The sequence below is a fragment of the Trachemys scripta genome, chromosome 3 (genome assembly GCF_013100865.1).
Source record: "Trachemys scripta elegans isolate TJP31775 chromosome 3, CAS_Tse_1.0, whole genome shotgun sequence".
Taxonomy (NCBI): Eukaryota; Metazoa; Chordata; order Testudines; family Emydidae; genus Trachemys; species Trachemys scripta.
In genome coordinates this window covers 127,077,658-127,221,836 of record NC_048300.1, presented here as the reverse complement: position 1 = coordinate 127,221,836, position 144,179 = coordinate 127,077,658, and positions in this window count along the sequence as shown.

The following is a 144,179-nucleotide window of genomic DNA, read 5'->3' as shown; positions in this document are numbered from 1 at the left end:
GATTCACAAGCAGGTTGGAGAAAAGAGCAAACCTGAAACATTAACTATTAATGATCATACTCTACTTGCTTTTCTTACACAAGTAATACCTTAGGAATCAATGGATCTATTCACTTAAATAATACCACATTCTCCTTACCTAAATGATTCCGGGGGCATGTTATGCCCCCAATCAAAAGGAAATCCTATTTCCTCTAGGCATAAAAAATGTTATAGCTTTGCATTAGTATCCTACTGCATTAATAAACGGATCAGAATTTGATTACTTATGTTTTACATGCACGGTATCTGATTAGCAGTGTTATTGATACTACAGCTGAAATCACTTTACAGAACAAACAAAAGACGGAGCCGTGGGTGGGAGGGGGGAGAGCAAAAAAAGGCTTAGAATCTAATTTTAGACATAATGAATACGCATACGAGCAAACAGAAAGGATGGTGGGGAGGCACCAAAAGGGAAGGCAAGATGTGATGGGTGGCAGAGAACATTCATGACCATCACAGGAAGCCTTGTAGTTGTGGTTCCCCCACATTTCAGCTTCCTAAATGAAGGGAGGCAACATTAGTTCAAATGGTGGGAAACTCAGATGCAGAGGAGTTCCAAGGAGCGCTCAAGAGCAGAAGGCAGGACAGCTGCGCCCAATTTTCAAAAGTACCAATCAGGAGGGCAGTCTCCCAAGTAGGTGGCAGCTGCTTTGTGGAGAAAAGCACTCTCCACTCCCGGAAGGATTACTCCAAATATATTTGTCCTCATTTTGCATTATGACTTTAATTTTGAATAAGCAGCCTGAGGAACTGAGACCCTTTGAAGAAATATCACTTTGGGCTGGCTTCCATCTCAAGAGTTTTTCTTTTATACCAGAAAACTGTCTCCTCCTGTTCACGGCAAGAACTGTGGGATGGGCTGTCATACAGGAAAGTTAAAACAATAAGATTACTCTATTATTTAGGTTAACAATGGTATTACTCTTTTGTATTAATTTTTAAATGCCTCACTTATTACTTCCCTCCTTGCTGGGGTGGAGAAGGCATTTGACTGATGAAAGTTATTGTTTGTAGGCATTGGAGAAAAAGTGAATCCTTCTTTAGTAGGGATTTGAATTAGATGACAGAGGAGGCCAAGTAAATGAGACTGGGAGGCTCTTCTAGTTCTGGGGGCAACATGGAAGAAAGGTCAGATTTAGAGAAGAATATAAAGGAGACATACAGGGTGCAGTGGTGGAGGGGACAGTAAAAAAGTACTGGACCCAGAATGTACACTGGAGTGGAGTTGGGCAGAACCTTAAATGAAGAGACGATAAGTATGGACTTTACTGTATTTTAAGGCCAGAAGAAATCATTATGATAATCTAGTCTGATCTCCTGTATAACACAGGCCAGACACACTAAGGTAGAAGGTCCCAGTGGAGGGATTTGAAGAAAGGAGTTACATGGTATGACATTCTAGAGTGTAATCAGAGTGTAATCGAGACCAGTGAGGGCCTTATCATCCCTGCCCCACAATCTAGGGTGCCTCACAATGCTTTGCTGCTGTAGCTACCAACCTGGGATCCTAACCAACAGACAGACCGTATGCATCGCCACAGTCCTGGTCTAGCAACTCTAACCCCAGCAGCCTGGCTAGCAAACACCAGCCAAACTCGGGCTTCCAGCAGCCTTGGCTACTACTTCTAGGGTGAACCCAACACGCTCCACGTTCTGGATTTCCACCCAAAAATATGCGTTCTACACTGCCCAACTTTCTTCTGGACAGTCCAGATATATTAGATCCATTGTCCCTCTATGGGGATCAATATAAAACAGTCTGCTACCTTAAATGGAGTTACCTAAACAATTCAATTAAAAGAGAATACTGGATTAGTATTAATAAAAGAATAAAACAAGTTTATTTAACTACAAAGAGACATATATAAAGGTTTAGAGTCAGAAATGGTTACAAGAGAAATAAAGATAAAACACTTTCTAAACTTAAACTAGTCTTGATTCAAGGTGAAATTCTTACCACAGGTTCCCAGTAACATTACTGACACAAATTCCTTTGTTTAAGATAGGCCTGCTTGATTAGTTCGGCCTAATCAGAACTACATGGGTTTGAATATGTGCCATTAACACCATTCAGGGGGAATTCATAACTTTACATATAATATTGTTATACACATTTTACCATGATATTATTAACCAGCAAGTTATTAGTGTTTCAAATGACACCTCACAAGGCATATTTTGTACAAAGATTGTTACAATGGTAAGTAGAGTGTGAATATAGAGGTGCATTCCATCACACATAGTCAAAATGATGAGATATTATTTGCAGCAGTATTTTGGCCTGACCTGGTATCCCAGAAGGTGAGCTGCCTGCCCGGCACCTATATCTGAGATGCTATGGCAGGATTGCTGATGATCATCTGGCCCTCTGACTCCAGCTCCACACTGCTTGTCCATGTGGGCACTAATGACACTGTAAGGCATGACCATAAGCAGATCAAACATGACTACAGCACTCTGGAAGTGAGTGTGAGGGCTTTGGGGCACATTGATCCTTCCAGACAAGGGTAGGGGCCCAGGCAGAGACAGACACATCCTGCAGGTGAATGTCTGGCTGTACGAATGGTGTCACCAGAGGGCTTCAGCTTCCTCAACTCTGGAATGCTGTTCAGAAAAAGGACTGCTAACCAGAGATAGGGTCCCCCTATCAAGGAAGGGGAAGAGTATCTTCAGGTACAAACTGGCTAACCTAGTGAGGCAGACTGTAATCTAGTTTTGATGGGGTCAGGAGACAAAAGCTCACAGGTAAGTCCAAAACATGGAGACCTGGTTGAAGGGTTGGAATCTGGGGGGCGAGGGGAACATAGCAATCACAGCAGAGTCCAGAGGGCATACAGAGGGGAAATCAAATTAACAACTTAGATGTCTCAGTACTAATGCAAGAAGTGTGGGGAATAAACAGGAAGAATTCAAAATACAAATGTCATTGTCATTATTCACAGTTGGCATCACAGACTTGGTGGGATAATTCACATGTCTGGAATACTGGCACAGAAGAGTACAGTTTGTTCAGGAAGGACTGGCAGGGGAAAAAAGGGAGGAGGTGTGGCCTTGTGTCAAAGATGTATAAACTTGCACTGAGGTTGAGATAGAAGTGGGAGGCAGACCTGCTGAAAGTTTCTGGATAAGGATGAAAGGAGTAAAAAACAAGGGTGACGTCATGGTAGGGGTCTACAATAGACTACCTAACCAGAAAGAAGAGGTGAATGAAGCTTTTTTTTAAAAACAACAAAATCATCCAAAATAATAGACTTGGGGTATGTCTACACTACGGGATTAATCCGAATTTACAGAATTTGAATTTTGGAAACAGATTGTATAAAGTCGAATGTATGCGGCCACAGTAAACACATTAATTCGGCGGTGTGCATCCATGTACTGGGGCTAGCAATGATTTCCAGAGCATTGCACTGTGGGTAGCTATCCCATAGCTATCCCATAGTTCCCGCAGTCTCCTCCACCCATTGGAATTCTGGGTTGAGATCCCAATGCCTGATGGGGCCAAAAACATTGTCACGGGTGGTTCTGGGTACATCCTCCCCCTCCTCCAGGGAAGCAACGGCAGACATCCGTTTCGCGCCTTTTTCCTGGATGAACAGTGCAGACGCCATACTACGGCAAGCATGGAGCCCGCTCAGCTCAAGACAGCAGTCATGAACATTGTAAACACCTTGCGCGTTATCGTGCAGTTTATGCTGAACCAGAACCTGCAAAACCAGGAGGCGAGGATTAGGCTACGGCAGCGCGGCGGTGAGAGTGATGAGGACATGGGCATGGAATTCTATCAAACCGCGGGCCCTGGCGCTTTGGAGATCATGCTGTTAATGGGGCAGGTTCTATCCATAGAACGCCAATTCTGGGCTCAGGAAACAAGCAAAGACTGGTGGGATCGCATAGTGTTGCAGGTGTGGGACGATTCCCAGTGGCTGCGAAACTTTCGCATGTGTAAGGGCACTTTCATGGAACTTTGTGACTTGCTTTCCCCTGCCCTGAAGCGCCAGAATACCAAGATGAGAGCAGCCCTCACAGTTGAGAAGCGAGTGGCGATAGCCCTGTGGAAGCTTGCAACGCCAGACAGCTACTGATCAGTCGGGAATCAATTTGGAGTGGGCAAATCTACTGTGGGGGCTGCTGTGATGCAAGTAGCCAAAGCATTCACTGAGCTGCTGCTATGAAAGATAGTGACTCTGGGAAATGTGCAGGTCATAGTGGATGGCTTTGCTGCAATGGGATTCCCTAACTGTGGTGGGGCGATAGATGGAACCCATATCCCTATCTTGGCACCGGAGCACCACGGTACCCAGTACATAAACCACAAGGGGTACTTTTCAATGGTGCTGCAAGCACTTGTGGGTCCCAAGGGACGTTTCACCAACATCAACATGGGCTGGCCGGGAAGGGTTCATGATGCTCACGTCTTCAGGAACACTGCTCTGTTTAAACGGCTGCAGCAAGGGACTTACTTCCCCGACCAGAAAATAACCATTGGGGATGTTGAAATGCCTATAGTTATCCTTGGGGACCCAGCCTAACCCTTAATGTCATGGCTCATGAAGCCATACACAGGCAGCCTGGACAGTAGTCAGGAGCTGTTCAGCTAGAGGCTGAGCAAGTGCAGAATGGTAGTAGAATGTGCATTTGGACTTTTAAAAGATCGCTGGCGCTCGTTACTGACTCAGTCAGACCTCAGTCAAACCAATATCCCCATTGTTATTGCTGGTTGCTGTGTGCTTCACAATCTCTGTAAGAGTAAGGGGGAGACCTTTATGGCGGGGTGGGAGGCTGAGGCAAATCGCCTGGCTGCTGATTATGTGAAGCCAGACACCAGGGTGATTAGAAGATCACACCAGGAAGTGCTGCGCATCAGAGAAGCTTTGAAAACCAGTTTCATGACTGGCCAGGGTATGGTGTGAAAATTCTGTTTGTTGAAAACCCGCCCCCTTGATTGACTCATTCCCTGTAAGCAAACCACCATCCCCCCTTAAATCACAGCTTGCCTTTAAAGGAAATAAAGTCACTATCGTTTAAAAATCATGTATTCTTTATTAATTGATTATAAACATAGGGAGAGAACCAACATGGTAGCCTGGGTGGGGTTTGGGAGGAGGATAGGAGGGAAGTAAAAGGCCACTGAAAAAATTCAATATTATGACAGCCTTTTGGTTGGGCTGTCCACGTCTGGGTGAGGAGGCTATGGAACATGGTGAGGGGGGGAGGGAGGTTATACAGCGGCTGCAGCGGCACTCTGTTATCCTGCTGCCATTCCTGAAGCTCCACCAGACACTGGAGCATGTCCGTTTGATCACGCAGCAGCCCCAGTGTTTCAGCCTGCCACCTCTCATCTCGAGCGTCCCTCATGACCTCACGTTCACTGGCATTTTTCCTGTACTTAGATACCGTGTCCTTCCACTCATTCAAAAGAGCTCTTTCATTGTGAATGCATTCCATTATTTCCGAGAACATCTCATCTCGTGTCCTCTTTCTCCGCCGCCTTATCTGAGATAGCCTTCGGAACGGAGGAGGGAGGCTTGAAAAATTTGCAGCTGCTGGAGGGATGGAAAAAAGGAGAGAAGTTTTTAAAAAGATAAATTTTTCTGAACAATGCTTATGCTCTTACACGGTGAACAACACTATTCAAATTACATAGCACATGTGATTTCAGTACAAGGTCACATTTTGCATCTTAATATTGAGTGCCTGTGGCTTTGGTGTTAGAGATCACAGACTCGGGTCCGGGCCACAGAATTCGGCTTGCATGCGGCCATGATAAGCCATTGTCTTTCGGCTTCTGCGCCCTCCTTTACCACATACCAAGCAAAGCCCATTGAGTGCTGTGATTTTCCTGTTAACCTTCAGCAGGAGAAAACAAACTAACCCCCCCCCATCCAATTCTCTGGGATGATCACTGTACTCCTCCCCCCACTACGTGGCTGGTATCAGGGAAGATCCCTGCTAGCCAAATGCGAAAAGCTCAGCGCCAATTCCCCCCCACCCTGCGCTTGGCTAACTGCAGAGAAGGATTTCTTTTCAGCCACAGGCAAACACCCAGTAGGAACAGCCACCTCTGTCCCCTTAATTAAATTCCCGTATTTCAACCAGGTTACCATGAGCAATATCACTCTCCTGAGGATTACACAGTGAGATAAAGAATGGATGTTGCTTGAATGCCAGCAAACACTGGGACCATACGCTGCCAGGCTTTGTCATGCAATGATACCAGATTACTTGCTACTAGCATGGCGTGGTCAAGTGTCCTACCATGGAGGACAGAATAAGGCTGCACTGCCAAGAAACATTCCGCAAAGGCTTTCGGAGTACCTCCAGGAGAGCTTCATGGAGATGTCCCTGGAGGATTTCCGCTCCATCCCCAGACACATTAACAGACTTTTCCAGTAGCTGTACTGGCTGCGGATGCATCCCAAGTCCTCAGGGCAAATTAATCATTAAAAAATGCTTGCTTTTAAACCATGTTTTATATTTTAAAAGGTAAACTCACCTGAGGTCCCTTCCATGGGGTCATGGTCTTGCGTACTGGTTTGGGAGGCTTGGGAGGGTACTTCAGTCAGGCTGAGAAAAAGATCCTGGCTGTTGGGGAGAACGGAGTGCTGTGTGCTCTCCACAAGCTCCTCCTCCTCCTCCTCCTCTTCCCCGTCCGCAGAATCCTCAGGTGTGGCTGATGAGATTATCCCCGCCTCGGAATCCACGGTCAGAGGTGGGGTAGTGGTGGTGGCTCCTCCTAGAATTGCATGCAGCTCAGCGTAGAAGCAGCATGTCTGCGGCTCTGACCCCGAGTGACTGTTTGCCTCCTTTGTTTTCTGATAGGCTTGTCTGAGCTCCTTGACTTACATGCAGCACTGCTCTGAGTCCCTATTGTGGCCTCTCTCCATCATGCCCTTGGAGATTTTTTCAAAAGTTTTGGCATTTCATCTTTTTGAACGAAGTTCTGCTAGCACTGAATCCTCTCCCCATGTAGCGATCAGATCCAGTACCTCCCGTATGGTCCATGCTGGTGCTCTTTTTCGATTATCGGCCTGCATGGTTACCTGTGCTGATGAGCTCTTTGTGGTCACCTGTGCTCTCCTGTGCTGGGCAAACAGGAAATAAAATTCAAATATTCGCGGGGCTTTTCCTGTTTGTTTACCTGGCCAGTGCATCCAAGTTCAGATTTCTGTCCAGAGCGGTCACAATGGTGCACTGTGGGATAGCTCCCGGAGGTCAATACCATCGCATTGCGGCCACACTAACCCTAATTCGAAATGACAATATCGATTTCGGTGCTACTCCACTCGTCGGGGAGGAGTACAGAAATCGATTTTAAGAGCCCTTTATTTCGAAATAAATGGCTTTGTTGTGTGACCGGGTGCAGGGTTAATTCGATTTAACGCTGATAAATTCGAATTAAACTCATAGTCTAGACCAGGCCTTGGTGATGGGGGGCTTCAAATATCCACACATCTACCTGTGAAATACAGCAGGGGCAGTGGTTCTCAACCTATTTACCATTGTGGATTGCATGTGCAGCATTCTATGTTATGTGGGCCACATCCACACAATATGTATACTACCTGTATGGCCCTGAGGATGTCACATGGCCTGCAGCTGTGTGTTGATCAGGCCATAAGGGCCCTCGGGCTGCTGGTTGAGAACCATTGGCACATATTAAGTCCTTACTTTAAAACATGCTCAGAAAAAGTTCTTATCTCAAGACTTAGAAGCCAAGCATTTTAAGTGTATCATTTGACTATAAAATAAATCATCCCCACTAATATTTCCTGTTATTCCTTCATTTATTTTAATGTTATATATTTGTTTCCTCTTGGAGCATTGTTTGTATTTGTAATCCTTTTTTTGAATGAGTTTCAAAAGAGCTGACATTTTTACATCCTACCAAATTGTGTTTTTGGAAAAAGAGAAAAAGCTGCGGGGGAAATTGTTTTCAGTGAACACAGTATTGAATCAACCAAGACAGGTCAGAAAGACATCATTTCAGCCTGGTCCCACTCTGCTTGGAATGTAGATAAAGCAAAGATCTATGTGTTAGGTAATTAATTCAATATAGATAACTTTTGGGTGCCCTAAAACAAAGCTGTCAACTGATAAATTTTAAAACACAGTTTGACAGGCTTATTTCTGCTGTGGGCAAGGGTAATTTAAGTCACAGCAAAGATAACAGAGGAAAAAGCCTCTTAAATTGTCCTAAGTGATAGGTACACACTGGATACACCTTCTTTTTGACACCATTCTCACTAGGAAAAGCTTGCAAACACTTGTACACTATATTTGTTGTAATTATAGGTACTAACATAATGAATAATTTTAATATAGCATAATTTAATTGTTCATGCCTGGTCTATACTAGGAAATTAGGACAGTATAACTATGTTGCTCAGGATGTGAAAAATTCACATCTCTGGATGAGGCAGTTAAACCGACCTAACCCCAGGGATATACAGCACTAGGTTAACTGGAAAATTCTCCTGGCGACCTAGCAGCTGCCTCTAGAGGAGGTGGATTACCTATTCTGACAGTAGAACCCCTCCAGTTGGCATAGATAGCATCTTCACTGAAGTGCTGCAGTGGTGCAGGTGCAGCTGCAGCATTTTAAGTGTAGCTAAGCCCTATGCGTTGTCATACAGTGAGAAAGTGCTACAATATATAACAGAGAGACCGTCCTTAACACTAATGTTTAGATCAGGCGTCTCAAACTCAATTTACCTTAGGGCCAGTGCTAGTCCTCAAATCCTCCCAGTGGGCCAATAATGTCACTAATGATGCCCAGAACCTGTCCCCCCCCAAACTTCGCCCCCACCTGCCTAAGGATCTGGGAGGGACTTTGAATAGGGGAGGAGGTCTGGGGTAGGGGATTGGGGTGCAGGCTCTGGGAGGGAGTTTGGGTGGGGTTGGGGGAGGGGGTCTCGGGTGCAGGCTCTGGGATGGAGTTTGGGTGCTGGGTGCAGGTTCTGGGCTGGGGCAGGGGATGGGGGTGCAGAAGGAGAGGGATGGGTGAAGCTCTGGGAGGGGGTGTGTGGGAGGGAGTGGGTGCAGGCTCTGGGAGGGAGTTTGGGGGCTGGGGTGTGTGTGGGAAGGGGGAGGGAGTGCAGGCTCTGGGAGGTTTGTTTACCTGCCACGTCCACAAGTTCAGCCGATCGCGGCTCCCACTGGCCGCAGTTCACCGCTTCAGGCCAATGGGGGCTGTGGGAAGCAGCGGCCAGCACATCCCTCAGCCCGCGGCCGGTGGGAGCTGCATCGGCCGAACCTGCGGACACGGCAGGTAAACAAACCAGCCCGGCCCGCCAAGGTGCTTACCCTGGTGAGCCACGTGCCAAAGGTTGCAGATCCCTGTCCTAGTGGCTGCTATAAACCTTTGACTGTGGTGCAATGTGGTGGAAAACTTGAGTGTCCCCCCTACATGATACAGGAAGTTTGAACAGCCTGCCAGTACAGACTACCAAGGAGTCATTTTGGTCAGTGTGCTCCCAGCTACTGCAGTCAGCAACACCAAGGAGGAAGATTTTGGGGAACTTCTCTTGCTTGCACTTTCACTCCTGTGTCAGGAAATGGGCAGCGCTTCCATGAGGCACTGGCAGATATTTCAACAGCATTTTCTGACCCACCAGGCACCTGACACAGCTTATGATAGAGCAGCAGGAGGAGGAGGAGTGCCTAGCTGTGGCAGATGAACTGGCTGATGCTTGAGTACATTTGGTACTGCTTCTGATGCCCCCTGTGGACTTTTAGTAACATGCAGTGTACTTATGAAAGACATGGACACTTATGAAATGTAGGGAGGAAGGTGACTCACAGTATGGAATGATATAAGAAAGTGATTGAAATATGAATGGCTACAGATAACTAAACTGAATGATGGTCTTTGCCAACTAATTCCTAATGGTCCCTGATCATGTCTTTACTTTAATTTTGAATACACATCAAATGATGTGAAGAAGTAATAGATATACACTTTCTTGATTAAATAAACTTCTATTAGAAAAGTTCACTCATTCTCAGGCAGGCCAGCTGCCATTACCACTCAAAGGATATGTCTACACTGCAATTAAATACCCAGGGCTGGTCCATGCCAGCTGACTCTGGCTTGTGGTTCTCAATGTGACATCTGGGACCTTCCCACCTCGCAGGGTACTAGACCACAAACCCAAACATCCGCACGGCAATTATACAGCCCCTTAACCCAATCCCCACAAGCCCAAGTCAGTTGGTACAGATAATCTAACTGCAGTGTAGGCATATCCCACAACACCAGTAACAGCAGAACCTTACAGAACAAAAAAATAAATAAAAATAAAGTGCACGAACAAGTGCAAACAGTAAAATCACATACAAGATAGAAGCTTCTCTACCATGGATGTCCACTAGCTACCTGTTCTACTTTTCCTTCTTTCCATATTCGTCATGCATGTGGCGCTGCACGAGGTAGATGGAGGCATCCTCAGGGGAGGAGATCAATATGGAGGGCTGCATGGCCAAGCTTGCCCTGCCCAGCTGCTCATGAGGCTTGATTGCATGGGCCATCCAGCCATGGAGTCTTCCAAGCTGCTTCTGGGCTATATCACAGGGTTGTGCACAGGGGACTCAGTCTGCTGTGTGGATGATGCAGGAGCAGGAGCCACTGTTCTCACAGTCACTAGTGATATCAGCAACTCAAACAGTTCTCTCTCATGAATTCTGCCCTCCCTTATCCTCCATTCCTGTTCCAGGAACCGCAAAGCAAGTGCCTGTTCCTCTGCTGAAACGCTGTCCTCAAGTTGTGCAGCCAGCCTTTGCCTTTCCGCTCCCCATAAGTCCCTGTTTTTGGCACTGGACCTGCTGGTTGGCCCTGTCCAGAACTTCAACCATGAGTTCATCACAAAAGCACTTATTTTTGGAACAGTCCATAAAGGAACATTGGCCCAGGCTTCTGCTGCACTATGGGCGAGCTGTGGAGGTACTAGGGTCAGTAAAGGTCGAGGGGCCTTGAACTGGACAAGACACAGAGGGTTATTGTCTCAAAGAGCTCAGTGCAGAAGCACAAAAAATATCCTTGTGGAATTCCAAGGACATAAATTGATACTTTCACAACCTGAACAGAGTTTGAGCCCAGGCTTACATTGTAGTGTAGACATACCCATAGAGTCTACCCAGACTAGCCTCATGCATCTGTGAGGAGGGTGGGTGAGACAGAGAAAACTGAGGTGCAATTGTGCTGCTCTGTTTTGTTTCTGGTTCCTCCTGCATTCAATCTTGTATACTCCTTGTAAATAAACATGATTGCATCAAAGAAAATACCAGGCTTCAGCATGAGTTTCTACTCACAACTTGATCATCCCCAGAGCCCTGAACTTTGACTACCTGCTTAGGTCAAAAAGGAGCAAGAATATTTATAAAACATAATACACATTCCCTCTCTTTAATATAGTGTGTGTGTTGGAGTGTAGATGATTTTGTGCTAAAGTTTTTGCAGAAGGATTAAAGAAACAGGTGCCTGGTGTCCTTTAGTAAGAACATTTGGTGAGGTACTTCCTGGTCTGCTTACATTACAGAGGTAGTATTAAAAAATGCTACATGTGTATCTAAAGTAGTAGGGAAAAGGTTTTTTTTGAGAAATAGAATTATCATCCAGTTAGTTTGTTACCCAGGGTTCTTTCAACCCAAAGCTCTTGGTAACTTTTACTCTATACAAGGTGGTGTCAGGAAATAAATCAGGGGAGACACGGCCGTCCAACCGATAGATGGCTGGCACAAATAGGACAACATGAGAGTGCTTTCACTTAAAGCTAAACTTTACTTAGTCTCAAGCACTTACACATGTCCGCAACAAGTTAGTAAAACACCCCAACCCTTGATAATTACCAAAGCTGAGCGTGGCTCTCGAGTGACACAGCGGCAGCCCATTTGCTGGTGGGGAACACAAGATGCATCCAGAGGGAGAGTCCAGTCCTGAAGAGTCCCCCTACCTCAAACTTTCCCCCCTTATTTATACATTAGTAATAGAATGCCATGTCCCTTAAAGAAAACTTGTTAAGCAAGTAGTTTCAATGGTCAAGCAAGAGGCTTCCTTCTGATTATTGATTAACCAGGTGTGGGGTTTTCCCAGAGTTTTCAGCCTAGAGATCCCAATAGACATTCCTGCTCTTCTAAAATGCATGTATCAGCAACTTCAACACGATTCTTATCAGTAAGGACGCGGGGTCAAGCTGCCCTTTCTGTGGCACCCAAAAATACCCTCCCCTCCTGCCTTGGTCAAGCTGAGACTGCTGAATAGGCTGCTTTTAACAATAAGCCATAGTGGTTTCAGGCACTTTACTGGTTTGCCAAAATCTCCCCCTACAAGTTACTATCATATAATACACATGCGCAAAGGGAGCCATATTTAAGCTTGTGCATGTAACCTTACATTTGGTATTTCCTGAGTGTTGCATTCTTATAAGAACTTCCTTAACATTCTCTTAATGTAGGGTTTTTTGTAGGAATCACATAGGGGTTTTTTTTGTACTGAACTTTTGGTTAGACACCTATCTATCCTGGACTTAGATTCAGAATCCCAGTGGTCTTTGACTGAGGCCTTCTGCCTACTGGGGAAAATATTCCCCTGAATCTTATTTGGCAACTTGTATATTTAAAGTAAAGTTTGAAATTTAATATGTATTTAGCATCTGGTTACTCACCTTTAAACTATTTTGCACTAGCTAAATGTTTGATAGTGAATAGTACTATCGTAAGTCTAAACTTGTTCGAGAGCTGTCCCCCTAAAATGGCTATCCTGACACTCTGTGTGTGTGTGTCCCAATTAACTAAAATATTTTGAACATATCTTTCCAAAGCACTTCATATAGAGCACCATGGAACTGGTCCTTGAGATGGAAAGGCTCAGTCAAGCATGTTGCACAGGAAAGGAGAAGGTGAGATCTGGTATGTTACCAGGATAAACTACTGCTTTTGTAGAATTCAACAGGAGCTCTTTCCAGACATGCCAAAGGCTTCAGACCAACATTTTCTAACTTTGTGTGTCAGATGGAGGTGAAAGCTATACACTAGTACAGTGGGAACTTTCTCCCTTTAAGACTAACGTCTTTCTCTACAGAACAAGTGTGTGTCCAATGTTTCAGTCCAAAAATCCTTTTTTTGACTTTCCTAATATACCTAAGCTCATCTTATTTGCATACCCATAAACTCTATAGACTGCAGTAGAATTAGGGTAAAGGCAGAGGATGCTTTTGTCTCCCCTGCACTTTCTGCTTCCCCAAACTGCAGATAAAAGAAAATGAAGATACTATTAAATGTATAGCGCTTTCCTTTCGAAGATCTGTACAATCACTCTTAGTGTTCATGGTCCTCCTATGATATGGCTACAGTAAAGTACAGGTAAGTGAGTTGTGTAAGGACACAGAAAATAAGTATCAGACTCTGAGTCAAACTGAAGTCACCTGGCTTATGTACGGAGGCTTAACACATCACAGACAAGTCACCCATCCTTTCTATATGTGTTTTCCCATCTGTGAAATGGGCCTAATACTTTGCACTTACATAGTGTGTGGGTTTTTTTTTCAGCACTGGATTTCAGCCTGAGTAGCCCTATTTGTAGAACTAAATATATAGATTTAAAGTAATTTTTCTGAATCTCTGTGGTCTAGTGGATTAAACAGAGCTGTGTTGCAGCAGGAATGGATACTGTTCCTAGTTCTGCCACTAACTTTCTGAGTGGTCTTCTGTGACTTGCCTAACATCCCTATGTTTTAGTCACTTCAGCTGTAAAGTGGGGTGATGATATTTACCTATGCATTTGGTGGTGATGTGAGTTTGGCTACTCAAGGGTTGAGAAATATACAGAATTAAAGCCAGTTAGCAGAAGAGGTGGGAAGGGGAACTCTGGATCTCAACATATTCTGTTCGGCTTAGGGGATATCTGAGCCTAAACAACCCGTTTACCAGGTTTGGTATTCCTTGACACTCTTGGACATGGGTGCTGGCTGGTTCAGATTAATTTAGAAGACTAAGGAATCGAGTGGGGTACTAACATAACCATTCATGGCCATTGCCTCTTAATTTGCTCCAAACATAGCTTTAAAATATATAAACTGCAAAAATTAAGGGGTATGACATGCCCAATTGAAACCTGGTTTCAAAATCAGTGAATTGTTTGCAGTCAGGCTTTTAAACTATTCAAACCAGATCAGTGAGTAAAGATTGCAGAGTAAGATTAGTGTATCCTAGATGATAGCTTGTCACAAGACAGATATGATCAATTTTGCTCTATTTTACCTGACTCCTTTATTCTCCTCCTCAATTCAATGGATGGAGTTTAATAATTCACCAGTGTGTGCCTTCACAGTTAATTTGTTTTTAGGGGAGCTGGTTGTGTTTTGTGGCTGGGTTATAGTGTATAAAATACTTCATTCCACGTATTATAGAAACATGTCAGTAAAGAAGCAAACATTACTATCGCATATGAAAGCAACATGTGAGCACTGGGAGAGAACAAAATGCTCTAATGTTTAATGAACTGACCTTATTATTGAACAAACTTTTTACCTAGGCCTCTGGGCACAATCTGATATAACTTATTATAAAACAAATCCAGATTGCTTTAGTTTTCTGCCTCAGTAAGTAATTCATTACTGTGACTAACAAAGGCAGGGAGCTCAAAATAAAAACTATATACTAATAGGTTTTCACACAAATTAAAACACATCACATTTCTCAGAGGTAGCATAAGAATGCAACAATAAAGCTGTAACTCCCCAAAGTGACTGAAATAAATAACACATAAATGATGCATAAATAGATAAGAAGCAGGTGGATTACATCTATGAATGCACTGAAGTGCAATGTCAGGACTGACTATGACTTATTCATGTTATAGGCTCTTCTCTGGGAAATTGATCCAATAATTATATAGAGTAATATTCTCTTACAACATCTGTGATTGCCTGAAAATCAGTGTTTAAGGGTAAGCAGTAGGATGTTTTCCAGTAGAAGCCCATAGAAGTAATTTCTCCAGACTGTCAGGATGAAATTCACCCCTCTGCACAGCTTCAGCATAGTCCTTTACACCACAAGTTCCAATTTATGTCCTTAAAGTGAATCCCCTGAATAGAAATTTGAATCTTCTAATCTTTTAAGACTTCACTGCATATATTTTGAAAAACTTGGGGGAGGGACAAAATTAAGAATAGGTGAGTGGTTGATGTGAGTCATACAAGGTGGTGGCGATGATGGCTTATATAGTCCTGAGGGACTGTCTAGAAATGAACAGACTCAAACATTTTAAAAATATACATGTTTTGTAATGACTATAATTTTTAAGCTGGGGCGAGGTGGCAGGATATTACTGGGAATCCATGAAGCACATTTTCAAAGTCTTTTTTAAAGCATGTCTACCTGGGCTAGGTTCTGTGCACAGACAGACACAATGCACCCAAACATGAATATTTTTTTAAAGTAAGCCAGGGTCTGAATGAGCTCTCCCCTGCCACCTATTGATGAACTGGTGGGGGTGGGGGGTGAAGACCTCAGAAGCAGACGGTATTTGTGTAGAAACACATCCTTTCCTCGGTGATCAGTTTTGGTTGTCATGGGCTAAAATTCACATTAGTTTTTAACATCAGGGTAAAGAAATGTTGTAAACCTTATTGTATGACTAAGGAGTAGCAAACCTGTACTTAGCATGACCTAATTGAGAAGGGTCACCCTAACTTTAACCCCTCTAACTAAGCAGCGGGTAGTGATGCCAATCCAGATGTAAGTCACAAGAAATGGGGACAGATGTTCCTGCCTCTGAGGTGAATTCTGTTTAAAGACTAGAGTCTGACACTCCTTCTCTAATGGTTGAAGATAGAGCTGATCAGACTCAAATTAGAGTTCTTTAATATACCCCTGAATTCTGGGACTTCGCTGACTTTGGATAACCAACTGTGAGTGGGATCCAGCAGAGAGAAAGTGGGGGAGGCTTGTTAAAGGGACATATATCCACTGGGCTTTCACACTACAAGGTGATAAACTGTAACAAAGGACTACAAAACCCAAGATACTGTGGGGCTGGTGTTTGTTTATCGTTTTGATCCTTTTGTTATGAGGTTTTCTCAAATTAATAAATTTCCTATCCCTCATTTTTTTGGTTGGTTTGTGTGATACACAGACTCAGCGCTTGTGAGTGGGGAAGTATTGCCTCTTCAAGGTGCCTGGGGTGGTGTTTCGTTTTCCCAGATTTCTGAGTGGGTGTTCGAGCCGTTTCTATTTTGTGATGCTAAGAGGAAGTCCAAGATATTGAACCCAACTCTTGATACTGCCAACACCACCTTGGTCTCTGTTTTGACCAGAAATTCCAATCTGGACCCAAGAAACCTTTCCTGGTCAAAGTTCTGTCAAACCTAGTATGTTCCCACAAATAGTTTTGATGAATTGCAATTCTGAAACAGAAAATTCTCAACCAGCTCTAGGCATAATAGATGGGTCACTGGCTAGGAAATCAGGAGACTTGGATTCTATTTACAACTCTGCTTGTGTAACCTAAGGCAAATCTCTATTTCCCCTCCAAAAATTTGTCTTGACTATTTGGAATGTAAGCTCTTCAATGCAGGGTCTGTCTCTTACCCTGTGCATGGACAGCAACTCAACGGATGCCATCTTGGCTGAGGATATTAAGTGTCACTGTAAAAAATGCAAATAACTTTTGAGGGTGTGTTTGTGTGTGTGTGTGTGTGTGTGTGTGTGTGTGTGTGTATAAAACCTAAAATACAGATTCTTCAACTTTAATATTTATTGTATTGATACTATTAAATGCATAGCAGTTGTTTCCCTTATTTGCATTTATACACTGCCTACTCCACCACTAATCCTCACACTAACTGTTAATATATTTTCTTTCATAAGATCTATGTATTAGAAATTTAAAAAAAATCCCTGTCCTAGAAATATACTAGTAAGTAGTAAGATGTTTTTGTTATTCACTATAAAGAAAGGTTTCTTTGAGTGAGGGTTTTTTTTTTTAAATGGAGGGGATAAACAGCAAAAGAGAAAAGGAAAAAAGATGGGGAGTAGAGATTAGCACGCTCACAATTCTGAGCTATTTTTCAGCTTAGCCATCTTGTTGACCTAAATGGTAAGCTTTTTTTTTCTCTAAGCTAAACAAAGTGAAGTACATTTTGAAATGAAGATGCTGCAGTGTTTTTCTTTAAATTCTTGTAAGTACAAATTGCATTTATATTTAGTTAGATATTTAAGTTAGATATTAGTAGGTTATGCTTCCCTTTTAGATATGAAAAAAAATCAACTGTGACAATTCATCAGTCTTTACCTATAGAAACTAAAAACATTTCCAGATAGCAGAGTTGAGCTCTGGTAAACAACCAGATTTTGAATATATGTCTCTGAACTAAATCGTTAGTTTTTTCATGAACATATTCCTCATTTCTGTTCAATATTGACTGCATTGTCGGTGCTTACCAAAGGATAAATAATAACTCATTCAATCAGCAGCTCTTGATGGGCAATCATATAGTCTGACAGCATCAAGGGTGGAAAGGATAAAATAGAAATCACTGTCTTCAGTTACTGACTTATTAATTTAAAGCATAAATTGTAAACAGTGATTGAATTAGTCAGAAAATATTTTTTCCCCACAGAAAAAATCAGTGCAAACAAAAATTGTCACAATAATTAATGGAAAATGAGATTTGATGAAAAATCAAAACCCAAAATACTTTGGTTTTGGAAAACTGTTACAATGCCTCATTAGAGATGAAGTTTGGGTGCCTCATGCTGCCATTCTCTGCTGTAGAATGGGCTTACTCATTGGACTACATCTCCCATGATGCACCACCAACTCCATTCTTGGTGAGGAGAGGCCAGGCATCATGACAGCCACATGATGTAGCTTGGCTGCAGACCCCACCCCATAGAGTATGAAGTACACAAACAACTCCCATCAGGTACTATGATAGCAATCTAGATGTTTATATTTTTTTTTACTTGATAAATACTTTTTTTCCTTTTGCAAAGCAGGCATTTCTCATGAAAAGCTTTGTTTATCGTCATTTAGTTGAAAACTCAATTTTTTGTTGAAATCAGTAGTGATGGAAAATTTTCTACCAACCCTAACAGTGATATATCCTAGTATATATCTTGGGTGAGATTCCTCCTGCACTGTTGCTTCCTCTATATGTAATGTATATGGACCAAACCACCCTCAACCTGCTCCTGTCCATTTGCGGTTCTGAAGTAGTGTACACGGGCCTTGAAAGCCCCTTAATCAGCCTAGGGAAAATTCACCCATTATAGGTATTGTGCAAAACAGCCACAGGGTGCTTTATGTGCTCCCCCTCACAAACGTTGGTCCAAGAGTGAGAAGGGTTATGCTGGGGACATGTTTGGCATAACACTATGGGGATTCCGGGCAGACCAACTGGCTGTCTGTTCATGCCAGGATATATTTGGCCAATGAAGCAGAAAAAGACTTGGAGGCCTCCTAGAGACATAATGCACAAACCCACCACAATTAGTTTCTGAACGTTATGGGTAAAATTCAAGCAATTTGATAGGAGTTGGGTCTTTTCCCCCGCCCCCCTCACACTTCTCTACAGCTTTCTTTCTCCTTCTCTTATATAAGAAAAGATTTTCAGCTGTCGCTGCAGTAGCTGAAGGACACCAGACTCCATTAGTGTGTTACCTAATTCTCCTGGGGTACCTCTTGTGATTATTTGTAGAGATTTATTTTAATTGATTTATATAGGATACTTGGCCATAACAGTTGGTGATTATTTACAAAGTTTTATTGCATTAATTACATGAAATTACATGATAGGAAACAAAATAGTGATGTTCAAATAGAATAAATACATTTTGCATCATGCCTAGAGCCTGGCTAGACTTTTTCTCTGAACCGTGAAAAACAAATTCCAAAGGTAGGGGTACTCAACTGAGGAAACTCTACAATTGCCCCAACAAGATTTACACTCAGTGGTGATAAGAGACTTCTAGATGATCTTCACTGCCATGATAGGGTGATTGGAGCCTCAGATAATTGGGTCCCAAAGAGTCTGTGGCTGCAATACAGAACACCCTATGCCTTCATACTTTTGCTCTAAAATAAAGAATTTTGTTAAAGATCTGCGGAGAAGCCTACACATTATAATGATTAAAAAAATCACCAGTGAGAACCTGAGAAGTTTAAAATTAGAATATAAGACATCCTAATTCAAAAAAATATATTTAAACAGGCTCAATCAATCTTCTGGGTTTCTATGAGTCAGGCAAAATAGAAAAACAAAAAAAAAACAAAACAAAAAAAAAAAACAAAGGGTTCACTCTTCCAGGGATATGACAACTAAGGGTATTTGTGTTGAACTGTTAATTAATACAAGTTTCACAACAAGCTTCAAGGTCTTCTGTTGCTTATTTAATTTAATTTTAGACAAATTTATATATAACAACTCTAGGAGAAGATGCTCCCATTCCCTTCCATACCTTCATTTTATACAAAGATTGCCCATTCTTTGCCAAAGAGAAAGGCCCTGGCCTTGCTCAATTGTGTGGCTAGTGTTAGATTTTAAAAATTTCTTAGGGCAGATAGAGATGCCTGCTTCTTTATTGCCCACCAGGAAATGCACACACACAATATATAAGAAGCAAAAAATGTTGCTGCCTAACTTACATATTCTTTCTTGTGAAGACAAGCATTTAAATATTGCAAAGCCCTCAAAATGGTGACATTGATGACTTGTAATAACTGAACTGGTCAGTTCAGTTGTGCTCCTGGATTCTTCACTGACATGAAGGCCCAGATTTTTAAAGATATTTAAACATTGCTCTGCTCAGTGGTGCAAGTACTGAGTGATTTAGGTGACCAAATCCCATTCTCATAAGTGCTTAAGTAACTTTTGACCTTAAAGCCCATTGAAAGTCAAACTTTAGGAAATTTCAACTAATTTAGAACATGATAGGTACGATGGTGACAAGGGCAGTACAAATTGTAGAACTGAATTGCAATATAAAGAAAGAACATTATAAGCAATGTTAGTTATAGGTTGGTTAGTTGCTAACCCTTTGCCGGTTGTACCAACCCCTGGACACATTCCTGATCCTTTCCAGTACCCTTGGAAGATGCAAACCATCCTGAAGTGTCTAGGAATAAAATAGCCATGGGCACTCACTCCAAATCAGCCAATAATAAGATAAGGAACAATATCTATGGGAGTTTTTTGCATAATCCCCATGCGGGGTGTGTGGGGGGTGGATAGAGTTTTAAAGGACAGACTGTTCATGGCAAACAAGATCCAGCTGCAATAGGGAAAATTACATTTCAAATACTCCGTTTTTATCTCACTTTAATTTAGGTAAATTAGAGGGTGTGCATTGGATTTTAAAACCAGCCTCTTCAACATTACTAAAAAATATGGGTAAAACCAGTCAGATAAAGGGCTAAAATCAGATGTAAGTACAAACCGGTGAAACTTACACTCTCCTCCATGCTGTCCAGGGTTTAAAGTAAGAATGGGGGAGGGTGGAAGAGGGCTCGCTTCCCCTTTCTCTGCTAAAACCAGAGGGTGAGTGCTTTTTCCTCTTCCTGGGCTTGGTTGAGCAGCACTCTCCCTCTTTGGATGGAGCCAGAAAAGTTCCCCCACTGTTTCATTCTATTTTAGCCACTGGTGCTGCACACAATCCATGTACTCTACACCTACTTCTGACTGACTAAGCCCAGATTTTCACAAGCCCGATAGTTTCATAAGAGGAGTGCATGGTCCCCCACCCTCCTGGGTGAACTGCCTGGGTTATGAAGCTGGGCAGGCAAGAAAAGTACTCCCCCCTCCCAGGATCACTGCTATGCCCTCCTTTCCTGATTCCCCATAAGCAACTGGAGGGTAAAAGGGTAGGCAGAGTCTAGACACCCCCTTAACAGTCTAGCCAGCAATGGAGATGTGGGGCTAAATCATAACACAGCTTGCCTGGAGGTAAAGCTACCTCTTTACTCTCCTGCTCTGGCTACCTGTACCATAGTTAGGACTCAGAGTGCAGGGAGGAGAGCAGATTTATCAGAGTTTCTGTTCTTCCCCTCATCCCCTCCACCCCAAACATACAAGTTGTGTAGGGGTGAGTGTGTTTGGGGCAGAGAGAGAGAGAGCAAATAATGGAGAGACCCAAAGGAAGGCTGAGCAACTGGGTCACAATCTGCTTCTCTGTCTGCTCCAGGACCAGTCAAGAGACACGATGCTTCTTGTTCAGGGATTGTGGCAAAGACACAATTTGAGTTTGGTGTGAAGGAGAGAATAAGCAAGTGATGCTCTAAAAGCAACTTGGCTTGGCACAGCTAATCATCTTTTACTCAGAGCTTTGACCAAAGGCTCAATCTAGCCCTCGGGCTGTCACAGTCCCATATTCACGTGTAATGTGTATTCACGCAATCTTATATAAGAAATGTTCACAGATGAAGGCCAGATGCATCCATTATGATGATCTGGTCCGACCTTCTGAATAAACACAGGCTATAGAATATCAACATGCTTGGTATGGTCACTAATCGCTAAGGAAAAGCTATGGAATGTATCATGCAGTGGCTGGGGAGAAGTGGAAAATGTAATCCCTTGGACCAAAATCTGTTAGAGAAAGGGGATATGAAGCAATGCAATATGAACCACCATTGCTACTTTCCCATGTTAGGGATATTCCTTTGCACAGTCTTCTCATTGTACGACTTTCATTGGCATTTGAGGATTTCTTCATATGCACTAGACTCTCCCCATAAGCCACTTAACATATATACACGTATGCATAAATTGGTAACTTTTTGTTTCTTTTATTTCGAGTATATTTTAACAGATGTATAGAATTCTACAGCCAGGGATGGACACTGGAATTTCAATTTAGATATGTTACTAGGCAAATATCAGAGGGGATGATATGCTTCTCTGTGAAGTCTCAATTCCGCCCCCCCACCCCCCACAAAAAGAACAGGAGTACTTGTGGCACCTTAGAGACTAATTTATTTGAGCATAAGCTTATGTGGGCTACAGCCCACTTCATCAGATGCATGTAGTGGAAAATACAGGATCCTACTGTATTTTCCACAACATGCATCCGATGAAGTGGGCTGTAGCCCACGAAAGCTTATGTTCTAATAAATTTGTTAGTCTCTAAGGTACCACAAGTACTCCTGTTCTTTTTGCGGATACAGACTAACATGGCTGCTACTCTGAAACCAATTTTTTTTTCAGTTTGACTCAACTCTACCATATCATGTTAGGAAAGTCTTTCCTGAAGCATAGCTTGCAGACCAGTTGAAGTTTTGGAAGTATCAAATGATCAACATGCCTTGCAATAAGTGAATTGGTGAGTTCAGCTGTCCTCCTGGATTCTTCACTGACATGGTAAATGATCAGCAAATCATTGTAAAAGGCAACCACAGAGTAAATGATTATGTACAAATATTTGGCAAGCCGTCTTAGCTGGGGTAGCTGATATTAAAAAAAAATTGAGCACTAATTGATTATCTGGGCAAAATCATGATCCAAACTTAGGGCTGGTCTACACAGTGCAGTAGTGCACACTAGAGGGGTGTGAATTCTAAAGCACACCAACATGTTGCACACTAATTGGCCAATTTAGACCCTTCTGGGATGCATTAACAGGTCCCAAATGCTCATTAAAACATGTAGACAAGCTCTTAGTCTTGGTAATCAGAGTTTCAATTCCAGCTTCAAAGTTACCATCATCAGGATCAATGGAGGAATCTAATCTTGTAATGTTTAGTCCGGTTCTCCTTTTCACACTGTGTAACTCAGAAGTAATTCAACTGAAGTCATTTGGTGCATCATTTTCCATGGGTCAAGGAGGGGCAGTTGCCCACCTAGACCTTAGTTTGCCCCCTCTGATTTCTCATAGGTCTATACACTCATTATGTCTTCAACTTTTTGAACTGTCCCCTTCCCCTGACTTTGCAGGATATAATATAATCACATATAATATCCTTACGCTGACAACTTTGCCACCCCCCTCACCACCACATCCTCTTTTTTCTGAAATGATGCTCCTGAAGTCAATGGAGTTACATGACAATAAAACAAGTGAGAGAGATTGGAATCAGGCTTGTTTTGGTCTCTTGCTTCATCTCTGAGGGGTAAGAACCAAATTCTGTCATGGAAAGTTGCAAATGAGTGAGGGTATTTGGTCAAACATGGTCATCGAATCATAGAAGATTAAGGTTAGAAGAGACCTCAGCAGGTCATCTAGTCCAACCCCCTGCTCAAAACAGGACCAACACCAACTCAATCATCCCAGCCAGGGCTTTGTCAAGCTGGACGTAAAAGCCTCTAAGGATGGAGATTCCATCCTTACTTTACTGAAACATAGCTTTATTGTGTAATGTAGGAAAGATCATAACTGGTCTATAAAGGTTTAGGACGACTGAAAGATCAAAAAGTCTCAAAAATGGTGTTTTGGTTAAGGCCCTTCTCAAAATCAGACCAATAGACAACTATAGAAACTAGCCTGGATTTTGTGAAGTGCTTTGAAATCCTTTTATGAAAGGTGCTATGTAATTGCAATTAATTATTACTTATACTGTTTTCTAAAAGTTCTTCACTAACAAATTTAGGGAAAGCAATGTTTTCCCATAATAGGAGAGAGCATAAAGAGAAAAACCAATTTGCTTACAAAAAAAAAAAGTTGGTTTCAGCAACTCTGAAATCCTATTTAATGTAGGATTTTTTTTATTATATTACCCATTCTAAATGCCTGAGAGAAGCTGTGTATTGAATTTTGCATTGAAAATATGAGACCTTATTGCTTGTGTTTTGTCTTACTATCTAAACGTAATAAAAGACCAAATATGTGAAGGATAAATTTAAAAGGATATATAGATCTATAAAGCAAGCACACATGTGGAGTTTCTTGGAGCAAGGAACAATAATCAGTCCACTTCCTGGAAATGGATGACCTCCTGCCAAGGAAAAGCACTGTCTTCATTGCAAATTATGCCCAAGATGGTCAATAGAGATCAAAGCTCAGACTCTGACCTTCAGTGACCGTGACAATAGACACTGTAGACTATAGTAAAGGGTAAATTTTCTGTTGCAGGTGTTCAGCACATACCTTAGAACTTGGTGCAATATTTTTTAATCAACCCTATTACTAATAATGGATTTTAAAGAAAATTTTTAGAAATATAATTTTCTTCTATTAATGGTCTTTTTCTGTCTGGACAGTTTGAAACTAGACTGCGAGTTTCACTAGCTTTTTTCTTTCCTGAGAAACAGTAATATTATATTTGGATTTCAGCACCACAGGGAAAGGTTTATTCCATGTTTGTTTACAATTCCACAAAAAAACATTTCTATTAGTGTTTTTTTTTTTTAGTTCCTTCCTCCAAATTTTTTAAACAAAGCTATTTTTAGTAGAGTCCTTTTAAGAAAATTGATATGTACTGATTGAATTGAGAACATAATTTTAGGAAAATGGCCATAGTTCTAAATTGTCTGTTTCTGAATTGTTTAAGTTTTGAATGACAATATTTTTTTAAGTAGATCAATGTCTACACTACAAAAATTAAGTTGATGTATGTTAGGTCAACTTACAACCATTACTGTGGTTTTTCATGTCCATGCTATCCTCCTTTTGTCAGTGCCGTACATCCTCACCTTGTCTCCGCCCAGGCTCCCTGCTGGACATTTAGTAAGTTATACATGCATTAACTGGCTCTGTTAGCTTACATCTGATTTTCCACTTGTTTCATATGCTTGAAAAATGTATAGTCACATTTCATTAAATTCATTTGTGAAAATAAAAGTACAAAATCCAACTCAGCTTCAGGATTCTACCAAATCTTTGGGATTTGTGGGAGCCTATCACAGAATGGTTTGTCTTAATAATTCAAAAAAAAAAAAAAAAAAAAAGTGGGTAACTACAAGGAATGGACAGTTGAACTCAGAATCTAGCTAAGTACTTAAATGTCTCCCAATCAATATAGTATATGAATACCTCACATTTTCAACTAAAAATAAACAAAATAATATCCTTCCCCTTTTCCCATCCTGTAGGAAAAAAAAAAAAAAAAGCCTATCTTGAGTAAGCTAGAGGGAGTGTGAATAACTTGTTGAGGGAAAGCTAAATAACTAGGGTCACTCCAATGAAGAGGTTGGAATATCAAAACAGAGACCATGAACAGGACTCTATTCAATTGCAAGTATGCAGGGAAAAGACTACAGAAGTGGTATACTCACAGTAATCTGCCAGCAGAAGGGCTGCTTAATTTTGTACCAGCTGGAATATGTCAGGTGCATGGCTCAATGTTTGAGTGGAAATAATCAAGCCTTGATTGCTCCAGCCAACTCTTCAATGGTGAAGATGGGATTTTCAAAAATGCCTGAGTGCCTAACTCCCACTAAACTCCCAGTAGGCACCTTTCTGCATCTTTGGAACACAAATACCTTTGAAAATGAGGCCCCGAATGTCTCAGATCCCTTTGAAGTTATATGAATGGAGGGTGTTCTAAACCTTGCAGTACTGAACACTATTTAAGATTGCTTTCTATCTATTTCTATTCTGCCGGGAATTTTGATATTTTGACTTCTGTTTTTCTCGCAAATCAAAACAAAAACAGTTAAATTAGTGACAACTTTCACAGAATGAAAAACTATGGAAAAAACCTGAGCTTGGTGTTTCAAGTTGGAAAATTCCAACTTTTTCCCCGCCTCAAAACTAAAATTTATATTAGAATAATCATTTTGTTTTGAATTGACACTTCAACTTAAAAGGTCATTAAAACATGTTGGGTTATATTTACATTTCAAAATAAAACATTTGGCTTCAAAATGTTGTTCGGCTGTTTAGTTTACAATTCATCTTGCATCTGAAGAAGTGAGGTTCTTACCCACGAAAGCTTATGCTCCCAATACTTCTGTTAGTCTTAAATGTGCCACAGGACCCTCTGTTAATAATGTACATGTGACTAATTAATTCAATATTCTTCTTATTTTAAGGATGTGTAAAAAGGAAAATTAGTAAGGAGTCTGAGTTTACTTCTGATCTTAGGGTACATCCACATTGCATTTAGACACCCGAAGCTAGCCAATGCCAACTGATTTGGGTTCATGGGACTGGGGCTAAGAGGCTGTTTAATTGTAGTGTAGATGTTTGGGCTTGGGCTGGAACCTGAGAGGTGGGCGGGTCCCAGAGCTCAGGCTCTAGCCCAACCCCAAAAATCTACACTACAATTAAAAAGCCCCTTAGCCCCAGCCTTGTGAACCAGAGTCAGCTGGCATGGGTCAACTGTGGGTTTTTAACTGCAGTGTGGGCATACTTTTTAAATATCAATGCTTGATTTACATCAGTAGAAGATAGAAATAATTGCTTGTGTCTTCTGCTTGTATGCAATCAATAAGAGTAAAAGTATAATTTTATTGCATCAGAGAAAAACTTTTGATTTAATTTTTATCATGAATATATGTGTAGCAGGCAGCATAGAAGCAAGCACAAAGTTGGTTGTGTGAAAAGCAAAGAAGAGAAAATGTCTAGGGTGACATTCCTGGAGTAGCACAGGCAGGGGACATCATGATAATCAACAAGCGGCATCAGATACTGGTCATTGTCAGTATGATACTTCCTTTGTTCTTTTATAGAGGTCCATCATAGCTGTAATTAGGAATAAACTTCTAAAATCACTCTGGAACACACTGAATAGAATTGGTTTCACTGGCACTTGGTCAAAAAAAGACCCCAAAAACACATTCTATTTTTTCAGGCCTAATATGTGTTCTGGGAGGAGAAAATTACTTTTGCTAAATGAAAATTGAGGAAACAAGATAATCTACAGATGCTAAGTGTATATACCATGACACAAGGAAGGAGGGGATTGGATCTTTTATATTAGAAATGAATGGATAAAAAGTTGTAGGCTGAATATCAGAGGAAAATTCCTAACTGAGACTATGGAATAAGCTCCTATGGGAAATACCATGTCTATCATTTAAGCCCCTTATAAATAAGACAGTACAAAGCACTGCTCATTGCCAGGGGATAGACTACTGACAGGTGACCAAATAGGTCTTTTCCTACTGTTAATTTCAGTTGTTCTATAAGCTCTGCCATGTTTGCTCACAATCCAACATTTTTTTTCCCCCAAACATACTACCATATATTAGCCCACCCAATATCTTTATGTAAATACAATTTCTCAGATGTGTACTGTACAAATATAATTACACAATGTCTAATCAAATGCTTTACCTGCCATGCTGTGGGGATGGCAAATAGTAAAGGTAATTTCAGAAGTATTTTTAAAGTTTGGCACACATTATGCCACATCACATCATGTCAAAGGTCACCATTTTTTAAACAGATATGAATAGGAAATAGTTGATCCACAATAAGACGACTGAGTGCAAATCTATATCAAGCAGGTAGCTTGCATTAGTCATTCATTAAACGCTTAGTTTATTTATTCATTCATCTTGAGTCTTTAAACCAGTTTCTGAAACTCCAGCTGATCTTACATTTTACACATTTGCAAATGTGCTTAACTTTCTTAGTATCATGTAATCTTCAAATAGCTGCTTGTGACCTTGAAACTGGGTCATGAAGGAAAATGCTATAAAGGAGAGGGCAAGTTCTGCTCTGAGCTACATGTGGGTATTAGCCTCAAAAAGGTAGTTTGGGTCTATCTGAAACGATTTGTGAATTTGACATGAACTCCTGAAATAGTTTTAATCACTTTTTTGTAGGGGTGTGGTGACTTAATTGCCATTCACAAAATGAGGAAGGAGAGATTGAATCTATTTCCCCATGTTAAGTATCCTCACACCTCTTGTCAACTGTTTGCTATGGCCCATCTTGATTATCACTATAAAAGTTTTTTAATCCTGCTGATTATAGCTCATCTTAATTAATTAGCCTCTTTCACGTTCTGTTTGTATATATATCTCCTTACTATATGTTCCATTCTATGCATCTGAAGAAGTGGGCTGTAGCCTACGAAAGCTTATGCTCAAATAAATGTGTTCGTCTCTAAGGTGCCACAAGTAATCCTGTTCTTTTGGGGAAACAGACTAAGACAGCTGCTGCTCTGAAATCTGTCACAGTTGTTAGGGCATCCATCAGGAACATGGGAGACCTGAGTTCAATTTAATCCTTTGCCTGATGTCAAGAAGGAATGTGAAGTTGGGTCCCCTACTTTGCAGGAGTAATTATTTGTCATTCTAAATGTCTCTGAATTGCTATTGTGAATGACATTGAATAGTCATTGGACCAGGGAAAGCGTGAGTGATTTGTATAGCCTACTGGTTAGAGCAGGCACCTAGGATCTGGGAGACCATGTTCAAGTCCCTATTTCAATGACTTTTTATACAAGATAAACAACTTACACAATGGACACACACCAGAACATGCTACTGGCTAGGGTGCAGCCAAGTCCAAATCCTTTTTGCAGATCAGGCAGAGGGAGAAATTGAACACAGATCTCCTGGGTGAGAGCTCTAACAACTGAGCTAATAGTTATAAGGGGACCTCCCATTTGTGAGTCTAGCTCTTTTAAAATATCACAATGGTGAAATTTTTCACTATTATCAAATTTGGTTCAACCCAAATAGAATTTTTCCATTTTTTTGGAACTGCAGCGAACCAAAAAAAGGCAATTATTTGCCAAGCTCAGCATTTGTGTAATGCCAGTGAAACCAATGGAATGGCATAGGGCCGGTTGAATTTGGCAGCAATTGTATTTCCGAAGTTACTTGAGTTATTCATTTGAACACACAGATATAATGAACAGCCATGCAGTTTGGATTTCTGATAACATTATGGCATTTTCTCTGTTCTCTTGTGGCTTTATAGTTCAATCTGTGAGGAGAAAGGTCACAAACAGATGTCAACATAGGAATGTGTAGGCTCACACCAAAGCTTGGCCCCTTTTTCAACCAGTATTTTTTTGGCACCTGTCTTTCTCAAAGGTATTTACAACCGTTATTTATAGTTGCTATCCATTCAGGTCTGTCCTTGGTGTGTCTTTGAAATTATCCATATTTATGCTGCATGAGTTGAGGTTCTGCTTAAGGGTGTCTGTGAAGCATTTATGTTGATTGCCCTTCTTGTACTTAAGTTTCAGCTCACCGTAGAGGACTTTGCTGGGGAGTGTATCTATTTAAGAGGAGTTGTGACAGTCATTGCCTCATTGCTGGTTGTTTTTGCTCTTTCAAAAATGTTATTGTTTAATGCTTTGTCTTGCCAGCAGATGAACAGGAAACAGCAAAGACAGTGCATGTGAAACTTTTCAAGTTTCTTGATGTCTGTGGTAAAATGTCCATGTGTCACACCCATATAAAAAGGGATGCTATTCCTACTGCATTGATTTGTTTATCAGTGTTGACGACAGTTGGATGGCATGCTGGCTGTGTATCCCATGGTGATATATTCTGAAGGCTTGTCTTGTCTTTCATATTCTATTTGATATTTCTTGATCTAGGGAACCATCACAGGAGATGATGCTTCTAATGTACGTAAAGTGATTGATAGTCTTTAATTTTGTACCATCACTGGTACTCACTTTTGGCTCACTGGCTGATGGGACTGGTTGAAGAGGATTTTACTTTTCATCCAGGCTAATGGTGAGTTCAAACTGTTTCGTTGCCTCTGAAAATCTGTTCACTAAAACTGTTCATTACAAGGGCTACACATACAAGTGTCTCAAGAACTTCTGGTTTTGCAGTAAGCCTTTAGAGTTTTTGATCAATTGTGTATCTTATTTAGATGCCCTTTTGAAGGTTGTAATTTGTGTAATCCACAGTATTGATTTTTTTTAGATCAATGAAGGCAACATACAGTTCCATAATTTGTTCAATGCATTTCCCTGAATCATAATAACCATGTCTGTGGTGCTCCTGCCTGATCTAAATCCATATTAGATCTCTGAAGTTTTTACATAACAACCGTACTGGGTTAGACTAGTGGTTCGTCTAGCCCAGTATCCCATCTGCCAACAGTGGCCAGTGCAATATGTTTCAGAGGGAATGAACAGAACAGGACAATTTCAAATGATCCATCCCCTATCATTCCATCCCAGCTCCTGGCAGTTGGCAGTTTAGGGACACCCAGAGCATGAGGTTGCATCTCTGACTATCTTGACTAATAGCCATTGATGGACCTATCCTCCATGAACTTATCTAATTCTTTTCCAAACCCAATTATACTTTTGGATTTCACAATATCCTCTGGCAATGAGATCCACAGGTTGACTGTGCATTTTGTGTGAATAAGTACTTCCTTATGTTTTTGGTTTTTAAACCTGCTGTTATTAATTTCATTGGATAATGCCTAGTTCTTGTTATGTGAAGGGGTAAATAACACTTTATCCATACCATTCATGATTTTATAGACCTTTATCATATTCTCCTCTCAACTGGGTTGTCTCTTTCCTAAAATGAAAATCCCAGTCGCCTTAATAACTCCTCATAGGGTAGCTATTGCATATCCCTAATCATGTTACTTGCTCTTCTGTGCACCTTTTCCAATTCTAATATCTTTTCGGTGATGAGAAGACCAGAACCGCATGCAGTATTCTAAGTGTGGGAGTGACAGGATCCCCTGGGTGCAGCCTGGGACTGTGTGACCGCTGTGCCCTCTTTACTCACTATCAGAGGTGCTGGAACAATTTTTATAGTGGGGGAGCTGAGAGCTATTGAAGCAATCTGTAAACCCTGTATATAATGGAAACCACTTCAAGCCAGGGGTGCAGCAGCACCCCTAGTTCCAGTACGTATGCTCACTACTCTGGGTTGTCTCTCACAATGCCTTAATGGAGGCAAGCAGCAAACCCCTCCATGTGCTGTTACAACTCAGTACAACAACATGTGGAGCCACACACCCAATTAGATTGCATGAATGCCCCAAGAGCCACTCATGAATCACACAGAGAAAAGCACCAGCCAAGTCCCCACCCCCACCCCCCAACTCCCAGCCTTGTACCTTAGGAATATACCATCTTTCACTACTGAAGACCCTACCCTGAGCTATGCAAGTTTATTAATTGGTTCACCACTTCATCAATGGAAAGTGGACATACACCAGCCTTTGTGACCTGAGCAGATTTACCAAGTACTTTAGGCAAACTTGTTGATAAAGATAAACAGTAAAACAAGTTTATGGATTACAAAAGATAGATTTTAAATGATAAGTCAGAGTGGTTACCAAAAGAAAAGAAAATTTAAGCATGCAGTCTAAACTCTCACTCTATATAGACTGGGCAACATCCAGATTAAGCAATTTCCCTCATCCCACTGGAAACTGCAGGTTGGTCACAGTCTTTCATACATAGGCTTGCATCTTAGCCTTGGGACCAGCCTCTTCAGCTCCAGCGTTCTTGTTGCCTTCAGCGTAGGTGGGGGAGAAGAGAAAGGATGAAGCACAGGGTCACTGTGTTCTGGTTTATACCCTTAGTCCATGTGCTTGGAAAGCACAAGTCCAGGCATGTCTGGTGGGCATTGCTGAGTCACAGTGAACAAGCAGCCCCCAAGTCACAGTGATCAAAGAGTTTCCATTGTGTGCTTGCCTAGTTGAGTCATACATTGGATTAATGGGCGCTCAATACCCACTTGGGCAGGAATCCTTTGTATGTCACTAGCAAATTTACAGCATATTTCAGCAAGAACCATACAGGGGTGTAGAGTGTCACAGTGGGTGTACCATGGATTTATATAATAGCATTATAATATTTTCAGTTTGATTATTTCTTTTCTAATGATTCTTAACATTTCTTTTTGGTCACACATTGAACAGATGTTTTCAGGAAACTATCCACGATGACTCCAATATCTTTTTTGGATGGCAACTGCTAGTTTAGACCCATCATATATGTATAGTTGGGATTATGTTTTCCAATGTGCATTACTTTGTATTTATCACACTGAATTCCATCTGCTATTTTGTGTCCAATCACCCAATTTTGTGAAATCCCTTTGTAGCTCTTCACAATCAGTTTTAGACTTAACCATCTTGAATAATTTTGTAGCGCCTGCAAATGTTGCCACCTCCTTTACCCCTTTTCAAGATCATTTATGAGTATATTGAATAGTACACGTCCCAATACAGATCCTTGGGACCGCACTATTTACATCTCTCCCCTGTGAAAGCTGACAATTTATTCCTAACCTTTGTTTCCTATCTTTGAACCAATCACTGATCCACGAGAGGACTTCCCCTCTTATCCCATGACTGTGTACTTTGCTTAAGAACCTTTGAGGAAGCTTGTCAAAAGCTTTCTGAAAGTCCAAGTACACTATATTAACTTTATCATCCTTCTCCACATGCTTGTTGACTCTCTGAAAGAATTCTAGTAGATGTTCTGATGCTGTTTGGACACAATGAGCAAATTGCCAATTGAGCAAAAATGATTTAGGATTTTACTATCTAACACGGTGGTTTTCAACTTTTTTTCTGGCAATCCAGTTGAAAAACACTGCTAATGCCTGTGACCCAACAGAGCTGGGGATGAGGGGTTTGGAGTGTGGGAGGGGCTCAGGACTGGGGTGAGGGCTGCGGGGTAGGGCCAGGAATAAGTGGTTCAGGGTATGGGAGGGGGCTCTGGGCTGGGGTGACAGGTTGGGGTACAGGAGGGGGTCAGGGCTCTGGGCTGGAGTTGAGGGGTTTGGGGTGCAGGAAGTGGTTCCAGGTTGGGGGGGGGGGCTCAGGGCTGGGGCAGGCGATTGGGACACAGGGTTGGGACATGGGCTTGTCTCAGGCGGCTCCCAGTCAGCAGCACAGTGGGGGTGCTAAGGCAGGCTTCCTGTCTGTCCTGGCACTGCAGACCACACTGCACCCTGGAAGCAGCCAGCAGCAGATCCAGCTCCTACGTGGAGGTGTGCAAGTGGCTCCACACGGCTCTTGCCTGCAGGCACCGACCCCCCAACCCCCATTGGCTGGTTCCTGGCCAATGGGAGTGTGGAGCTGGTGCTCGGGGCAGGGGTAGCGTCTGGTTCCCTGTGGACCCCCCTGCCTAGAAGCTGGACCTGCTGCTGATTGCTTTCAGGGCACAGTGTGGTGTCAGAACAGGTAGGAACTAGCCTGCCTTAGACAGGCAGCACTGCCAACAGGACTTTTAACAGCCCGGTCAATGGTATGGCCCAGAGCTGCTGTGACCCAGTGCCTGCCATTCTGTGACCCAGTACTGGGTCGCGACCCACAGTTTGAAGACAACTGATCTAACACACATCAGGGAGGTATCCTGGTAGTCTTCACAGTCAGATTTGTTGCTTTTATTTCTGTATAGTGTAACTGTGATTGCACTTTTGAAAGTCAGATACATGATTTCATCTATGAAATCAAGTAAATAACCATGCAAAGACAGTATGCCAGCTGAAATCTTTAAACTAACAGGCCCCCAAAACATAACTATTTATATGAAAGTAAGGACATCATCAAACGCCATACAGCCGCTTCTATGTACCTAACAAACACCCAGCAGAATGACTGTAGGGCCATTATCAAAGGAGCTCACATTTGGTTTAAGAGATGTAGGATTATATTATTTTCCACATATTGATTTTAGCATTTTTAATTTAAAAAAGGTTGCATACAAAGGGATTTACCTCTGTTAGATGTATATATATTGAAATTCTTCTGTATTATTGCAATCAGAATTAGACCTAAAGACTATTCTGTACTGGATTTCAGTTTATTTGCATTGCCTAGTTATTAAAGTACATAGAGCTAAATGCCTGTCACTGGGATTTTCATTAAAGCTAGTTCATTACTGACAAGCTACAACTAAAAACAATGGAATGTTAAATGATTTTCAATAAAGTACCACATAAGACAGGTAGGCTAATGCTGCAAAATACTTTGTAAAAGTTTAATTGAACTTGGCTTCAATTAAATTTTTAGTTTGCTTTCAACAAATATTCTGGCAGGCTAGATTAAGTACACTGAGTGCAAATGTAAGGAGATGGACTCACCCCTGCGGTGCCTCTTGCTGGTCATCTCTGGGAATTAGCTCATTTTCCAGCCAGGAGTGCCCTCTGCAGGCCGGTGATCCACCTTACCACACACTGGCCCCATGTCCCTCCCAGGACCCCAGTGCCCCTTCACTGGGTTTCTGCACCCCTTGCAGAATCCCTCAGTCTCAGTGTCTCCTGCCCCCCCCCCCCCACAAGGGGAACCCCCACCCACTAACCCCACCTCACCTCTGTGTATGGCTACTGCCAGTGACCATCTAGCCCTACTCCCTGGGACAGACTGCAGTATATGCCACTCATCACAGGCAAGGTTGGGCTGGACCTGCTGCCTCTCTCTATAGCTGGGCTGCCCCTCTGCAGGCCTGGTACTGGTCTTAGGTGTTAGTGAAAGTTAAGAGAACTCTAGGTAATGGCAGGCACAATACAGATAGGTTCCTGACTCTACCTTCTCCATACAAAACCATCTTGACCTATAATCTCTAGCCTCTTCTGAACCTAGACAGATTATAACAACAATTTTTGTATTGGAGAAAACTACCAAACTCTTTCCTTTGGTGATTTTCAAAATATATCTCAAGCTAGGTCCCCAAAGGTGAAAGTTTGTCGCTTCACCACAACATTGTAAGAGTCAAAATTTGTGCTTTGAGGCACTTGTAGTTTCTGCTGGTTCCACTGGGAGATGCATTTTAAGGCATAATTTAACCCTGGGAGGTGTATTTTATTTTTTTAGGGCTGTCAAGCGATTTAAAAAAAATAACCGTGATTAATCGCACAATTAAAAAACTTAATCATGGTTATTCATATGTTTAATCATGCTCTTAAACAATAATAGACTACCATTTATTTAAATATTTTGGATGTTTTCTACATTTTCAAATATGTTGACTTCAATTACAACACAGACTGAAAAGTGTACAGTACTTTTTATATTTTTGATTACAAATATTTGCAGCTTAAAAAAATAAAAGAAATAGTATTTTTCAATTCCCCTATTACAAGGACTGTAGTGCAATCTCTTTATCATGAAAGTTGAACTTACAAATGTAGAATTATGTACAAAAAAAACCTGCATTTGAAAATAAAACAATGTAAAACTTTAGAGCCTACATGTCCACTCAGTCCTACTTCTTTTTCAGCCAATCGCTCAGACAAACAAGTTTGTTTACATTTGCAGGAGATGATGCTGCCTGCTTCTTGTTTACAATGTCACCTGAAAGTGAGAACAGGCATTTGTCTGGCATTATTGTGGCCGGGGTTGCAAGATATTTATGTCACAGACATACATTTTGGATACACATAAAAAACTTCTATATTTTTATCTTAAGCAATCCTCTGAATATTTTAAGGTTTGCCTCAACTATTTTTAAACTGAGTGGGACGGTATGACAGGAACCAACTTAAGGACACTGGGATAAACTTAGCAAAATAAAGCCAGAACAATTTTTTTGACTTTAGAGATGGGCATCACTAAAATACAATTTGAATTGACTATATTTTCATATGATTTCTGAGAAATGAGTATTGCCAGGGATTAAGTATGTTGCCACTGAAACAAGAATTTTGCAAGAGGGAGAAATATAAAATACTTAAGGAAGAGCAGAACTATAAAGCATGACAGTTCCATTCAAATGTGTGAGGTACAGCAGAACCCCATTTAATACAGAACAGAATGAACAATAGCTGTAAGGTTTAGTACAATTGAAGCAATAGTTTTGCCCGTCTTTTAGCAAAGAAAAATAGGGAAACCTTAGGAGCAAAGTAATAAAGAAGAAAACTAGAGAAAGCAATGTTCATACAAGGTTTTTGATAGTAAATTATCAATTAGTTCTTTGTGGATCTGTAACCTGAAATAGTAAAAATACCTATTGATGAAGAGCAGATAATACTTGGAAAACATGAAAGTACAAAGTAGCAGCAATGGATGACTCACCTTAGGATGTTAATGGAATGAGGCAACAAATGAATAAATTGACTGGTAATTATTTTAAAAAATCATGGAGCAATGAATAAAGCAAATAGAATGTGAATACTGAGACAGATAGGTGATCATAACAATTATCCTGCAAGTCTAGAATGTTTTTTCTTAAGAAAACACAACAAGCATTCTGAGGAAAATATCTGAGGACAACAATAAATACTATGGACAATAAACTGTATAAGAAAGTGGGAGAGGTAATATCTTTTATTGGACCAACTTCTGTTGGTGGAAGAGACAAGCTTAAGAGCTCATAAACTCAGAAGTTTGTCTCTTCCACCAATAGAAGTTGATGCAATAAAAGATCTTACCTTACCTCACCTTGTCTCTTTAATATCCTGAGGTCAACAGGGTGACAATATTTCAAACAATAAATAGTATCGATATACAAATGATTTTGCATGACATTTAATAAACTTCCAATATTAAGTGAATAAAAATGTAATATTTGGATATTTATAAAGCATTTAATAAAATCTCATGCAACACTATGCTCACAATTAATTAAAATGGGTTTGGCTTTGCATTCTGTGATTATTCTCTCACCATAATCCAGAAAATGAATAAACATTTTTAAAGGGGCAGTTAGGAGAACAGGATTGGGAAACCAAATTGCTTTCAAAGCAGAAGTCCAATCTCTGCCAGAGATGAGAGAATAAAATTGTCTAGATCAAAGACAGCAAGAACGTGAGACAAGTTTTAAATCATATTTGGACTGTCCTGACTATGAGTGATATATGACTACACTCTTAATCAGTATCATCTTATTTGTAAGAGACACAAATTCCTCTCTCAAATCTGGCTTTATTTAGATAGGATTGCACTTGTGAAATTAAGATAGAATTTGGTGCATAAAGCTTACCTAATCAAGTCAAGAACATTGAAGCAAAGGTTCATATTTAAATATTCAACATGATAGTACTGCCCAATAGCAATTCCTCTGATATTGGCACCTTTGAAGAGCTTTTGCATCCTGTAATGTTAATTCTGCAAGTTCAAAGAAACCAATTGTGGCTGTGCATGGCATAATCAAAGAAGCATTTTTATTTGAAATTGAGGAGTGTAGCTGCTAAGAATCAAAACTCAGCAAAAACAACTTTTAGTGACACAAAAATATAGAATACTTTGTTTTCTTAACAACAGAGTAGATAACTCTAAAGATAAACCCCAAAACGAATAAGGACAAGGAGACAGAGCTTGATTGACTGCAGGGTCAGTGCAGGGTGAGTGGTGGAAAATCTACCAGGAAAAAGGTTTCTGTAGTGTGAAGTTGCACTGAGGGAGCCGTGGGTATTAGCAGAGTCCCACAATGTGAGTGGTACTGGACAGAGAGCCTATGCCTACTGCCCTTGTGCTGATACACTGTATCTCAGCAGTAACCTTTGCTACCGAGACTTCTTAGCTGTAAACTAAAGGTCTCCCCTCCTTTTTGCCTCTTAGCAGGATCCCAAATTACCGCTATAATGACCCTAGGTTTTCTATGTCCTAGGCTTGGGTAACTGCTGCCTCTACCAAGCTTCATACTTGGAAATTTATATTGTCACCCCTCATTCTTCTTCCTTATTCCAAGGACCCTTCCCCAGGATCCAGGGTGCTCACTGAGTATGGTTGGTCCCTTCAAAGGCCACTGCAGGAAAACCCAGTCACCACAGCTCCACTCCACATTTGGTTAATGAATTCCTACTTTATTAATTACAATGAATGAACTCCAGTTACTGATCAGCTAGAGATACACTCTCAAGAATGGGACAGACTTCCTTCTCAGAAGCTGCTGTGCCCTATGTCTTCCAAGCTTGGTTTCAATGCCACCTTCCCAGTACCCTGGACACCTACACTCCCTGATGGACTAGTCTCTGGTGTCTTGAGTCCAGTCCTGGCATCTTCATTGAGACACCTTAACAACCCATTTCTCACTAGGAAGTCTGACCTCTCCCTTCCAGTGGTCCTTGCCCAGCTGCTCACATTTGAGCAACATTCCATGGTTGCTCTTAGAAACCAAATGGGCCTTTACTGAGTCCTCAGACATTAAATCACCATCTCCTGTCCGATCACATGTTGTTCACCCTACAGCCCCATAAATAAAACATTGATTTAACATGTAAACTTTGTGAGGGCTAGAGTTTACTTCACCACCCCTCTACTAGTGCTTAAATGCAACTCCTATAGAAAATGGAAATCCAGAATTCAGTGATTGAGGATTTTTAGCAAGGATTGCACAGGGTCAGCCTCCCTACTATCAGGTTCAAAAAGAACAAAGGGAATTAACTTAATTTTTGAATACCAACTTTATAAAATCTTATGCTACTTCAGAATCCACATATCTTATCTACACAGTCAGACAAAAATATAAACAAATAAACCACATTAAATTTAAACAGGTCAGTCCCCACAGAAATACTGTGAGAAGTAACTCAGAGCTCCAAAAACTGATGTTGTGTTCACTTGTTCATCTGCCCTTTGCAGTTCACTGAGTCAAAAGCACTGCAATAATATCTTCCCTCCTCTTGCTTGCCTGTTAAAGGTATACTATACTTATTCTGTGTGTTTGCCCCATACACACAAAGCAAAACACATATTTCAATCTAGGTTACTTTCATTTCAGATTAAGAAAACCAAGAAACAAATAAGTTGCTGTTCTCACAGACTCACTTTGTAATATTGCTTCACAGCTCCCCTGCAACAGTCAGGGAGACTCACTTAAAAGGTACAGGAAAAGCATACCTTTTAGTTAAATATGTACAGTAAGAGTAACTCTAAACCTGGAATATCTCTGAAACCAAAATGCACTTTGTGTGTCCACTGTACAAACACAGAAGTGCTGTTTAACTCATTTATTTTTGATAAATTGTGGTGCAGTGGCAGCTCCACCACAGCTAAGATTACACTACCGAATTCAGATAAACAGGAATTTTAAATCTTTAATTTTTTCTTTTGTAAAAATTTCATTGAAATGAAAAAAAAAACAGGACATGGAATGTAAACTTTGAGCAGTACTTGCATTTGTCACAGTGGTGTGATGAAAAAGTGGATTTATACAGAGACAATAATGAGTTCCAGGGCTGCCCGGGGTGGGGGTCAAGGGGCAAGTGGGGCAATTTGCCCCAGGCCCCGCAGGGGCCCCCACGAGAATATAGTATTCTATAGTATTGCAACTTTTTTTTATGGAAGGGGCCCCAAAAATTGCTTTGCCCCAGGCCCCCTGAATCCTCTGGGTGGCCCTGAAGAGTTCCAGAAATCTAACCAATCAGATGGTGTAGCCAGTTTACTTTTGTCCAACTGCCTGAAGACCTGCTCTGTTGCAGGCTGGGCTTCCAAACTGGCTCTGTTACAGACCCTGATTCCAGACAAGGAGTTATTTACAGGTTACTGTAAATGGAGTTGGGAAATATGAACCCAAACCAGACCATGTCTCTCATTTTCCCAACATCTCTTCTTTATGGCCCAAGATCCCAGTGGCTACAAATGGAGGTAGACAACCACAAAGCCCCACAGGAGCTGGCTAGGATGTGTTCCCACTTACCTGAGTGCACTGGGAGATGGGTAGGAGGCAACCTGATTCCAGCTGAGTTGGCCAGATTCCAATATTGGCTCCAGTCTATTTCCACCTTGGGCTGGCCTAATCGTTGCATCCTCTGCGACCTTGGCAAGAGATCATTCAACTATAGGGTCTGAGCTGCTAGACCTTTCCTTCCTTATGGTAAAGGAACAAAAATGGTTGGATTTTTTGATCACTGTATCTTTGATACTCATTTCTCTCTAGAAGACTTATGATTTCCGGCTCCCACAACCACCCAGTCAAGTTCTTCTGATTTGGGCAGAATCTGAGTTGTGCTTCAGCCAAGATTATATGCAATAGTCCTGAATAGCTTGAAATATTATTTCATTACTGGTAAGTCCAGGATACCTCTCCATTCTGGTCCCTAAGACTTCAAACACTTAGATTCACTTTCAAAGCAGACTCCCATTTATGTCAATGTCAAAGCTACAATCCTTTGTAACTCTCAAAACATCACAAAGTTAAGAAAAAAGTGAATGAAACCTAAAGTTGAAAAGAATAGTGTGATTTGAAAATATACCCCCAAGATTCTAAAGCATTAGGGAGCTAAAATGGAGTTGTATCTTGTGACTTGTTAGTAATAAGAGATTAAAATATTCTGGGATATTATGTAATTTGTCTGTAACTGAATATGCTAGTACTATTTGTACTACTAGTGCTAGTTTATATAAATACACACAATTATTGTTATTCATAAACTTAGAGGCACTTCAATAGCTGCTGAGTGCTTTATACATAATACAGCCTTGCTTTGGCTTGCTATATTTTGAACATCACTTTAGGATTCCCCCAGTGACATAGCCAGCATGGGAGAACATGAAAAATCTCTGCTTTGTACAAGGTATTTAGTGAAGTGCACATGCTCTCTGCAGCTAAAGATGGAAAGTTAACATGGAAAATAAAGCTGTAGGTAGGACTTGGATTCTACAAGCACATGACATAAAGGAAGACGTTCATCCAGTAATGATAAAAAGTTAGGCAGCGAAATTTTAAAATAGTTCATCTGCAAGGTTTTGAAAAAAACTATAGGTGAAATGAACGTGTTTGGAGTAGGTTAAAGTACTATATTACCGTATTAATACAAAACATAACATTACTTATAATGCTAATATATTTAGACAGAGTAAAGGCTTTTCTTGGTTTTTTTTTTTTGCAAAATATCAAAGTTTTAGAGAATTGTCTAAGTTAGATCATTAATTGTCCTGGTATAAATATGACAATTTCGATGCCTTTCCTCTCCCAGCTCATTGTCCAAACCCTCAAGATTTTTTTTTTTTAATCATCTTCTCCCCACCCATAAGAACGGTCATACTGGGTCAGACCAAAGGTCCACCTAGCCCAGTATTCAGAACAGGTAATAATCAAGTGATCTGTCGCCCATTCCCACCCCCTTCTCAATAGTGCACCACTATCAGAAGTCTAAGCAGAGAGGGTTACATTTTAAAATCAGTGGATGTGGGTGAGGTCACAGATATATATGCACCACTTCAAAAATGTACGCTTGTATGTTTAGGTTTTCCAGGAGAAATGTTTTGATCTAACTGCCTGTGTGTAAACAAGACCAGAAGCATGCTGGCTTGTCCTAGTTAGTGAAGAAAGCTGACTTTCTCCATATTCTTCTCTTGAAGATCATCTTGGTTCAAAGGTCTCCCATACTGTGTTTTTCTTTTCAGAGACTCAAAAGAAAAGAAGTCAGAAAAAAGTCTATCTCATTATAAGCTACATTAACTTGTCGTAAATGCTGCCTTTTTAGAATACTTTTTTCCCCTCAGAAACCTAATGCATTTCATTTAGTATGTCTTTATCTTTGAGACTGAAATGCACTGAATCACAAATAACCGGCATGAGACATAAGACAGGGGAATGATCACAATTTGTGTTTCTGCTGCTATAAAATAATGCTAGACTGTCCTGTAGAAAATGAGATGCTTCTGATACAGTATTAAGATTTTGGTTCTTAAAATATCATTGTGTGTGTGTGTTTGTGAGAGAGAAAATAAATTTGCTTACAAAATATGTTACTTTGCGTGAGACTAATAGCAGGAAGCAAAATCAGAGATATTGCATTCCAGGTTACATTGACTTCTTAGTATCTTTGATACTGTTATTTAGAGAGAGAATCCGTTAGCAACAAGGGAAGTCATTGTTTTACCTTGTTGCTTCAACCTTTATTTAGGCAAATTAGTACTTACATTTAAAACAAGGGACAAAATATATTCAATCACAGCGTTCCTGTCAAGATTTTTTCCAGGGAAATACTGCAAAATTAATCCATACATAATATAATTTTCAGTGAAAGGAAATATAGGATATTACTTTCACAAAATATCAATAGCTATAATGACATCTGCTGCCTCCAAGAACTCATTTCTTAAGGGCATTTACTGATTTAATTTTATAGTCCTATTACTGTAAATATTGCAAGTGAATTGCTGTGATAAAAATGGGCCGTATTGGCTATAAATTAAATGTAAAGAGTCCCAACTTCAGTTTGGATAAATTCTGCCTTATTAATCATTTTTACCTCTTATTAAATTACCATAGCAACCCTACTAGATATTCTGCCTCATTGCCTGAGATTTTTTTTCCTGAAGGACACAAAGAGTGGCAGATAGCAGATATTGCAAGACAGTAACAAGAAATGCTAGATTATCAGAATATGTTGAGATAGGTCAAATGAATCATGGAGAAGGGTTATTACTGATATTTCTGTGGTGTTCTGTCACCTAATGTAATCATCAAGATCTAGTCCATCAATGACTGCAGGAAGCCTATAAGTCTGCTAATAAAGAACAGTTGTGCAAAAGGATTATATAAATCTCATTCCTAATATGCCCTGATAGAAATTTATAACACAGCCACAAGTTGAACTGACACATTGCAGGTCTCATGTAGTAATTAATTTAATGATGAAAATAATTGTGTATCTATTTCTCTTTATTAAAGACCACAGGCGATTAATCACACTGAAGACTTTTCTATCTGGGAAAAGTAAAAGTGATAATTGAGAAATACAGGATCTGGACATCATGCTATGTGTGAGGGCTGATTTTTTTTCAGGCACATAATGTATGGTACAATATATTTATTTTTACTTTTTTTTTAAAAAAGGCACCTCTCTGCCAACTTGAGAAACTTTTGAGAGTCTTTTAGATTAATCCTTTGTCAAAAATAGCAAGTGTTATTCCCTCTCTCCTTAAATATGTTGACATGTGGAAAACATGCATTTAGATGTTAGGATATATTCATAATGTTCCCATTCACTGCTTTGGACAATAAGAAATAGGGAATAAGTGCCAGGACACTGTGTTAGAAAAAAACCTTTCTTCTACATTATAACCTTCAAGAAAACTCATCAAAACCCCTTCTTAAATGCACAATAAATGAGTAGCGGCATTGTTGTAAAATATAAAGAGCCTTATTAACAGGTATTGTGGGGTTCCATGTTTCTATCTCAGTTACTTCCATATCCGATTTGCATGGAAGTTCTTCTACAACACTTTAGTATATGGGCTGTGCAGGGGGATTTCCAAAGCTGCATTAAGGCAGATACACTGCAAGCTTTTAGGCTACACTTGGACTTAGGAGTGTGATTCGCAGCTTAGGTACCGATATTTGCAATATCTCTCATGAAGCTAGCACACTAAAAATAGTAGTGTAGCTGCTGTAGCCCAGGCAAGCAGCAGCATGACCTAGCCCCCTCCCCAGGTACAAACATGCCTGGACCCTGAGCATGTACACAAGGTGGCTAGCTTGTGCCACTGCTTGCCACTGACCATGCTACAACAGCTACATTCTATTTTAGAGTCACAGGTGGAAATCAGAATCTGAGATTTTGTTAAAAGAATATAAGTTTCTCACTCTCATGGCTGTGTAAGTCAAGAACTGAATGTGATGCAGCTACGTCTCCCTGAGTGTGCTCATAGTTGGAAAGCTTAGCTATAAGAGATGTAAGCTGGTTCATTCATATTAACTCTAAAACCTGTTGCTTAGGGGGCTCTCACGAAGGCCACCTCAGTACAAGACTCGTGGAGGGCCTATCCTATCAAACCTCTGTGGTGGTTTGACAGGGCCTTTCTCTGTTGTGGGGGGGCCGAACGCTCCCTTCACTGTGAAAAACACCAGCTTATCTGAGGACAGGGAGCAGGAAGGCCCAGCTATTCCAAAGAGACTGAAATAGTGACCATTCCTCCAGCAGATAGCTTCAGTGTGGGTGGTCTCATATCCTACCACCACAAGTAGGGCCAGGACACTATATGTATGGGGGCAAAGTCACAACCTTGGGATGACTTGGGGACTGCGTATGGTGTAAATATGGAGGTGTACATGTGTACCTCATATTAGTTGTGCAAAGGGTGCCATAACCAAATGTGGACTGGGATGTGAGGCCCAAAGTTGCCAACTTGCAACCACAAATCTCTTGGTATTTTTCTTAAAGCCCCAATTCCTGGAACCATGCAGTCCTATGAAAATCTCAGCTTTTTGTTAAGTTTGGTTCTACTTTAGACCTTATGGTTACAGAGAAAATATTGAAAGCCTAAATGCTAAAGGCTCAAAAATTAGAAGAAACATCAAAAGAACCCATAACTAATTCTTAATGTCTTATTTTATTAAGCTAATCTCATGATTGTTTAATTATTTTTAAATGTGGGGTGGGCAAAATGGAAGGTCCTAGTTGAAACAGGAAGTTGATAGGTCAGGAGAGAGGACCACAATTTTGTGTGCACGAAGATCCTTTACCTGAGCAATGGTACAGAGGCATGACAGTTGCTATTCCAGGACTGTAGGCTTGCACCCTGGCCTTGGGTTTGAATTTGGAAGGGATTTCATCCTTCTTCCCTAAATTCAACTTTGGATTCAAAAGTCAATTGTGTTCTTTCAACTTTGGCATTGTCTCCATTAACCTCAAGCAAAATGAAATGCACTATAGATGCAAAAGAGGCAGACAATTTTTGGACAAAGAGAGAAGAAAGTTCTACTTATAGAAGTTTCCCAAAAATTGTGTTGATAAGCAAATCAGAACAGAATCTAAGTTCACTCTTCCATAGCTATGTTGTCAAGTATCAGAGGGGTAGCCGTGTTAGTCTGAATCTGTAAAAAGCAACAGAGGGTCCTGTGGCACCTTTAAGACTAACAGAAGTATTGGGAGCATAAGCTTTCGTCGGTAAGAACCTCACTTCTTGCATCTGAAGAAGTGAGGTTCTTACCCACGAAAGCTTATGCTCCCAATACTTCTGTTAGTCTTAAAGGTGCCACAGGACCCTCCATAGCTATGTTGTCTCTGTTAGCAATGGTAAAAGGAGTAATAAGTAGTAAAACCTTATTGTCACTAAATTTAACAAATATGACTTTGGAAATGCATAGGGGCCAGATATATGAAATGTGAAAACACACTTTTTACATAGTTGCTTTTCTTCATACCTAGAGACACACCATTCTTCAATAGAGTGGGGCATGAACTGCAGTCTATATTTGTCTTTGCAGCACCTAGTACAATGGGATCCCTAGATTCTACTGTAAGAAAAATAATGACAATACACAACCTCAAGAGGTGGCAGATTCAACGGAGTGAAATGAAGCTAAATATGAGTCAACAGTGTCATGCTGTTGCAAAAAAAGCAAACGTGATTCTGGGATACATTAACATGTGTGTTGTGACCAAGACACAAGAAGTCATTCTTCCGCTCTACTCTGCACTGGTTAGGTCTCAGCTGAAGTATTGTGTCCAGTTCTGGGCACCGCATTTCAAGAAAGATGTGGAGAAATTGGAGAGGGTCCAGAGAAGAGCAACAAGAATGATTAAAGGTCTAGAGAACATGACCTATGAAGGAAGGCTGAAAGAATTGGGTTTGTTTAGTTTGGAAAAGAGAAGACTGAGAGGGGACATGATAGCACAGGTATCTAAAAGGGTGTCATAAGGAGGAGGGAGAAAACTTGTTCATCTTAGCCTCTAAGGATAGAACAAGAAGCAATGGGTTTAAACTGCAGCAAGGGAGGTTTAGGTTGGACATTAGGAAAAAGTTCCTAACTGTCAGAGTGGTTAAACATTGGAATAAATTGCCTAGGGAGGTTGTGGAATCTCCATCTCTGGAGATATTTAAGAGTATGTTAGATAAATGTCTATCAGGGATGGTCTAGATAGTATTTGGCCCTGCCATGATGGCAGAGGACTGGACTCGATGACCTCTCGAGGTCCCTTCCAGTCCTAGAGTCTATGAATCTATGAATATTTTTATCATAACCTTATTAGAAACTTCTGACACTCCTTCTTCCCCTTTCAGCACAGTGTAATCAGTGTGTCTTTATTGTGGAGTTTGTTTTTCAAAATTCGCAACCTGTTCCTTTAAATGTACTGTTGCTGAGCAATGTCCTCTTGTATTTTAGGTACCTATATTATATTTGGAGGTAAGTGCAGATCCAACTTATTAGTGGTATTTGTAGAGATTACCATCCAGAGCTCAGATTTTAATATCTGTTGCAAATGCAAAGGAGTCTCAGTCCCAAATTTCTGGAATAATTTACCTGAGCATTTAAAACAATATGTTTTTGGTAAATGTCCAGTATTGAAAGAGAAAGCAGCTAGCTCCCTGAACAGCAGCACCGCAATTGTGGAACACGTCTCTATGCTTAATTATTAATAAAGATCTACAGTACGGTGTCTGTTATTCCTTTTGAACTGATATGTTCATACTGACGCCACTGGATATAATAACTCCACCTAATTCCAGGAATATGCTTACAGTCATTTCCCATATGCATGAGGATTTCAGCAGTGCAAACTAACCACAAATCAGTGTATAAACAATAACTTTATTCCTGCAGCAAATATAAAAAATAGTCGTACACTGGGAATGGTACCAAGAAAAAGTCATCCGCCAGTAAAAATCCATTTGTTTTGCATAATTATTCCAATTTCAGAAAGGGAAAGGAAGAATATAAAATACTTTTTGTCCATAAACATAATCACTGCATTTTCAGGGAAAGGAGAAAGACAGCATCCTGTACTGGGTAAGATTCCATCTAAAAAATACAATAAGTTCTCTAGGAGTACAGAGATATTTTGCATGAAACAGATGGATTGTATCAAAGAGATTCAAGCAGAATTCATTTGTTTAAAAGTGTTGCTAGCTTAGTCCCATCTAGTTATTTCTGTGTAAGCTAAGTCATTATCATTGGTGGTGGTATGCATGTCAAATGCAATTTTATTTGGAAAAGAGCAACATCACAATAACAAGAAGCACATCACTCTGCTTTCCAAGCAGCCTCCAGTCTCCAGCTGTTATACTAATTCAAAATTAATGCAATATTAGGACAAGATTAGTTTAGAATTACTCCTGGGCTAACTAAAATAGAAGAACTTCATTACAAGCAATGAACAGATTCATTCTGGAAAACCTAGTAGGATTGCTATGTTCTAAAAACTAAACTGTTTTTGGCATGTCTTCATCAAGGAAAGATCACAGTTCCTTTACACATCTGTATTAGATGCTTCTTTCACAGTGAATGACATGCAAATGAAGGTTCTCTGTGTGATTAGAAACAAATCCTTAATGTTGTTTCATTCACAACTCTCAGAATGTAATTATGGAACCACAAATAAGTATAAAACCTTAAACATAGACTATGTTTTGCCAAGTGAGGCTTATTATATTTGAGCTATGCTTCAAGTTGCCATAACCTAAATCCTTATTCGTAGGATGTAGGAAGAACCCCCAGTATTAACGCAAACTAATCCTCTTGAAGGCATTAGAGACTGTTTGATTAACAAGTTTAATAATAAATATCACGATATATTGCCATACAAACTGCCCACAGGCCTGTTATCTGTCAAAAATCCACTATCTTTAAAACTGAAATATTAGCCTTTACATTATTTATGTGGTTTATAAAGGAATTTCTCATTGAATTGCAGCTTGCATTGTTATTCAGTTACCCCTGGAATGTAAAATACATTATTAACTACTTGTTTTAATTTCTTCTTTTTTAGTAGCCTCCCAACATTTATATATGGGTGAAAGCAGAGGAGGAACCTCCAAGAAATGTAAGAGTTACCTTTTACTACTTCTGTTATTTTGGTTATTAAAATGGCAAACAGCTCTAGGCTAAATACTAGCCACATTCAAGCCAAGGGCAAAATTCAGATTGACTTCGCTGGGTCCAAGACTTCATCCAAGTGTCAGATTTCTTCTACAAAAGCAAAGTACACATTGACAACAATGGGAATTTTAATTGAATAATGAAGTCAAGTTTAGATAGACATATATCAAAAGCCATTCACTGAGATGAAGTTTAAATTTTATTATGTACAGACTTCTTTAGAATATCACGGTGTATAGGGATGCAATTTTGTTAAGGAATATTAGAACCAATGAATTTTCTTTAGGTGATTCTCATATAGCTGAAGCACCACTGATCATTTGCATCCTGCAATTGTAACTGAAAAAAAAAATCCAGTTTCAACTTGCATCTTTGTTTAAAAAAAAAGAAAAGCTGAAAAGCAAGCCTAAAGAAGCTTTATAACACATCTGCCTAAATTTAAATAAAACTATATTTAATAGCTGAAACACAAGTAAACACACAAATGTAGAGGGATGTCACTTTAAAGAGCTCTATGTGAGAAACTGTCCTAGAAACTATTCATACAAACAGTATCAATACCTAGCAATGGGAATTGTACAATCATGTAGCTAATTTAGATTTACTGCTTTTAACTTGACAGAGTGGGTCACAAATTGTATAGTATGTCCACCTGTGTTCATGCTCGCAATTCAAAAGGTAAGTGTAGCAAAGTTTTGAAATACTTAATTCATTGCATCATTTATGTATCAGAAATGTAAACGTCTTATTATAAATCATGTAGGGAGAACATGGAGTGAAGGGCACTTCATATTTTTCTGTGTGATGAAGATAAGTGCATAAGCCATAATGATAGAGATAAGCTTCTTTGATTTCTGGAGGGCTTTCTATTCAGTGCAAAAAAGGCACTGCAAAACTTTGATGGGAATCAGTTTGCTGGAAGATAAAATATAATTACTAAATAAAAAGAAAGGAAGACTGAAAATAATTGCCAGGCTGATGCAATTTATAACTCATTCGTTTTTTAAAAAGTATAAAGACCATGTCTGAAGGCCCATTTTAATAGGATGAGCAGTTCTGTTCTCCACAAGTAGTTCCATTCATTTCAGCAATTTCATATTTGCATTCTATTTCAGGAATTTCATAATACAGGAAACAAAAATCAGAATTGTTTTGTAAAACCTCTGTAATTACAATGTAACTACATTGTAGTTAACGTATCTCTATTAACTGTATTGAAAAGTTCATTTTGGGGCTGAGACCAAATGAAATATATGGGAGAAAGTTATGATCTACTGAGAAATTGGATTGTTATGAAAATAGGAGTTAATAGGAAAGAGGTGCTATGTTTTGCCCTACTTCAGTCCTCTTGTGTATAGGCATTGAGATACATCTTTAATTACATAGTTTCATAAAACTTTTTTACATAGAATTATAGCTCATTTAATGTTTGATCCTACACCCACTGAAGTCACCAAACTATTATTAACCATACTGATGCAGCATACAGTTTGCATGGTGTTCTTTTATTGAGGCACCAGTTTAATATTTATCATCATTGTCCAATGTGTGATCTCATAACTAATACACTGCACACTCTGCCAACCCCATCCCTGCACTAAGTGACACTGGATTTCTAACGTCTAATATTTCATTAGTTAAGAATGAACCTACCTTCCTTGAATAAACCCAGTTTTGGCACACATTTCTCCCCTAGTTTCACCAAAATCAAACCTGTTGACTCAAAAACTCATACAACAAATGTTAGTCCACAGTAGAATTTTACTGAGTGCTGGAAAGTTGGGGCAAAACCAGAGAAGGCATGTAGAACTGCGGAGTCTAAAAATTTGGGCTTAATTGATATTTTTTGAACACAGTTCCCTTACCATTTTGGGATTTGAGAAATGTAGCTCCCAGGATCCCAGAGGCAGAATCTGGGAATTAAGCTGGACAAGCAGTTTTGTGCTTCAGACCCTGCCCTGCAGTGGGGCTGGGATAGTGAAGAAGAGTAACTAGGCTAGAGGCCAAACTGACATGTCAGGGCATCTATTTCATGACTCAACAGCCTATCTGTGACTGACACTGCTCAGACATACACATTGAATGTGGAGAGACACAATGTTTGGGGAACAGAGTTGGTGTCTGGTTGTTGGCTTTAGTACTAGAAGGAGATGCAGCTCTTCAGTTGCTCACTGCACCATGAGAGAGAAAAAAAATGTTTTTGTCTCTTGGCCAGAGAGGCTCAGCCAAGCAGGAGCACCCACCTCTGTCATGTTGAGGAGAGATCCCCAGACTCTATATGCAGAGGAAGAGAGATCATGCATTTCTGACTGAGTTAGTAGGGGTTCTAGGGATATGTCTGCACCGGGGGAAAAATGCCCCACAGTGGCAAGACTTACAGCCTGGGTCTAGAGACTTGGGCTCACCCTATGGCACTAAAAAATAGCCCTGTAGATGTTCCTGATTGGGCCTTGAGCTCTGAAACCTGAGGAGGGGGATGGGTTTCAGAGCCCAATCAGGAATGTCTACATAATATTTTTAGTTCCACAGTGCAAACCTCATGAACCCGAATATATAGACCCACCCTCTCAGACTTGCTCCCATGTTTGTTTGTTTGTTTGTTGCAGCGTAGACATACCTATGAGATGAGAATGGTAATTTTTTGAAATAGGAGTCAGCTGATAGGAAAATGTAAAATGAGTTCTTAACCTCAGTATTGACAGTGGACAACAGGAACATATTCAGGGTTAAAAAAAAACATTTCACTAGGGAGAAAAAAAATATATTGGGGGGGAGGGGGATAAGGCTCACACCTGGATGATGATATCAATCTCAGAAGACTGCCAAACCTCCAAGACCAAATAGAGCCTAACCTATTATCCTGAGTGAGCAGCTAAAAGGATTGTTCAGCTGTTACCAGAATGTTCAAAATCTTCTTGGAAAAATGACAGACAGGAGAAAGTTAAATGTTACAACTACATATGGAAAGTGATCTAGAGCAGCTTTAGGAAAATAGTCCCAGAAGCTCAATAAACTTCCTTCGGTATACTAACTCTAATCCGGCGCAGACTGGGACAGTAAGCTTTGACTTTAATTAAGGGTAGTTAGCATTGATTTTTAGTAAAGGAAATCATGCCTTATAAATCCTGGCATTTGTTGGGTTTTTATTTTTCTGAGTGTCAAAAGGAATTGATGAGGGAAAGGTATAGACATTTGTTAGCATGTCTGGACTTCAGGAAAGATTTTGTTATAATACAAAACATACCACCAGCAAATTAAGACAATGTGTACATTATAAGGAGTGAAATATATTGTGATTGAGAGAGAACTTCAACTAATCTGAATTCCAGTGATGGAGAGTAACTGTAAATGGCTCATTCTGAGAATTTAGGTGTTGACTAATAGAGTGTGCCAGTGATATGCCTTCAGTCAGGGTCAGTTCTGTTCACTTTGGCCCCAATGCAGCAGAGCACTTAAGCATGTGGAAAGGAAATTACAAGGATATTAAACTTGTTGGTGCCATATTTAATATTAATTTTAATAATTTGTACTTATATTATAGCCTTGTACCTTGAAATATAAGGTACATATAAGGCTACTGTGTTTTACTATACATAACCAATGTACATTTCATTAGAACAATTACACATTTGATAAAAGTTCCTTTCCATTAACAATCTTTATCACCGTAATACTTATTTGTCATTTTTTACTGTTTATTTTAAATATGATAGTCAAGGTTTCTAATGAGATTCGCTGATGGTTTGGTTGTTTTTTTGTTTTGTTTTGTTTTTTGCCAGTAATAGACTTCAGTGTTTTTTTTTCCAGTTGCATTGTATTTAGAGGTGGCCAACCTCCTACTGTCCACATCTGCTTTCAATTCACAAGCAGTTGGTGGAAGTCATGCATCACTAGTGGTTCATTTGTGTTGCTTGCTATGTTGTCTCATCTGGGAGGCCATTATATGAAGTAATAGAAGCAGAAAATAGTTACACCCCCCACTTTAAATTTTCAGCAGGGATCCTGTTTTTCGTCACTCCAGCAAATTGCACCATTAAATTGCATATGTTGGCCTGATGGGCACCCATAATCAGATGAAGAAAGAAAAGTGCCAATAAACGTCATGGTCTGACAAACTTGTTCAAATCACCAGTGAAGCAAACTCACAGAGAGAGAGGGTACCATAGTTAACATTTTCATTTCTTTCTGTAAGTTGATCCATTTTAATAATTAGGAAGTCTCCAATACAAAAAATCCAGTATACTGCAGAAAACACGAGAGCTAAATTATTGAGCTGTGCTTATTTACACTAGCTCTGTGTGGCCCAATTCCTCTTTTTTTCATAAACCCCAAAGAAATGTTCGAAAGTAATGTCTTGCTGCTGGCCATAGGTGAACCAAAGAGGTTTGCATAGATGTGGGTCTTACTTTCGATTGTCAGACATTCATGAATTTTGTAGATTTTGCTAATGCAAAAACAACTTTCAAGTAGCCTGAGTACCTTCCCTGGCTTTCTCAAAGCAGAAACTCTTTGTTCTAACTTTGGATTGTGCTGCTGGGGACAACATCACAACCCAGCTTTTTGTATGCAGTGTAGTTGTAGCCATGTCAATTCCAGGATGTTAGAGAGAAAAGGTGGGTGAGGTAATCTCTTTTATTGGATCAACATCTGTGGCTCAAAAGCTTGTCTCTCTCATGAACAGAAGCTGGTCCAATAAAAGAGATTACCTCAACCAACTCAGCTTTTTATAATACACACTGGTATTCTGCTCCTCAGACCTGCCCCATCTCCACAGATAATAGAAAAGATTTGATTTGTAGTAACATATCCATGACTTGTTGAGACAAACGTTAAAGGGGAAATTGACTGTGTTCCTGAGGGCCCATGCAAAACATGAGTAGCACACTTCACAACAGCATAGCCCTCCCCCGTCCTCTCCCATGTTGTTGCTCTACCACCTGCTGTGTGGACAAGAAGCAGTATTGTAGAGATCTTGCCTCACTCTTGCATGCTTCAGATGAGTTCTCTGCACCAGTCTACATTGATTGGCATTGGAGATTCATCAGGGGCATGCCTGTAAGGGTATTTACACACATTCTAACATCCAGCACAAGTAGCAGCAGAGGGTCTGCAGATGCTACTCTAGCCCATTGGCTTGAGCAGGATGGGAGGAAAGGTAAAAGGGAGACACTGTACTGTAGTGGAAACTCCATGCCCTGGAGACTGGTTAGGGTTGGTGGATTTCATCTGTTCTAAGCACTTCTCTTGCATAAAGCCCAATTAGTTGGGCTTTATATGTGTGAAATAAATTTCACTCTAAGAGTAAAAACATCCTGAAAGTGGATATCAAGACTGTTTACAGATCTTGGGAGCATATGAATTAAAGTACCTTCCTAGTAGGTAAAGATGAGTGCTGTAGGAAACTGTGGGAGAGAATCATAGAATCATAGAATATCAGAGTTGGAAGGGACCTCAAGAGGTCATCTAGTCCAACCCCCTGCTCAAAGCAGAGAGGTTTTCATGGTCAATGATCCAAAGCCATAAACTATGTCTGTACTGCACAGTACTTGCATCTGGCTCTGGTCACCTGGGTAAACCTAGCTTATGGAACAAAAAGCAAAATTAATTAGGGAAAAAATCAGTGAGAAGGTTTAAATGGCTTCATCCATTTTTTAAAGGAACAAATTGTAAGATTTCTAGCATGTTAAAATACAGTTCACAAGAAATCAACATACACTTAATTTCTCTGACCAACAGCTCTAATGCATTTTCTTTTTATGGGTCTCCAGGATAGGTACTATAATAGAATAAAGGGCCCCCCTCATATTATATAACTATAGTGTGTTTTCATTTATTCTAGCAAGGTAAAGAAAATATTGGAGACAACTGAATATATTCTGTCTTCTAAATGGCTCAGCTAAATTAGCTTGACTTTTAACTAACAAGTGGAGTAGAAAATGTATATGTTACCATGTAGACAGGTGTGGCAATTTGATTAGGAAGCCAAGTCTATATGGGCAACCTAGGTTTCATCAAAAAGCATTCCAGCTGGTTTTGAACCACACTGCCATACTAGTATCTTTACCAGCTTTGAGTTTCACCAAATCTTTCATACTATTTAAATTCCTAATGATTTTTTTCAAAGATAGAAGCTTGAAAATATAATGTATTCAATAGAGATGAACACATTTGAACTTTCTATCCTGGGGGGAAATTCCAATACTTCAACACTTGTTTTCATCATGAAAAGGGACAAACTGAAATTTTAATGGAACAGAAATTCTGAGTTTAGATTCAGAAATGTCAAGATGTTGTGGGATTGTTCCACTTTGTAGAAATAAATAAATATTCATAACCTGCATGAAATCCACTTTTATACACATATTACTAGAAACTTTCCTGAGGAAGGACTAGATTTTGGCATTCAGCCACAGTCTTGAATAGGAGGCACCACCTCTCTCTGAGTTGTCTGCCATCCCGGCTGATCATTCTTACCCCTTATTGGCTGGATGCACTTGCCTTATAGGTCTCTAGAAAGGGGGCAATTATCCTTTCTGGGGTGATAGCTGCAGGAATAGTAGCTTAAAAGGAGTTTGCTGTTGAGGGAGAAAAGGGGATTGATAGGGAAAGTTCCATTCTGTTTTTTAAGAAGCCAGTTCATCTTTTGGTCCTTGTATATAATTCCCATCAATTTTAATGGCTTGTCATACAGGGGAGCATGAGACCCTTGCAATGTTAACTAAAATGGAATTCAGGTCCATCACCTAAGTAATGTCTGTTTGGTACCTGCTGTGACCCATGTTTGGAGGTGAGGAGGGCTACCATTCTAACCAGACTAGTCCTGAGGATCAATTTAGAGCAGCATCAGGGCTTCTCTAAATTGTGTGAGCAGTGTTGTTCCTCAAGGGGCTATTCTGGTAGCCAGTGCTCACTGGAGCAGAACAGTACTTTAGCCCTGCCTCCTCTTCCTTAGCCAGTCCCCCATATCAATGTTGTCTAGAGCAGGTGGAGGAGAGCAGACAATGAGGGCTGTATGCCACCCAGAGATTCCTGTATGTTAGGAGGACTCCTGTGTGTTAGGAGAACAGTTAAGATAGTGCTGCGGCTATAAGGTGTGAAGAATCCTTTACAGGAGCCAGGATGTGGCACACAGTTTTTAACATAAAACTCATAAAGATCAATCTTGGGTTTAAAGATTGTTCTAAATATAGCTATATTCACCGAGCATTAAATAGGTAAATTACAAAATTAAACTGTATGTGAGCCGTTAAATTAATTAGATTGTGAAATTCAATTGTTTTACAACATATCATTTAGTTTGGATGTTTTCATTAAATCTATGCACATTTTTAATAAACTTTCATGGTAATACTCTGAAGGATCCACAGTACATATTTACAATGAATGATGAATTATGCACTGTCAAATCATACAGACTGGGTTTGAGAGACTTTCTACCTTTCTCTTTCATATTATAAGACAAATGTATTCCTAATATAAATAAAAGTATGCTATGAAAATGAAATTTAGTGAACTTAATGGAGTTTAACTATTCTAGCCATTTAGTATATATTACAAACAAGAGACATGCAACTTTACAAATTTAAAAAAGGTTTCTCAAATAACCTGCAAACTGTGTTGTAGTTTTTTTTTTCCAGAGTACATTTTATGAGGTCATTTACAGACATAATCATGACCAAATATGACTTCTTTTATAGCCAAGGCAAATGAAGCATGTCTTCAATTAGAAACTTCTGAAAATACTGTGGTAGCCTACTGAGAATAGAATTGCTTTTCTTCACGGCTTCACACACACCCCTCTTTAGAAGCCCATGGTTGCATATAAGTGCTGCAAGTGCAATATCCTTCTCTTGAAGCATTTTAGCTCACTATATATATTGTGTATTTCAAATGTGTAGTTTGGGGTTTCTCAAAATTACTTATTTGTTCTGTTCAGGCTATCTGTCCACCATACAATGTGGATGTAAAATATGTATGTGTATGGGTTTGTGTAAATGCTATATGCATGTGTAATACTTCTAATACACATCCACATACAAAGAGGGTTAAAGAGTTTACTTCCTAATTTGTTTGAGCATTGCCCTCTGAAACAAGGACAATATATCACATATGGTTTAATCTTCCTTCAACCTAATTCAGTCCTGTTTGTGCCATTATACAAATTGTATCAATTTATAGATAGTAATAACATGCATTTGTTTCAAAACCAGAAAAAATGATTGCAATTGGAAATCTTATCACTTCAAGATATCACTTTTGATACTAGTTAAGTATTTTCCTACGATTGACTTATCCAATTAGAGTAATTAAAACACAGAATTTTCAGTTTTCTTTTAGGAAGAAAAATTATAGCAGAGCACCAGAAGAAAGCAGATAATAGCATAGGATTGTTGAAGGTATGACCTTCATACAAAACAATGATTAGGAATTATATTGCTATGCACATTCCAATGTTCAAAACTGAATCAGGCAGTTGTGGTCCTAGCCATCCTGCCTTTTCTTCATATGATGAGTGGCAAGTTGGTGAGATACTCTGATGCTATGCTGACAGACGTGGTAAAAAAGCTAGGACTGGTGATTCTGAAGAGTTTCATACTGACATGACAGCATCAAAGTTCTGTGAACCCAAATGGTGCTGTGCTGTTAAAACTATGATGTTAGCGTCATGCAATGTGGTGCACTGAAGAGCTCATACTTGGGTATGGATTGTTGTCAGTCATATTCTAGAGCCTGACTGAAAGGGTCATTTGCATAAAAAGAGGGAAGTTCTCTCCTACACCATGTGTGGGTTACCAGAGTTGAATTATGATGTGGTGATTGTCTAAATGTATCACAATGCCAAGCATTTGGAGGATGGAGACCTACAAACAAGACTGGTTTGGCCCATCTCTCTCTTTTTTTCTTTTTTTTCTTCTTTTTTTTAACAATTTGCCAAACCCACTAAAACACCTTTGGCACCTAAATTTGAAAATTTTGGCCTAGTTCTATCAAGTCAAGTACTTAAACAACTGGCTTGATTTTCAGAGGCAATGAATACCCAGAGTTCAGATTGTTACCAGTCCACAATTTGGTCTTTTTCAAGTGACCCAAAATTTGCATAAAACTGAGAAGCACTCAGCAGTTTTCTCAAGTTATAATCTTGAAACCATTATGCTGGTGTGATATTCCAAACAGGCAGTGTGAGGAAAAGAGACTAGAAAACAATGGTGTGAGAGGAGGCTGAAAGAAGATAAAGCCCACAATGAAAATACTGCTGAAAGAGTTCAGTAGATATTGTTAATAAAACCTAAAATGCTTAACATTCAAAATCCCGAAAGACTGGTAGCACAGATGTTGGAAATAAATCAAAAAATACTGGATTGTTCTAGCTAGGAAATCTGTACAAAATTAATATGATGTATTTTTGTGTACAAAATGTGCAATCACGTGGATAATACAAAGCATTAAATAGAACACAGAATGCAGTATTAATTATCCATTAACAGTGAGTAACATCAAACCAATGACTAAGATAATAAATTATTATAATGAAAATATTCTGCACTCTGTGTTAAGATATATGAATCTGAGTGGAAAGGAAGCAATATATTTATCTAAATAAACAATGTAAATCTTTGCACATCTCTGTTCTCCAGAACAAGTCTGTGTTAACCATACATTTGATATGTCAGGCAAAACAAACTCTTAACTTGATAATTGTACTAGGGACATTGGCACATATACCATTTTAAAGTAATACCTTAAGTTATCACCATTGGCAACAAGCAACAAGACATTTAACCAGTCCTCTGGGTAGACTGTTGTTGTTTTTATATAAAAGAATTAGCTCCCCATTTTTTAGTATCTAAATTACTACATTTCATGGGTGCTCAGCACTTTCTGAAAATCAGTCCCAGGAAAATCAGTTTGGGCACTGGAAAATGGAGGCACTTCTTGCAAAATCTTCCTATTTTCCTGTTGACTAAGAAGCTGCATAACATAGATGCTACGCAATATAAGGGAAACCTAATTAAAATCGGGGGGTAGTCCTCCTGGTCATAATTCTTCTAATGTCCATCTAAAGTAAGTAAGGAGTAGACTACTTACAAGTAAATGTTTCAGGGTCAAGCCAATGGTGTCTCTTTCCCAATAAGCCCCATGGCCCCGGCTTTCCAACAAATGCCTGTGAGTATCTAAAAGTGAAAGAGGAAATTGGGTGCATCAGAACAGCTCTTTTAAGAGCTTCCCTCATCAAGATTTATTATTGAAATGTACTAGGGAGACAGAAAGAGGATTGTGTGCTTGAAACAACAGTAAATCACCCATTCTAAGTGCATTTCTGTCTGGGGATTTATTTTGTTTTATTAAAATTGAGATCAGTCAAAGAGACAGGAGTATGAACGTTTGATTTTTTTTTTAAATCAGGAAAAAGGGACAATAACTCAGGATTCAAACATACTAGGAATAAAAATACTTTCTACGAGAAAATCTCTTGAAGCTCAAGGATTAACCACTAGCTGATGGATTTTCATAGATTCATAGATTCTAGGACTGGAAGGGACCTCGAGAGGTCATCGAGTCCAGTCCCCTGCCCGCATGGCAGGACCAAATACCGTCTAGACCATCCCTGATAGACATTTATCTAACCTACTCTTAAATATCTCCAGAGATGGAGATTCCACAACCTCCCTAGGCAATTTATTCCAGTGTTTAACCACCCTGACAGTTAGGAACTTTTTCCTAATGTCCAACCTAGACCTCCCTTGCTGCAGTTTAAACCCATTGCTTCTGGTTCTATCCTTAGAGGCTAAGGTGAACAAGTTTTCTCCCTCCTTCTTATGACACCCTTTTAAATACCTGAAAACTGCTATCATGTCCCCTCTCAGTCTTCTCTTTTCCAAACTAAACAAACCCAATTCTTTCAGCCTTCCTTCATACGTCATGTTCTCAAGACCTTTAATCATTCTTGTTGCTCTTCTCTGGACTCTTTCCAATTTCTCCACATCTTTTTTAAAATGCGGTGCCCAGAACTGGACACAATACTCCAGTTGAGGCCTAACCAGAGCAGAGTAGAGCGGAAGAATGACTTCTCGTGTCTTGCTCACAACACACCTGTTAATACATCCCAGAATCATGTTTGCTTTTTTTTGCAACAGCATCACACTGTTGACTCATATTTAGCTTGTGGTCCACTATAACCCCTAGATCCCTTTCTGCCGTACTCCTTCCTAGACAGTCTCTTCCCATTCTGTATGTGTGAAACTGATTTTTCCTTCCTAAGTGGAGCACTTTGCATTTGTCTTTGTTAAACTTCATCCTATTTACCTCAGCCCATTTACCTCCTCTATTAGCTCTGTCCTGGGAAGATCACCGACCAGAAGAATGTTGTGTAGAATCTTTCTAGTACACGGTTTCTCAAACAGGGGTCACCGCTTGTGTAGGGAAAGCCCCTGGCAGGCCGGGCCGGTTCGTTTACCTGCTGTGTCCGCAGGTCCGGTCGATCGTGGCTCCGGGCCAATGGGGGCTGCTGGAAGCAGTGGACAGTACATCCCTCGGCCCGTGCTGCTTCCAGCAACTCCCATTGGCCCAGAGCAGCGATCCACGGCCTCAGGGAGCTGCGATTGGCCGGACCTGTGGACGGGGAAGGTAAACGAACTGGCCCGGCCCCCCAGGGGCTTTCCCTAAACAAGCAGAAATCCCTGTTTGAGAAACCCTGTTCTAGTACATTCAAAAAGCTGTCACTCCATCAAATAGGACACTAAGGAATAGAATGGCCATAAAGATTTTAACTCAGCTTCGCATTATTGTTTCACCAATCCGTATGTCTCTCTATTCCTGAAACTGAACTCTAAGAATAATAAAAAATCTATTTTCATTCTTGCCCATTGAAAAACATGTAGGGTTGCTTTGCAAAAATCTGCTTTTTTCTGAAAAACTTTGCAACTTTTGCACTGCTCTAGGAGATCTAAGAAGCATAAAATACTTTATGGTGTGTATGCTGATGGAGTGATTAAAAAACAGTCATAATGGAGAATACTTTGACTTTCTGGAAATTGTTGTATGGTTTACAACATCTTTGTTTTATTTTAGTACCATAGTTTAGGACTAAGAATAAGCCTCAGATAAATTCCTATAACTCGTGCCATATAGTAAATACAATATGATTTTTTTCAAAGCTTTTAATTTACTATTTTATTTGTTCTATTTGTTCTTTTAGTTATAGAGAAATCAAACTGGGAACATAGCCAATTTGCTGTTAAAGGAGTCTAAGAAACCATTTTGATTACCTCTTATATAGTGTTTCAGTGTGGACATGAGCATGATGACCTTTGGGGGGGTTTCATGATATTCTCTGCATAGAAGAACATAGTAAAGCTGTGGAATAACCTTTTTAAAGAGAAAATATTTGCATACTATATATTTCTTGACAGGTCTGCAATAAAACAACATATATCAAAATTAGTGAGTTCACATAATAGATCTGAAATGTTTCTTACTGAATCTAGGAAGTGCTTCAAAGTGTATTTGGGTTTTTTAAGGCCACACTTTTAGGTAATATTAGAGTCCTGTTTCACTGATAATAGGATTACTTTTGGGAGCAGTTTAATATTCTTTTATTTGTAGTTTAAGAGTTTTGAGATTCTTTACCTAAGACGGTTTAGATTTGAGCTCTTCATCATGTCTGTTTAAAAAGTATTGTCATGGTGCTAGGGCTGCTTTTCCCTGTGTCCCCTTTCTGGTCTCTGAGTGTACCTCCCTCCATCTGGTATAGGTTTTTTAACAAAAAACTAAGGTTGCAGCTGTATAGATTTTTATTCAGAGTGTGTTCCATGGTGTGTCAGCATTCACAGAATGTGCAACCACTGACATAGATTCCCTGAGTTTCATAGTAAATTGGAGATACCTTCCTTGGTCTTTTGTGGTATTGATGTTAATGTGCAGGCAACTTTTTTTTTTTGTACAATATAACTTCCTTAATGAAAGTCTTATTTTGCAGCATACAAGCACATGGTCTATGCCACAATCTGCACTAGGAAATCTACAGATATGAAGAACATCCTATAGATGTTTCTTGTGAAGAAAAAGACTTCAGAGGTGGAAAGTGTTGGAACAGATGTACTAATGATGTTAGCAAAGCCATGAGTGGTAGATATTCTTGATGATATGTTACATTGTGATGTTACAAGAAGCCATTTGACCATGGATGATAATGAATTTTTGACTACAAAACCTACCAGGTGTTTGTGAAGGTCTTGTTTGCTTTTTTGATGCTAGAAGAAGGTGCATCTTGCATAGAAATCCTGTGTCAACTAGTCTGGTTCCAGAGAGAGAGTCTATGTTGATGTTATGCTATTCCAGATTTGTCAATGATGGCAGTCTTTCTAGGGTCATTGATCTCCTCTAGATCATTTGACATACCAATATACATTATTCTCACATTCCAAAAAGCAATTTTGAAGACAGTGATCATCATAATCAAATACTAAACTGCTCAAGATAGTTAAGACCAAAGCAGATTGTGAAGAACTTCAAAAAGATCTCACAAAACTAAGTGATTGGGCAACAAAATGGCAAATGAAATTTAATGTGGATAAATGTAACGTAATGCACATTGGAAAAAATAACCCCAACTATACATACAATATGATGGGGGATAATTTAGCTACAACAAATCAGTAAAAAGATCTTGGAGTCATCGTGGATAGTTCTCTGAAGATGTCCACACAGTGTGCAGAGGCGGTCAAAAAAGCAAACAGGATGTTAGGAATCATTAAAAAGGGGATAGAAAATAAGACGGAGAATATATTATTGCCCTTATATAAATCGATGGTATGCCCACATCTTGAATACTGTGTACAGATGTGGTCGCCTCATCTCAAAAAAGATATACTGCCACTAGAAAAGGTTCAGAGAAGGGCAACTGAAATGATTAGGGGTTTGGAGAGGGTTCCATATGAGGAGAGATTAAAGAGGCTAGGACTTTTCAGCTTGGAAAAGAGGAGACTAAGGGGGGGGGGTATGATAGAGGTATATAAAATTATGAGTGATGTGAAGAAAGTAGATAAGGAAAAGTTATTTACTTATTCCCATAATACAAGAAATAGGGGTCAACAAAATAAATTAATAGGCAGCAGGTTTAAAACAAATAAAAGGAAGTTCTTCTTCACACAGTGCACAGTCAACTTGTGGAACTCCTTAGCTGAGGAGGTTGTGAAGGCTAGGACTATAACAGGGTTTAAAAGAGAACTGGATAAATTCATGGAGGTTAAGTCCATTAATGCCTATTAGCCATGGTGGATAAGGAATGGTGCCCCTAGACTCTGTTTGTTTGTCAGAGGGTAGAGATGGATGGCAAGAGAGAGATCACTTGATCATACCTGTTAGGTTCACTCCCTCTGGGGCACCTGGCATTGGCCACTGTGGGTAGACAGGATACTGGGCTAGATGGACATTTGGTCTGACCCAGTATGGCTGTTCTTATGTTTTAAATATTTGGTGCATATGCCTTGGCAGGAAAATAAGAAGGCAGAGGCTTGTCTTATGACCAAAGTCTCCCCTTTGACAATACTGACCAGGCCCCAAGGCTTGGAAGACCAAGATATTTGGAAGCCAGCACAGCTCCAGGAGTTGCCAGAAGGCAGAACTGAATTGCTGTGCCAGCCACTTGTAGCTTTCTCCAGAGTGGATTTAGTGCAGAGTTTTTTGCCTAGTCTTTGCAAGGCCGTAGCTAAAATGAAAGTACTCCTTTGTGGATGTTGTTTTTTTATTCCCATGGATATCTGGCATACCCCATACCACCATCACTCAGTGGTGGGATTCCTGGTTTAGTTGCCAAGCACCCGACCCATGGCAGGCTGTACTGCACTATGTGGTACCAGTAACAGACCACACATGTCTGACCTGAACACACTCAGAATAAAAATCTATATAGCTGCAACCATAGCTTTTGGTAAAAACACTGTACAAGGTAAAGACTGGTTTGCAGCATACTCTGAAAAAATATGTCCAGTTAGTGAAGCAAAAACCTGGAATATCTCCACTACAATGTCAACCCTTCCCCTGAGACCTGTACTAACTCAAAGTGGCCAAGAGTGCATTGCAACAAATAGCAAGGCATTGTTCTCAATTATATTGGCTTGATCTGTGCAAGGAGATACAAATGGTTTGAGACTGGTGACCTCAGAGGTGTGTATGATGGAATCAAGAAAGCAATAGGTCTTGAAGATAAGAAAATTGCCCCATTCAAATCTCTGTGGATGCATCATCATTGTCAGAAATAAACAGTTGCTGTGCTGGGTGGAATAATATTGCAGACGATTTGTGTGAAACTACTGTTTCTGAAGCAACCCTAGATGTGAACCCCAGGCTCCAGACTATAGAAGAGCTCAATATACAATGAGCTTGAAAAGGCAATCACTTTCCAAGCATTAGGAAAGACTGCCGCAAGAAATGGAATTCTAGCTGAAGTACTGAAACAAGGCGGGCAGGCTGTGCTTAAACATCTGCACAATGTCTTGTTTGGCTACTGGAGCAAGGAGGGGTAACACAAGACATGAAGGATGCCAGCATCATAATGCTGTATAAAGACAATGGAGATCAGAGTGATTGGAACAACTACAGAGGAATTTCTCTCTTTAGTGTTGCTGGTAAGGCATTCACAAGAGTCATTCTTAAAAGACTGCAAGTTCTTGCTGAATGGGTATATCCAGAGAACAGTGGGACTTCTGTGCTAGCAGATGTACTATCAACATGATTTCCATACTAAGGCAGCTGCAAGAAAATTGTCAAAAAGAAGGAAAAACTCTCTATATGACCTTCACAGATCTTACAAAGCCTTTTAACCTGATCACAAGAAAGGGCCTTTTTCAATTATATGAGAGGTTTGCTTGCCACACAATCCTCTTCAGTGTGATTTGATTCTTCCAGGATGGCATGAAGGCTAACATCCAGCATGATGGTCATCAATCTGACAGCTTTGAAATCCACAGTGGTGTCAAGCAGGGATGTGTTTTGGCACCTTCACTCTGGTGTATTCCTTCTCTGTGTTGCTTCATCATGTTTTCTGATCTAGCACTGAGCGTGTACATTTCAATTCAAAGTCAGATGGAAAACTCTTCAACGTTAAGTGACTAAGAGCAAAAAGCAAAGTTAAACACCTGCTAATCACCAAATATAAGTTATGATGTAGTGCTTGTCACGTGTAGTGACAATAGCTTGCAATAGCTTTGTTCTAGCTCATGATGAATTTGGACTAGCCATCCAAATTCATCATGAAGAAGATGATTATGGCACAAGCTGTCTTTGGCTGCACCAAGGTTTCAAAAGTTAATGTGAGGTTAGAGGTTGTGCACAAGTTCTGCTCTCTTGGATCAGCTATATCAAATAACTTATCTCTAAATGACAAACTTAATTCACTAATTGGAAAGACCACATTCACCCAACTGACCAAGCATGTGTATCAGGAAACTAATACTGAACTCCAGAATACTGGTCTACCGGACATGCATTTTGAGCATGCTGCTGCATTGTGATGAGAACTGGACCACCTACAGCAGGCATGAGAAACAGCTAAATACCTCCCATACCTGTTGTCTTTGCTGTATTCTAAATATCAATTGAGAAAACAAAGTTCCAGACACAAAAATACTTGAGAAAGCAAAATTGCCAAGTCTAATCACCACTGTCAAACACAGACATCTCCATTAGCTTGATCATCAGCATCAGATGGACAATAGATGCATTCTAAAGTATCTCCTGTATGGAAAACTTGTGGACACTCCAAAACCACTGGGTGGACCTATGCCGAGGTCCAAGGGCATTTGCAAGAGGAACTTGAAAACGTCCAACATCTACACTGCAAATTGGAAAGGTGCAGTTAGTAACAGCCGCACTGCTGTGCCAAGGAGTCAGAGGCTGAAGAGAGATGGTTGAAAGAGAAGAATGTGAAGCGAGCAAAGAGGAAACTGTAACAGGCTTCAACTGCTAGTAGTGCACTGGATTTATCCTCTGGCCCTACATCTTATTCTTGCACTATTTATGGCAAGGACTGTCACTCAAGAACTTTTAGCTACTTGTGATGCTGCATCACAACACACAGTACCTGAACTGCTTTGATGCTTACGCCATCCTTTTTCTAGCCTAACAGTTGTCAATCCAATCAAAATAATTTTGAAGTTACATTAACTTAAAATAGCTTAGGTTTGATTTCCTCATTATCATTTCTGTTTAAAAGTATTGTCATGTTTAGGGGCTGCTTGTCCTTGTGCCCCTTTCTGGTCTCTCTGAGTGTACATACTCAGGTCTTAGCCCTTGTACCCTTACCCCAAAGTATTTAGGCATGTGTGTACCATTGAATTCTCATGCTTTAGGTTAATTATGTACTAAAGTGTTTTGCTGGTTCAGGGTCTTTGGATCTGTACAATATCATTAACATCAATGTGTTTTGGATCAAGACTTTAAGGGTGAAGAATCTCCTTGTTGCCTTTGTCCTCAAAAACAGAAAACATTTCAGGGTATTGTTTAAAAGCCAGTCAATCTCTTTCTATTGCTTTTATTTGATTTTTTGTTTTTATAAAGCATTTTTGATTTGATGTTGAGAGAGGATTCTGGAACATGGAGGATTATTGATAGACATCAGCCTTAGACTTTCAAAAGCAGCAGGGAGCTGATGTAACTCTTGGGAAAACTGGGAATTGGAAGCATATAGGTTGTGCTACCTAGGTAGCTGCTTGTATCTGAGCACCCTGAGATCTTGATTTCTTGTAATTCCAATAGAATTAAAACCCAATTCTGTCTTAAATCTCAGTCTGGAGACAGTCTAGACCAGGGTTTCTCAAACAGGGGTCGCCGCTTGTTTAGGGAAAGCCCCTGGCAAGCTGGGCCGGTTCGTTTACCTGCCCCGTCCGCAGGTCTGGCCGATCGTGGCGCCCAGTGGCCGCGGATCGCTGCTCCGGGCCAATGGGAGCTGCTGGAAGTGGTGCGGGCCGAGGGACGTACTGGCCACCGCTTTCAGCAGCCCCCATTGTCCCTGAGCAGCGAACCATGGCCACTGGGAGCCGCGATCAGCTGGAGTTGCAGACGGGGCATGTAAACGAACCGGCCCAACCCCCCAGGGGCTTTCCCTACACAAGCGGTGACCCCTGTTTGAGAAACCCTGTTCTAGAGGAAGGACAGTCATTCTGAACTGTAGAGTTTATCACATCACACAAGCACTGGTGTAGCTCATTGCATAAGAATTGAAAATATCTTAACCGAGAACTCTAATTGCAAACTGTTAATTTAAAACAGCTGAAAATAGGCATGAGGCTCAAGTTTAACATTCTGACATGAACACTTATCTTTGAGTCTCACCCATAGCCTGGCTGCAATGGTACTCTACAACCCCTTCCTTGGCGGCCTTACTATATTCTGGACTGGTGCAGATTAAGGGAATAATGCTCCCTCTACTGTCATCTACCATACTAGAAGTATTATATTTGGGCCCAAAATAATAATTGATTTGAATAAAAAAATTAAATAATTTCAAACAGAATAACCTTTTATGGCTTACTTATTTCAACAATACTTGATAGCCATAGCTAGGTATTTTAACGTCAGATATTTGAGTATGAAAATGAATATTCCTTCTAAGGCCCTAATATAGTGACAATGGCATGTTAAATTGTAGGGATATTCTTTTTTTAAAATAAGTTTCCCATTGATATTTTAATGTCCCTTTTGGAACCAGTATACTATCAGTTCTAGGGTATAAGGAAATTCCATACAGAGCAGATCAAATTTAAGTTTTGCAAAAATTTACCTGGTATGTTTTGGCTTTGGAAAATGCAAAGCAGAAGTAGCTTCATTTAATAGCTAGCTGAAATTTCTCATTCCAAACTTCTTTTTTGATAAGAACTAGTTGTGTAGAAAAGAGACGATATAATGAAAACCTTTTGTCGTTTAAACTTTCCAGTTTTTCCATCGATATTTTCCTTTTCTCCCCCTTTCCCTTTCAAAACGAAACAACAACAAAAGAGTTCTGAACACATTAGGATAAATGGGCTTTTTTGTAGGGGGGAACAACAGAGAGGTGGTGTGCTTTTAATTGTTTTCTTTATCACTTCTTTTTTTCTGTTGCCATTCTAACTTTTGAAAGATTGAGGAAATTTTGAGAAGTTAGAATGGCAACAGAAATACTAAGAAAAATTAAGAAACAAATGGGGAGGGAAGGAATCCTGAACACAGTTCTTTTGGTGTCAAAGAAAGATTGCAGATAACTTTAAAAATATCAAGAAGCAAATGTAGGTGGTAAGTGTTCCATTTTGCAAAGAAAATGTGGTCCAAATTTCAAAACCCTTTGCAAAACTCTTTATTCTATTTATGTAATATTTATTTTTAATCTTTTTTTCTCAACTTCTTTGTAAGTTCCAGGCAGAGGGGGATAGGGGAAGCAAATCTTTCTGTTTGGGCCCACCTCTGTTTGAAACAAATTATAGGCAAAACAAGGTAATTTTTAACTTTGCAAAAATTATTTTGTCTCAGTTTTGCTTGCATATCCCAAGGCAAGTGATTTGGATGTACATCCTGTGGTTCCCCCAGCCCCCTCTGAATCCTCAGACTTCCTAGGGAAGGGGCTAGAATAAACAGTTACAGTTGTCTAGTTTTGGTTCCATAGGCACTGTACTCTGTGTGAGATGCAGCTATTTTGGACCTAATACTATTTCACTATGCTGTTCTATCGATACTGACCTTTTTTTACTGTAGATGCAAATATACTGGAAAATATTTGTTGCTCTATAGGCTTATAGTTATCCTTTGGATTAAAGGTGCAAGAGACTAGAATTATGTGGTGGTATTAATTTTTCTTATCTACTCTAAAATTAAAATTCAGTTCAGTTTATACTGTTTTGAGAATAGAAAAGTGGGCAACTTACATGTTTGAAGTTAATTGTAATAAAGTTTAAAAAAAACTTTAAAAAATAAAGCTTATCATACAAAGCAAATGGCAAGGTTTCTAAATTATGCTATCAAGGCCAGCTACAATATATATATAAAGTGACAAAGTGTTAAGTTTCAGTATCTTAGAGCTCCCATTGCTAATAAAATTATAGAGTACTACACATATAAAATTTGCTTGAGGGTAACCAGTTTAATATAAAATGCATATGTAAATTACATGAGGAAATTATGTCAAAATGGGTTTACATGAAAAATGAATCGCGTTTGTCATAATAGGACAGGGACAATGTCATTTACCGTATGTCATGCTTTACAAAATCCTCTCTAAGAAAATTTGCTCTAAGTATTTGGCAAGCCTCAGCAATTTAGCAGTCCAATTTTATATCTATTTACTTTTATGTATTAAAAAAGCATGTGCTACCGGCATATTTATATGTACACACTCTTATCCTGGTCACTCGTAAGACTTTCCACTTGACATATATGTCTAAGTATTGTTATCTCAGTATTTGGAGTATCCTCCAGCTATTTCCTGTACTCCATTTATCTAAGTTAAAATTGGAAAGCCCTTTGAAATGAGAAAAAAAGATAGAAAAGGGGTGGTAAGGTTAATGAGAGAGGGAGAACGCGTGGCAATGGGAGAAGAGGCATGGATAGGAGGTCCAGGAAGATAATGATGGTAATGGAAGGGAGAGGGTCTGGGAGACAGTTGAATGGAAAAGACCATGGTGGAGGGCTAGGCTGGGAGAGAATGGGAGGCATGGGTGAGTGAAATATCTATTAGTTACAAACCACAGTGCTTTATTCCTGCATAGTGCTCATTTGCATTCTCACTTTTATATGCCTAACTCTGGTACTTTTTAAGAAAAATGTATCATAATGGTTATAACATATAGAACATATAATATATATAACAATAGGGAACCTTGGCCAGTTTTTATCACTGCAGTTGCTTTAGTTTCCAAACCTACTTGCAGGGGGGTAGTTGCATTTTGCAAATGCTTGCATACCCTTCAAATCTTTAGCACAATACTTGCAAGGGGGATGTGTGGACTGCATTGCAAAGGTTTTCATACATGATATAAATCCAGCATCAAGTGGATACATTAGAATGTAAGTGCACTCAGTCAACTTGCTTTGGGTAGAGCCCAGAGGAGCACAAAGGGCTGCAGTCTGAACACACATTTTGCTAAGATATGATGTTAATAAACAACTTGATTTGTTCACATATATACCTTACAAGGCTTTAAAGATTGATTACTTAATGGCTGATTGAGTTCAGCAGGTGAATTGAAATAGTTACATGGGACCATCACAGCCAAATGCAAGGTGAAAATGTACCACTCCCTAAATTATCTTATAAAATGCTGAGCCATATGGGGACAAAATGCACGTGCTACACAGGAATAGTCTGGATAATTTTAATGCTAAATTAATCTGCTTCAATTTAAAAACAACAACAACAACAACAACAAAACCTTCTGCTTGTCTTCAGAGGCAAATACAACTCCCCAGCTTAAATCTCTGACCCTGTCTCATATTTCTTTGCTTTTCCGCTCTGCCATCAGAACCAGCCTCAATGCCCTGTTCATCTCCTCATTCCATGTCCTATCTCTGACTTTTTCTACATTCCATCTCTGCTCGCATTGCACTCCCAGTATACCAAGCCAACACACCTAAGGATACAAGCTAAATTCTGGTCCTACTGAAGTCAATGGCAAACCTCCCATTGAGTTCAGTTGGGCCAGGATTTCACCCTCATTTCTTCCACATTGCTCAAGAAATCAGTCATATGTTATCCCTCAGAAAAGTACTCCATGTCACTTACTCTTTTTGCTTGTTATTACCTGTCTTCTTGGCCTGCCTTTTACATCATGAGCATGGGCCATCTTCAAGCTGTGTTTTCCACAGCCTTGAGTACATTGCTGGAGTTTAACAAATAACTATCAATAACTATGGTGATTTGGTACAAACTGGCCTACAAATTCACATCCATCTTCTCTACCTGCAGGCATACATTTTGTGCAATTCTAGAATGCCTTCCCTGGGGCCTTTCCCTCTGTCTTAGTCAGAAGGAAAAATAGTCTGTTTATTGTTTTTAATTAAAATGCTAATAAAATATTTTGAGTTAAACTAGCCTCATTGGGTGAGGGATACGCATTGTGAGGGGGAGGGAGCAACACAAGACTATCTGCGTCACTTTAGCTCTGCAATGGGGCTGTGTGTGAGGCAGTTGTGGGGTGAGTAGACATTCACCCCTTTATGCCAAAGAAACAGTCCCCACATTAGCCCTGGGTAGGCTTTCTCAGGGAACTGTGGTGATAAGATGAGTCGGATGATATACATCCAGTGGCCTGATATAACTACTCCAGTTACATCAATGCATCCTGGCCCCCAGGTTCTGGGGTAGATTTTACTTCCCTAGTCCTCTGCAGTTCTCCCATAGAGAGCCTGATTATTTGGATGAAGTGTATTTCACTGAGCTCAGAAACAGCTTATTTTTTTTTCTTCAGAATCTTCCTCTATTGTAGGGTTTACTCAGTCTGTTCACATAAATTACAAAGGAACACACAAATGGTGAAATCATGCATTTGACTCGATACAGAAGTTCTCATTTTACTTCCCTGATTGCATTTCCATTTACTGCCAGAGGCCTCAGAATAATTTGCTGTCCACTTGACATGATTTAGAATACGAAGAGCTTTAGATCCTGGGATTGACAAGGAAAAGATAAGTAGGCAACTGTCCCCTAGATCTGTTTCCATCTCATTTAAACAAGAGTTCTGAAGAAAATTCAACAACCCAAATCTTCACAAGTGGGTAGTTAAAATATTGTAAATAGTCTCCCTCATAGATACAATCCTCACAAAAGGAACCTACAAGTCTGGTCTACACTTAGCAACGTCAGTTAGGACTGTGGGAAAAATATCACACCCCTAACCGAGATAGCTATGTCAGCAAGAGTTTTAGTGTATATGCAGTTACACCTGCAAAAAAAGGTCTTGCTTGTATAGCTTAATTCATTGAGAGAACTGGTATGAATTATAGTGGGGAAAGTATTCTAGCCTGTTTAAGCTGCATTTCCACTAGGAGGATTTGCCAGTATAACACTGGATATACACCAGCCTTTGCAAACCTGAGCAGATTTATCACACACTTCATATAAACTCACTGTTAAAAATGAACAGTAAAACAAATTTATTGACGGCAAAAGATAGATTTTAAGTGATTATAAGTGATAAGCAAAAAGTCAGAGTTAAAATATGAGGACACAGTCCAAACTCTCAACCCTATTAGACTGGGCAACAGCTAGATTAAGCAGTTTTTCTCACCCCACTGGATATTGCAGTCCTTAATATACAGGTTTGTCCCTTAAGCCTGGGCCAGTCTCTTTTGTTGGAGTCTTCAGTCTTCTTTTGAGTTTCTGTGTTGCTTGCAATATAGGTGGGGCAGGAGAAAGGCCAAGTCTGGGGCCCATGTGTTCTGTTTTATACCCTTAGTCCATTGCTTGGAGAACACAAGTCCAGGCATGTCAGGTGGGCATTGCTGAATCCCCAGGCAAGGTTGAGCAATTCCCCTAGTGTGGCCTTCTGCAGGTGAGTCATTGAATTGTAGTTCCCTTGCTGGACAATGGCTGTTCATGGGTTGTTTGACACCCACCCGGGTGTTGGTTATTTTCCTTGGCATTGTCTCTTGAGAGCCAGTAGCTGGGTGCTTCCCAAACTCACAGCATATTTTAGTGACAGCCGTACAGCACAATTGTCATCACTTCATATGCATTAATGATATAAATATTTAGATAGAACAGTGAGTTTGAGCAGATCATAACCTTTCCCCTGATACCTCACATGCCTGCTTTATATGCAATATCACAATTATATATATACATGAGGAATATGGGGTTTACAGGATGCTCCCCCAATGTATAGAATGTCACAAGGACCTCTGTGCATTGTTTCTTTTGAAGCTGGAAATGTGGCATTGAGAATCTCTCCGTCCACACCAGTTCAGCTCAGCCAGACTAGGGGGAGAAGGATGAGGATGCGGGAGGACATGTTCCAAGAGATCCCCCAAGCCTCCGCTGCTTTAGATATTGAGCACAGGGGTTGGAGGACCACCCTCACAAAAAGCATGGCCAGGGATAGAGAGGACAGGAGCAAGGAGCAGGAAAAAAAGACGGATGTGAAGCAGGGGATGCTAGTGCTTATCAAGCAGCAAACAGACATGCTGCTGAGTCTTGTTGAGCTTCAACAGTCCTGTACTCACTGCCCTCTGCAGCCCATAAAGAACTGCAGTCCAAGACCTCCTTACCCTCATCCCCCTACATTCCATATGGAGTCCAGGGCCATTGCACTACCCCTGCCACTCCACCCTGGGGGGAGCACAGGCAATCACAACTGCACATACACTGACCTGTGAAAGATATGTTTGGCATATGTGTTTCTGAAATGGAAATGACTGTGTTTTCCTCCCAAAAGTTCTTTTCCCTTTATTTATTAAGTTTCATTAAATTATAAATGTGTCTGTTTACATGGGTATGGAATAAAAGTCTATTTATGGAAACTTAATTCATCTTTATTAGTTTACAGCAGATGCTGGCTGGGGCTGACATCATTCACAGATAATAGTAATAGCTCCATTTGCAATGTTATATTACTACAGACACAGCAGTCATTACAAGGTTCATACCAGGGCACAAAAGGGCAATGCCAAATTACACTGAACAAATTACAGCAACACGCATTACTGTGGCTCACTATTGAAATGGTCTTTCAAAGCCTCCCTGAGCTGAGTAGCTCCAGGTTGAGATCTTCTTATAGCCCTGATCCAGCTGTTCAAAATCAGCAGCCAGCCATTCCACCTCCGCCCTCTACCCCGGCAGAAATTTTGCCCCCTTTGCTTCCCAGATATAATGCAGGACATAGCAGGCAGCTATTACTATTGGAATATTGTTTCCATTGAGGTCCAGTCTCGTGAGTAGACAATTCCAGTGACCTTTCAAATAACCAAAGGCATGTTCAACTGTCCTGCATCAGGCTCAACCTATAGTTGAAGTGCTCCTTGACACTGTCGAGGTGACCGGTGTCAGGCTTCATGAACCATAGGAGTAAGGTGTAGGCTGGGTCTCCCAGGCTCACTATTGTCATTTCAACATCCCCAATAGTAATCTGCTGATATGGAAAGAAAGTCCTTGATTACAGCTTTCTGAACAGTCCCGTGTTCTTAAAGATGCTTGCATCATGCACCTTCCCTGACCAGCCCACATTGACGTTGGTAAAATGTTCCTAGTGATCCACCAGTGCTTGGATTACCATAGAAAAGTAGCCTTTTCTATTGATATACTCTGTGGCAAGGTGATCAGGTGCTAAGATAGGAATATGTGTGTCATCTATCACAGTTTGGAAACCCCATTTCTGCAAAAGTATTCACTATGTCCTGCACGTTGCCCTGAGTTACAGTCTTTCATAGCACAATGCCATTAATGGCTTTGCACACTTGCGTTGCTACCAGGGCGGCTCCAGGGTTTTGGCCGCCCCAAGCAGCCAAACAAAAAACCAAAACAAAACCAAAAAAGAAGCCACGATCGCGATCTGCGGCGGCAATTCGGCAGGAGGTCCTTCGCTCCGAGCGGGAGTGAGGGACCGTCCGCCGAATTGCCGCCGAATTGCTGGACGTGCCGCCCCTCTCTGGAGCAGCTGCCCCAAGCACCTGCTTGGTAAGCTAATGCCTGGAGCCGGCCCTGATTGCTATAGCCCCCTCAGTGGATATTCCAACTCCAAATTGATTCCTGACTGATCAGTAGCAATCAGGTGTTGCAAATTTCCAAAGAGTGCTTGCCACTCATTTCTCCACTATCAGTGAAGATCTCATTTTGGTGTCACTGTGCTGGAGGGCTGCGATGAGTGTGGGATGAGTGTGGCACACAGATCCTGGAATGTGGTCTTGTGCATCCAAAAGTTCTGCAGCTACTGCTCGACATCCCAAACCTGCATCACAATGCAATCACACCAGTCAGTGCTCGTTTCTCGAGCCCACAACCAGTGCTCTACCATCTACAGCTGCTCAGTGCATGCTGCCAACAACTTTTAGTTGTTTCTTTCTATGTCCCACAGCAATCTAGTCTCGAAGGAATTGTCATGTTCCCCGCGGCTCCTCTGGAGGCTCTGCATATACCACAAGATCAAGCACCCCGTGCTCACATCACTCGCACAATATTGCAGAGCTGTGCAGGATCCATGCCTCTGCCACAGATGGCAGACTGCAACGAGGGACGTGCAGGTTTGCGAGGATTTAAAAAGAGAGGCATGAAATATTATGGGATGCAGATGACAATATCGGATGGAGAACACTGCATTATGGGACATTGAACTCATGTTCCCAGTCACCCCTGCATGACTTGTTTTGACCCAATGAGGTCCCAAAACATCCTGCACTAGATGATGGTGAGTTGCACTGTAGGATAGCTATCAACGGTGCACTGGTCTCTGCGTCGATGCAAGTGCTGCTAGTGAGGATGCACACCACTGACACAAGGAGTGTAGCATGGCCACACAAAGCGATTTAATTACTGAAGCTTCTGTATGCCAACGTAACTTTAATTTGTCTTGTCAACGTGCCCTGAGAGGCAGTAGCTAGGTCGACAGAAGACTTCTTCCATCAATTTATCAGTGTCAAAAATGGGGCTTAGGTTGCCTTAATTACATTACACAGGGTGTAACGTTTTTCACAGCTCTGAGTGATGTAGTTAAGCTGACCTAATGTCATAGTGTAGACCAGCCCTCAGGCAAAATGGAAGAAGCAATGAATCCTCTTTGTGGAGTGAAGTAGCAAGAGTGGGATACTGCTGACGGCACTGAGACACATAGTGAAGCTAAGTAGAGTGAAGCCCTGTGTGCTCAGGGCTTTCCCTGGGTCAGATTGCATGCAGGGACTAAGAGATTGATTGGTTGCACCTTAGTATGTCTGTCTGTGAGAGCAAGAGAAGCAATTATGAGCACAGCCCTGGGTAAAAGCCAAGAGGCAGTTTTTCTTTTGGACACAGTATATGCTAGAATAGCAAGGTAACTGCTATTGTTTGTTTCTATTATGTTCAGGGAAGTAGGTGCAGAAACAATATTGCACCAAAGAAACACCTGACCCATACGATCAGTTTCTTGTCCTAATAGAAACAACTGGGCAAGGCCCTGAATAATGGTTATTCCTCCAAGCCAAATAGGGGAACAACGTAATTTAGATATGAATATACTTGGCAATCTGATTTAACATAGTTGATTCTGGCTTCTTCTTGGCATTCCCAAAGGGGGTGCTGGGCAATTGTCCTGCCTCTCTAAGGAAAGTATTGTGTTGTTTAACAGACTCCCCTCATGTCTCTCCTGTGCCATGTTTTTATGGGTCATTAGGAGGAGGCTTGGGCTATGGTGCTTTCACTATGCTGATGACAATGAAACTCCTTAACCTTCATCTCCTCTGACCTAGCCAATGCTGTGAAGGGGATTAGCCAGTGTCTGGATGAGTGTGAACTAACTGAAGCGCAAGCTGGATAAGTGTGAAATGATGGTGGTAGGTCAAGGAAGTCACCAGAAGGTATAGTGAGGGTTATATATGCCTCTTTAATTGAGGATATATTCCCCAACATTTGTTACTAAAGCTGACAGGCAGTGAGTATTGTTGGATCTCCAGTTGCTGATAAATAATCACATAGCTACAGTGTAGAGGAAAATAGATTTTCCATTCCACAGGAAATTATGACATTCTGAATTATTTTTTTCTGAATTGAAAATGTTACACATTCCCACACAATGGAAATTCTTAAAAAACATCAATGTGGAACCATTTAGATATTTCATTTTGATAATAGAGAATTGTTTTATTAAATAATGTGAAAACATGCATAGAGCATAACATTAAAAAACAAAATAGAATGAAATGAGAAAAGCAAACCAAAAATATTTTACCTTATCAAAATGAAATGTTTCAACATTAGCCAAATGGAAAAAAAGGAAGTCTAAATGATTTATTTTGACTTTCTTCCATTGAAAATGTCTTCAGAATTGAAACATTCCCTTGAAATATTTAGATTTTGTTGAAACTGGATTTTTAGGACTGAAAAATCCTGTTCAGTTGAAAAGTTTTTGGCCATTGTTAATCACGATAATTTCTTTCAAAGGCAGAATTTGCTACTGGGATCAGTCCTTTATCTTGTCAAGATCAGACTATAGCAACATTGTCTACAAGTGATTGCACCTTAAATCAATGTGAAAATGAAAGCCAGTACAGAATGTGGCAGCCTGCATGATGAGCTTAGTGCCTCTCTGGGAGCACATGGATTTAAGGAGATGGTTTCATCCTTCTAAGCCCTAAACAGTCTGGGTCCTGCCTACTTGAGAGACTACATCTGTCCTCATGGATGTGATATCCATAATATTCAGCCACATTCTCCCCAAGGTCCCCTGAATTTTGGAATTTAATCCGCACTTTATTGATCCAAAATTATCCAGGTTTGCAGAACTTCAAGGCTCACTACAAGGTCCAGCTACTTATACAAACTTTAGTGGATCCAGGACAGATGATTGTAGGGCGAAGAAACTTGTTTGGACTTGATTTTATTGAAGTTGGTCAATTTATTTGGCTTGAAGATAAGCAGCAACTGCTGGCTTTCTTTTTGAATTTTTGGTTTTTGACAAAAGGTCCTACAGACCAGGATAATCCTGGTATCTTCTGTGTGTGTGAGAGAGAGAAAGAGAGCACAAAGAGGGTAGAGAATGCAGAAGGACAGAGTGAGCAAGATTGTCCACAGGTTTAACATTTGCTTATACAGGAGATAATCCAAGAATTTTTCTTCCTGTAATATATTTCTAGTGTGTCCAATCAATGACAAAGATTTTTATCCATCAAAGGAAGTTATCAGAATTATTGAGAATTCTCACTGGTGCTGTACTCCAATATGAAAAAAGCTTCAACCACTTAAAAATATTTCAACTACCTTGAAACTGAAATCTTTAACCGAACAATGCTTGTCAGTAGAAGAATATTGAAATAACTAGGTGCTTCCCAGGAGGAGAGAGATTCTATGGTACTCATGAAATGAAGGATGATAACCTATAATAGACTCCATAACATATCCTTTTTTATGTTTCAGCTGTAGAGGTAGTCTTCCTATTCATTAATTAAATCAAGGTATGCAAAAGTTAAGATGATTAACATAAGAAAAATAGTGTTATCCCAACTTTTTAGAGGTAAGAACAATCTGGGAATTTGAAATCTGCTCTAAAAAAAAATGCTACAATACTTTTCTCCCTGCTGTGCATCCTGTGTAAATTTGCATTGTTCAAAGAACATTCATAAGGTTGCAAAGTCAAGCACTCAAAAGGTAGGATATGTCAGATATAAGGCTTCCTGTTCAACCTTAATTTGCGCCCCCCATGCATATGCATTTTGATAGTCTTTAATTACATGATAAAATAATTTTTTCACAGGATCCCTGCCTCATTCAATGCACAGGATAGATGTGCTTAAAGAACAGCTACTCAACATTTTATTTTCTTGTTGTTCAGTGTATTGCCCCATGACTTATTTACCGAGCACTATCCAAACCCTGTTCTGAAAAAAGAATTACTAATTTCCTCATGGGCTCTTTCTATGATGCTCATTACTAAAGTATCTAAGAACTTCACAAATATTAATAAATTTAGTTGCACAACACCCCTGTGAGATGAGTGGGGAATATTATCCCCATTTTACAGATGGGCAACTGAGGCACAGAGATACTATGTCAAAAATGTGCACTAATTTTGGGTGCCCAATTTGAGATGCTTAGCTTGCCAGAATTTAACAAGGGCAAAACAATGTAAATTTCTCTAGCCGTATCTTTGGAAATGACTGAATTATTTTGGATAACATTTTCCAAAATATTCAGCCTCAAACAGTTACCCAGCATGGAAAATTTAAGCGCAAACAGTTAAAGTTTGGCAAAGTTATAAGCAACTGAAAGCAGGGTCTTATAATGTGAAATGTCAGGTAACATTTATAATAGGTAATGTATTGGCCAGACCTGCAATAAACAATCATAACACAAAATAAGTAGCATTTCAACACAAAGGTGGTTACTGTTGGATTTCTGAAATGGTTTAACATTTGTAATGCTGACATTTCTGGCAAGGATGCAACTTATTCTAAATCCTGTGCAGTGTTTTAAGGTTGTTAGTTTACCAAACTTAAAAGGCAAACTAACTGTTTTTCTTTGTGCACAGGTGATATAGAATTTCTTTCTGTTATAGTAATAAATTGATTTAAAACTCTAAAAGCTTTTGGGCATCCATCTACAGAAAATATAAATCCATTATGTCAGAGCCCTAGTCTTTCATTAAAAACAACTTTATATTAACATGACAGAGGAGATGTGCTGGAAACCAAACTCCAGCAATTCCTGTCAGTATAAATGAGTAGAGAGATCTTATTTTAGCAAACCTTTCCATTTTTTTCTTCCATTGCAGTGACTTAACTGTTATCTTCAGGGGTTTTGCAGCTATCGTGAAAATTGCTGTCATTAATTCTTAAGCAAACCCACTCTCATAAAGAAATAAACTTTTAGGGTTTCCCAAGGCAAATTAGCTCACAGATGTGGATTAAAATGACATATGATTCATGACTCAACCACTAACTTTTCTCCTTGAGACAGAATTGCTAGCATTTTATCACTATTAATTATCTCTGTAGAAAACTCTCCTTGATATAACGGTCTACCAATTTAGTAATCTAGGTCTCAAATTTCTAAGTTATTAATAGCATGTGGACAATATTTAATAGACAGTCATAAAGCAAGCCAACAGAGACATGCAAATGTAGTCATCATCATTTTCTTCCATCTCTCCATCCCAAACAAAAATATCTAACTTGACTCTTACTAATGTTGTTTTGAGATTTTTCTATACAATTACTTAAAATGATGCTGCTTTGGAATTTTGTTCAATGGTGCAAAAAAAAAGAGAGATGATCATAAGTTTAACCTACAGAAAGTTAGCTGTGGTTGTTGTCATTAAACTTGAATGTCAGCTCATTTGAGTGTATATGGAAACAGGAAATTAACCAATCTAAGTCTTCTCGCAGAGACCCAACGATTCCTGATAAATGTCACCAGGGTTTCCTGCATGTTTGTTTGAGATATAAACGCCAGATACATGTTGTGAATTATGGCTGAAACAATTTCTTTTAACAAGCACAACCAACAATAGCTATAGGATGCAAGCAAAACAAACAACTATGGTTATCACTTATTATATTTGTTGTGGGTTTCTTTTCCATAAAAGGTATTTGATTGCTCACATTAATGTCATATTCTGTTACAATACTTCTATTATTCTTAATGCCTTTGCACAATAAATAAATAAATAAAAATCAAGTATTCTTCTTTAGCAGATAACCAGAGATATGCAGGTGCTCAAACTTGCAGTATCTAAACAAGTAGAACTTCTCCTGACCTTAATGAGAATTTTGTCTGTGTAAGAACAGCAAGATCAGGTTCGATAGGGCAATTTGTAAAAGTATGACTTATTGTATATTCCATTGCCTTAAATAAGATGTGTTAAACCTGCAATATGAGGCTACTAAATTATACTCCAGCATTTTTGCTTTGGAGGATATGATTAAATTCAAAATGATCTGGACAAACTGGAGAAATGGTGTGAAGTAAATAGGATGAAATTCAATAAGATGTAATTCTTCCACTTTGCTCCATATTGATTAGGCCTCAACTGGAGTATTGTTTCCAGTTCTGGGCACCACATTTCAGGAAAGTTGTGGACAAAATCCAGAGAAGGGCAACAAAAATTATTAAAGGTCTAGAAAACCTATGAGGGCAGATTGAAAAAAAGTTGGGTTTGTTTAGGCTGGAGAACAGAAGAGTGAGAGGGGATATAAAAGGTTGTTACAAGGAAGAGGGAGAAAAAAATGTTCTCTTTAACTTCTGAGGATAGGACAAGAAACAATGGGTTTAAATTGCTGCAAGGGCGGTTTAGGTTGGACTTTCGGGAAAACTTCCTGTCAGGGTGGTTAAGCACTAGAATAAATTGCCCAGGAAGGTTGTGAAATCTTCATCATTGGGCATTTTTAAGAGCAGGTTAGACAAACACCTGTCAGAGATAGTTTAGATAATATTTAGTCCTGCCTTGGTGCAGAGGACTGGACTACAAGACTTCTCAAGGTCCCTTTCAGTCCTACAATTCTATGATTCTATGATTTCACTATACATGGGACCATAGGTGTCAACTTTCTAATGTGCTGGGGAGTGCTCCCGTGGGCTCTGCCCAGGCCCCATCCCTACTCCACCCCTTCTCCTAAGGCCTCAACCCCACCATGCCTTTTCCCACCCCTGCCCATCCTCTTCCCACCCTGTCTTTTCCCGCCCCTGCTCCACTCCTGCCCTGAGCGTACCCCGTCCTTGCTCATCGTCCCTCCTCGTCCTCCTACAGTGCCTCCTTCATGCCATGGAACAAGTGATCTGCAGTGGGTGGGAGGCACTGGGGAAAAGAGGAGCCACTAAGTAAATAGGATGAAATTCAATATGTACAAATGCAAAGTACTCCATTTAGGAAGGAACAATCAGTTGCACACACACAAAATGGGAAATGACTGCTGAGGAAGGAGTACTGCAGAAATGAATCTGGGGGTCATAGTGGACCACAAGCTAAATATGAGTCAACACTGAAACGCTGCTGCAAAAAAAGTGAACATCATTCTGGGATGTATTAGCAGGAGTGTTGTAAAGAAAGACACAAGAAGTAATTCTTCTGCTCTACTCCATGCTGATTAGGCCTCAGCTGGTGTAATGTGTCCAATTCTGGGCACCATGTTTCAGGAGGGATATGGACAAATTGGAGATCGTCCAGAAAAGAGCGACAAAAATGCTTAAAGGTCTAGATTCTCAAACTTTTGTACTAGTGACCCTTTTCACCATGGTGTTTGTCTAACCTGCTCTGAGTGCGACCTCTCTTATAAATTAAAACACTTTTTAATATATTTAACACCATTATAACTGTTGGAGGCAAAGTGGGGTTTGGGGTAGAGGCTGACAGCTCGCAACCCCCCACATAAAAACCTCATGACCCCCTGAGGGATCCCGTCCCCCACTTTGAGAACCCTGGTCTAGAACACGACCTATGAGGGAAGATTGAAAAAATTGGTTTTGTTTAGTCTGGAAAAGAGAAGACTGAGAGGGGACATGATAACAGTTTTCACGTATGTTAAAGGTTGTTACAAGGAGGAGAGAGAAAAATTGTTCTTACCCTCTGAGGATAGGACAAGGAGCAATGGGCTTAAATTGCAGCAAGGGAGGTTTAGGTTGGACATTAGGAAAAACTTCCTAGCTGTCAAGGTGGTTAAGAAGACTAGAAGAAATTTCGTAGGGAGATTGTGGAATCTGCATCATTGGAGATTTTTAAGAGTAGGTTAGACAAACATCTGTCAGGAATTATCTAGATAATACTTATTCCTGCCATGAGTGCTGGGGACTGGACTAGATGACCTCTCGAGATCCCTTCCAGTCCTATGATTCTATGATGGGGGGCTGCCAGCATTTTTTTTTCTGTGGGTGTTCTAGGCATGAGACACATGCAGAAAAAATGAGAGATAAAATACAAAGTTTTTTTTTTTTAAAGAACTTCATATTCATGAAGATTTTATCAAGGCTTAAATGAAACTAAGCTATCTTAAATAATATACTGAATTTTCCTTTTACATGTTTTTCAGAATTATTTTTATGAAAAATCAAGTCACTGTGTTTGCCTTATCTGTATTCATGCCCATTATTGTATATTTTTAGCAAATATTTTATTAAAAAGTTGAGTGGCAGTAATGTTTGCTGAAACAGGGACATTTAAACAAATATTTTAGATTAGTTATGGAAAGTACATTTGAAATTCTTAATAATGCATATTCACCTCAGAAATCTGACTCAAAATTTACATGGACCTGACCCAAAGTAGATTGAAGTTATTGGAAAGACTTCCACTGAGTTCAGTGGATTTTGGATCAGACCCACAATCCGGGAAGAGACATTTGCCATTTGACCTAACCTTTTAGTCAAAATAGCAGCTGCAATTCAAAATTAGACCTAACTATTCCAAGCAATTTTCACAGTACATTTGCAAAAAACTTTGATCAAATAATTTCAGACAAATAAACTTGCAGACCATTTGTAATGAATCATTTGCAAATAGGAAAAAATGGCTAAATTTGACCTACTACTGTTGTGATAACTTGCCCTACAAATGTATCCTAATTGTGAGTTCAACTGAAAAAGTGAGTAAAACTTTGTAAGTGATAACAATAATTTATAAAAACAAATGTTGATGGGAAAAGGTGCAAAAGTGAAACAAACTGAATTAGTCTAAACAAAAAGGGCTACTGACACAATTCAAGGACTGTGTTAAGAAAAGAAGTGTGAGATCAAAAATCACTGAATCAAAATTGGTGTGTTGGTAATCAGGTTTCATTGGTAGACAAAATAATGAGGGGATGCTCTGTTCCACCCATAACTTCCTTTTTAGTGTCCTTAAAGAAAGAGACTTTAGGGAAGAAAAAATGTCTACTTGAGGTAGCTTCACCATCATGGTTGCCACCCACCAATCTCCTGGGACTCAGGGTCTTCGTTATGCTGAACCTGAAAGATGTCCTGACCAGACCAGACCAGGGAGACGGACTCAGATAACATTTCCACCTCTACTGGCTGTGGCTGAATCTCAGACACCAGCTAGGATGTGGGACTTCCCTCAGCCACTAGTATGTATGTTTTTCGTCCCCATTTTATTTATTTTTTTACCATCCTTCTCCTTTTGCTTTCTGTTTGATCAGCACCTGGCTGGCCAAGAGTACATATTTCACAACACTGCTTTGAGCCTGTGACCAAAGAGGCAGCTAAAAGCAATGCCATAAACAGCAACCCAATCCGGATACAAGTTTGCCAGGTCTCAGAGTTGCTGATAAGACAGCTACGTGTTGGACTGCGTTTTTGCAGCAGTGACATCACAGGTGAAAGTCAACACCAGAGATAGAAACTGCAGCTCCAAGCTTTATTGTTCTTTTCTCAGTCTTTTTTTGTTGTTGTCATCTTATGAAACTAGATCGACTTTAATACCAGCAGCAATAACAAGAATTTCAGCCCATCTCAGCTATCTTCTCGTTTTCACCGAAAGAATAACTATTTAAAAGACTGTCAGACAAGGTGCTTTTTTTTTCTCTACAGCTAAAGAGAAAGGGAACAAGAAATGTTGGTAAAATGAAAGCATTATTTAATACTTTGTTTCATATGCTTTCACCTCCCCCCCTTTCTTTTCTGTATCTTTACTAAAGGATTAAAAAAATCCATCAGAGTGTTTGACATAGTATTAAGTAGGGTGAGGTCTCTGTATACCAAACCTCAAACATTGTTTAAAACTTCCTTAATATTGGACTGGATTATGTTAATACCTTTGAGTCTTTGGGGCCATATGTTCCATGTAAAGTAATAGTAAATCCATAGTATTAGGAAGAGGATCTGGTGAGATTTTGTGATCTTATTTACATATTTGTAGTATTATCATAGGATACCTGCTTATACAAGGTGTACTACTGGTAGACCTTTTACAAGGCCATTATACCTGCCATAACTTTCATGACCATCACCACCAGAAGAATTATTGAAATATAAATATTACAATATGTTGAACAATAATCTACTAATGCCCAAAGGAGCCCTAGCTCCATAGTATGCAATTTCTCACTCTACATCTCAAATCTGTGAGAGGTGCCACCTTTGTATATAACTGTCTCATACTGAGATTGTCTTCTTGCTTTAGGAGCAGTCAGGAAAAGTGTAATCTAAGTGGAGATTGGAAGGTGAGGCATCCTTGCGTGAAATTGTCAACAATTTAATATTAGAGTGTTTTTGTCAACTCCTCTTTATGCCTATAATTTATGAATATCTGCATATAAAAATATCTCTCAGATTCTCTAGATTGATCAATTCGCCCAAAGTAAAACTGTCTAATGGTCGTCCAAGGGACAGAGAAATTGTTTGTGAAGATATAGGTACAAAATCTAAAGTCACTAATGATTTGCTTCTGCCTGATCCTGAGAGATCATATTAAATACCATTACTCTACAGGGAGAAGGGCTGGCTTTATAGAGATGATTTGAGATGGAATAAAATAGGAATTAGGACTGATTTCCCTGTTAAATTCCACTGCAATCTATAGATTTAACACATGGGGCCCCACTGAATTCAGTGGAATTATTCATGTCAGCAGCTACCCACTGGGAGCAAGAGGTTAATATGTGGCCAATGATTATCATGATGGCTACTATCAGATAATTAAATTATTACTCTATAGGTTTCTAAACATGATATACTATATAGTTAAGAAAGGGCAAACCTCAGACAAACTAAATTAAATCTATAAACAGAAAACACAACTCAATCTCAGTTAAGATCTAATATGTCCTCCATCATATCGGAGAGCTAGTTTGTATTGTTTTGTATTAAGAAAGTAAACCTGGCTGAGCACAGACAGGTTGATAAATACTATAATAAAATGTAAGACAACATTTAGCATAAAAAGGGAACACACTCATAAAACTGGAGTTTATGAACAACAAAGTCATAATAAGCTATATTCCAGATTTCTGGGCCACTAAAACCACACTGATATCTTACTAGGGAAAAAAATGAAAAACAACAATAAAAACAAAACAAAAAACAGAGTACATCATATCAACAGATCTTACAGGACACAAAACACAGAAGCAACATCATATATTAAAATGCTATGAAGATTATGATGGTGATAAGCAAAAAAGGATAATATTGTCTAGGATTTTTGGAGTCTTTCCACCCACATACACGCTCTGTATATGTACAAAGAAATACAAGCATCTGGCATACCAGATGGTTTATATCTGTGACACCTAAAGGAAAAAAAAGTACGAAGACCAAAAAGACATGCTATTAGCATTACCAGAAGCATAGTATTCAAATAATGATTTTTTCCTTTTTGTCTCTACAGTAGATTAATGATACAATTCATCAAAAAAAAATCTGAAAAAGTTACATTCTTTTTGCAGAAAACAGACTGAATTTTAATACTTTGCTGCTCTCAAACACAACATTTTTTTCCTGTGGGGTGGAGATTAAGGAACACATTTGTTTTATAAGGAAGTAGTGGTAACAGACCATTCTAATATAGGCCGGAAAAGCACAACAATCCTCCATCCTGAGCGAATTCTGCCACACTGCATAATGAATCACTAGAAGTCCTCAAGAACATTCAAAACACCACTTGTATAACACATCCTTGTCTTTCCTGCTTGGTGGAAGCTAGGAAAGAACAGCTGAGTTCACTATGACCAGTAATTTAGTAAGTAGTGTATCAAAGGGGTAGCCGTGTTAGTCTGGATCTGTAAAAGCAGCAAAGAGTCCTGTGGCACCTTATAGACTAATAGACGTCTGTTAGTCTATAAGGTGCCACAGGACTCTTTGCTGCTTTTACAGTAATTTAGTATTTGATTCTAAAACCCACTCGAAAATCATAAGCAACTGCTTGTCCCTCAAATCTACAAGCAGTCAGGCCAAAGCAGAGTAAAAGAGATAAGGATGAAAATGATAAATAATAACTATATAATAATAGAGGGGAAGAGATGTAGGAAGAACAAGAGTATGTGAGTATGTTGAGTCTGTTGGCAGGCAATCCTAGCTATCAAAGTTCTGAGAACTGTAATCCCAAGAAAAACCTGCAGGAGGCTCCTACCATCTGCTCAGTGGAATTGTGCATTAGCATTTGGGTGGAAGCATGAATGATCTGTGTCTTTATGGTGTCAAATAGACAACAAGGTATGTTGTGGAATAAGTACCTGAAATTTTGCCCATTTATTGGTGTTCAATTCTCTAGCACCAAATTATAATACAATGGGAGAATCTACCATGTTGAAGCAATGGTTAACCATTCACTAGCTTAAAATATTATTTCACAAGAGAGTAAATCAAAAATGAATGCCAATGCAAAAGGATAAGAAGCTTTAAAACTCTATCCAAATTAGCACCATGGTAACCCCTTATAAGAAAACCTGAGACTAGAACTAAAATAGTAAAAAACAAAGTAAAGGTGATATATTATGTTAACTACTGTAGCAAGCATGAATTAAAAGAATAAGAGATGAGGATTCCTTCTGGGGCAAGGAAGCCAGATAACAGAAATTTACTACATTCATACCCTGCTATTTAGTTGCTATTAAGCTTCTTTAATAGGTAAATGTCTTTGAAGAATTTTTCTCAGCAGATAAGAGGAAAAAAGAACATTCGTGTGTATGGCATGAATAATGGGAAGACAGTGTATAGGAAATATTTTAATAAGGATTGGGAGTACCCAATACTGTAAAACATGTTCAAAAATGCTTTACTGTATGTTGTGTATAGTATATATGAGTTTTAATGGAATATGTGTGGCAAGTTTTAATGGGGAATAGTCTATTACATTTTCCTTGCTATCAAAATCATGTCAATTTTGCCAAATTGTTTCAGGTGGGGGGAAAAACTGGGGGAGGGGGACAGGGAGGAAAAGGCTATATATAGTTGAAATGTAATTTTGACATCTTCAAAATGAAATATTTAGCTTTTTTATTTATAATGAATTTTGATTTCAAAATTGCCTTTCATTTTACTTAAAAAATTAGCATTAAAAATAATCAAAATCAAAATGAAATATTTCACCCAGGATCAACTGAAATGTTTAGTTCTACTGAAATGAAATTATTTTCTACTTTTCCAATTGCAAATTTTGCACACAAAAAAAAGATTTTTGTTTCACATGATTTTTTTTTAAATTATTATTTTGGAATTGCAAGCAAGCCAAATAATCCATTATTTGCCCTTCTCCACTCGTCACTTATCTTCTTTCAGTGAGTTTTACAGTTTTGGGCTACATCTTAAGAAACTTCTGTCTCCTGAGCTCAGAAATCTTTTCCTACTAGTCAACATATTTGTTGCTGAAGTGGAACCATAATCAGTCATGCTGTTGGAGAAAACGAGACCAACTCCTATTGGATCCATTCCTTTTTGCTTCCACTATTTTTTTCCTATAGTGCCTAGCTCAATGGGGACCCAATCTGAGTTAGGACCTTTAGGTGCAACAGTAATCCTAATAATAATAATAATAACAATAATAACATACCTGTACCCAGGAATCTCCAGTACCACCTTCTTGATAGCTTCTTCTCCATTTCAGAATACAATGCTAAGTATGTCCAGAGACTTTCAAGGTCATCCAGCCCATCCCCCCTACAATATGTGTGTCTTATTCTCCTGATCATGCCATAGTTTCCAGACTTCTATCTTCCTTTCTTTTTTGTCTGTCTACCTGTCTATGTTTTTATAAGATCCTGTATGGATCTTATAAACAGTACTAGGAAACAGTACAGCAGACAGGAATCTGGGGTTATAGTAGATTAAAGCTAAATATGAGTAAACAGTATAACACTGTTGCCAAAAAAAAAAAAAAAAGCAAACATAATTCTGGGATGTATTAGCAGGAGTTCTAAGCAAGACATGAGAAGTAATTCTTCTGGTCTATTCTGTGCTGATTAGGCCTCAACTGGAGTATTGTGTCCAGTTCTGGGAGCCACATTTCAGGAAAAATGTGGACAAATTGGAGAAAGTCCAAAGGAGAACAACAAAAATGATCAAAAGGTCTAGAAAACACAAACTATGAGGGATGATTGAAAAAATGGACTTGTTTAATCTGGAGAAGAGAAGACTGAGAGGGGACATGATAATTATCAAGTATAAAAAAAGTTGTTACGAGGAAGAGGGGAGAAAAAAATATTTTCCTTAATCTCTCAGGACAGGACAAGAAGCAATGGACTCAAATTGCAGAAAGAGCAGTTAGGTTGGACATTAGAAAAAACATCATAACTGCCAGGGTGGGTAGGCACTTGAATCAAATTGTTTAGGCAGATTGTGGAATTTCCATAACTGGAATTCTTAAGAGCAGGTTAGACAAACACTGGTCAGGGATGGCCTATATAATACTTAGTGCAGGGGACTAGACTGATGACATCTCAAGGTCTCTTGCAGTTCTACAATTCTATGATTCTATGTACTGTAACTCATAGTCTAATTGCAACTGTGATGTATGTACATATATATAAGCCATGTATGGTTGTGGGGAGTTTTGAGATACTTCTATAAGAAAAATGCAACAAAAATATTTTTATTGAATTTACCTTCAGCTGCCTCTTCTGCAATCTCTTTGCATAATAGCTTATAGCATAAGTTTTGTACATTACTAAAAGTTCCATTCCAAAGACAGACACACCCTCTCAGTAACTGGGTTGAGATTTATTCACATAATCAACCTTTGAATCTTGTGGCTTCTTCTGACGCTTTTAATTGGGCTTGGATTTCTTTCTAGTTTCCTTCCTGTTGTTTTCTCTGCAATATTTGCAGATCCAGTCTGCTATGTGAATTTCTAGCTTTCAGTGTTGTTGCTCACTCTGGTATTTGTTTTTTGACACCTTCTTGTTAGCTTCCACATTCAATCAGATCAACAGAGACCTGTCTAGAAATCTGTCAGGCTGATCCATAATAATGAAGTGAATTTATTTTACTATTCTGTGGCAAAAGCCTTACCAAGACCAACTAAATGTATCCTGAATGCTACATGAAATATGATACTTTTATAAACATACCAGTATCTCTTATTTAATAATTAGTTAATCTGGCAAGACTTGCTGCAGTAGAAATAGGATAGTAACTTGAATTCAGTGGGCATTTATTCAGTAGCAGTGAATAAAGAAGATTGTTGTAAATCAAATAAAGAACTTTTATTTTAACAGAAATTGTGATAGCTTTATTTTTTTCTACATCGGATATTTGTATTTGTTTATCTGCTCAACTCATGATAGTCAGAGGGACTGTTCTGCAAAGCAGTCTAGTTCAGAGTGGAAAACACAGTTGAAATAATAGCTTGTTTAGCTAAAGATATTTGAACAATTAAGGCTTATGTTTATTTCAGAATAGAAATTAAATTATCGTACTGTAATACCTATGAGAATATTTTGCTTCTTCAGTAGTAAAGGAAAATATATAAATTAAAATTAAAAAATATAGTGGGGGAATAAACTGGCAATGACATAATACCTAGTAAAGCATAGCACATGATAAAGAGTGGCATATTCATAAAAGTATGAATTTGCAGAGAATCTGGCTCACAGTAATAATGACAAACTGATGTTACCATTTTACAACTGTTTGGCTCTGTGTGAAATAGCTTAGCAATCTCATGCAGTGCCAGTTGCCACTTACACAGCGAACGAGATACCCAATCCCAGTCAATCTACCTACTCCACCATTAGTCCTTTCTACACCTATGCCAACCACCACCTATTTCTGTTCTTCCTACCCCTCATACTTGCTGTCCTTTCATATAGACCTCTCTTTTTTCGAGCTGCTCCTTCACACACACACACATAATACACACACAAGTCCTCACATCCAATATCCCCCTTCCCAACCAATGCCACAACATGCTCCATTTCCCAACACACACACACACACACCTACCTTCTCACTATTGGCTGCTTATCCATTCTTTCTTTTCCCATCCTGCTCCTGTTCATGAACTATCCCACTTGGTCAACATGCAGTTCTACTGTAACAATAGAAAACACTTGTTGCAAGAGTGTGGGAGAGGCAACCATCCGATGAGGTAAGTAGGTAAAATTTATATCTGTTTTGTTGGTGGGAAATTCCAAGGCAAATAAAGGATAATGAGGTTGCCTCAGGTCACACCAGTAGTGGAGCCATGTTTTGTAACTAAGGGGTAGCAGGAGAGGTGATGAGTCATTGGTGGCCATTTTCAAATGTACTTGAAAAGGTGCCATACATACACCTAAAGGGCACTGGGAGAGCAACCTCCCTCTCTACCCTCTATTGTCTCTGCCACAGGATTACACAGGACATTAGGGACAGAGCAAGCATTGGAGTGCAAAAGTTCCTACCAAGTCTTTTGCTTCAGACAACACTGTCCCTTTATCGTCTGCTATCTCTGAACACCTTGGTGGTAAGACAGGGATACAATTTCAGTTCTAACTCTACAATTTCTTTCTTCTATGTGTTTGTCAAGCCCTTAACAAATTACTTTAATGTAGTTTTTGTCATTTAATAGCTTAAAAGCCTAGACAGTTTAAATGACATCTAGAGTTATTATACCAGTGAGACAGCTTTCAGATATGGAAAATTGGTGAAAAATTCTAGATGGCATAATGAAGTGGAGAGACTCAGAAAAAAAAGGACAAAAAGATGAGGAAATGTTATTTAGCTCACAGAGAGGGCTATAGTTTAGAATAAATCATTAAAGTCCTGAATCATATGCTCAATGTCAGTCATATTTTTAAAATTGACCTTTTATATTGCTCAGACCAGGCATGGGAAACTCCCCACTTGTGACACTGTGACAGTGACTTTAATTTTTGTAACCTTTATTTGGTCTATTTCAAATCTACATTTGGAAGGGTTGGGTGACTTCTGTGATCATTTAAATATTTGTTCCATGTCTCCAAAATTTTTTTCAAAGGTCGCTTAAAAATTAACATGAAGATTGTATATGTATATTTAGAGCTCAGTCACATTTTCCCTTTTGATTGTATCCTGTTGGAATTCTTGCTGGATTGCAGTGATGTGGGAGTACAAAAGCATGTGTAGTTGTCTGAGCACAAGGCTGAGACACAAGAACTACTGGGTTCCAAATTGCAGGTATAATACTATGTGGTTTTGGGAAAGTCAGTTAGGGACAGATTTTCAAAGTAATTAGGTGCCTAAATATTCACATAGGTACTTAGTGGGATTTTTAAATGTGTCTAAGCAGTGTAGATGCCTAATTCCTATTGATTTCAATTGGAGATAGAGGCCTAATCTTCTTATGTGCTTTTGTGAATTCCATTAGGTATGTATCTGCATCTTTAGGTGCCTAAATACCTTTGAAAATCTGGTCCTTAGTCCAAAACATTCAAATTTAGGTGCTTAAAGGTACTCGTATTAAAATGCCTATGGTAACTTATTTAGGAACTGCAAGTACTCAGCAGTTCTGAAAATAATCATACCACTCTTAAATCGGTGCCTAAGTGTGAAATTGGGTACCAGTATGAAATATACAAATTTGAAAACTCTAACCTTAACTATCATGTCTCACTTTCCCGATGTGTAAAAAGCAAATGATATCATCTTATGGTCCCTAACTCACAGGGATGTTGAGAGCCAATTCATGTTTTAAAAGTGCTTTGTGATTATGTGTTTTTTTTAAATATATATAAAAAGCACCTTTACACGTACATATTATGTACATATAAAAAACCAATAAAATTACATCTAAACAAAAACCCTGACTAAATTATGTAAAGCCAAAGTGTATTCATTCATTTGAATACAGGCATAAATAACTACTTACACTCATGCATACTTTCAAGTATTAAGCATATAAATTAAAAAGGATCAGGATTACATAGGAACAAGGCTATTTTGAATAACATTTATAGGAGCAATAATTGTGTAATAATCAAACCCCCTGCCCCCAAAAAACTATTGTACAAGCCTTTTTCATGTTTGAGGTTTAGTTGAAATTCCACCACCATAGATGCATTCAAATAAAATTGAGTTGGGATGGACTATGTTGTTATTGAAGTATGATGATTTATGAATTATTGTACCAAAAGCACGTGACAACACTTTACAATGAATAAGTCTTAACTCTTTTGTTTTTCATTTTGTTAAACTTAATTTTGGATGAAACTTTACATGCATTCTATTTAAAAGTCACTATAATTTTGCAAGCAATAATTCCAAGTTAGTGCTGCAATAGATATTCTTTCAGTCATAAAATAGGTATATTTTATTGGTCATGTAAAAAAACTAGGATTAGAAGTAACATGGAGATACTCAAGAGAGTAATTCTTTAAAACATTAAGAAGGTGATATGTTCATGCTTTCAGGTGGTGAAGGTTTCCCATTGGTCCTGTGCACATTGAAGCCAAGCCTTATGGGTTTAGCCGAAAGGCTACTGAAGTCAGTGGGAAAATTTCCATTGACGTTAGTGGAATTTAGATCTGTCTTTATGACCAGAGCCAAGGTAGCATGATAATAGTTTAGTTTCTCCTACATGTGAAACAAAGGAAATAGTCCCAGATTGAAACCCAATCTAAATCTGCCATCTGAAGTGGCTTTTAGATTACAGACTGGAGTGGAAGGGGAGAATGCAGCCTGAATGCTTCACAAGGCATAGTGACAAAAAAGAAAGTTGAAATTTAGATTGTATTATTGTATCTCAACATGTCTGAAAACAACCATCCTTTTTGTAATACTGAAATGAAATATAATTAGAACAAATTGTTAAATTCACTGGAGATGAATTAATGGCTGTCCCAATTAAGAACTAAGAAGTTATTATGGAATTAATTCCTGGTTTGATTTAATTCATGCACATTTGCAGTTCTACTAACTTGTAGTCATAATCATATCAGACACATTTGTTTATTGTTTCTCCTTCTCCTATAGTATTTCTTACCTACAAATTCATAAGTCACATTGTTCCAGCTTTTGTAATCTGCTGTATTTGTAATTGTTGCACATTCTTTCTTCTTCCCATCAGAAGCATTATCAGCGTGCAAGGATATAGTTTTCTGATGGTAACATTTGGCGTATTATTATATGGTATCCTGGGAAGTTAATGTTAAAAAAAAATACTGTGCACCTAGTAATTCCCAGTCATTCTAACATTGATTCAGGTAATGAGATTTCCATCTATACATCTCTTGTTACACAAGCTACATGATTTACTAAGTCTTCACTACTGAAACTCTAACATTGTTTAGCCACAGAGACAATACCATTCTGACAGCTGAAGAGGAGCTGTGTTGTGCCATACTTGGCAAATAATGTGATTTATCTTCTATACAAGTTACACACTTCTCAAGTCCATGTCTGCATGACAGTTTGGGACCATATGAGGCAGCAAGCTCCTGACTGTCCAGTTAGGTCACTTTTTGTCTGTAATGGACTGATTCTGTGCCTTTGAGAGGATGCTGCAAAAGTTAATTATAACTATACAATTTATTTATAAGGGAAAATCATATAACAAAAAATTTGGAAAAAATGGAATGCACAAATGCAATAGTAAAACCTATTTAGTCAATGTGTTCATGCAGTTGAACAAAACATTTTGAGAAGGACAGATAAAGATAGATATGACACTTCCAAGCACCCATGCTGAATAACCCTGGTGTGAAGTCCCAGGAGCTGATAATGTATGCTCAAGATGTGTCAGAGATAAGCATCCATTCACAGATTTTTTCATTTGGACTTAGATTTATTTGTCTCCTTTATTCCACTCCCACTGATGAGGGGCATTTTTAGCAACCAGTCAGGTGCGCAAGCCACTGCCAATTTTTCAATGATCAATTGACTATCAATTATTTTGCTTATTGCCAGAAGTAGACCTTGTAACGCCTTTGTACCAGCCTTAGCATCACTAAGGCAAAGCTGAGAGGTGGGGCAATCACAAGGAGTGGGCCTGACTGTGTCCTCTCTGATATGCTGGCGTAAGAGTATGTGAAAACAGGATGTCTATCTGTATTTGACATGTGTGTGCGCCAGGGCCCATGAGACTGCAGACTCTGCAAAAACACATCTGGATAATTAACTGTTTAAAAAGTGCTTACTTAATGTTTTTTTCTTTGATTGACATGTTGACATAATTGTAGCAGCTACTAACAGAAAAGCAGTAGACAGGTCTGAAGAAATTGGATTTGATCTTCTGGACATCTCTTGGAATCCCCAGTGACAGGTGGACAGCTGGCCACTTGAAACTTGTGTTTGACCACTCAAGACCCCTCCAGATCATAGGTAATTATTGTTTGGGGGTTCGCTATAACCTACTGTGTTTGTATGTGCTTGAGATTAAATAAAGGACAGAATTTGAGTAAAGGCATTTTGGTAAGAGTGTGGGACACTAATAAAGAGGCTTTAAATGAAATAACTTAGTTTTGATTTGTTTGTGTCTGCCATATAGCAGACAGGAGTGTTGTGTCTCCCTTGGTTTGTCCTGATACCACCTTGCAGAGAGTAAAATTACCAAAAGCTTTGGGTTTTTGAACCTCAGGTAACACCTTCACCATGATATCCAGAGGACATACGCTTGGCTTAATCTCTTCCCAGCTATCCCAATTGGTATAATCAAAGATACTCTATACTTTGGGGGAATATCAGTTGATCCCAACTGCTCCAAACATGTTTCTGAAATGAATACATCTAATTCTATCAAATAGATTATTTTCCCACTCCTATTGTATTTTTCCACCTCCCATTACCCCTCTGATCTGGATGCTTCAGATCTATTCAGCATATGTTGATGCTTGGCACCCTCAACAGTTGAATTCACCATGGTGTTTCCTATTTTAAATGTAAGGAATACTGAAAATATAACACACTGCAGTATGTTAAATGTCCATTTCCTAATTACACCAATTGTACAGTCTTGTACCTCTTTAGTTCAAAGCTATTTTGGAGTTGTTGCTGAAACCAATTAAAACTACTTGAATTCAAAAGAGCCTAATGAGTCATGCAGAAACCCTTTTTCCTCTTGAGCAGTTATCTAAAAAAGATTGACACTCTCACCTTCTGATTTTAAGAAACTTCAATCTTTCATTCTGAAATGGAAAACTAAATATTAAGACATTTTTTAAACAAACAGGGAAAAGTAATAAAAATAACAAACATGTAGACTTTTTATGCATAGAGTCCAAAAAGCTTTACAAACATGGGTCAATTATTTCCCCCATTTTACAGCTGAGGAAAATGAGACTTATTGACAGGGAAGCTTAGCTTGCCATGTTCTTGGGAAAGCCACTAACAGCCAGGGATAATTGCAATTAATTAATTAGTCACAGTCCACATTCTAACATATAGAATTTAGCTGACAACATCATAATACAGATGGAAGGCTCCAGGATCTAGAAGCCCAGAAATATCTGAATTTCATGGTCTTGCAATAGTATGGGAATCAGCTGTAGGTTTTGCTGAAGATCTGTTGTGTGCATAAATAAGAGAATATTTTTAAACAGGCTTTTGTGCACATCTGCCATTAAAGCCTGTAGAAATCAAAGGGCTAAAACTCCGGACCATGTTTTGAAACTTCATCCTTTATAAATTTGACATACTGCTAGAGGGCAGTGTAGTAGTCTTGGGCCACGGTTCGGCCCTCAGCGGGGCCATGGGGTAGCCCACCGCCTCGCTACAGTCAGAAAAGAGCCCCGAACCCTCAATCAGGGCAGGGCAGTAATCGCACAGTCAGGCAAGTACCCAGGCCTTTAAGCAGGGGCTGGGTCAGAGTTTGTAGCAGCCCAGGCCCTAGATCAGGGCGGGGCAATAGTCAAACAGTCAGGCAAATATCCAGGCCCTTAAGCAGGGGCTGGGTCAGGGTTTGTAGCAGCCCAGGCCCTAGGGGAAACAGGGGAAGTCTGCCACCCAAGGATGCAGGCCCTCCCACTCCACTGCGTCCCAGCCCGTGGCCCTAGCAGTGGCAGAAACTCACTGCTGTCAGTGGGGATCCTGGCCGCAACACACTGACATTGGCTCTGGCAGTGCAGCAGCCAGACTGGGGTCGGCTGCCCCCGGGCTACTTCCACTCTCCCCCTCGTATGGTACCTGGGCTGTGTTAGTGTCATTGGCGTTCTCCACCAGCATTGGCTCATCTGGGTAGGTAGCGAAGGGCAGGCTCGGCTCCTCCTTGGGGTAGCTGGCACGGGGCAGGCTCGCTCCGCCTCGGGGTAGCTGGCACGGGGCAGTGTAGTAGTCTTGGGCCGCGGTTTGGCCCTCAGCGGGGCTGTGCGGTAGCCCACTGCCTCGCTACAGGCAGTAGTAGGAAAAAGGCCTTCTTCTTGAGAAGACCTTCTAGTCTGGGAGACTACATTCTGTTGAGGGGAATTGGAGAAAGAAGCTGCATGGTGCTAGTGGCAGTATAAACTGGTCTCTCTCTGACAGTTTACAGATCCCACCAGTGCTGAAGCTGTGACTGTGGACCATCAGCCACAACTAAGAAGCTTGAGAAACTCTGAAGGGAAGTGTTTCTGTGAAGTTTGCTCAAGGGGGAAACCCAAGTGATAAGAGTTAGGAGCCCACTCTCAGAACACCTGCATGTCTTCATGTTATAAATGTAAATTACTCTACGTCTAATCATTTGTTGAAATTCAGAGGTTAAATCTTATGGGAAGGGTAAATGCATAGTGTTACTGTAATTTATATTGGGTTTATTTATTTATATATTTCTATTTCATTTGCTCTGCATCATACTTCGATCTCTGTTCAGTTGTGGTGGTTGCCATTTGATAGATTTTTTTTTTTTGTAATGCCAAGTTTTCATAGATTTATACATTCTGAGGCCAGAAGGGACCATTGTGATCACCTAGTCTGACCTAACACAGGCCACAGCTCTTCCCCCAAATTGTTCCTAGAGAATATATTTTAGAAAAAAAAAATCCAATCACAATGGACAGTGATGGCAAATCCACCACAACCCTCAGCAAATTGTTCCAATGGTTAATTACTCTGTGTTAAAAATTTACTCCTTATTTCCAGTGCAAAATTCTCTAGCTTTAACTTCCAGCTATTGAATCATGTTATGTCTTTCTGTGCTAGATTGAAGAGCCCTTGGTCAAACATTTGTTGTCCATGTCAGTATTTATAGATTGTAATCCAGTCACCCCTTAATCTTCCCTTTGTTAAGATAAACAGATTGATCTCTTTGAGTCTATCACTATAAGAGGTTTTCTAATCCTTTAACCATTCTCATGGCTATTCTCAGAAACCTCTCTGATTTATCAACATCCTTCTTGAATTGTGGGCATCAGAACTGGACACAGTATTCTAGCAGTGGTTGTATCCCTGCCAAATACAGAGGTAAAGTAACCTCTCTACTCCTGGTCAAGATTTCCCTGTTTATGCCTCCAAGGATCGTATTAGCTCTTTTGGCCACAGCATTGCACAGGGAGGTCATGTTCAGCTGATTATCCACAACAACCCCAAATTTTTTTCAGTCACTGCTTCCCAGAATAGAGTACCCCATCCTATAAGTATGGTTTATGTTCTTTATTCCTAGATGTATACATTTAGCCAGATTAAAATGCCTATTGTTTGCTTGCCATGTCCAGATGGCTCTGTATCAGTGACCTGCCCTTTTTATTACGTATCACTCTGCCAATTTTTGCATCATCTGCAAATTATATTAGTGATGATTTTACGTTTTCTGCCAGGTCATTAACAAAAATGTTAAATAGTACATGGCCAAGCCCAGATCTCTGTAGGTCTCCATTACAAACATATCTTTTGATGACAATTCCCGATCTACAATTACATTTGAGACCAATCAGTTAGCCAGCTATTAATCCATTGAAATTTTATGGAGGTTAATTTTATATCTTTATCTATATTTGATCACCAAGAGTGCCTTGCTTTTTTTTTTTTTCAACCAGCTCTGCATTATTAAATAATATGGGTGAAACCCTGGCAAATGGATGAGAACTTTGCAATTGACTACAATGGAGGCAGGATTTCCCCCTTTTTATTTATATCCTGGACATTTCCAGGTGGAGGCACCAGACCCTGAATTAAATTAAATGAAGGGATCATATATTTCAAGATCACAGCTTTAGCCCATACATTATAATAGCTGGGGTATACTAGCTACTACAAATATTCTCCCAGACCCCAATTTTTCTTAAAACAATTAGCTACCATTCCCTCAATTTTTTTCTAGAAATTTTTCCAACTTCATTGGAAGAAAATACAGTATTTCCTTGTACTCCTGTCAATGTCCATTTGCTAGTCAGAATAATAGTAAAACAAAACAAAGTAAAAATGTCTGAGAATGTGTCTGTTAGGTATTTATAGGAATTGCCTTTTGTCTTCCCTGCAAAGTCAAAGGGTTCATGTAAATACCGTCCCATTTACAACAGTGATGCCAGAACCAAAAGCATTCCCAAAGCCTTCTGATTGGAGCTGTGGTTTTGGCTTCAACTGTGATGGCAATGAAAAAGCACCTCTTTGGAAAGCCAATGAAGGGTGTGAAAGGTTACTAGCGTCCTTCTGAATGAATCCAAGGCCAGGGGTAAGGAGGAGTGAAAAACTGAGGAGAAGCAACCCTAAACTTTGGGCATTGACCAATGGAAACCCAGCGCAATGAATGTCCCATTCAGAACTATTGAATCATCCTTTACCAGCTACAGTCAAAGAAGTGCTGCCCGGGAGATCCTGCTGTTTACACAAGGTATCCAAGATTCTTTTAAACTGTCAATGAACACCTCTGGGAAAACTCCAGTCCAAGGATGAGAATGTGATATGAAAGGACAAGAGATGTGTATCTGGACAGAGAAGCTGTCTCATCCTGGCCTGCTCAGCAATATTTAGGTCCCTTCTTCAGCTGGCAGGAAGGAAATTGTGAGTGATTTGGGTACCATTGACAACAATTTAATTAGAAGAGGCTGCTCAGCCTTCACTGTGCATAGAAACACCATGATTCCTGAGGGATCCCCAGGTTATTGCTGCTAATCTCCTAATCAATGATTGGAGTCCCTTATCCAAGACAATGGTGCCACTATCTATGAGCTAGCCAACATATGTGCACTTGTGAGTTTTTGCCACTTAGAACTCAGTATGAATCGATAACCTATAGTGCGTTCCTGGAGTTTACCCAAAGGTAGTCTAGGTCTGGATCCAGACTTCACCAAAGAATGTAAAATTGGGGATTTTGGATTAGGCTCATTTCAACAGAGAGTAGCAATACATAACTAAAAAGCACCTATACATTTTCATACTTGTGAACTGGTCATGCAGAATTCTGTACCTACTCTTTAAAAACTTAACAAGCCCTAAAGGATTTGATTCAGGAAGGCTACACAAACCTGATTCTGAAACATTCTAGACAGCAAAGGTATGTTTGCAGGAGAATTGTTGGTGCTTCAGGAGAAGATGAGGGACCTGGGCTGTGTGAACTGACAGTTCAGGTCAGCACACATTCTTCGACATAGGCAATACTTTGGCTAAAACTTGAGTGTATCCTAATGGTGGGTCAGTTATGGGTTCCAGGTGATTTTTCCCTCACAGTTCTAATCAAGATTACAGTACATAATTAGTTAGCATAATGAGCAACAAATTACTTTGCTTTCCATAAGACAACAGCAACATATTATTGTGTGAACATTTTACATACCTAATACCCTTAAAAAGTGAAATACTCTTTTCACTTCAACGGGCTACAATTTACATAATAAATCTTTCTCTGAGAAGCTGAACATATAATTACTTGTAACTCCTTATTTTACTACTAGGGAGTTTTAAATCTAGCCTCATGCAATTTGCTTTTCTACTGACTTTCTAGTCAGCCTCTCCTTTCATTCTGTGATGCTAGTAAAGACCCAACAGAGATATTTCACTAAAGAATGTCTGTTAGTTTTGATTCTTTCCTCTGATCTAATAACTATGGTGGCAACCAGTAGTCAACAGCCGTAGAACTGGCCACAGGATGTGCTTTCAATTGCTGTTCCTTTTGATCTGTAAGTTGAAAAGGCTTCTCTCTTGTGACCCCCTAAGGCTCTTCTCTGTAATTAGAAAGTTTCATCAAGGACTAGTTGATATTTAAAGTTCAATAGGGCCTCACTGTTTTCCTCCATCTGCTGTGTTATAATAACCCCCTCATGTGAAAGTGTTGTATGAGTGGAGATAATTCTTTTGCAGAGAAGGTGCACAATTTTAATGAGCCTGTACCTCCCTTCTTAAGTAAGAACTCTTGAGTAGTGCTAAATAGTAAAAACAGTCAAGTACCAGCACCTTTACATATTGATCCAAAATCATACATTGTTGACAAGTGTCACTGGGGACTTTGAATACATACCACATTACCAGTAAAGACATTATGCTGGTGTATCATAAGTAGATTATATGATCAGCCCTGGGCCAATCTCTCAGTGGTTATTTGTAAATAAAAAGGACAGTAAAGTATTATGAAGGAGTTAATTATGATCATTCTCCAGTGTTTGTCCGCTATCCTCTTTGAAGTTTGAATATAAATGTCACTGCCACATTTTCTTTATCTTGTGGCAAATTTTGCTTTATTTCTTTGTATTCTCAATGAATTAAAATAAACTTTTGTGGAGGTCATAGAAAGAGATATACAAATAACTTCAGTACAGGTTTTAAATATATGAAAGGTATAAGAAAGCACTAGTAAGGATTTAATATAGTTATAGAGCAAGAGTGATTTATACACAGTATAGTGCAAGTGTGCACATGTACATAAATTTGGGCCTGAGACTCAACTGATGTACATAGCTCCATTATGTTAATGAAACTACATTGATGTACACCAGCTGTACATTTGTGTAGACTGTACCCAACAGTTCATTCTGAAGTTGCAATAAGACATCAACAGATTACCAGCGTGAATGCAGAATTCAAAAAAGTGATAAATGGTAAACAAAATAATGTTCGTTTTTGTTCCTTGGCATCACCAATGCTTCTCACATAATATTTGTTAGCTGCAGTAAGGTCAGATGCAAAATTTTTAAAGGAACTCAGAGATTCTATAGAATTTTAAATGAATAAACCAAAGTTATCTGGCTTCTCTTCTCTCTGCATTGACCACAACCTTGTGACTAATAATGTTCCTCTTCTTTGAACCCAAAGTGTGAAATTTTGGTTTGAGTCCACAGCATTCAAAGAATCTGGTTGGAGTATATTTATGCAATCCCTATGTCTATCTGAAATCTAGGATGTGTGGAGAACGGAGTGGAAAGGGAAAGAAAGAAAACTGACTAATTTTTATATGTAACAGATTTACAATACAGAGCTGGCTTCCAAATGTATTCAAGAGGCAGAATACATTTAACAATTCTTTTTTCCGTATTTTCAAACTTCTTGATAATCTGGAGAGAATCCAGTCAAATGGCTTTGAATGACCGATCTCAAAACCAAATATTAGAGGAGTTTTTGGCTGAGCAGTTAATCTGCTTTAATATTATTTTCAATATTTTATACTGAGAGCTTCTAAACAGTCCATCATTTAATGTCCACCTTATAGGAATAACTGTTTTTTAATTATTGTGGCTATTGGAACATTATTGACCAAGAGACAGAAACAATAATTGCTTTGGATATAAAGATAACTGAAAAGAAAAGGATAAAGAAATAATCAGTCCTTGTATATGTTTTGTGATAATGTTGTGGGGTGGGTGGACTTAGAATCCTTTTCAGTGTCTTCAGATATAAATTCCATGGAAACCTATAAGGGTCATCTTAGTAAACTTAGGAAGGGAAAGGGAATCAGATCTTGGTTTAATTGTACAGTATTTTAAATAATGAAATAGATTGACCTAAGGCATCACCTGGTAGTGTTTGCAGTTTGGTATTGGTCTTCAGTAATATGAACAAAAAGCAAGCTGATAAATAAAAACAATCTAGTTAATATGTTAATCAGGCTTATGTCTCTATCTTCAATATTAAGCTTCAGATAAATTATCCCGCCTTTTTAGTCCAAGACCTTAGAGGTGATACCTTTTCTAATGAAGATAGCCACTCCAGGACTGTTAGTTTTCCTAAAACAAATACATTTGATTAACCCAAATTTTGACGCTTTTTGGAAAGATGATCATCTAAATGAATTTCCTTAAGAAAAATATTGTTGTCTCCTGTTTTGATGAACTTTGTTCATTGCCCTTTTCCTCGATTGAGTTGTTTAGAAAATTAACATTTATAGGGAGAATTCTAACAGTTATTATAGAACTATAACTTTTAACATGGGAATGACCAGAAGCTGAGCACAGTACTCTGGGTTAGGGTAATACCGTTGATTTATGTAATGGCAGTATTTATTATACATCCAAAATTTGATTATTTTGACTGCCAGGGCAGATTTTTTTTCACTGAGCTGTCCACAATAGTGCTCAGCACTTTCCTGAGTTGTTAGTTGATTTAGAACCCAACAATGTGTGTGAGTAGTTCAAATTATTTCCCCCCACACACACAATGTTTATTATCTTCCATGGCATGACAGAGTGCTAGGAATCAGCAACTGAACCGGCACTCTGGTCACTGTTTAACCGGTTACATCCTGGGAAGGGCCTGATTAAGGAGAGGTGTCCCTGATTACCAGATCACACTGGTAGCTAATGGCTAATAAGCCCATTAACAAGTATTTTGGACAGAAGAGCACAGGAAGGTGTTGGGGGTGGGAGGGTAGCTGAAGAGAGAGAGAAGGGCTAGTAGGGCCTGACAAAAAAAAAAGTTCTCTGGGAGGAACCCCTGGAGAAGATGTAGTAAAACTCAATTTACTCAATTGTAAATACTGTGACTGCACTAGTATGTAGAAGGAGGTGGAGTAAAACACTGTAAATAAACTGCACAGGGCAGTATCTACATGACAGAAGGACTGTGAGTGGTTTGTGCAAAGTAAAGAGGATGGAAACAGTAGATGCCCTGTCACACATGGTCAACACTGGATTTCATCTGGTGCATGCTGCTGTCTCACCTAGTTCTGTTCGGTCCCGCTGATGTTGGTCATGCTTCTCTAGCCTTGACTACCCAAAATAATTCTTGTCAGCAAAATTTGGCATCTCATTGCTCACTCCCTTTTGCAGGTAATCAATAAATGTTTTACATTAGGTGGACTTTCCTAGTGTGTAATCTTGACACACCCCTCTGTTAATATTTTCCCAATAATTTTAATCTCTGAACATCCTGATTCTGTCCAAGGCCATACGAACCAAATTAATATGCAAAAGGCAGTTATTTGTGTATTTTGGCCATAATTAGAAGTAGACTTCTTGCCAGAAATCTTATGATCGAGGCTGTTTGTGTGAGATTTCCAGGGTGGCTCTAAAGGAGGTTATGATAATGGAGATAAGCATATAAATTTCAGAGTGCTTATCTGAACTTGAATGTTTGTAACTGGGTTATCATTAGGCACTAGATATGCTGATATATTAAACATAGTTATATAAATAATGTAATAATTTAAATTCCATAAATGTAAATATAAAATGTTTTTTCTGTAGTGTATGTAATCTTTCCTTGCTCAATACAGTTATTGTTACAATAATTGTTCCTTTACCTTGTTAACCAAAAGGTCAACTGAAAGTCAAGCTGTGATATGAGTAATATGAATACAAAAGCAGCCAATGCTGGCTGAGTTACTTAAGGCATATCAATTTAGTAAGACAGTTTCAGGTATAAAATTCAAAAGCTGTAAGCATGGGATAAACAAAGGACAAAGGATAACCAACAGCGTATTACATGAATAAATAATTGAAGCTTTCCCCCACATTTATATATTACCTTAAATACTAGGATTAGTAAATATAAAGTGATCTATAAGGAGATTAACTCCAAACCTGTTGTAAGTGGGCATTTGCTATGATGTATAGTACTGCATTAGTGTGTACATGGGAACCGGGGGCTAAATCCTGATCTCATAGAAGTCAATGGCAAAATCCCCATTGACTTCAATAGGACATAGATTTGGCCCATTTTGCCCAGAGCTGACATTTCATCCCTTCCCCCCTGATTTTTCTTGGCTGTTTGGTTCTAATCTGTTTTTATAGCCTTTTCCCGCCTATATTGACTATTTCTGGTTGCCTGCCTCCTCCTTGCTTGTTATTTCTTTTCAGCCTGCCAGTCTTATTGTGATGCCTCCTATGTTACCAGTGGTTTCCTTAGCCTACTGCTCACCTCTGCCCATTCTGGTCATCCCTTAAGAGTCTCATGCTATCTGTGGCTCCTCCATCTGCTCCTGACAGATGAGTACAATCCTGCAGGCTTTCCTTTATCTGCTCCTGGCACTCCCGGTTGGCTGTTGTCCTCATCAGGGAGGTCTTCAGTGGCTCAGCCCTCCAGCTAAGTCACTCATAGTAGAAAATGGATGAACCTTTTCCAGTGTTACAGAGGTCCAACAAGAACTATTGCTGTGCCATTGTTGGTCTCTACAGCCCTGCCTCTGAGCTCAGTTCTCAGCCCCTTATAGTTTTAAGTCTGCCTCTTGCCTGTTATGGAGCACTGCTCCTGCCCCCCCCCCACCCAGGGTTCTTTGTATTCAGTGGTTCTCTGGTGTCCCAGCTCTCCAGCCAGGTCACTCCTTAAGTTCAGTCCCCTTCCTGGCGGGGTGTTAACCAAGAGTTCACCAGATGGTCTGTCTGCCCTTACCAGGGTCTTCAGCCACATCCCTGAGCCCTTTAAATTCCAGCCTTTTGCTTGTGCTTCTGAACAAGCCTTTTCCCCTTCCCAGGGCTTAGGCCATTTCCCCGGGGCCACTGAGAGGATCTGGGCCGACTCACTACTTCCAGTCCCAAACCAGAGGCCCTATGAACAGCAGTCACATACCACTGTCCCTACTTCACTGTTGCTATTTCTGGGCCTTTCCCACCTGGCCCCTTTCTCTTCACTTTTCCCTCAAGACTGAAGTTCTCAACTCCTTTTCTTCCTAACTGAATGCCAATGCCACCAGAACCCATCTTCTGGTTCACCCTTGAGCACCAGCAAGGAACACCCTTCCTTGCTCCTCTGGTCCCAGCCATGGACTGACCTGCTCAGGCCCTGCAGCTACTTTTAACGGAGCCTGCTTTGCTTCAGGTAAGCAGCCATTCTAGGCAGGCCACAAAGACCCACCTTCAGTGTTCCTTTCCCAGGACATGAGGCCTGCAGCAGGAGATCTCAAGGGCATGGTACACCCCATCACAGGTTGTAAATTGGAAAGTTTTAAAAATGTCAAACATGAATATGATGAAGCAGTAAATCTGAGAGGAGTTGTTATTTGAATAGTCCCAACACTGTGTAGCTATGTATAAAGACAAGGTGCTTGACCTGAGTAATTAACAATCTAGACATATTCTGTTCTGTTAATGTTATTACACCACATCCACCACTGTGGTATCGAGTGCCTTCCAGTAGTGCATTAAGGGACGTAATTAATTTGTCAAATATAGTTCTATTTTTCTGCCGAGGAGGAAATTGAGATGAAGACTGACACACATGCACATTCATGCACACACACTGTATCTATCTAGCAGTAACATTTAGGGTTTTTAATTGCATATTAGATTTTTTATTAGATTATATTATTGTTATTCTAAAGAAGGAAAGGTTTAATTCAAGTAAGACCATTTGTGTGAGGAGAGGACTAAGGAGGAAAAGCCTCTGGAGAGAAATGAGTTTCCAGAGACGATGTGAAGGAAGAATAAAGAGCAAACAAAAAAATGCAACATACATGTTTGGATTTCCATCTCTGGAGAAAGCAAGTATGAGGGATAATTTAGAGTTGAATAATCTGAATCCTGAGGGAAATCCCTAGCTGGCAGCTCAACGCAGGAATGAGGTGAGGCCAAAGATTTTTACACTAAATAGAAGTCTTACAGCTTTTGCTCTTAACTCCTTACACTGCTTGTGTATGACTGCCTGGCAGTAGCCCATCTGTTGAAGAGAGAATTCAGGGAGGGAGCCTGAAGCTTCAAAAGTAAATTTGGTCTTATTTATTTTCTTTTTTATGGACCAGTTTTCTGGTGAAAAATGCAGTTTCATCAAAAATGAAAACATTTCATGGGAACATGTTGATTTCAATGACATTTTCAATAGGAAACAGTTGAAATGTTTCATTTTGACTTTTTTTATATTGTCTTCCATATTACGATATTGTTTATATTTAATACAATATAAAATAAATTAATCAAAATGATAGTGAAACAAAATATTTAGATGCTATTGAAGTGAAATGTTTTGATGGTCCTGAAGGGTGGAGTTTTTTTTTTTTTTTTTTTAAAGATATTCGTTTCATAGGAATTTTTTTTAAATTTTGGCTTTTCTTTCCAATTTGGAATGAAAAACCAATTTTGAAATGTTAGAATTTCCAGATGAATGGAGAGTCCTGTTCCTAATCAGCTCTATTTAACACCCAATAACCACCTATTTTCCCAGTCCTTTCCCCAATTGTCTCCAGACACTGGGCAACCTATGTACTACCACTAATACTCAGAGGACGCCACAGGACATCTGCTTGACACCATAGGGACACTACCTACAGCAATCTTCTTGAAGTTTTGGGAGCCAGAAGCATAATGGTCTGAGAGATGTGGGTTGTAGGATTGATGGATTGAGCATGAGATAGCTGTGAAATGTAATGGAATATGTGTGTTCACTCAGACAATGAATATCTATTTTATCCAGAGAGTGGCATATGTGTCATTGACAGAGATGGAAAGTTCCTGAGGAATCCTTATATTAAAATTTTGGCAGGACATCACTGCTGAAATCTCATGCAGTATTAGACTTAAGCTTGTGAAAAAGTGAACTTTAGTCACCACTGAATTCTTTATTTCATACTATTTCTAATGTAACCTGTTTATCTTTAGCATAGTTACAGTCTTTCATATTCATCCGAGTGTCTAAATAAAAGTGTCCTGATTTTCTTGGTGCCTAATTTTAGGCATCTATATTTGGAAATCTTGACTTATATTTCAAAATAAGGCAACTTTGTCTATATAATGGAGAGATGGTGGCATTCCTATACTTAGAATTTATGTAGAATGGAAAATAATGTGAATATAGTGAAGTTCGGAGAAACAGTAGAACAAAATTAAAGCAATCGATACTAATATTTATACACCTGATTATATTATTACTTCGTTTTGAAATTGTTTTGTCCAGGTGAGCATCAACTTTCTGAAGAGAGAATCTTTTTGGACAATATCTACAATTGAAAAAAAAACATTATTGCAATGTGATTTTTCGTTATATGTAACCTAATTCTCCTTTTTTTCACTACATCCCACTACTTCCTTTCATACTATTTTGTAGTATGTCATAATTATTTACCTTCTTTGTCTTTCACAATTCATATTTTTGTAGATGATCATTATGTCCTGTAGCCTCTTTAGTCACTAAATAAGTCAGTCCCTTTATCCCATTAGTCATTTTTGTTGCTTTTCTCTGAACTTACTCTGTAATACACAGTGACCTTCACTCATCATCTGAGTCAAATGTGTAAAATGTTGTTTATCAATCACTGTAACTACAGAACAGCAATAGGCTCTCATAATGACAATTGAAATGCCACATTTGATGCAGTTCTACTACAGTCAGCCGCAAGGGAATGAACAAACAAAACATTCACCTCTCTCCAAGATAACATCCACCATTTGCAGCTTTCATTAGTCATTGACATTCAAAATACAGCCATGGATTTTTTTTTTTTAAATTGGACACTAGTGCTAATTAATTCTATGCAATTGAGCAATGAGTTAGAGTCTTTCATGTTTAATGGGTCAGTAAGAAAATGTCAAATGTTAGTTATGGAGCCTGGTCAAAATTGCTAAAACTGACTTTTAAAATCCTGAACATTAATAGCGGTTCAATTTGAATTCTCTTGGAATTACAGTGATCTGCCCAATTGATATGCCTATAAATAAATTGTAACTGGAACTGCTAGCATAATCCTCACTTTCAGCATCTTTAGCATGGCTAAAAAAACTGTATTAATTGTTTATTTATAAACATAAATGAACTTTCCAATGAACATTGACCATTAAGGAACAATGTTAAACATTGAAGCTGGTTGCTTTAAAATTAGACTTGATGTTGAAAGACATTTGCCAGAGCATGGAATACATTAGCTTTGGGGCATTCAAGTCAAATTTCAATTTTCTGCACAAGGATGTAGGTTAACAAAGAATTCTTCAAGACCACAAGCCAGTTCCAGGAATGCAGTGTGGATGCTTTGCACTGTGCTGATGTTAGAATCTGTTCATAAAGTCAGAATAACCATTGATGGGAGGATTTCTGAATGACAGGGGATCCACCTTGGATATAGAGCTATCATAGAAGCTCCTAGCCCTGTCACCCACAGATGGGCATAATTGTGAAAAGTTGAAGTGAGTGGTGTTTCTCTCTATCCCACTAATCCTGAGCTGTCAATTCAGTTAGAGCAGGGGCAAGAGCTGGTTTGCCCATCTGACGAAAACTTTTTGAGATTTTGAAAAAATGTGTCCATCCTGAATCGGAACAAAAAGTCAAGATCTCAAAAAAAAAAAAAAAAAAAATTGTGAACCAAATATCTGAAGGTTGTGTGAGGTTGAGGTTTTGTGGTTTGTTTTGTGGTTTGTTTTTAATCAGGTTAATTGAAATCTGTCATTTAAATATTTTTTTAAAATTTCATTTTAGCATCTCAATGACATACCTCCAGGCTTGAGAGACTGAGCTCCAGACTAAGCAACATCTTCCTCACTAAAACAGTGGTATGAGCCCAGCCTGGGAGGCTCATTCCCAGATGCATTACAGACGTACTCTAATGGACCCTACACCCATGGAATGAAGCTGATTTCAGACTGGATGCCAAGTCCCCACTTCTAACCAGGACCGGCTCCAGGGTTTTGGCCGCCCCAAGCAGCCCCCCCCCCCCCCAAAAGCCGCGATTGCGATCTGTGGCAGCAATTCGGCGGGCGGTCCTTTGCTCCAAGCGGGAGTGAGGGACCATCTGCCGAATTGCCGCTGAATGTGCCGCCCCTCTCCGGAGCGGCCGGTCCTGCTCCTAACGTCCACTCCTGCCCCAATATGTTCAAAACTGCCAGGTGCAGATGAATAGACTAGAGACAGCATCCAAAGTACAAAATTACTCTGTGACAGAGGAATTATCTGCTGGCCAGTTATAGCCATTGTTTTGGCCCTTTGCACCTCCTAAAGGTGGAAAGTAATCAAATCAGATTACAGAATCCAGCACTAGTATGTTGATTTATGGTTTACTTGGGGTTAATCACTTACAAAGTACCCTCTCAATCCATTGAAAAACACTGCATAAAACAGCAAGGAGGATTTAAAAAAAAAAAAACATTCCAATAACATCTGTAAGTACAGTGGAATTAAGAACTAAGATTTATATAAGGTATGCAGTGTTGTTGTAGCTGTGTTGGTTTCAGGATATTAGAGAAACAAGGTGGGTGAGAGATATGTTTCATATTTGAAATCTATGATGAATCTTTTAGAAAAAGATATTCTTAAAATAATTTCACATCAAAAACATAACTAAGGTAAGATCCTTGCCCTGTTGAAGTCAATGAAACTTCAGTGGGGCCTAGATTTCAGTGGAGACAAAGAGAGAGAGATGGAGGAAGAGTTGCTGTTGTTCATACTCTTGGAAAAATGTCCATGAACATCTTATTGTAAGTTTAAAATCTTTATTATTTTATTTTGGAAGGACATGGTCCTGCCTCAGCACAGGGGCTAGAATAGATGACCTCTTGAGGTCCCTTCCAGCCCTAGATTTCTATGAGTCTGTGTTTTAAACAGAAATGCTTGGAGAATGCTTAGAATTCATATCTGGTAGTAGCCTAGTATTATGTCCATCAATTAGCAAAAACTCTGTTATCTTTGTTTATATAGCACTGATAGTTTTGGCAGCATCAGTTCTTGTCGTGCTGCTGCCCTACAACTATTGATGAAGTCCTGGCATCTAGACAATCTCCTTTGTGATATTTCACCCTCCACTGCCATGTAAGGATACCCTTTTTTCCTCCCCTTGTTCTGCCAGACCCCAGATTTGTTAAACTTTGGCATATGCTACAGGTCTTATCTTTTTTTTTAGGAGGGGGATGGGAGATATATGGGAGACAGTGGATTAAGGGTATTGGGGCCTGATTGAGGGTTTTGTTTGCATGATATTATTTTTGCAGCTTTTATTCTGATTGTAAGCCTTAATTAATGTAACAGTTCCCCCCTGCAATTGGATGGAAGGTCTGTTATAAACTGGAATAAATATGCAGAGAGGGCCTAGTCTATGCAGTATGCATATAATCTAGGCTTTCACAGTTTAAGACTTGATTTCTGGTTTTATTTGAGGTCAAATGAAAAGTGAGTTTGGTAGTTTCATCCTAATCTTCAACTACATCAGAAACCTATCCTTAGTTTAACATGTTTGGCAGTCCCGGCTCAAGAAAGGCTTTGAACTGGGGTCGGGATCCAAAGTCCATGAGCCCAAACTAAGGTAGGTTGATACTGTTTGCATGGAGATTCCTGCGTTAGCTACTGCTATTGTACATCTAACCCTTCCCAACACATGGATGTACAGTCTGTCACCATTCCAAATATTTTATTTAAAGAAATTTTTTTTTAAATTGAATTCGTTATTATGAGTATGGAAAAAAAGAAACAGAATTATGGAGGGAGAAATGGAAAACAGATTTTCATAGTTTCTTCTGCAAAAAACATTTCTATCTCATCAAACTAATCCTTTACTTTTATGTGATTTTAAAAGAACATACACATATTCAAGATGACGGAAAATGAATTTGAATAACTGGATGTTTTTTTCATATTACATACACAGTTCAGTTCTAAAGCTATAAACTTGATAATGTAATCTTTTTTCTCTCTAATCAGTAGTGAGTGAGTTCTTAAATGTTGATTTCACACTAATCTGGAAACTTTTGGGGAGAAAAATCAAAGGATTTCCAAGACCATTAAATGCATTCTGTTCTTTTTTCACAGTAGGAGAAAGGCAGTTTTCTAAGGCTAAAGATCTTGAAAAGATTCCCCCAGAAGCTGATCAAACTTTGTGTAACCTTTTCTTGTAATGTTTTTATTACCTCCATTTCTCATTTACGGTTTCCCCTGTTAGCTGTGCACTGGAACTAACCCTGCGTTCAATTGTATTCTACCTTTTGGCATTGTAACAATGGGCTGCAGTGGTGCTGTGCATGGGCATAAGGGCCTCCATTTGCAGGATTGTGGATTTGTACAAAAGGTGTGGCTTCGGAGAATTGAGCTCTTACTAAAATAATAACATATTAAGGAGAAATTTTCAGGGGTTAGTGTTTTGGAGCTGTGTTTGTTGCCACTTAACCATCTCTCAATCCAGCTGTATGTCTTTAAAAACCATCAGTATTTCCATTCATGATGACAAAATGGCACCATCTTTGTTGTGCCAGCTAACATTTACCTATTACTATCCCATTTGAAGGATAACTAGAGGCAAGTTAAGAAGTTGCTTCTATCAAAGAACCACCAGATTTGGGGACAGACTCTGAAAGCCTTCTACGTGAAGGATGACCAGCTGAAGTCAATGAAAGCTTCTTTGCAATTGGTTTCACAGGATTCATTATCAAGCCCTCAATGAGGAATCTAGAGTATTTGCCTTGTCAGATATTGAAACTTCATTTGTTTTCCACGCTCCTAATCTCCCAAACATAAACATTAGTTTTCATAAACGTTTTATTTAGGGGACAATATGTAGAAAAGATGTAAGGAAAGTCTTGTTCAACTTAATCTCATTAATTTAATAGAAAGGCAAATTAGATTAAACTTGCATGATATTTCATACTCTGGTAGAACATGGTATGAACAAGACAACAAACTTTATTTGATCTCTGAAGTAATTATAATCAATTTTCATTAGTTCTTTATTTTACATTCTCCATGTTTATACTCCACTTACAGAGCAATAGGAGAGCCCTCCTGTAGCTAACTTAATACCTCTAAATTCCCATAAAGTATATTGATAGCTTACTGGATAATGTGCCTGCTGTATATTGTGAAATGGATTTGTTCATATTATGTTCCTGTTATTCCTTTCTTAAACGTCTATTAGGGTTTTTTTTTCCATCAAAGCAATTATAGACTGATTAATTTTCTTGACACTTCTATAAAGAATCAAACATAAAAATCAGACTGGTAGAAAACATAAGAAATTAAGGAGGGAACATAACATAGGGAATAGAAAGAAGAGGAAAGGGGGAGACAGAGGGAAAGAGAAGTAACTTATGAAATATTATAGAAAAATAGATTGAGGGAAAAGAGAAGAAAATGTGGAATGAAGAAAGGGAGGTGAAAGAATAACATCAACACTAAGGTATTTTTAAAAAATTGATTTTTGAAAAGCTTACTGCTAAAATATTACAATAAGTTAAAAAGTAACATATTTGGTTTCAGTGGGACAAAAGTGACTTTTTGTAGAAAAATAAGTTTTACTTGCTTCTGCCATAGTTTCCTCACTCTCAGTTAGTGGAACTGTTCTGAACCACAAATGACTTTGTTTATCAGAGTAGCTGCTTCCGGTGACAGAGTTGAGTGTTTCTTCTGAGAGGAATTTTCACATTATCTTGTGGGTCATTTTGGATAGAATTGCTATCCTGAGAGGTTTTCTCCTCCCAATAGGCTGTACCTGGAATTCTTCTTTCCTCTTCCTCCCACTGGTTCTGCTTAGGATTCAAGACTATATGACCTGAGGGGATGTCCCACAAGGCTTTGGGAGGATGATAGATGTCACACTCACACCCGATGGTCATATCCATTACCTAAGTTTGGGACAGCACTTAAGCATTCACGTCCAACGTGCTTAACTTTAGGCTCATGTTGTCACAAATAAGGATAAAGAAGAACAGGAGTACTTGTGGCACCTTAGAGACTAACAAATTTATTAGAGCATAAGCTTTCGTGGACTACAGCCCACTTCTTCGGATGCATCCTGTTCTTCTTTTTGCGGATACAGACTAACACAGCTGCTACTCTGAAACAAATAAGGATGTTTTCCTGAACAAGCAACTAGCCCCAACCCATAGAGCAACCTCTGTGGAACCAGTCACAGGTGGAGCCCATACTCTGGAGTCAGTTGCCAAACCAGAGCCATACACTCACACCAATTGCATGGCTGGGGAAAGATCTGTACACCAAGGATCCTCTATGTGCAAGGGTCTAAAGGGTGTCATTTGAACTGGAAGGAAACAGTGCACTATTGTTTCAAAAGGAAAAAAAAATAAGGTAGGTTATCCTAGGCTATTGCAGAGTGAAAACAATCTGCTGCAAATATTCTGCATTTGTTTTCATCTGGGAAAACCATGATAGGCATGAACCCCAGCTACAATAAATGGATACTAATTGTAATGTCAGTAGGAATAGAGCTTCTCATTATTTAGATAAATGCACTTCTGTGTTGTATGTGTAATTCAATGATGTCATGAACTTAAAATGATGAAAAGGTGGAACCCCTTCAAAACTGTAAAAAATATCATAAAAGACATCCAGCACTTCTACCTGAGGAGTCTACTAATGGCTTCTAGATGAAATGGGAGCAAATTGGCTATGCAAAATCTGGGTTAAAAGTCTAAAAATTCATAAACTTGTAAATGAGGACAGCACTGTGAATTAATGGGGAAAAATGAACAGTCTATTCTAATTATCACCTCTCTATTCTAATCCTTTCTGGCTGCTTCATTTTAATCACTCCACATTTTAAAAATGTATCTTTTGATCATCTAAGTAATACTTTTGCCCTCTGATTAGTTATTTCTAACTCACCTCTTTTGCATGTAATCTGAGCATTTCAACAACTAGGACCCTATATTTTTTATTAGTGTATTATCTTGCCCCCCCACCCCCGCCCCTTCATTTCTTTCTCTGTATTGGCTCTTCATTTTCTCCCTTCTTCAGCTAACACTTCTACTATTTCTTCCCTAGTCGGAGGCAAGCCTCAGTCAAAATGTCACCTCTAATCTGCTTTTTCTGTCTCCTGCTCTTATTTGATTAGTCAACTTATTTTTATTTTGCAGTCTGTATACTGACACAGCACAAATGTTTTTAGTTTCAGCCTTACCTCCTTCAAATCTGAACACTGCTGACATACTGCTAGTACAATGTAGAATCATGAACAAAACAGAAATGCAATGAAATAAGACTTTCTTCCATAAAACAGGCTGTGCATAATAATCCTTTTCTATATGCTGTATACATCTAACATCATAACCCGTCTCCAAAGTTCAATCGGTAATGTTAAGAGTCAAGGATAGAAGTAGAGGTACCTCTGGGTACGTCTTCACAGCAATTAAACACCTGCAGCTCCCTTGGTCAACTAATTCAGGCTCAAGAGCTCAGGCTATGGGGCTATAAAACTGCTGTGTAGACATTTCAGCTAGGGCTGGAACCCGAACTCTGGGACCCTGCGACCGGGGAGGGTCCCAGGACCCAGAGCCCAGGCTCCACCCCGAGTCCAAACATCTACATAGCAATTTTTAGCCCTCCAGTCCAATCCCCACAAGCATGAGTCAACTGACCAGTTGTGGCCTTGCCATGGATCTTTTCGTCCAGTGTAGACCTATCCAGTGTTACAAATTGTCCATGTTAAGATGAAACAGTACCCTTAAATAGCTGCCTTTATTGGCCATCTGCATGTAAAAGGAACAAGAAAGGCAACCCTTCGAGCAGGGGAGGTTAGAAAAGGAGTCTGTTAAAAATAACAGGACTAGGCCCAATGGAGATGCCACACGACAGCCTGAACAAAGGCACCCACATAGCTTTGCCAGCACAACCTGGGGCTGCTTCTAGGGGTGGACCACAATGATCCCCTTCGCATGCACATAGTCAAGCTATGAAAAGTAGACTAAGGAAAAAGCAGGCCATCAGAGACTGTAGGAGCCCCTTTTGAGTGTATGGTGAAGGGAAAAGTGGCTGCTAGTTCTGATTATTATTAATTTGTATTACAGCAGTGGCAGAGGCCCTCGTCAGGGTCAGAGGCCTATTGTGCTGGCTGCTGTACAAACATAAAATAGAATACAGCCCTTTTCCCCAAAGAGTTTACAATCTGAATAATCAAACAGTTTTAGTCCCCTTCCCCCTTTCTCTGCAGATAAGAAAAGAATGGAGGCAGTCAACACTTCATAGGTCCATAATCCCTTTTATGGGCATGATATTCCAATATGAAAATTATTATGCATGTAAATTCTTTTGCATCAAGATGTATTACCCCTCAATATTTCCTTGCTAAACCATAGCACTAATGTTGTTTTCCTGTAAATGGCAAACAGCAGAGCATCTCTGAGTCTGTTTGCCTTGCTGTGGAGCAGCTTACAGTTTTTCTTAACAATAAAGAGAGAATCGTCATTTAACGTAGTAGTTATTGAGGAGAACTAGATAGTGAATGGTGTATTTAATGTTATGCTGAGGCTTATTTTAACTGCATGAAAACAGGCTTGTAACTTTCTGAAAATAGCTACTTTGGGGCTTTCCTCATTATTGATATTTTAAAATGTAGCATGGACATACGCATTTGTATTTTACATCACAGTTTAAAAACGTTTAAGAAACTTTTTGATATGAGTAAAATCAGTATAAAATACTTGATACCAAATATTAAAATATGAATCCTGACCAGTCACTAGCAGTTCTCTATTCATAGTTACTGTACTCTGGCAGCATGGTGCAATAGGCAGGAAAGGAGAGAGGGCAGCAAGAAAGAAAAGATCTTGGAGCAGCTCTCATAGTCCTCTAAGCTAGTGGTTTTCAAACTTGTTGCATACAGGACACATAAAGTGCTTGCTGTCCTCTTAATGCAGTCCAACCCAGTCACATAATTCTTTGCAAAGTCATGTGAGTGACTTTGGATGCTGCATGGAATTACTCAAAATTGTGGGTGCTGCTGGAGCTGCTGCTATTGGGCAGGGTGAAGATTGGGTGGCCTATTAGAGTTGCTGGGTCCTGTTAGGATAAGAGGTAAGTGCATTATACTTTTAAGGTACCTTCTTTGGTCTTTTTCTCCTGCCACGGCATTCAGACTAAGTTGAGTTCTGGTTTCTGTTGCCCAAAATTTTGGTTTCCCCTACTGTACAATATCTAACAAGAAATTATTTGTAACACAGAATAAAAAAACAAAAAGGAGGTGGAAAGAAACAATGAAAATATTTGAAACTCAAACATGTAAATCTTTTTTTTTTTTTATAAATCCCCTATTCTTTCATTAATTGTATGGAATCTTTCTAAAGGAAATTCCTCTTTTTTACCTTCCCTTAAATGCCCTCAAATGTTGGGGTTTTTTGGGTGAGGGTGTGCATGAGTCAGTTTTTGATAGTCACTTCTAGCTCCCAGGGTCTGCTGTTAAAGGCTGATTCTGTTTCCTTTTTAAGACCAAACAAGGAAAACATACAAAAAGGGGAGGAGGAAGAGAAAAGATGAGGAAAATGCAGCTTCTCTCATGCAGTTTAGTTTCTGGAAGAGCACAGTCACAGAACACAGTATTGCTCTTAGCTTGCCAAATTGGCTACATCAGTGTTCCAGTGTCAGATTTGTCCGGACTGGCTGAGGCAGGCTCTTATTAGTAAAGGAAAAGAAGATAGGCAGGAGGAATAAATTGGTAATGGAAATTGACATGGCAGGTAGGGAATAATAAACTTAAGTTCACATCTCAGAAGTTGCTCAGATATTGCTATGGAGATGGTATTGTTGTTTGGTTTCCTTTCCCCATGCTCTTTCCTCATCTGGACAGGACTCCTTTCAAGATCAAGAGAAAGAAGGCCCAATGGTATGATGGTAAATACTTGGATCTCAGAACACACAGGTAGACATAATGGTCTGTAGTTAAAACAGCATTATACAGTAACTCCTCACTTAAAGTCATCCCGGTTAATGTTGTTTTGTTGTTACATTGCTGATCAATTAGGGAACGTGCTTGTTTAAAGTTGTGCAATGCTCCCTTATAATGTTGTTTGGCAGCCGCCTGCTTTGTCTACTGCTTGCAGAAAGAGCAGCCCATTGCAGCTAGCTGGTGGGGGCTTGGAACCAGTGAGGACTGGCAGCCCCCCTTTCAGCTCCCCTAAGTTCCCTGTGCAGCAGCAGCCCAGCAGGCTAACAATTGCCATCAGTTCAGCTGTCCCTCCCTCCTGCACCCCACTTACCCCATCTCCATAGAGCAGGGGGGATACACAACAGCGCTCAGGATGGAGGGAGCTTCCTGGCAGCAGCTGTATCTCAGCTTGCTGATTAACTTAACAAGGCAATGTATTTAAGAGTAGGGTCAGCGTACTTAAAGGGGAAATGTGCATCTCTCTCTCACACACACACTTACACTCTCTCTCTCTCTCTCACACAGGGTGTATGTGTCTGTCTCTGTCTGCCATGCTGTCTCCCCTCCCTTCATTCGTGCTGCCTTGCAGAATATGAGGCTACATTAACAACAATGTGTTAACCCTTGAGGGCTCAGCCAAGTGCTAGTTCGTCATTTAGCAGTAGGACATTCCCTGGGAAATATCCCACCCTCTTCCACCTTCTGACTCACCACCTCAACCAAGCTTCACAATCATCATTGCTGTGTACAGTATTAAATTGTTTGTTTAAAACTTTTATACTCTGTGTGTGTGTGTGTGTGTGTATGTATGTATTGTCTGGAAAAAAAATTGCCCTGGAACCTAACTCCCCCTATTTACATTAATTCTTATGGGGAAATTGGATTCGCTTAACATTGTTTCACTTAAAGTCGCATTTTTCAGGAACATAACTACAACATTAAGTGAGGAGTTACTGTAATATAATCTCTCCAAAAGCCTTTTGGGGATGCTGGAGGTTGTTGGAACTACTGGCTGATGAGACTGGGTTTGGAAGATCAGACATGGGAATAGAGGTCTGTACTGACTTTGTGTCTGATCATCAGTAAGCCCTTAACATCTCTGCACCTCAATTTCCCCATTTGTAAACCAGAGGAAATGAAACTCATCTTCTGTCAAAAGCTGTGAAATATGTGTGAAACATACAGAATATGGTATGATGATTAACATCCCAATGCAAACAGACAAAAGAATAAACTGTTTAAAATAATAAAAGAAAAAGAAGGGGAAAAGTTAAGTGATCAGACTTGGTAAAAAGTCTGGGTGACACTCACTCCTCCTTCAACCAATTTAAAAGGGTCGGAATTTCATAAAGGGGACCTAAAATCCCCACATTCAGTCTGGGAAGGATTCCTCAGTGCAGGAACAGCAGAAAGCAGCCATAAGGACCCCCCCCCCCCAAGGACTTAATCTCAAGCCCTGGCATAGGAGACAAATGGTGGTTTGCCATGTGTGGGATGGCAGGGATATATTAGGAGAAGGGCCACAGCACACAGTGCTGCAGTGATTCTGGTCATAGGGTAGCCTAGGGAGGCTGCTGTAACTTAGGTCCCCAGGGCTGCATAAATTATACCAAGGGCCTCTCTAACCCTGAAACAGCCCTCAGTTGGGAGGGTGCAAAACTATTTTACAGGTACTCTTAGAGGCACAGGACACAGTCTCACCCCTTATCTCTTTTGCACTGACTTATGTGAAGAGGGCAGTTGAAGCAACAGAAATCTGCCCTTAATGAAGAAATAAAACTGCTACAGGGTTAGACTTACAGCCAAGCTATTGGTTTAAGAGGTCCCTGTTGCCAAACTAAATATGTACACTATCAATTTTCAGTTTGTTGCAAGAAAACATGTAAAACTCGCATGCTTCCCCTGACAAAGGAATGGATCTATATAACATTATTATTCATAGGACAGCTCTGGAGAAAATGTGTTGCTTGCTTAAAAAAAAAAAAAAAGATAGCCATGTAACATTCAGCTGTGGGTGTAAAGCAAAATCCCCCCTCCTCCCCCCTGAAATATAATATTACATGAGATTTATGAAATTATAATCACTCAGAAGAAATATTCATCTTGAAACATCCAAGCTTTTTTCTTCTGCTGTGGCTGAAGAAAGACTAATGTTTTAACTGCAAAGAAATAATCCATCTATAATTCATTCTTGCAATGAGTTTCTGCGCTTTTGCCATTATTCTTACTCAAGCATGGAGATAATTAGAGATGGGCCAAATTGTTCAAAAATAATTTGAATGCAGATTAACAAAGGGGATGCTGGCAAAGTCATTTAAAAAAATTTTAATTTGACATATCATGTCACATTAGGAGGTGACGGAATGTAATGCACCTTTTTTCCCTTCCCTCTTCAAATCAAGCAGTTAAACTTAGTTCAGAGAGAGGCTGAAGTGACTTAGTTACTGTATTCAAAACAATCTCCAATCCAATGATTCTGTTTACCTGCTCTCTTTCTTGGCACATACAAAATGAAAGGGGAAGACAGTATATCAATTTGTTTTCTTTGGAATCGAATTACACCCTTTTATTTAAATCAGATATAAGCCATTACAGTAATGACCAATAATATTAATGAATGGTGCTAAATTAAGTCCTGGTATAAATAAGTACAACCATAAGCTCAACAGAAGCCATTTGCACCAGGGCAGTATTTTGCCCCTTAATTTTGTGTAATTATTTTGATTTCAAATAATCCCAGAGTGATTTGCAAACCAAACTAACAGGAATAGCATCATTTCTACTTAAGTGCAACGACTTGAAACATGCCAGTGATTTTGGTAGTGTAGGAGAGGATTTGAAGACTAACACTATCCAACTGAAACAGGGAAGGAAATTAAATTACCCAATCAATTTGGGAAGTTAGGCAGGACAATGGAATTAACAACCCTTTACAAGGAAAAAGTACCAGAAGATCTTTAATTATTGCAACTGGTCTGAACACTAGTTTTTCACCTGATAGAAAGATAGCAGCTCCAGAGGTAGAGTGGCTAGTCCTAATACCCAGATGAGAGTGTTGGTGTGTTTCTGACTGAGAAGAAAGAGTGCCACTTATTGAAACCCAAATGCATCTTCCATGGATTTATTATTAACTTCAACCTGTGGACACACAAAGAAAGAAGAAAATGAAAATTTCTAATCTGTCCTTAAAATCATTTTTGTCTAATAAGGGGCAACAAATACTGTCATGCACTAAAATTAATTGTATGTTTATTATAGCATGGAAGCACTACCTGGAAGTTAAGATTGTTTGAATGCTTTAATTGTGCATTTCCCTACATTCATATATTTGAATTTCTTCTAAATTTAACATGAACTCTGGATTTTCTATGTTTGTAATGCTTGTTATTTTTGCTTGTTTGAGATAACTGCAGTATAGCCCTGTAATATTTTTAACTTTAAATTACTTGTATGTACTCAGTCTTAACTCCAATTTACCATAGCTTTATCTGGGAAGAACTAGACAGCTTAGTTTCCTGGCAGTATCTGTAATACATATATTTGCTTGGAACAAAAGGAAAAATATGCCTGATGTTGAAATAAAAATTGTCTGACTCGTACTTTGGAGATATGGCTTATCCTCACACACAGACAGCCTCCATATTGCTGCCTAGAATGTTGTCAGTGTCAGCTTGTCAGATGCCTAGAGCAGTGTCAGGTTGGGTTATCTGCTGTGTACTTGCTGTTAGTGGAAATCAAAGGGCTTGGGATATCTGTTTTAATAATGTAGGCAGTGGGCTCAGAAGTGAAAATCTGTGGCATCAAGAATTAAAGATGCCTTCTAGTATTGCACATGGTTAATTTTGTCTAAACTTCTCAGGATTTTTTCCCTTTTTTGAACTTTAAATAGTGTAACAAACAGAAATAACAGTGGAGTGGATTAATCCATATCAAATGTTTGAATTAGAGCAAAGGAATTTGAAACTCTACAATTACACTGGATGGTTTTTTACTGGCCTGCCTCTTAATACCTTTTGATATTGTTGCACTTGTTTAATTAATAATATGGGTAAATATCTAATACATTTGACTAATGGTAACTGTGAGATATTCTTTGTTGCCAGATTTGATTGGCCTAGCCCATGTAGTAACAGATAGAAATTCATGGAGTATGTATTGAAATAATGATTGTTGGCCACAAATGACTTGCTTTAGAAATTTACTTTTACTGAAATTATTACTGGTGGGATAAATTAATATTACAACACACTGGGAAATCTTTGATGCACTGGTGAACTTAAAGTGCTAATTCTCCTCTTATTCACACTAAAGCCAACTTTACTTTAAACCCAGCTAGCCATATTCTCAGCTGGCTTAAATTGGCATAATTCTATTGAAATCATTTTACACCACCTGAGGATCTGGACCATTACTTTAATTTTTTTATATATTTTCTTAAAGAATGTCATTATTTTTACTTCCACATTAGAAGTCTTTGGGAGGGGAGGAGGGAAAGAGAACAATTTTGACTCTCATTTTTATAAAAATTTTCCTATCAACATTTGGCTTCATTGGTAAATTTCTTGCTGCCATATATATCTTTCTTTCTTTCTTGGGTATATCAAGGGGCACATTGTATGCTGAATTTCATTCTGTGCAGCCCTGAACAGAATTCTAGTATAACCTCCTCTCCCACATCTACAATGCATCTTTCTTGTTCTGCCTTTGGCACTTCTGTTGCTTCAGAGTTTAGCTCTATGTTTTAGGTATCGTCTTCAGTATTATTTCAACTCTTGTTGTTTTTCACTATATTGATTCAGGCAACTTCAATTAAACATGTTTACTTCATGCAAGAACACCCTAAAGGAAATCCTGTCAAGGAGTAAATTGTCTCTTTCCAACTGTCTCTAATGAGAATATCAGCTCCTCTGGCTTATTGGAAGTGTTGTGAGGTTGTTGTTGGGGGTTTCTTAAGATATTTTCAGTTTAACCACTCTTGATTTTATGTGTTTTTATTATAGGGCTTTTGAGGTAAGCCTTATTGCCAAACACATTAATTTTGTCTATTATTCTTTTTTAGCTTGGTAGAATTTCAACACTACACTAATTATTGCCTTTCAAGGATGGGAGACAAAAGGAACATTTCTGCGCACATTTAATAATTATACCTATGAAACAATTGAGAATAATCAATTTGTGTGCACAAAAGCTATATAGTGAATGCAATTGGTGTATTGCATGAAATTACAAAAGCACCTACAGTAAGACAAATAAATTACAGGAAGAAGTTAGTGGTGTTCTCAGTGAAATGCAGAGATGTGAATTGATTCTACCAAATTATGAACCCTCATAAATCTTGTGGGTTTCAAAAGCCTTTGAGATACTTCTGCTCAGGTTCCTGCTGGATGCCCTTGGGCAAGTCCCTTCAACCCTGTGCCTCTGTTCCCCCACCCACTGTGTCCATTTTGTCTATTTAGCCTCTAAGCTCTTCAAAGCACAATCTGTCTTAATGATGTTTGTACAGGGCCTAGCACAAAAGAGCTTCAATTTCAGTTGGAGTCCTATACAAATAAGTCATAATAATGTTCTGTTTAGGGCTGACAAATATGCCAGTTTTGAGTTGCTGCTTACTGGGACAAATCTAGGGAACAGGCAAACTCCCATTGAGGTGAATACTGCCTCTTCTGCATTTTGAAAATCCAAGTCTTCTTTTTGCTCCATTAAAAACATATGGAATCATAGAAATGTAGAACTGGAAGGGACCTCGATAGGCCATCTAGTCCAGTCCTCTGCACTGAAGCAGGATTAAGCTTTAGCTAGACTATTCCTGATAGGTGTTTGTCTAGCCTTTTCTTTAAAACCTCCAGTGACAGGGTAATTCCGTTCCACAACCTCCCTAGGTAATTTGTTCCAGTACTTAGCTACCATTATGGTTAGGAAGCTTTTCCTAGTGTCTAACTGAAATTTTCCTTGCTTCAATGTAAGCTCATTACTTCTTGTCCTGTCCTCAGTACTTAAGAAGAACAATGTATCACTGTTCTCTTTATACCAACCTTTTACATACTTGAAGAAAGTTACCATATTCTCCATCAGTCTTTTCTTCTCCAGATAAACAAACTCAATGTTTTCACTCTTTCCTCATAAGTGATATTTTCTAGACCTTTAATAGTTTTTGTTGCTCTCCTCTGGACTTTCTCCAATTTGTCCACATATTTCCCAAAGTGTGGTGCCCAGAACAGGATACAATACTCCAGTTGAGGCTTTTTTAGTGCTGAGTAGAGAGGAAGAATTACTTTTTGTGTCTTGCTTACAACGGTCTTGCTAATTACAGCCCAGAATGATGGTCACTTTTTTTTTTTTTTTTTTTTTTTGCAGCAGTAGTACATTGTAGACTCATATTTAGTTTGTGATCTATTATAACCTCCAGACACTTTTGTGCAGTACTCTTTTTCCTAGGTAGTCATTTCCCATTTTGTATTTGTGCAATTGTTTACTCTATCCTAAGCATAGTATTTTTCATTTATCCGTATTGAATTTTATCCTGTTTATTTCAGACTGTTTCTCCAGTTTGTCAAGATCGTTTTGAATTCTAATCTTATTCACTAAAGTGCTTGCAATGCCTCCCAGCTCGGTATCATCTGAAAAAGTTATGAAATAAATCCTAGAATACTCGGGGACAAGGCTGAAAAGATTTCTGAGTCATAAGCAATTATCTTTCAGAATTTGTGGAAGATGGGAATGATACCAGAGGATTTAGAAAAAGGCCAATATAGAACTATCTATAAAAGGGAGAATAAGGACAATCCAGGGAAATAGAGAGCACTCAGTTTAACTTTGGAGCTAATTATAAAACAATTAATTTGTTGATTGGTTGAATCAAACAATCTAGAAGAAAATAGAGTGATATGTAAGAGTCAACATGGATTTGTCAAGAGCAAATCATGTCAAACCAATCTAATATCTTTCTTTGACAGGGTAACAAGCCTGTGGATGAGACGAAGTAGTAGATGTGCTATATCTCAATTTAGTAAGGTTTTTGATACTGTCTGACATGATATTTTCATAAACAAACTAGAGAAATATAGCCTAGAACAGTGGTAATCAACATATTACACATTGTGGGCTGCATATGCAGCCCACAATGTGTAACCTGGGCTGCAGGAGCCGGATGGCAGGACAGTGAACCCTGGCCCCCACCAGCTGGCTGCCCCAACCCCAGAAGCCCCACCACTTGGGGCAGGTTGGCTACCTGCCTCTGTCCCTTACCGTGCACTTGCCCTGGAGCTTGTGGGGCCAGGTGGCTACTCTGGACCATGTGGGGCAGACAGTGTGGGGCACCTCAAGGCCCCGCACCCCAGGATACAGATTGGGCCATCTGACCCGATCTCGGGACCCTGCCAGGTGGGGCAGGCCGGGTCGGGCTGGCTGCAGACCACAGTCCCCCACCGTGCGGCTGCCCGACCCCCAGCATCCCTGCCACTCGGGGCAGGCTGGTTGCCCGCCCCCATCCCCCTCTATGCGGCTGCCCTGCACCCCAGGACCCCATGGGGCCAGCTGGTTGCCCTAGACCCTGGAGCTCACAGGGCCAGGTGGCTGCCTCAGACCTTGGAGCTGGGTGGCTACCCCAGACTCCGGAGCACATGATCCCCCGTGGGGACATCGAGGAGTCCTGGACCACCAACCCCACAGGACTGGCCAGGAGCCCGTCCCCCCGCACTAGGGAGTGGGGCAGCCTGGATCCCTCCCTCCAGGAAGCTGCCTCAGACCCCGGAGCTCATGGGGCCAGCCAGCTGCCCCGGACCTTGGAGCGGGGTGGCTACCCCAGACCCTGGAGCTCACAACACCCTGCGGTTCCAGCAGGAAGCCCTGGACCTCCGACCCTACAGGGCTGGCAAGGAGCCTGACCTACCGCACTAGGCAGCAGAGCAGCCTGGACCCTTCCCCCCAGGCACCTGCCCTGGACCCCAGAGCTCATGGGGCCAGGCGGCTACCCCGGACTCTGCTTGGCAGTTGTCTGGCCCTGCAAGCTCTGGGGTGCAGGGAATCTGGCCCACCCCACAGGGTCCGGGACAGCCGCATGTTCGGGGGGGTGAGGGATGAGGGCGGCAGCTGCCACCCCCGAGTGGCAGAGGTCCCAGAGTGGGGTCAGCCAGCTGGCCCTGCGGTGTCTGGAGTAGCCGCCCGGCCCGTCAGCTCCGGAGTCCGGGGCCACTGCCTGGGGGAAGGGGTCCAGGGTGCCCCACCGCCTAGTGTGGAGGGTCTGGCTCCCAACCAGCCCTGTTCGGTCAGAGGTCCAGGGATTCCAGGGTTGTGAGCTCCAGGGTCCAGGTCAGGCAGCTGGCCCCAGGGGGTCATAGTGTGCAGGGCAGCTGCCCCACATGGTCTGAGGTGGCCACCTGGCTCCACGAGCTCCTGGGTCTAGGGCAGCCACACAGCAGGGGGTGGGGGCGGGCAGCTGGCCTGCCCCAAGTGGTAGGGATTCCGGAGTCAGGGTAGTTGTCCAGTCCCACAGGGTCTGGTGTAGCCACCCATCCCTGCAAGCTCTGTGGTCCCAGGCAGCCGGCCCATACTGACCTGCCCCATGTGGAGAGGGTCCCGGGGTCAGAGCAGTTTAATGTATTTTTTTCCTTGTCTTTTCTAATTTTGCCCTTACATGTTTGCATTGTTTCTTTAAATTCATCCTTTAAAATTTGACCTAGTTTCCTTTTTTTGTATGACTCTTTTTTGAGTTTCAGGTCACTGAAGATCTCTTGGTTAACGCTGTGTGGAGTCTTACCATACTTCCTATCTTTCCTATGCACTGGGATAGTTTGCTCTTGTGCTATCAATAATTTCTCTTTAAAAAACTGCCAACTCTCCTGAAATATTTTTCCTTAGACTTGCTTCCATGGGATTTTACCTACCAATTCTGAGGTTGCTAAAGTCTGCCTTCTTGACTCCATTGTCTTTATTGTGCTGTTTTCCCTCCTGTTATTCAATACAATCATGAATTCTATCATTTCATGAAAACTTTCACCGAAGCTGCCTTTCACTTTCTAATTCTCAGCCAGTTCCTTCCTGTTTGTCAGAATCAAAACTATAGCAACCTGTCCCCTAGTCGCTTTCTCCACTTGTAATGAAAAGTTGTCTCCAATGCATTCCAAGAAGTTGTTGGATAACACTGCTCTACAGCCAAAATGCTTCTGAAATAAATGTAGTCAAACGTTACTAATTCTGGGTCACTGAGAACAAAAATGATGGGTTAATCAAAAATTTTAAGCAATAGCATATCTTGAAAACTAGAGCCAGTATATACGACCCTTGACTTGGGAATGGCAGAGGATAAGTGAGTTATAAAGGGAAGGGATCTCAATTTAAACCAGAAATGACTAAAATACATCTTTGACTGGATCTATGAATACATCTATGACTGGGTTTGGACAGTCATTGTTTTGCCTAAAAAGCAAGTAACGATGCAATCTGAAGCTGGTATTGCATCAAACATGATATGAATTGCATCATGTTATTCCTAGAAGTCATGGATGATGCAATCATAATGAAGCTTACATCACTCTGCTGAACAAATTGCCCTATATCAGCTCTAGAAATCATACAGTGTCATGCTCTCTTATTTGTCAGTGTTTGATTTTGCAAAGGGACACATTTCTGTTTAGCTAAAGTGAGCAGAGATGCCTCGTACTTGTGTGACCAGTGCAGATAACTTCTGCTAGGTTTGTGGTGAAGTGACTTTTGCATCACAAAAGCGCAGTATAATCACTATGGTTAAGAAAGCCTATCACCTTTATTTTGGCTGCAAAATTGGAGATCAGAACAAGAGGTGGTCCCCACACATACGCTGCAACACTTGTGCAACCACTGGCGAAGATTTGTTGAACAGGAAAAGGAAATCTATGCCTTTTGCAGTGCCAATGATTTGGAGACAGCCAACAGATCATACCAGCAATTGTTACTTCTGCATGGTGCCTCCAGTTGGGAAAGGTGTGTCAAAGAAGAAAAAGTGGACTGTGCATTATCCAAACATTCCATCAGCTATACGCCCAGTACCCCACGGAGAAGGACTGCCGGTTCCAAATGATAACATTTCAAACTAGAATTAAAAAAAAATCAATTGTATTGTGAAATGAATTTCTTTTAAAAGGAAAAAAGAAATCTGCATCAATTCAGTATGGTTTATAGATTGCTTTACATTCACTTACACAATGTGCTTGAGTAACAATAGAAATCCAAGTGAATTTTTACATGAATTAACATACACTTGTAAATAACCTATTTTGATATTGCTATTCTGTTAGTTGTGCTTTAACAGGCCTTCAGCGCTTTAGGGACTGCTTACTCCCACTTTGTATTACAGCACATCAAGAAATTCAATCATTCATCTTCCGTGGGGATCAGTTCCCTTGAAACAATTTCTCAGCAAAAACAAGCTGTCTAGAGGTAGCTTTTAAAATCAACATTATGGGATTTTACACTTCATCAGCTAAATGTTGTAAAACCCGGATGAGAACATGACATCCAGCATTCTGCATTTTCCTTTCCATATAATCAAACTTCACCAGTAATTAGTTTTAGTTCCTCAACACTCCCCATGACAACAACAGCAACAACAAAAAGTCTTTGACCAAATGAAAGTCTAAATAAAAGAATCAAAGTGTATTAATACTCTAGTAAACTACAAATACAACTCTCCACAAGAGGAAGGAGGAATTATGGGTGGTCCGCCATTTCTTTGATTTCTAACATATGGCATCAGAAGAGGGCTAACTGATGACAGCATGAAATCTATAACAGTGTATTGATTTCATACCCATTTACCTTTTTCACTTCAGTCTGTCTCTTCGGAATGAATACATTTTGTCCCTAATTCTGTTTTCATTATACTGTGGTTTTACAGCTGCCACAAGAATAGATAATGCCATATTGTTTTTTCTTTTCATTTTACAAAGGAATATGTTAAAGAAATTTATTTTCATATAGTTTTATTCGATTATGTGTTTTAATTGCCATGAAAGATTTTAAACGCAAATGGAAAAGTAGGAAGAATGGCTCCATTCACATAAACTAAAGAACAGTTTTTACCCACTCAATTTAAGGCACCCCACCTCTGCCCAACCGGGGGCTCAAGACATGACCTGGTCAATTTAGGCACCCCCATCCTTTCCCTTCTGAAGGCTCAGGGTGTAAGGCACCTATCCTTACCCACAGGGATCAAGAAGAAACCTGGTCAATTTAAGTACCCGCCCTTTCCCTTGGGGCTCTCTACGGGTCTGCAGAACCTTTTCCCAGCAAAAGAGCCTTACACAGTTGTACTCTAAACGTCTGTTTATTAACAACACACAGAGTACATATACCAAGCAAATCTTTTATGCTTACCACTCCCACTATACAGACAAATTTCACCTGATGGACTGTCAGGCAGGATTCATTCATCTGGGGGTTCTCGGCAATGCCTCTGCACATCATGGTCGTGCAGAGGGGTCAGAGTTCTAGCAGCTTGATGTTGAACTGCAGTCTGGAAATGGTTCCCAAAGAGTATTGTTTTTCATGCCCAAGTTGTAACATAGTTGTGACCTTCTCTATTTGTCCAGATGGTCAGCATAAAACGCTGGTCAGAGATTATCTTACCATTTGTTGAGTCTCTTTCGTTATCCTCCCTAATTTCCCAGCATCTTTACAACCTTGGTGGTTATAACTCTCGTTAGGGACATTCCTAAGGTAGGGGTGCTTTATCAGCAGCAGAACATTCCCTTTTTTTTTTTTCCAATTTTAGTGGTGAACTCCCTGAGTTTCATCCAAGATTGGTTTAATATGGGGGTGGGGGGAAAGAGTTGATCAGGTCTCAAGCCTACAGAGTGGTCTTTACTCCACTAGGTATGAAAGCAATTTAAACCAAGTGAAATGGTTCAAGTCCCATTAATTTGTCTGACCATCCTCAAAACTGTATATACTACCATGATCCTCCCAGTGTACTATGCTTAGCCCTCATGATTTTGCCTTAATCTTGATCGGTTGCCTTAATCTTTCCCTTCCAATAAATAAAATGTGTATTATGAGTTGGCATGGATTTGTTACATATAAAATGGGAAGGAATTGTATCCTTTATCCATAGTCAACTAAAATCTTCATAGTGGTCAGCATAATAGATAGCACTTGGGATTTTTGTTTTAAACTTTAGGCAACCCTAGTAGGGGAAGCAAAAGTGGATGGGAACCTGGGAGGCAGTGACCATGAGATGGTCGAGTTCAGGATCCTGACACAAGGAAGAAAGGAGAGCAGCAGAATACGGACCCTGGACTTCAGAAAAGCAGACTTTGACTCCCTCAGGGAACAGATGGGCAGGATCCCCTGGGAGAATAACATGAAGGGCAAAGGGGTCCAGGAGAGCTGGCTGTATTTTAAAGAATCCTTATTGAGGTTGCAGGAACAAACCATCCCGATGTGTAGAAAGAATAGTAAATATGGCAGGCGAGCAGCTTGGCTAAACAGTGAAATCCTTGCTGATCTTAAACGCAAAAAAGAAGCATACAAGAAGTGGAAGATTGGACAAATGACCAGGGAGGAGTATAAAAATATTGCTCAGGCGTGCAGGAGTGAAATCAGGAAGGCCAAATCACACTTGGAGTTGCAGTTAACAAGAGATGTTAAGAGTAACAAGAAGGGTTTCTTCAGGTATGTTAGCAACAAGAAGAAAATCAAGGAAAGTGTGGGCCCCTTACTGAATAAGGGAGGCAACCTAGTGACTGAGGATGTGGAAAAAGCTAATGTACTCAATGATTTTTTTGCCTCTGTCTTCACGCACAAGGTCAGCTCCCAGATTGCTGCACTGGGCAGTACAGCATGGGGAGAAGGTGACCAACCCTCTGTGGAGAAAGAAGTGGTTCGGGACTATTTAGAAAAACTGAACGTGCACAAGTCCATGGGGCCGGATGCGCTGCATTCAAGGGTGCTAAAGGAGTTGGTGGGTGAGATTGCAGAGCCATTAGCCATTATTTTTGAAAACTCATGGCGATCGGAGGAGGTCCCAGATGACTGGAAAAAGGCTAATGTAGTGCCCATCTTTAAAAAAGGGAAGAAGGAGGATCCGGGGAACTACAGGCCAGTCAGCCTCACCTCAGTCCCTGGAAAAATCATGGAGCAGGTCCTCAAGGAATCAATTATGAAACATTTAGAGGAGAGGAAAGTGATCAGGAACAGTCAGCATGGATTCACGAAGGGGAAGTCGTGCCTGACTAACCTAATTGCCTTCTATGATGAGATAACTGGCTCTGTGGATGAGGGGAAAGCAGTGGATGTGTTATTCCTTGACTTTAGCAAAGCTTTTGATACGGTCTCCCACAGTATTCTTGCCGCCAAGTTAAAGAAGTATGGGCTGGATGAATGGACTGTAAGGTGGATAGAAAGCTGGCTAGATTGTCGGGCTCAACGGGTAGTGATCAATGGCTCCATGTCTAGTTGGCAGCCGGTTTCAAGCGGAGTGCCCCAAGGGTCAGTCCTGGGGCCGGTTTTGTTTAATATCTTTATTAATGATCTGGAGGATGGTGTGGACTGCACTCTCAGCAAGTTTGCAGATGACACTAAACTAGGAGGCGTGGTAGATACACTAGAGGGTAGGGATCGGATACAGAGAGACCTAGACAAATTAGAGGATTGGGCCAAAAAAAACCTGATGAGGTTCAACAAGGACAAGTGCATAGTCCTGCACTTAGGACGGAAGAATCCCATGCACTGCTACAGACTAGGGACCGAATGGCTAGGTAGCAGTTCTGCAGAAAAGGACCTAGTGGACGAGAAGCTGGATATGAGTCAACAGTGTGCTCTTGTTGCCAAGAAGGCTAACGGCATTTTGGGCTGTATAAGTAGGGGCATTGCCAGCAGATCGAGGAACATGATCGTTCCCCTTTATTCGACATTGGTGAGGCCTCATCTGGAATACTGTGTCCAGTTTTGGTCCCCACACTACAAGAAGGATGTGGAAAAATTGGAAAGAGTCCAGCGGAGGGCAACAAAAATGATTAGGGGTCTGGAGCACATGACTTATGAGGAGAGGCTGAGGGAACTGGGATTGTTTAGTCTCCAGAAGAGAAGAATGAGGGGGGATTTGATAGCAGCCTTCAACTACCTGAAGGGGGGTTCCAAAGAGGATGGAGCTCGGCTGTTCTCAGTGGTGGCAGACGACAGAACAAGGAGCAATGGTCTCAAGTTGCAGTGGGGGAGGTCCAGGTTGGATATCAGGAAAAACTATTTCACTAGGAGAGTGGTGAAACACTGGAATGCGTTACCTAGGGAGGTGGTGGAGTCTCCTTCCTTGGAGGTTTTTAAGGCCCGGCTTGACAAAGCCCTGGCTGGGATGATTTAGCTGGGAATTGGTCCTGCTTTGAGCATGGGGTTGGACTAGATGACCTCTTGAGGTCCCTTCCAACTCTGATACTCTATGATTCTATGAACCTATGATGAGAAAAATAAATGCACAATAAATGCTTACATCTTAGATAAGTGATATGGCTGAAAAATTCTATGCCCGAAAGGTGTGAATGAGGAAGGGGCTACAGGAAGTGAAAAAATGTTAGTGATTAAAGGTCTTAGAGTCATACTCAGGAAGTCTGGGTTCTTCACCTCTCCAACAACTTCCTTATGTGATGTTGGACAAGTCAAGAACTTTATTCTGAGCAATTATATTGTAGCTACGGGTCCTCAGCATCTCTGAAAAAAGTCAGACCACAGATGGCTCATGTTGGACAACCACAACTTGAGGTAACCAAAGTTAGTAGGCCTTCCTAGGAGGTTGGAAAATACTATTATCCACATATTACAGATAAGAAACTGAGGCACAGTGACCAAGATCACACAGTAAATTTGTGGCAGAGCAAGGAATTGAATGTAGGTTTGAATCCCAAGTTAGTGCCATAACAACTAGAGCATCCTGAGCATGGAGATTATTTTAAGAAAATAGTTGTCATAATACTAGGTCAAGAGTTTGTGGGATATTTTTTAGAAAACTGTCTTTTCACAGCCTCTCCAACCTGGAGACTTTCATAAATAACCAACCCTCCACACAAATGGACTTTACTAAAATAAGACAGGAGATCTACATTATACACTTCACCTCTCTACAAAGGAAAAAGGACCGTAAGCTGTCTAAACTCCTACCTGCCACATGGGGCCACAAAAGGGGTACCCCTACCTCACCCAGCAATATCATCAATTTATCCAGCTACACACTCAACCCGGCAGAAGAGTCTGTCCTATCTCGGAGACTCTCTTTTTGCCCCAGCACCCCCACGAACATGATACAGTTCTGCGGTGATCTGGAAGCCTACTTTCGCCGCCTCCGACTCAAAGAATACTTTCAAGATAACACTGAACAGCGCACTGATACACAGATACCCTCCCACCAACAACACAGGAAGAAGAACTCCACATGGACCCCTCCTGCAGGTCGAAATGACATTCTATACATAGAATGCTTCCGCCGACGTGCACAGGCAGAAATTGTGGAAAAACAACATTGCTTGCCTCATAACCTAAGTTGTGCAGAACGCAATGCCATCCACAGCCTCAGAAACCACCCTGACATTATCATCAAAGAGGCTGATAAAGGAGGTGCTGTTGTCATCATGAACAGGTCTGACTACCCAGAAGGAGGCTGCCAGACAACTCTCCAATACCAAATTCTACAGGCCACTTTCCTCAGATCCCACTGAAGAATACACTAAGAAACTGCACCATCTACTCAGGACACTCCCTACACTAACACAGGAACAAATCAACATACCCTTAGAGCCCCGACCGGGGTTATTCTATCTACTACCTAAGATCCACAAACCTGGAAATCCTGGACGCCCCATCATCTCGGGCATTGGCACTCTCACTGAAAGACTGTCTGGATATGTGGACTCCCTACTGAGACCCTATGCCACCAGCACTCCCAGCTATCTCCGTGACACCACAGATTTCCTGAGAAAACTACAATGCATTGGTGACCTCCCAGAAAACACCATCCTAGCCACTATGGATGTAGAGGCTCTCTACACAAAGATCCCACACACAGATGGAATACAAGCTGTCAGGAACAGTATCCCTGATGATGACACTGCACAACTTATTGCTGAGCTCTGTGACTTTATCCTCACGCACAATTATTTCAAATTTGGTGACAATATATACCTCCAGACCAGTGGCACTGCTATGGGCACCCTCATGGCCCCACAATATGCCAACATTTTTATGGCTGACCTGGAACAATGCTTCCTCAGCTCTTGTCCACTCATGCCCCTTCTCTACCTACGCTATATTGATGACATCTTCATCATCTGGACCCATGGGAAGGAGACCCTGGAAGAATTCCACCATGATTTCAACAGCTGCCACCCCACCATCAACCTCAGCCTGGACCAATCTACATGGGAGGTCCACTTCCTAGACACCACCGTACAAATAAGCGATGGCCACATTAACACCACCCTATACCGAAAACCCACCGACCACTACGCCTACCTTCATGCCTCCAGCTTCCACCCCGGTCACACCACACGATCCATCGTCTACAGCCAAGCACTGAGGTACAATCGTATCTGCTCCAACCCCTCAGACAGAGACCAACACCTACAAGATCTTCACCAAGCATTCTCAAAACTATGATACCCACACAAGGAAATAAAGAAACAAATCAACAGAGCCAGACGTGTACTCAGAAGCCTCCTGCTACAAGACAGGCCCAAAAAAGAAACCAACAGAACTCCATTGGCCATCACCTACAGTCCTCAGCTTAAACCTCTCCAACGCATCATCAGTGATCTACAACCCATCCTGGACAATGATCCCTCACTTTCACAGACCTTGGGAGGCAGGCCATTCCTCACCCACAGACAACCTGCCAACCTTAAGCATATTCTCACCAGCAACCACGCACCGCACCATAACAACTCTAACTCAAGAACCAACCCATGCAACAAACCTCGATGCCAACTCTGCCCACGTATCTACACCAGCAACACCATCACAGGACCTAACCAGATCAGCTACAACATCACCGGCTCATTCACCTGCATGTCCACCAATGTTATATATGCCATCATATGCCAGCAATGCCCTTCTGCTATGTACATTGGCCAAACTGGACAGTCACTACGCAAGAGGATAAATGGACACAAGTCAGATATCAGGAATGGCAATATACAAAAACCTGTAGGAGAACACTTCAACCTCCCTGGCCACACAATAGCAGATGCAAAGGTAGCTATCTTACAGCAAAAAAACGTTCAGGACCAGACTCCAAAGAGAAACTGCTGAGCTCCAGTTCATTTGCAAATTTGACACCATCAGATCAGGATTAAACAAAGACTGTGAATGGCTATCCAACTACAGAAGCAGTTTCTCCTCCCTCAGTGTTCACACCTCAGCTGCTAGAAGAGCACCTCACCCTCCCTGATTGAACTAACCTCGTTATCTCCATACTGATTTATACCTGCCTCTGGAGATTTCCATTACTTGCATCTGAAGAAGTGAGGTTCTTACCCACAAAAGCTTATGCTCCCAATACTTCTGTTAGTCTTAAAAGTGCCACAGGACCCTCTGTTGCTTGTCTCTTCACAGTTGCCCATCTGTGATGTTCCCCTCTGGTGTTATCCGGACCGGTGATCTGCTAGGTCACTCCAATCCTTGACTCTGGGAGCCAGCCTTACCCTGCTCTGCTGTGAGAACCCCCACTCCTGGGCTGTTCATGCACATCCTCTAGCATGTAAGCTGCTTCTTGGATTGTGCAACTGAATGACACTAGCCAATATCTCCGGTCCCAAACACAACCCTAGGAACCTTTGTCTTACAGTGTCCAGTTATGCCCGCTGGACACTGCAAGCTTATATGAGTTCATCAGTTTAACAAAGCAATGGATATGTACCAGGCTTGTTATCCCAAGAGGGGCCTCTGACATGCTTCAAACCAAACACACTGCTTCAGGTAGAATAAACAAACAGATTTAGTAACTACAAAGATTGATTTATAATCACTTAAAATCTAAGCATAACAAGTCAGATTTGGTCAAATGAAAAAAGCAAAACACATTCTAAGCTGATCTTAACACTTTCAGTGCCCTCACAAACTTAGATGCTTCTCACCACAGGCTGGCTGGTTGCCCTTCAGCCAGGGTCTCCCTTTTGATCAGTGCTTCAATAGCTTCATGGTGGAGATGGAGGTGAGAGAGAGAGGAAGAGCATGGCAAACTTCTCTCCCTTTTATCATGTCCTTTCTTCCCTCTTGGCTTTGCCCACCCTCCCCCTTCAGAGTCATGTGAGCATTACCTCATCGCAGTCCCAAACTGACCAAAGGAAGGGGGGTTACTCACTCGAGAGTACAACAAATCCTTTGTTGTTGCCTAGGCCAGTGTCCTTTGTTCCTGTGAGGCTGGGCTGGGTTTGTCCCATACATGCCCTGATGAGGTGTGAACTATCCCTCTGCTTCTAGAGAGTTTTTACCTGGGCTTGTTTTAAGCCATGAGGACACATCTTCAACCTCATAACTATACATGAAATTACAGCCTATAACATTACTATAACAACAATGCTCAGTACATCATAAGCCTTCCGAAGACACCCAACATGACAAACTTTGCATTAGATATCACACAATCGTATTATAAGAATGAACATGGGGGTGCAGGGTGTTTCCCTGAGGTACAGAATGTCACACCATCATCAGTTGTTGTTGGGGTGTGTGTTCTGTCTGCATGCTGCATTGGCTCTGGCCCGATAGCCCAGACAGCAGGTTCCGATTGAAACTGCCCCAAAAGACCTGACTCGGTAATGTAGTGAAGGTGCTCAGCCAGGTTTATTGCCAGCAAAGCACAGTGCCAGATCCCCAGATCAATGTCTACAGTTACACTAGCACAGGTATGCCTGTGACAATGAGCTTAGCTCAGTGAATGGTGGAACTTTGCATTCCCTCCTCAACTGGACAAAGACACTCCATCTGAGATCCCTCTTTTATACACTCATACAAACAAGTTATACATTGCCTCTCTGATGTGGTTAGTTGTCACCCTTTACCTTGTACCTGTTGGGAATGATCAAAACATCTTTATTCATCACCCAGTCATCTTGATCTTATCTTTAAGAGTGTTCAGTATGTCCTTGTATCAACTTTGGAGAGTGTGTTTACACTGCAACCCTGTGATTCTACCCTTCTGGAATGTGTTTACATGAATACTTAGTGCCTAGGAGTGCTTGTGTTTTTGCAATGCCAGCCCTGTTCTTGCCAAGTTCATGTATCGAAACCTGCAAGCAAGCATTTTCTTTGTAACAAGGTAGGGCCTGATTCTGTTTGGGCTTTAGACCTTATACTAGGCCTTTTCTATCAGGCCCCATGCCTCAGGCTTTCTGTACTACAGCCCCCTTCCATCCTATAGTAATGGTGACAAAGGTTTGTCAAATACTCACAAAACTGAGAGTTTGGGGTTTTAATTAAGAAACAAGTTAGCCCATTGCAGAGAAAGTTCTTCTGTTTGCCAGTGAAATGTGGCTTTGGAGTTTTACACATGAAATGCTATTTCATTCAGTAAAGCCAAGGTTTAACTGCACAAAGTCATCCAAATAAGATGGCAAGCGTCTGAGTGCCAAATTCCTCCAATTTTACATAGGTTACTCGTGATACAAAGCTTAAAATGGTCAATTATGCTATTTTTGTGTATTTCTGAATGTCTTTCCAAGGGTCAGGTTCTATGCCTTCAAAAATGGTGACGTAAAAATTATTTGACAGGGGAATGATCCAATTGCTTTTCATACTGCAAGGGGTAACAAACCACTCCCAGTACTCTTATAGATGTAAGCATCAGGAGAAAGGTATTTTTAGATGAACCTGTGTTTTTTCCTTTAGATAACAGGAAATGTAAAACCTAAGTGATCTACAGCAATTTATATGGCAATATCTGGACAATATTTGTGAATTGCATACAGCCATTAAGAACACTGTATCTCTCACACTATTTTATTTTGTTATTTCTTATTTCTGCAGTTATTTTGTTGCAGTCTTTATTCATTTCTGTGCTTTCAAGGTAATTTTATTGCCAAGTTTATATTTCCAATAAATTCCATATCAGTTTCAAACTCATTTGATTTCAAAGTAGTTTCAGTATTTAAATCATTTAAAGAATGCAAAGGTAGAATTTCCCCTCTCCTAATCTGTGCTGTCAGAACCAATACACACAAGAGGTTATTTTTCTTTGATGTGCATTGGAACTCTCATCATCATTAATGGAAGTTATGTATATGCTCAGTGGGAGACCAGACCTCATAGGCTGGTAAAATCATTTGATCAGCAACTGGCATATTTGCAACAGTCAAACAAAATGCACAGGCAATTTGCAGATAAAATGATTGCTGTCATTCAAATGACTACTGTAATTTCTCATTTTTGACTGTTAGCAGAAAAGTATCAGATGCTCAACTCGGCTCAAGCTCAGTACTGAAGTATATTGTCAACTTGCAAATGCTTACTACCAGGTGTAGCACTTCCTACTGTGATTAATTCCACTGAAGTTAATGGGGGAACTGTTTTGAGGGTAAGCATTATTTCTGGTGTAAGCATTTGCAAGATCGGGTCCACATTTGACTTCAGTGAAACCAGTTGGGTAGTGAGTTCTCACAAGATCACGATTCAAGGCCTGTACAATATCAATACCAATTTAGAAATATTTGTTCTGGCTCCTGGGCTTCATTCACAAAGTCATGATACTTGTATCATACATATTCACATTTGGGTGAGGGAATGGTATTTAACATGATTATTAAGAATTTGATAGAAAAATACATATCCTTTCTATAAACTTTTTCTTGATCATCCTACAAAATACTATATAAAAAGGAATACAATTCTCTTTTGCATTCTATAAGAACATTAAGAAAATGATACAAAAAGTATTTTTCTGTTAAGTTCTATAGAGCTTTTCTGCAAACTTAGATGCTGAGGAGGCTGAAAATGCTAAGAGATGGTTTCTTGAGCAGACACTTTACCACCCTCTCCAGACACCTTCTCTTCAGAAACGGAAATGCTAGTAGTCCTCTTTCATAGTGGGCCCAAATATCCCTGCTGATCTTCACCCACCACAAGGGGCAAGAGTTCAACTTTTAAATAGTCATATGCACCTCCCATTGAGAAAGGGTGATCTTGTGCATAGGATAAGGTATGGATCTGAAAGGCAGGTGAACTGGTTTTTTTCCTATGCCACAAGTTTCCTGGCATATTTTGGTAAAGTCTTTTGGCTTTTGGAACCCATCAGTAATAGGAGGGTATTACTAATTATGGAGACTGTTGAAAGGCTAAACTCAGTAATGTTAGCAAAGCACTTTGAAACGTCTATACAATTTAAAGTATTATAATCATCCAAGATCTCTTTGGCCAAAGAAAGAGCTCAACCCATTTTTTAAGTTTTTGTATTTTAAAATATAGATTTGTGCCATTCTTATCTACCCATAAAACAAATGGAAGGGCTTGGTGCATCGCCACAACAAACAATGTCTTCCCCTCATTTGATTCTGATGCTAAGTTGAACTATGATGAATATGTGTACATTTGTCCATTTGAATTTTTGGGCACTACTGTACTGGTGATCATGTCACAAGGGAAAATTGAACTCTTTCTGGATTTTTGAAATGTATTGACAGGCTAACAGGAAAGACTGTTTGATTATTTGTATTAAAATTAGAACAAACCATTCTTCACTACTTCAGTTCCCAAGTCTCTAGAGGTATAAATAAAAAAAACAAGAGACAATGCTACAAATGTAGCTTGTAAGGGAAATTCCCATTCTATATTTGAGAAGGAAAACAGATTCCAACACATACTGTACTTTTTAAGAGATTCCCATTTTCATAAATTTAACAATTTCATGTAGAGCACTTGGCTTACATTACTGTCTGCTCTACATATGGTGTCACCCTCAAAACAATTTAAACTATTATTTGAAAGACAGAAAAGAAACTTCCAGTGTTACACTGGGATAATTTTATCAGCCATATCCCAATTCAGGGGATGGCAGCAAGGTAGACACTGACAGCAAATATCACCCTTGAGGGTATTTAGAAGAAAATCTATCATCTGTAAAGCTGGAGTGATAACAGCCATTAGCTACAAGGGATGTTCTCCTTGTCAATTTTCCAAAAGAGAAAATGCATTTACTGAAAAGATAAACTGACTGTCAAGCAAAGAAGACAGTCCTTATCATTGACAAGATTAATCACTAAAAGATACCAAAGTACTAGTGTTTTGGGATGGTTTGCAGGACTACCACCAGCTATTGTTGTCTAATACCAAGTTTACCAAGAGGTTATGTTTTCTTTTTGTATATGGAGAAAAAAAAATAACACTTTAAAGATATGGAGAATTTTTTTAACTTAAAAACATTATTCAAAAACAAACTCAGGTGTTTAAAATAGTAACTGCAATATTTTAAGTGTAGGGCTGGGTGAATATTTTTGGACTAAATGTATATTCACCTAAAATGCAGATTCCAGTTGACCAACAAATTTCACACATTTGTGCCCATCAAGAACAGTAGTTGCCAGGCAGGATTTGGAGGAATCACCCAGGCGAGGTCCTGTAAATAAGAGTCAGGGTCAGAGTCAGGCCAGGATCGGAAACTGGAGGCAAGAGGTAGTACCACGTCTGAATAGAGAGACTGGAATCAGTGACAGTCAGACTGAAGTGAGACTGGAGATCAGGAGACAAGGCAAATTCTGGCATAGCAGCAGGCCGAAGTTTATGTGGTTGCTCAGACAGCTTCCTGGATCAATCCCTGGGGTTAATCAGAGAGCTGCAGGGTACTGTCACGCTAAATCTCTTGGGCAGTACTTCCTGCAGTGCATACTCTCCATAGTGCTTCTTATCTGTGCCTCTGCATGGCCTCCTGGTGGTACTGTGGGAATATTAGCTGTCCCACTCTCTGCAGACCTAGGTCCTACTCCGTAGATTCTCGCAGAAGGACCCCGTGTAGATCAAAAGTGACTAAAAGGCTCTCAGTGATGGTAACAGAATTAGGAGTGCATGTGGTGTTCTCAATACTCCTTCCAATCAAGGGCAGAGATAGACATCCTGGAGAAGGATGCATGGATGGTGTCTCTGGGAGGGCTTCAGCTTTCTCTGCCACTGGATGTTGGAATAATTTTTCCTCTCTACTCAGCACTGATAAAGCTGCAACTGGAGTAATGTGTCCCGTTCTGGAAACCACGTGTGGGAAAGATCTGGACAAATTTGAGAAAAATCAACAGAGCAGAGGAGAGCAACAAAAATGATTAAAGGTCTAGAAAATATGAGCTATAATGAAAGACAAAAAGTTTTAGTCTGGAGAAAAAAAAGACTGAGTGGGAACATAGTCTTCAATATGTAAAAGGTTGGCTTAAATTGCAGCAAGATTTAGGTTAGGAATTAGGAAAAATATCCTAACTGTAAGGGTACCTAAGCACTGGAATAAATGATCTAGTGAGGTTGTGGAGGTTTTAAAGAAGCTGGTTAGAGAAACACCTGTCAGGGATGGTCTTATAATATTTAGTCCTGCTTCAATACAGGGAACTAAACTAGATGTCTAGATTTAAATTTCTATGATTTTATGATTACTCCAAGATCTTTCTTGAGTGGTAACAGCTCATTTGAAACATCATATATGCATAGTTGGAATTATTTTTTCCAGTGTGCATTGCTTTTGCACTTATTGTTGAATTGCATCTACTATTTTGTTGCCCGGTCACCCAAATTTTTGAGATTGCTTTGTAATTGTTCACAGTCCGCTTTGGACTTAGCTATCTTGATTAATTTTATATGCCAGAGTGAACATTACTGCTTCCATTTAATAAGCAAAGACTTCACTGAATTATCATTATTTATACTGTGGAAGCACATAAAATCTCCAGCCCGGTTATGTTAGGCATTATGCAAACACGTCATAAGTTGACAGTCCCTGTCCCAAATGTCTTGAAATCCAAGTATGACAAGGGAACAGGTGGGTACAGCAAATAGATTGAGGGTAGCACAAGGCATCAGTGGAAATATTTATTAGCAGTGTGCTTAGTGGTGTTTACAGAACACCAGCTGCCTGATTGAAATCCCACCAGAAATGAGTGGTAGTTTGAAATAAGGAAAGCTCCAGGGACTACTTTTAGTCAAGATATTCCTAAAATCAACATGGAGGCACTCATCCTGAATAAAAACAGCAAGAAAAGGAAATGGAGGTGGGTTATTTATTATCCTTCATAATGACAGAGGGTTTTTTTTTAATATCACAATATTAATGTTTGAAGAAAAACAATATTATACATTTAGTTAGGCTCTTTTCACTGAAACTCAGTTTTGGGGAGGATTTTGTCAGAGCAAGATTGTCTTTAGGCAAGACTAAGAGTATCACCCAAAAAGAATTTCAGTCAAGCTGACAAATAATAAAAAAACAGTTGCATGCCAAGTCTTCAGTCCTTGCACGGTGTGCTTTTGTTGTTAAGCATACAAACAGAGCTGGGGTAAGGTGTAGCACAGTAAGAGTAAAGCAATTTGCAGATTTTGCAGGATAGGAGGTAAGCAGAGTTGTTGCTGCTCTGTGGGTCCCAGGATTCAACAGAGATGAGATGGGTGAGGTAATATCTTATGTTTATTGGTGAAACAGACAAGCTTTTGAGCTTACACAGAGCACTTCTTCAGGTCTGGGAATTTCCTCAGGGCTTGTCTTCACGTACAATGCTGTAGGGGCACAGATGCAATGGTGCAGCTGTGTCACTGTATCACTTTAGTGAAGACACTTCTGCATCAATGGGACAGCTTCTTCCGTTGACATAGCTACTGCCTCTCGGGGAGGTGGATTAACTATGTACATGGGGGTGGGGCGGGGGGAGGATTAGGTCAGTATAACTACATCACACTCCTGAATGATGTACTGTATATACTCGTTCATAAGCTGATTTTTTTTAGTAAAAAAGGGAAGCACCAGAGACGGGGGTCGGCTTATGAACAGGTATAGAGAGGGAGAGGTGGGACACAGCCCCTCCCCCCAACAGGGGGAGCAAGGCGAGGCAGCGCAGCCAGCAGAGACAGAAGGGAAGAGGCAGGGCCAGAGTCCTCGGCTTCTGGCCATGCTGCTCTCCCCCCAGCCTCAAAAGCAGCTGCAGCTCTGGGGCTAGCAGGCTGCAGCCGTGCTGCTCGGATGCCAGAGCACGCTGCGGCCATGCCGCCTGGCCCAGCCAGCTGGATCATGCTGCGGCCATGCCGCCCAGTCTGGCCTGCCAGAGCAGCTCCAGACAGGTCAGAGACATCTTCTCCTGGCCCTCCCCAGATAAGGTGGGAAGGGATGGGATGGGGAGAGTGTGGGGATCCGGGCTAGGGGTGGGGTCATGTGGGGGGTGGTCACAGGGGTTACTCCCCTGACCCCCAGCTTCTCCCCCCAAAAAAGTTTCCCCACCAGTTGCTGTCCAGCCCGTCAAGTTAAGCAGCTGGCGCACCAGGACACTTTGTTTACTTAGGTTTATCTCTGTGCCTGCAGACTCTCGAGGTAAACAAACCATCTCTGACCACCAGCGGCTTATCCTGATGGCCCAGGAGCCAAATTTGCTGACCCCTGAATTATAGGGTCAGCTTATGAATGGGTTATAAAAAATTTCCATTTTTATTTATCCATCTTGGGGGGGATCAATCCAGTCAAAACTACCTTCCTATGATAGTGAAGACATAATAGCTTCACATCTCAGTCTCCAAATAGTCTCCAAACACGTGCACTATTAACATTCCTTACCATTCCACCACCTTCTCTAAAATGGTACCAATGCCACTACTTATTTTTATTGTCTCTTCCAGTTGGGTCTGAGAAGCATCCACTTTCAGACAAAGTAGATATGCACTATTACTCCAACTGACTAGAGCACATGCTTAACTTTAACCTTTACTTCCATTGGATTTAGGCATATGGTTAAAATTAAACTGGATCTTATAAGCCAACCTGTGGTAAAAATATGAGATGGAGAGAAGTGTCATGTACCCAATCTCATTCTTCAAAACAAACTTGTAAGTGACCTTACCTACTATCAAGACTCCATACATTATACAGAAAGATAGGTTTCAGATGTGTGGCACTGTAATGAGAGACTAGATGTTCTGTACCAGCATCAGGTATTTTTCCAGGCCCTTTAACCAAATTAAATTTGAAATGGACTGAACACAGTGAATAATACAATCAAGTACAGTGGTTATTCACTTAATATTAAAATATATAGTTATTCACTAATAAAATTCACTCAGTCTGCTCCATATTTTCAATTTTTATTGTGTATTGACAATGCATAAATGTTATTGCATGTGGAAAGAATAAAGCTGGAAGTTTGGGTTTGAGAGACAATAGCTCATTGAGATTAATATTAGAGTGTGAAACTCTGGCCCCATTAAAGTGAGAAAGTTTTGTGATTAAGTTCAGTGGGGCTAGGATTTCAACCAGAGTACCTTAAAATTCTACCTGTCCTGCAAGTAGTATGTCTGTTCAAAAGAATTTAGTGATTTAATGGCTTATCCCTTGAGAAAGGAAATGTCATCCAGGTTTGTGGAATGTTAAAGTTCTAGCACTGTATATGGAAATATTCATACATTTCTTAAATCTATTGTTTCAGAAAGGCAACATTGCATCAGATAAGAGTTCACATTTTAAGCTTTATTTTTTGGTTGTTCTAGGCACTAAAAATATTTAAGTGAATGCAATATTCTGTTCTGAGTCCAAGCAACACAGAGTACATTATTTTATTAATTCCACCTCCACAGTTTCAGAAGGCCATATCAATGTCAGATAGAAGACAGACTTTATAAGTATTTGAACCCTAACTATAATTAAAATACTTAGCATAGGCAGTCTGTTACACAGATAGGTGCTAAAGCAGGATAAGGGCTGAATTAAGGTTATTTGTGGAACCTTATCAAGTATATTTTGTTTGTTTTTAAACACAAGTATAATCTCAGCATACAATTTAATCTCTCAGATAATTTATAGCAATGTTTAAGATTGTAAAGATACATCAAATATTTCTGTTCAATATCCTCTCTCATTTTTAAGAAAGTTTTTCATTTGTAAATAAACTCTATTATGGGATCTGAAGAGTACATCACTCTCACATTTTAATTCAAAGACATAATATGCTCACTTTCCTCCCAAAGGGTAAAGATGACCTAAAAAATTAGACTCAGTTACATCGTGTATACCCTGCTACAGGACCTGTAAAATCAGATTAGCTGAAAAGAAGAACTTCCTTTATTGAAGTAGAGAACAGGTAGAAACAAAAAGTGGTAAAAGTCAGCTCTCATTTTCTTATGCTCACTTCTATATTTAACAGTGAATTGTTTTTTTTGTTTTGTTTTTTTTTAAAGGCTTCTTCAGAAGAGAACCTCTAGACATTTACCAGAACTTCTTCAAATCTTCAGTTTTACAATCTTAATTTTCTTAAATTCTCCAGGAGTTTTGCCCAAGTAAGACATCTAAGATCAGATGGTCACACATTTTGGCTACTTTTGTTACTTCTGTAACCACAAAAGAGCATTTTGTGATGTACTTGGTTGTTACACAAGAGTAGCTAAGAAATAGCTGATTATCTATAAAGGTCATCTAAGGTGAGTATGCAACTGAAGGGAAAAAGGTGGAAGTTTATGGGTAGTAGAAGAAGCAGGAATAACAAGACAAACATAACAGAAGTAAAAAACAGTGCAGAAACCAAATGACGACACCATTTGACTAGTTAACGAAGTAAAAGGAAACAAGGAAAAGCTTTAACACCACATCTCTTTCATTAGCAGTAAGGTATGAGGCAGGGAGATTATGAGCATGTATATAGGCCAATGTTACATGCTGAGAGGTATGTGTTTGTAGTAACTGCCTGCCATAAGCCTGAGCCCTTGGGGTCACACTAAATTAAGTCTCTCTTGAAACCTGGCTCTTCTTTCTGTTGTTCAACTCACCACACTATAACATCTAAAGTGAAAAAAATCTACACAGAGATTAACGGTAACAAAAATAAGGGTTATGGGGTAAGTGCAGAACAACAACTATTGGGAAATGCCCCATGACCTCTTGTCCACTCTCTATCCCAGTACATCATGTTTCTCTGCCCCCTCTTCCATCGTCTGCCTCTGGAAAATTTGTCCAACCATCTTTAATCAACTGGACAAGATTCTCTCTTGAGATTCTCTGTTTCATCATTGGGTCAGCTGGATAAGGCTATGCTTCTTCCTCCATGTAACCATGTATACATGGTCTCATTCAAAGATAATCAGCT